The sequence below is a fragment of the Salvelinus namaycush genome, unplaced genomic scaffold, assembly GCF_016432855.1.
Source record: "Salvelinus namaycush isolate Seneca unplaced genomic scaffold, SaNama_1.0 Scaffold421, whole genome shotgun sequence".
In the NCBI taxonomy this organism is placed as follows: domain Eukaryota; kingdom Metazoa; phylum Chordata; class Actinopteri; order Salmoniformes; family Salmonidae; genus Salvelinus; species Salvelinus namaycush.
Window position 1 is genome coordinate 12945 of NW_024061111.1, and position 144179 is coordinate 157123.

The window sequence follows — 144179 nt, forward strand, 5'->3', positions numbered from 1 at the left end:
TAAAGAGAGAGAAAGAGAGAGACAGACAGATACACAGAGAGAAAGAGAGAGAGACAGATACAGAGAGAAAAAGAGAGACACAGACAGATACAGAGAAAGAGAGAGACAGACAGATACAGAGAGAGACAGAGAGAGACAGACAGATACAGAGAGAGAAAGAGAGAGACAGACAGATACAGAGAGAGAAAGAGGGAGACAGTTAGATACAGAGAGAGAGAGAAAGAGAGAGACAGTTAGATACAGAGAGAGAGAGAAAGAGAGAGACAGACAGATACAGAGAGAGAGAGAAAGAGAGAGACAGACAGATACAGATAGAAAAAAAGAAAGAGAGAGACAGACAGACAGACAGACAGACAGACAGACAGACAGACAGACAGACAGACAGACAGACAGACAGACAGACAGACAGACAGACAGACAGAGAGAGATACAGAGAGAGAAAGAGGGAGACAGTTAGATATAGAGAGAGAGAAAGAGAGAGACAGACAGAGAAAGAGAGACAGACAGATACAGAGAAAGAGAGAGACAGACAGATACAGAGAGAGAAAGAGGGAGACAGATACAGAGAGAAAGAGAGAGACAGACAGATACAGAGAGAGAAAGAGAGAGACAGACAGATACAAAGAGAGAAAGAGAGACAGACAGATACAGAGAGAGAAAGAGGGAGACAGTTAGATACAGAGAGAGAGAGAAAGAGAGAGACAGACAGATACAGAGAGAAAGAGAGACAGACAGATACAGAGAGAGAGAGAGGAGTAGGAGAAGAGCAGAGGAGGAGTGACATAGAGCCATTTAACAGTACAGTCGTGGCCAAAAGTTTTGAGAATGACACAAATATTAACTTCCACAAAGTTTGCTGCTTCAGTGTCTTTAGATATTTTTGTCAGATGTTACTATGGAATACTGAAGTATAATTCCAAGCATTTCATAAATGTCAAAGGCTTTTATTGACAATTACATGAAGTTGATGCAAAGAGTCAATATTTGCAGTGTTGACCCTTCTTTTTCAAGACCTCTGCAACCCGGCATGGCATGCTGTCAATTCACTTCTGGGCCACATCCTGACTGATGGCAGCCCATTCTTGCATAATCAATGCTTGGAGTTTGTCAGAATTTGTGGGGTTTTGTTTGTTCACCCGCCTCTTGAGGATTGACCACAAGTTCTCAATGGGATTAAGGTCTGGGGAGTTTCCTGGCCATGGACCCAAAATATCGATGTTTTGTTACCCAAGCCACTTAGTTATCACTTTTGCCTTATGGCTAGCTGCTCCATAATGCTGGAAAAGGCATTGTTCATCACCAAACTGTTCCTGGATGGTTGGGAGAAGTTGCTCTTGGAGGATGTGTTGGTACCATTCTTTATTCATGGCTGTGTTCTTAGGCAAAATTGTGAGTGAGCCCACTCCCTTGGCTGAGAAGCAACCCCACACATGAATGGTCTCAGGATGCTTTACTGTTGGCATGACACAGGACTGATGGTAGCGCTCACCTTGTCTTCTCCGGACAAGCTTTTTTCCGGGTGCCCCAAACAATCGTTAAAGGATTCATCAGAGAAAATGGCTTTACTCCAGTCCTCAGCAGTCCAATCCCTGTACCTTTTACAGAATATCAGTCTGTCCCTGCCTGCTGCCATTCCTGAGCAAGCTCTGTACTGGTTGTGCTCCGATCCCGCAGCTGAATCAACTTTAGGAGACGGTCCTGGCGCTTGCTGGACTTTCTTGGTCGCCCTGAAGCCGTCTTCACAACAATTGAACCGCTCTCCTGGAAGTTCTTGATGATCCGATAAATGGTTGATTTAGGTGCAATCTTACTGGCAGCAATATCCTTGCCTGTGAAGCCCTTTTTGTGCAAAGCAATGATGACGGCACGTTTTTTCTTGCAGGTAACTATGGATGACAGAGGAAGAACAATGATTCCAAGCACCACCCTCCTTTTGAAGCTTCCAGTCTGTTGTTCGAACTCAATCAGCATGACAGAGTGATCTCCAGCCTTATCCTCGTCAACACTCACACCTGTGTTAACGAGAGAATCACTGACATGATGTCAGCTGGTCCTTTTGTGGCAGGGCTGAAATGCAGTGGGGATGTTTTTGGGGGATTCAGTTCATTTGCATGGCAAAGAGGGACTTTGCAATTAATTGCAATTTATCTGATCACTCTTCATAACATTCTGGAGTATATGCAAATTGCCACCATACAAACTGAGACAGCAGACTTTGTGAAAATTAATATTTGTGTCATTCTCAAAACGTTTGGCCACGACTGTAGAGCCTGGATGGATGGATTGTGTTCTTTCTGTCAGAGTAACGTCTTGCAGAAAGTGATCTGGTTCCCTGACTGACGTACAGATCCTCCAAGAAGAGACACTAATATCCTGGGATGACACTAATGCCGAAACGTTGGTGATTTACCCAATAAATGACTGGGAGTTTATATATGGAGTGTGCGACGCTCTTTATTTGCAAGTTACAAAGAGACAACAACGTAAGCATATACTGTAAATACAGTATGTGAATATACTGTATCAGAATGTTTTTATTTTATTTTTTGTGTTACTCTCAACAGTTTTTAAATGCAATGTATCCACATTTGTGGTTGTATTGTGTTTTTGAATTGTCAAATAAATCAAACACAAACAAAAAAAAGTAGGCTAAATATAAATAGAATTGCTAGAACCGGCATCCCCATTCAAGTCAATGAGACATACTGGTGCACTGGACATAGAATCAGGAATTCTATTTCTATCTCTTGATCATGTATCATACCTGTATTGTAGAGTAACATAAGGTATATACTTCGTGGCCTCTGCAAATACATTCCTCTGCTGCCACCTGCTGTTTCTATGTATAGACAGCAACAGCATAATATATCCGTATATACAACCTCCTTGGCCTTAGAAAAGACAGAGTAGGGTATCAGCTGACCCTACCCCAATCCTAACCATAGTGGGGAAAATGCAAAACTGACCCAAGATCAGTGTCTAGGGGAAACTTCACCCCAGAGCTGTAAAGACACTCCTCTGCTGCCCCCCTCTGTCTTCATGTATTAGTGCTCCTCTCACTAGTTTGACTGTGACCATGCAGGCCAGACGGGCTCCCCCTTCTGTTGCAGTTCAGCTTGTGCTACTCCGTAGTGAGTGTGTGATAGGGTGCGTTCCAATAACATCTCCCTTCTCCTGAAGTGTACACTTGTTCACTAGTTCCCACAAATCCCCCCCACAACCACCACACACAAAAAAAATGATACTACTATCACTTTTCATACCCTTTTTACATGTATTTCGTAATTTGACCACTTAGGGGCACCATTGTAACATGAACGGTATTCGTAATTGTATGCCATGCGTAATGGTGCTAGAGGGGTCATGTTACACATAAATCGTTATTTACCTGAATGTAATGACAATAAATCATTGTGTTGTCAACATGATACAATTGAGTCCTTTCCGACACAACAAAACAACCTCCCAACTATTTTTGGTGAAGTCGCCATTTTGGATACTTGAGACACCCAGCGAGCACACTGATTGGTCGATTACATGCGGAGTCCTCGTACCTGGATCACCATCCCGTGCTAAACGGCAGCATTTCCACAGCATTCGCTTGATTAGGCTACTCAGTGAGAAAGGACCCCTTCTTAGACCACTCTTCAAGAGCTGCGCTCTGGTAATGACAGCCCCAGGCAAAACTCGTTGATTTCTAGCGAGGGAGGTGCTATTACGCACCAAACGAGTGCCCTATCCAATTATCTGGAAACGCGGCTTGTGTTGTAATTGAATCCTTATTCCCCAACCGGTTGTTATGGATGGAGGTCGAGAGAGGGGTTAGTTAGTGCCTGTTGCTCTTTCCTGGTGCAGCATGTTGCACGGGGGGTCTCTCGCTTCATCAGTCCTCAGGATGGGCAGTTGGAGGGATTGAGGACGCTGCGCCGCCAACAAGAATAATTCACTCGTTTTTGGAGACGATACGGCTAGCAGATATCTTGGCACCACCAAGCAATACGTTCGCCTGGGTCGATAATTTAGGCTATTTTTAGGAGGAGTTTGCCTTTATTACACGTGAAGTTCAATACTGGAATGTAATTTTTAATACGGAGTGTTTTCTTGTGTTTGGAGCGTTTTTTGTGTGTGAAGAACCTGCAGAGCAACTTTTGGAACAAATTACGCATATGAAGAGGATGGTGTTTTACATGTAGAGTGAAAGTTTCGCTCTGCGCTCTGTTGGGTCATTATTGTATTACATTTTTTTTTTTCTGCTTTGCTAACCATATTCAAGAACGAAACAGGTTTAAAGTCCTGGACTGCAGGAGAAATGGCCAGCGAACTGAAACCACGGCTTTGTATCATGACAAAGAGTGAGAACGGGTATGGGTTTCACTTGCACGGTGAGAAGGGGAAGAACGGCCAGTACATTCGCAAAGTTGAGCCCGCGTCGTCAGCCGAAGCTTCGGGTCTGCGCCCGGGGGACCGTGTCATTGAGGTGAACAGGGGAAATGTGGAGAAAGATACGCACCATCAAGTGAGTATAGCACATCACGAACTGTCCAACTCCATCCGATTTTCTCTGTCAGTGGACTACATCGACATGTTTAATATGCGCCAGCAGTATACCACTGCTGGCTTGCTGCTGAAGCTAAGCCGGGTTGGTCCTGGTCGGACGCTAGATGGGATACCAGATGCTGCTGGAAGTGGTGTTGGAAGGCCAGTAGGAGTCACCCTTTCCTCTGGTCTAAAGATAATTATCACAGGGCAGTAATTGGGGACATTGCCCTGTGTAGGGTGTTGTCTTTTGAATGGGTCGTTAAACAGGTGTCCTGACTCTCTGTGGTCACTAAAGATCCCATGACACTTATCGTAAGAGTAGAGGTGTTTACCCTGGTGTCCTGGCAAAGTTCCCAATCTGGCCCTCAAACCATCATGGCCACCTAATCATCCCCAGTTTACAATTGGCTCATTCATCCCCCCTCCTCTCCCCTGTAACTATTCCCCAGGTCGTTGCTGTAAATGAGAATGTGTTCTCAGTCAACTTACCTGGTAAAATAAGGGTTAAATAAATATGTTATAAGCCTAGTGTTTCAGTAATGATATTGTCATGAAAGTGACAGACAGACAGAGAAGGACACGGAGGGGTCAGCTACTGTATCATCCATTGGCGTTCAAAACGTTGGAGCACTTGACATTTGATTTGATACTTATTCACTGCACCATTAATATGGTTTTATAAGCTTATTATACCTGTATAAAATAATCATAGTATACAACAATGGACAATACCAAAATACACCATTACTTTAGCTCCCCTAAAAAACTCAGTATTACCCCATGGAGTGGCATAATATAAATCATACCAAAACCCCTAACAACTTTTTCAGGTTAAAATATCCACTTTTTTACGACTAGGCACTGTAAGACACAGTGCATGGTTACATGGCACTCTAACCAAGTTGTTTAGTCTAGAATGTTCTATGGTCTGTGAGAATAAGCAGACAGTCTAGACAGTCTTTCAGCAGTTACTGGAAGACATCACACATCTCCCTATCATCAGCTGCTGAGACTGCCTGGTCACACACACCACACATACACACACTCACACTGCTGTGTTGATAGTGATCTGAGTTCTTAGTGAATGGCTGTGTTGTATCTCTGATGGGCAATGGCAGCCTGAAGATGAGACAAACACACCTAAAGCAGACATAGCGTACATGAGATTGAAGTGGAGCCAATCTATTCCAGTGATGTAGGATGTCTGAAATGGCTGTCATCATGTTAGTTGCATGTCAGCATGTATCACCTCTGACATTGTGACCCAGGATGAGACATATAGTAAGCCCTGCACTGTAAATGTGTAACACGTTGGTTCGGTGAGCCACACTCACATGATGAGGAACCTAGCCTGAGACCTTGTCTGAGACCTTTATAATACCTAATACTTATAGACTTTAGCTCAGTGGGCTAACACAGTCTTGTGGTGCCCATGCAGGAGACCTGGCATCAAAACCTGGTTAGTCACGTGTACTCCAATGGGTATGCAATCAATCTGGACCTCATAACCAACTGTTCTATAAATCACCAGAGTTCCAGACGTCCTCGTTGTGTTTACATCCCAAACCCTTCCTCCCTAGTCCCTTACCCCATGCCACTCAGCAGTAAGTCATCACTGGCGGAGACAGACGTCTACTGGGATGTCTGGGACAAGGGAGACCCACTTTAGACACTTCAATAAAGAGGCTGACATGATGTAGGGTCCAGATACTGTAGAGAGTGTTGTGTTTCTGTCTCCCATCACCCCCTATTCCCTGTAGTTCACTACTTCCTTATCATGTCAATTATCATGTTATTACTCTCATTCTCTTTGTCTCCCTATCTTACGCTTTCATCCTCTGTTCCATTCAAAGGGCTTTATTGGCATGGGAAACATATGTTTATATTGCCAAAGCAAGTGAACTACCGTAGATAATAAACAACAGAGTAATATATACAATAAAAAAATGAACAGTAACACTCACAAGTTTCAAAGGAATATACACATTTCAAGTGTCATATTATGGCTATGTAGTGTTATAATGATGTGCAATAATGATCTCCCTCTCCCCACAGGTGGTGCAGAGGATCAAGGCGGTGGAGCAGGAGACCAGGCTGCTGGTGGTAGACCGGGAGACGGATGAGTACCTCCGCAGCCTGCGCCTCGTCTGCACCGAGGAGATGGCTGTCCGTCTGGGGGGACCCACCTCTGTGTCCCCTGCCTCACCCCCAGCCTCACCGCCCCCCTCCTCGCCCCCGGCCTCCTCACCCGCGGCCAAGAGAGAGAACGGCTCCGTGTCCAAGCTGCCCGCCACCCTGACCAGGGAGGTACCCAAGCCCACGCGAAGGTCTCCGTCGCGGGCCGCCAAGAAGGTGCGTACCCCCTCGGTTGAGACTCAATGGATGTTTACTCTGTAGGGGTGTTGTGGTGGTGGGTTAGTGCTGCGCTGGAACAAAAGCTTCCACATGCACAAACACACACCAGAGACCACCAGCTGACATAGATAAATTATTTTTTCACTGGAGTAGGGCTGTGTTCTTGACTTAGTGCAGGGCTGAAACAAAATCCTGCACTCATATCTGCACATCAGATATGGACTGAAGGCTCCTGGATCAGGGGATGGTATTTCGGGGATTATGGCTAAAGTTAGGGGATGTTCGAGAGAACATACAGTACTTACTTAGGCCTTTGAATTCCTTATGGAATTACACGCTTCCAATCTCTTCCAAACTCTTCTGTCCTGCACCATTCCTTCAAGGTGTTGCTAAGTCAACCCCACTTTCTTCATGTCTTGTTCTGTGTCACCCCTCCAGGTGTTCTTGGGTCTTCCTCTCTTGCTTTCACCCTGTGGGTTCCAGGTAAGATCGAGTTCAAGGTTAGCTCAAGGGTAGCTAAACCAAAACTGCTATCTGCTATCTGCACAGTACCCTGCTGTCACAGTGTGCTGGTATTTGAATGTGGGTCAGCATTCTCTCGCTGTAGCAGCCAGAGAAGCCGATGTATAACATCTGATTGCCTTTAGTCACAGATCTAGGGTCAGTGTATCTTCCCCAAATCATAACCTCCACTATTAGGGGGAGACATATAAATTGACCTTAGATCTGTGTCTAAGGGTGACTCCATCCTATACCCGCTGAGATCTGATTACCTGGGTCTTGTTTTTCGAGCTGGCTGACTGAGCTCCAACCTGATCTGATGGCCTAGATTAGATTAGACCTGTCCTCTATTTGAGGGGAGCCCTGTCCAAGACCTGTCAACACACAGTAGTAACAATGTGTGTCTGTGTGTGTGTGTGTGTGTGTGTGTGTGTGTGTGTGTGTGTGTGTGTGTGTGTGTGTGTGTGTGTGTGTGTGTGTGTGTGTGTGTGTGTGTGTGTCAGATGGCAGGATTGGTTCCAGACTTCTTGTAGTTGTAGTGGTCAGAAAGGCACTCAAAGGTCAAGGGTCATTACATCACAGTGGTTATGATTCTGACCTAATGGACAATGCAGCAATTCTCCCTGTGCCAAGTACCTCAGTGACATCCTGTGGCTGTAGAAACTACTATCCACACAGTATTACAGTAGACCTCAGAGTAGAAGTGCTGAGCTAGGATCAGTTTAGTGTTTTAGATCATAATAAATAAATAACAATAAATAAGATGGATGGACAGGGGGACCTGATCCTAGATCAGCACTCCTACTCTGTAAGGCTTTATGAATAGGGACCCTTGGGTGAACATGTTCTGGTGAATGGTTGTATGTGCAGATGTCTGAAATATGATAGCCCTGGCTTATAGCCCTGGGCTGAAAACAGTTTGTTTTCTCAAATCTAGTTCAAGTATTGCATGTTGATTTGGAAAACATTTCCGTTGGGTCCCTGTCTTCCTGACAATCTACTCTACTTTAGTTTTCATCTGCAAGATGAGGCTTCTCTGCTTCTGTTTCATGCATTCAACAGAACATGTGTTTTCACTTACGCTCGTCTTGCCAATTGGTGCACGATGCAGAACCCTTATTTCTACATAAGCACTGACAAGGCCAATCAGTGTGTGTGTGGGGGGGGGGGGGGGGTGCTGTGGTGCGTGTGGTGTATGTGTGCGTGCAGTGCAGTGTGTGTGTGTGTGTGTTTAGCCTTTGCTCAGCTGCGATCGCTTTGTGAGCCGTGGAGAGAAATCCCAGCAGCCTGAGGGGCCAGAAGGCCTAACTAAGCTCAGGAAATGTATCTCTCTCTCTCTCAATCTCTCTCTGCCCAAGCTTGCCTGAAGAGAACATAAAATACACAGAGATCCCAGAAACAAATCCTTTCCAAGTGGAGAGGAGGAAAGGAGAGGAGAGGAAAGGACTGAGTTTGGGAAACCCTGCACAACAGCCAGTCAGTGGGCCAGTGTAGGGTAGTGTGGATGTCTGGAGGACACACACACACTCTCATGTATGCATGGCATGCACACGCACACTCACACTCTCATGTATGCACGGCACGCACACTCACACTCTCATGTATGCACGGCACTCACACTCATGTATGCACTGCACGCACACACACACTCTCATGTATGCACGGCACGCACACTCACACTCTCATGTATGCACGGCACGCACGCACACACACACTCTCATGTATGCACGCACACACACACACACACACACTCATGTATGCACGGCACGCACACACACACTCATGTATGCATGGCACGCACACTCACACTCATGTATGCACGGCACGCACACTCACACTCTCATGTATGCACGGCACGCACACACACACTCTCATGTATGCACGCACACACACACACACACGCATGTATGCACGGCACGTACACACACACACTCATGTATGCATGGCACGCACACACACACACACACACACACTCTTATGTATGCACGGCACGCACACACACACTCTCATGTATGCACGGCACGCACGCACACACACACTCTCATGTATGCACGGCACGCACACTCACACTCTCATGTATGCACGGCACGCACACACACACACTCTCACGTAGGACTAGGGTCCTGCAGCTGGACATGCCTATGGTAATGTGTAACAAGCTGTGGGTGGACGAGGAGGAGATATTTCCTGTTTCATCACAAAGGGATCATAGTGTGTTTGTGTGATATGTGCGTGCATGCATGTGTCCACTCTAATCCACAGAGCTAAAATAATGTATTTATTTGTTGATATAGTATAGCTGGTGGCCAGGACTCATTATAAAATAATAAAGGGACAGTATCCGGTCTGCAGCCTTTAGCTGACCCCAATGCCTGTACTCTGTCAGTGTCCCAACTGAGAGTCCATGTTTTATAAGAGATGGATTTCAGTCTAGATATGCAATATAAAACATGGGCCATGCATCTGTAACTTCCGTTGCAGACTCCAGAGGCTGACGTAGAGTGAGCGGGGGGGGTACGACTGGAACGTCCCTCCTAGCTGTCAGTACCAGCCGTCTGTCTCACACCCTGTCTCCCACACACGTCTGTTTTCCCGCCTTGGCCTCCGCTGTGGTCCGTAAAACAGACGTATAAACGTCTGACCAGCTGGATGGATGGGGGACAGGGAGGGAGGGGCTCTGTAGCAGGGCAGCTGCTCAGTCTTTCACAGGATGGCTACTCAACCACAAAGCAGTTGTGATCAGTTTTAGATGTGACTGTTTTGGCTACTCAGTTATCTAGAACACGAACGGACCTCTCTTTTCCTCTCCTCTCTACTGTGTATGCAGTGAGCCCAGTTAGCTACAGTAAGTGCTGTCAGGGCAGCCAGACTCCTAGGGTTACCTTGAATTCCAGGACTTCCTGGGGGGAGGAGTCGAGGGAGGAGCTGAGGGATTAGGCTCCAGTCTGCAGCCCAGTCTGTTCTGAGGCTGGAAAGTAGTGCAGGCAGCGCCTCCACAGAGCTCCACAGACCCCCTGTCACCAACCATAATCACTAACACATTGACCTAATGTGTGTGTGTGTGTGTGTGTGTGTGTGTGTGTGTGTGTGTGTGTGTGTGTGTGTGTGTGTGTGTGTGTGTGTGTGTGTGTGTGTGTGTGTGTGTGTGTGTGTGTGTGTGTGTGTGTGTGTGTGTGTGTGTGCATTACTGCCTGTGTAAGTGGGTGTATGCATGCTTGTCTGTATGTCCACGTGCCACCTTTTGCATCGGTGCATCTGTGTGTGTAGAAGTTATACGATTCTCACTGGGGTTTTCTGGGTTTTATCTCCCTTCATCTTCTGTTTCCCTGCATTCCTCTACTGTTTACACTCCTGTAGATTTGAGAGACAGCTAAGAGAGTCCAGAAGAAGAGATTGACTCAGAACCAACTGATGTCAGGCTGTACTGACTGTGTGACTGTACTGTAGCTGTACTGACTGTGTGACTAGCTGTACTGACTGTGTGACTGTAGCTGTACTGACTGTGTGACTGTAGCTGTACTGACTTAGTGACTGTACTGGCTGTGGGACTGTAGCTGTACTGACTGGGTGACTGTACTGGCTGTGGGACTGTAGCTGTACTAACAGTGTGACTGTACTGTAGCTGTACTAAATGAGTGATTGTAGCTGTACTGACTGAGTGACTGTACTGTAGCTGTACTGACTGAGTGACTGTAGCTGTACTGACTGAGTGACTGTAGCTGTACTGACTGAGTGATTGTAGCTGTACTGACTGAGTGACTGTAGCTCTACTGACTGTGTGACTGTAGCTGCGCTGACTGTAGCTGTACTGACTGTGTGACTGTAGCTGTATTGACTGTGTGACTGTAGCTGTATTGACTGAGTGACTGTAGCTGTATTGACTGTGTGACTGTAGCTGTACTGACTGTGTGATTGTAGCTGTACTGACTGTGTGACTGTAGCTGTACTAACTGTGCTGACTGTAGCTGTACTGACTGAGTGACTGTAGCTGTACTAACTGTAGCTGTATTGACTGTGTGACTGTAGCTGTATTGACTGTGTGACTGTAGCTGTACTGACTGTGTGATTGTAGCTGTACTGACTGTGTGACTGTAGCTGTACTAACTGTGTGACTGTAGCTGTACTGACTGTGTGACTGTAGCTGTACTAACTGTGTGACTGTAGCTGTACTGACTGTGTGACTGTAGCTGTACTGACTGTGTGACTGTAGCTCTACTGACTGTGTGACTGTAGCTGCACTGACTGTGTGACTGTAGCTGCACTGACTGTGTCTGTGCTGACTGTAGCTGTACTGACTGTGTGACTGTAGCTGCACTGACTGACTGTACTGTAGCTGTACTGACTGAGTGACTGTAGCTGCACTGACTGTGTGACTGTAGCTGTACTGACTGTGTGACTGTAGCTGTACTGACTGTGTGACTGTAGCTGTACTGACGATGTGACTGTAGCTGCACTGACTGTGTGACTGTATCTGCGCTGACTGTAGCTGTACTGACTGTGTGACTGTAGCTGCACTGACTGAGTGACTGTAGCTGCACTGACTGAGTGACTGTAGCTGCACTGACTGAGTGACTGTAGCTGCACTGACTGAGTGACTGTAGCTGCACTGACTGAGTGACTGTAGCTGTACTGACTGAGTGACTGTATCTGTGCTGACTGTAGCTGTACTGACTGTGTGGCTGTAGCTGTACTGACTGTGTGACTAGCTGTACTGACTGTGTGACTGTAGCTGTACTAACTGTGTGACTGTGGCTGTACTGACTGTGTGACTGTGGCTGTACTGACTGTGTGACTGTGGCTGTACTGACTGTGTGACTGTGGCTGTACTGACTGTGCGACTGTGGCTGTACTGACTGTGTGACTGTGGCTGTACTGACTGTGTGACTGTGGCTGTACTGACTGTGTGACTGTAGCTGTACTGACTGTGTGACTGTAGCTGTACTGACTGTGTGGCTGTAGCTGTACTGACTGTGTGTCTGTAGCTGCACTGACTGAGTGACTGTAGCTGTGCTGACTGTAGCTGTACTGACTGTGACTGTAGCTGCACTGACTGTGTGACTGTGTGACTATACTGACTGTGTGACTGTAGTTGTACTAATTGTGTGACTGTAGCTGTACTGACTGTGTGTCTGTAGCTGCACTGACTGAGTGACTGTAGCTGTGCTGACTGTAGCTGTACTGACTGTGTGACTGTATTAACTGTGACTGTAGCTGTACTGACTGTGACTGTAGCTGTACTGACTGTGTGTCTGTAGCTGCACTGACTGAGTGACTGTAGCTGTGCTGACTGTAGCTGTACTGACTGACTGTAGCTGCACTGACTGTGTGACTGTAGCTGTACTGACTGTAGCTGTACTGACTGTGTGACTGTAGCTGTACTGACTGTGACTGTAGCTGTACTGACTGTGTCACTGTAGCTGTACTGACTGTGTGACTGTAACTGTACTAACTGTGTGAGTGTATTGACTGTAGCACCGGGAATGCAACCCCCTTATGCACAATGTACACACATGAATAAAAATGTGTATGATGGGGAGAAAGAGAGCGCTAGAGTAAAGAGAGAGAGAGAGCTAGAGTAGAGGGGAGGGAGGGAGGGAGGGAGGGAGGGAGGGAGGGAGGGAGGGAGGGAGGGAGGGTTGTAATATTATGTACATATGTAAATAGTGGTGGATATAAAACTCAAAACAGGAAGGAGAACGTTTTCTCATTTTCATCCGTAAGCACAGCAGGATTACCTATACAGTAATGTGAGTCGTGTCCAGCTTTCTAAAAAGTCTTATTTAACGACTCTAATAGAATCCTACTGAGGACAATGACTGGAGCTGCAGAGGGAGTGGGACAGTTATATAACACATATTATAAACTGGGAGGTTTGAGTCCTGAATGCTGATTGGCTGACAGCCGTGGTACATCAGACCGTGTACCACGGGTAGGACAAAACATTTGTTTTTACAACTCAAATTACGTTGGTAACCAGTTTATAATAGCAATAAGGCACCTTGGGGGTTTGTGGTATATTATGGCCAATATACCATGGCTAAGGTCTGTATTCAGGCACTCCGCATTGCGTTGTGCATAAGAACATCCCTTAGCCGTGGTATATTGGCCATATAACACACCTCCTCTGGCCTTATTGCTTAATTAACAGGGGGTGTGGGTATATCTGAAGGCTGCTCTCCACACAAACACAAGCACTCACACACGCACACACGCACACAAAAAGAGAGAAAGAGAGACACACACGTATGCACGCACGCACACACTGACAGGGGTCTAGATATTACAGTAGGCTGCTCTGTCTAACCTAGCCAAGACTATTTCCTCCAGGTGTATATATATATAGACTGATGTAAAGAGACTCACTCCAGGGCCTAACAGCGGATAACAGCTTCCTGAGACATAATCAAAGAAATCAAGGAAACAGAACACCCAAACAGAGGGGCGACGAGAGGGGCGACGAGAGAAGATTGTGTCATTATCGAATGAAAGAGTTTCATCTTTTGTTTGCCTCTCTCTCTTTCTCTCTCAATTTCAATTCAATTTAAGGGCTTTATTGTTTAGATTTGCCAAAGCAAATGGGGGCTCCCAAGTGGCGCAAAGGTCTAAGGCACTGCATCTCGGTGCAAGAGGCGTCACCACAGTCCCTGGTTCGATGAAAAGGCTGTATCATATCCAGCTGTGATTGGGAATCCCATAGGGCGGCAAATTTGTTCTTAAACCTGTTGAGGACAGAGGGCGCTGTTTTCACTTTGGGGGAAAAACGTGCCCAATTTAAACGGCCTCGTACTCAATTCTTGCTCGTACAATATGCATATTATTATTACTATTGGATAGAAAACACTCTCTAGTTTCTAAAACCGTTTGAATTATATCTGTGAGTAAAACAGAACTCATTTGGCACAAACTTCCTGACCAGGAAGTGGAAAATCTGAAATCGATGCTCTCTTCTAGGTCCTGCCTATAAATGGGCATGATACATATTAGTATACATGCACGTCATACACCTTCCCCTGGATGTCAAGAGACAGTGAGAGAAGAAATGGGGTGTTTATCATGGTCTGAGATGGAATAAATCCTCTTGGCATGACGTGTCACCAGTTTCCTGTTTTCAGGAAGGCGCGAGGTTGGACCTGGAATTGCCTTCTGAAAAGCTTTCGTTATAGGCGACTACTATCTCCGGCTTTGATTTTATTTGATACATGTGACCATATCATCGTAAAGTATGTTTTTTCAATATAGTTTAATCAGATTATTGAAATTTTTTCGGGAGTTTTGCCGTGTTCCGTTCTCTTCCGTTTGTTGACATGGAGAGCTTCGTGCCACTTGGCTAGTGTGCTTGCTAAATCGAGAGGGAAAAAGGACGTTCTAAATCCAAACAACGATTGTTCCCGACAAAGGACCCCTTGTCCAACATTCTGATGAAAGATCAGCAAAAGTAGGAAACATTTTATGATGCTATTTCATATATCTGTCGTACATGTGAACTAGTCGTTGGCGCCCAGCTTTTGGGTACTCTCTAGCTATACCGAAGCTGTATGTCGTAATGAAGTTATTTTTAGAATTCTAACACGGCGATTGCATTAAGAACTAGTGGATCTATCATTTCCTATACAACATGTATTTTTTAGTTATGTTTATGAATAGCTATTTGGTCAGAATATGTGTGTCAGAAAAAGTGTCAGAAAAAAATCCGGACGTTGTGGGAAAAAGTAGCTACGTTAGCACAATGTATAACCACTGATTTCAGCTCTAAATATGCACATTTTCGAACAAAACATAAGTGTATGTATAACCTGATGTTATAGGACTGTCATCTGATGAAGAATATCAAGGTTAGTCAAAAATTATATATCTTTTACTGGTTTGTTACGATCGCTAACTTTTGCTGCTGGGAAATGGCTTGTGTTTCTGGCTATTGTGGTAAGCTAATATAACGCTATATTGTGTTTTCGCTGTAAAACACTTAATAAATTGGAAATATTGGCTGGAATCACAAGATGCCTGTCTTTCATTTGCTGTACACTATGTATTTTTCAGAAATGTTTTATGATGAGTATTTAGGTATTTGGCGTTGGTGTCTGTAATTATTCTGTCTGCTTTCGGTGCAATTTCTGATTGTAGCTGCAATGTAAACTATGATTTATACCTGAAATATGCACATTTTTCGAACAAAACATAGATTTATTGAATAACATGTTATAAGACTGTCATCTGATGAAGTTGTTTGTTGGTTAGTTTGGTTGGTTCTTGGTTAGTTAGGTTGGCTTTGTGCATGCTACCTGTGCTGTGAAAAATGTCTGTCCTTTTTTGTATTTGGTGGTGAGCTAACATAAATATACGTGCTGTTTTCGCTGTAAAACATTTTAAAAATCGGACATGTTGGCTGGATTCACAAGATGTGTACCTTTCATTTGCTGTATTGGACTTGTTAATGTGTGAAAGTTAAATATTTCTAAAAAATATATTTTGAATTTCGCGCTCTGCCTTTTCAGTGGAATGTGGGAGGAGTTCCGCTAGCGGAACGCCAGAGCAGTACAGGTTAACTGACTTTTCTTTTTAAAGCAGGTGGAATAGATAATAAACAAAAGTGAAATCAACAATAAAAAAATCGATTCACACACTTGCCAATCAGACCTTACCATTGGATGAATGAGTAGGTTTTAACTTGCCAGTGAAATGGCGAAGGAAATGAAAACGGAACCATGTGGTCATGAGGATGTATCCCTTACCTTTCCACACAGCTTAGTCAGCAGCTATCACCTTAACACTTACCCAGTCACACAAACACACCCCCCTCTCTCACCTTCTCCAGAAGAGGCGGGGCTTAGTCTTGTATTGTCACCAGCACCCTTGATAAAGTGTCAGGTGTCACTTTCTCACAGCATCACACAGAGCAGCCTCAGCCAGACACACACACACACACACACACACACACACACATACACACACACACACACACACACTACTCTTCTCATGCGTCTGTGGTGCTGGTGGTTGAGAACAGGTGTGTGACATCATTAGGACTGTGTCTGTGTGCGTGCTCATTCACAGTTATATCACCTTACTGTGTTGGCATCAAGCAAAACTATTATGTCACTTGGTTGTGTGGGGGTTGGCGCCACTCATTATGACGTCAGTAGAGTGTGTACGTGTTGGGGGGGAAACAGGTAAAAAAAAAAAAACTTGTTGACCTCCATATCTATGTCGCACACACACACACACACACACACACACACACACACACACACACAGAGAGACACACACACAGACACACACACACACACACAGAGACAGAGACACACACACACAGAGACACACACACACACAGACAGAGACACAGACACACACACAGACACACACACAGAGACACACACACACACACACACACACACACACAGACAGACAGACAGAGACACACACACAGAGACAGAGACAGAGAGGGTTGACTCATAACCCGCTTGCCCCGATGTTATATCCACGGGGCGGACGGGTTTCGGGTCATTAAATATTGTTGTTATGTGTGATGATTCTGAGACACTATGCAAATTCGATGGTCACAAGACAGACTTCAAATAGGCCTGTGGCATGTCAAGGGAACTGTAGCCTACTGTTTAGATGGGTTAACTGGAAACTGAAATCTGGACGCTGACTGTAGGTCTATAACCTCTCAAATAGCCTTATTATTAACTCCTGCAGAATTAAGCATTTCTTGCAGTAAAATCATACACCAAATGTAGGCACAATTTGGACTTGGGAACAGGTGTGGAGAAATAGGATTTCTTTCTTTCAGCGTCTTGAGAGAGAAAGCAAATGCGCAGTTAGATACCGTCTGTAGAGGTGCGGTCTTCATCAGCATCATAAAATGTGATAGTATTTCGGCCACATAAAATATGCATCCAATCAGAACTGAAATCTGATCAGAAACTCATCGGTTCGTTTTCACAGCTTTCTATTTCCTGACAACCGGTCAGACTGATGTCATCTGGACATCTTTTCACAGAAAATCTTTGTTTCTTTGTGTTACTGCATTTTCTCCCCAGTCACTAAATGTCTTTGCTCCGCGAATGAAGATGACAGAGAACTTTACTGACGTCAATTAGATTGAAGCACTCATTCTATCGATCTATTACATTATTCTGTTGAGCAAGTGTTTATTTAGTCTTCTAGGGCAACATATAAAGACAAGAGAGAAGCTACGTGTATATAATTATAGACAAAATATAGAAAATTATAAGCAGAAACATAATATCTAAATTATTTTTAAAAACCAGTCCTGCCCCCCTATCAAAAAGTATGGGACTGTAGCCACATGCTCTATGTTTGGGGTCGGGTGCTGGCCTCAGACTTTCACATATAGTTGGGCAGTTGACGATGTTTTATTAGCAATTGCAGGCGGGTGAACAAACAGCTGTCCCGCACACCGCTAACACACACACACACAGTAATGTTCACAAGCACCTCTTAACATCTTCAAAGCAAATACAATTTTATTTGTTACTTGTGCTGAATACAACAGGTGTAAACTTTACCGTGAAATGCTTACTTACGAGCCCTTAACCAACAATGCAGAGTAAAAGAAAACAATTTGCTAAATAAACTAAAGGTAACCCAATGAAATAACAATAACGAGGCTATTTACAGGGGGTATCGGTACTGAGTCAATGAGCAGGGGTAAAGGTTAGTCCAGGTAGTTGAGGTAATATGTAGGTGGGGGTAAAGTGACTATGCATAGATAATAAACAGAGAGTAGCAGCACCGTATGTGAGAAATGTGAATGTATGTGTGTGGCGTCAATATGCAAGTGTGTGTGTGTGTGTGTGTTGGAGTGTCAGTGTAGTATGTTTCGGTGTGTGGTTAGCATCCAGTGGGTATACATCGAGCCTGTGCGAGAGACTCAGTGCAAAGAAATATGAATCAAATAAGGGGGTCAATGTAAATAGTCTGGGTGGCCATTTGATGAACTGTTCAGCAGTCTTGTGGCTTGGGGGTAGAAGCTGACCAGGAGCCTTTTCACATCCGCCTGATAAACAACCTCTTCACCCACACATGCACAAGCACGCACATACACCCTTTCCCACCCACTCTTAATACTAAGACTGTATATATATACTTAATACTGAACCCATGGTGGAACCTGGTGAGGAAGACATGGTGGAACCTGATGAGGAAGACATGGCGGAACCTGATGAGGAAGACATGGCGGAACCTGATGAGGAAGACATGGCGGAACCTAGTGAGAAAGACATGGTGGAACCTATTGAGGAAGACATGGTGGAACCTAGTGAGGAAGACATGGTGGAACCTAGTGAGGAAGACATGGTGGAACCTGGTGAGGATGACATGGTGGAACCTGGTGAGGAAGACATGGTGGAACCTGGTGAGGAAGACATGGTGGAACCTGGTGAGGAAGACATGGTGGAACCTGGTGAGGAAGACATGGTGGAACCTGGTGAGGAAGACATGGTGGAACCTGGTGAGGAAGACATGGTGGAACCTGGTGAGGATGACATGGTGGAACCTAGTGAGGAAGACATGGTGGAACCTAGTGAGGAAGACATGGTGGAACCTGGTGAGGAAGACATGGTGGAACCTGGTGAGGATGACATGGTGGAACCTATTGAGGAAGACATGGTGGAACCTGGTGAGGATGACATGGTGGAACCTATTGAGGAGGACATGGTGGAACCTAGTGAGGAAGACATGGTGGAACCTGGTGAGGAAGACATGGTGGAACCTGGTGAGGTGGAAACACTGACAAACTGCCCTGTCTTCAAAGTCCCTACGTCTGATGCTGTTAGTCCAGTGATGATTATGAGGGCAGCCAGGGACATGTTGCTATTGATGTGGCGTTGATGTGGCTATTCTTCCCACAGTGGTTGAGGCCAGGGATTTTCTGTTGAGTTTACGACACTGCTTCTGCTGGTTTAGAAGCCATATTGACCCAGAAACCCCTAGCCACAGCTGGGCATAGCGTTCTCTGTCAGAACACACACTGTGAGGGTTTTGTTGTTCTTCTGTCAGACTCTGTAGTGGTGATTATCTCTCTGAACTGTGAGTTGCTGTGAAAATTGGGCATCTTTTTGTGCAACCCCTAATGCCTTTTGGAGACTCTCCCTCCCTCTCTGTTCCCCCCTCCTCTCTCCCCTGTCAGACTCTGTACTGGTGTCTAAGTCTTGATGTAGTTGACAGAACGGAGTAAGTTGTTTACTGTCAAATCCTCTGAGCTTTTGGTAAATCCACTTGTTTCTGTGGGATTGAGGTCGTTGCTTATGTCTCCAGTGATTTCATTCCCCCACTGGGCACAGACGTCAGTTCAACGTCTAGTTTTTAGTTACATTTGGTTGAGTGTCAACTAACGTGAATTCAGCAAAACAATTCACCATGTCATTGGATTTAGGTTAAAAGTTGGCTGAAGAAAATACAACATTCCCTTATGTTGATGAGTTTTTGCAAATCCAATCAGTTGATTCAACTTCATCACATTGAGAATGTTTTGTTGTGTAAATGATGTGATTCAAGCAGTCTTTGCCAAGTGGACAGTTACCATATGTGCCCCACTTCCATTTTCCCAGTGTCTGTAAAGTAACATTAGCTTAGTGCAATCACCTGTGTGTGTTTGTGTGCTGTACTCGTGCCCTATGTGAGTTGTATACTGGTACGGTCATATGCAATTGGTTGAATAGGTGCTAGTATCTCTCCAGGTGTCGCCATCCACTGTGTCAGAACACACTGACACACTCTCCAGTCTGAAGCGTGTGTCTGGACCAGGGCAGGGTTAGACTAGTGATTGACCTACTCCCTCATAAGCTTGGATGTTCTTCTTGCAGCGTAGAGACCCAGACACACACACACACACAACCCTCCTCCTGCATTACAACATCATGTTGAGGCTTTATGAAGGAAGGCCTAACTGGAAACATCTGCTCTTCTCTACCTCTCACATCTGTATATATAAACAACCCGGGGGGGTGGTCCTAATAAGTGTGTGTGTCCTAATATGTGTGTATGTGTGTGTGTCGTAATGTGTGTGTGTGTGTATATGTGTGTGTGTGCGTGTGCGTGTGGGTGTATATGTACGTGTGTATCAGGTGATGGTGAGGTCAAACAGACACTGATCTGAATCTAAACACTAACAGAGAGACTAAACACCACAAACAGAGAATAAACAACGAATAGCTACAAACTGCAGCTAGCTGTCAGTCCTTACTAGGGATGGGCACGGTTATTCCAATATCCAAACGGACTTCAGTATTCAATTACCTGCGAGAGTATAAAAAAAATATATATTAAAAAGATAGGCCTATTTTAATGAAAAGGCTTTGTCTAAAATGTAATTCAATTATCTATGACATTGCTACATACAAGGACAGACATTTTAATAAAACAACGGTTTTCTGACAGTTTTTCACGCGTGTAGCTTATTGTCGTCAATCAAAGCAACACCACAGTGAGGCTCCAAGTGAAGTGGGAGATTTCTAATAATGCTGAATGGAATTACAATTACAGAATGAAGTTGGCTAAATGAGAAGGAGTGGGCTACAATGATCAACCAACAGGGAGGCTGTTGTTTAATATGACTGGAGTTGTTGTAGACAAGGACACGGGGAGCGCAGCAGAAAACATCAATTAGCCTTGCTAGCTAGCTAACTGGCTTGTGTACTTAGCTAGTTTCTTTATATCGATTTGATGCAGTCAAGAAACACACGACCAGATAGGATGATCTCTCTCTCTCTATGTCAGACACACCAGCCCCTTCTCCTCTAGCACCCCTCCCCCATCTGTCTGCTGAAACAACAAGCACAGTGGACCGCCTCTCCTCCTCTCCTCTCGCGCAAGCAAGTCCCCACTCATGTACTTCAACTATCCAGATTTATGAAGGGAAAAAAATCAGGATATTATAAGAATAGTGAAATCATTTCCAAGTCTCATCCCTAGTTCTCACTGCATGATACCATATCCCTGCATGATACCATATCCCTGCATGATACCATATCACTGCATGATACCTCAGTAGGAAATGATGGAGCTTAAGATGGGAATCTGATCCATATTCATGTGTCCTCCTCGGTGAATCTGCGTGGGAATAAATGGATGTAGAGAACATGGTGTGGGGTTAGGGTCAAGGTCAGAGGTTAGGATTGAATAAACACAGATACAAGGCAGGGAGGGAGGGAGAGAATAATGATAGAGAGCTGGAGTAGAGTGAAAGAGTGTTGTGTTGAAGGAGAGAGAAAAAGACTGAAGCAGTAAGAGGAAGGAGGTGAGAGAACGAGAGAGGGAAGAGATAAGAGAGAGTTGTGTGTTAGAGGATGTGTTCGTGGGTGCCAGCTATAAAGCAGATAGAGGATCCATGACTAATGGATCCAGTGGACAACTGCTTTGTAAATACAGTTGTAGAGTACAATGATGACACACACACTTCTCTCTTATCTGTTGAAGCACAACAGGTTGTTCTGGATCATATGAACTTCATAAATCCCTTTCACCTCTTCTCTTTCTTTTCTCCAATTCACACATTTCTCATCTCTCCATCTGCAAAGGGATTTTGCAAATGTTGTTTTTGTCTTGCCTCATTGTTTTGATGTAATTGTGTGGGTAGTTTTCTGCCAGTTTTTCTCTGTGTGAGAACTTGTGAAAAGTATCATCTGGCTCTTTGCTGTCTCACATTGGGTCTCAGTCTGTCTCACGTCAGTTCTCAGTAATGGGATAAAGATGACTGGGGTCGGCTCCACTCGAGAGGGACACAGTACAGGAGTCTTCTGGAGTCTGGAGCCACTCAGCTGAGAAGAGAGCTGAAAGCACAAAGCGGCTGGGTTAAAACACTCATCTCCTGGGCCCATATTCACTAAGTGTCTCAGAGTATGAGTGCTGATCTGAAATCAGTTTTTTTTGCTTTTAGATCCTAATATATGTATTTATATGGAGAGGTGGGACCTGATCCTAGATCAGCACTCTGAGACTATTTGTGAATACAGGCCATGGTCTGTAGGCTGTCACTGAACCACTGAGACTGATCTCATGTCTCACCTTTACCTAATCGCTCAGTGACTCTCTTCCACCCAAAAAGAAGGCTATAGATATATAGTCATGTCCCATATGGAATAATGTAGTGTTTCCTCATCTGTACTGTGGTAATGGTGAGTCATGGCAAAGCAATGTGTCCTATTTCTTTCTAAAACATGAACGCCAGTAACCCAGTGTTTATCAGTCCCAGTGCTATACACCTTCTCCACCATCTCTTCTGTTCTTCCCTCCATCTCCAGTCTCCTCTCCAGCCCCCTCTTCCCCAGTCCCTGCTGAAAGCCAGCTGTGTTATGTCCAGATGTGGGCGTCTGGAGGGGGGTAGGGGGGCCTGGGGCTAGGGCTGAGGAATGCCTGGAGTTGGAGCTGGTTGGGGGGAGGGGTTTAGGGGGAGTGTGGGTGGAATTTGGCCCGTTGGGGGGGGGGGGTGTGTGTGAATACAGACGTGTCTTCCCTCTGTTATCTCTCCAGGCATGACTGCATGGCCGGCACCGGGGTCATTCCCCCTGTTAACCCAACAGACACACACACAAACATACACTGTGTTGAAATGTTGAATGTTTAGGTTTTGTGTGGCCTTTGGCACACATCAGGGGAGATGGTTGCTCAACACCCCCCTACCCCTCTATGCTCTGGTCTGCCCTGGTGATTAGGAATGGATCCCACAGCACAGACACACACAGCTATGTAGTTTAGAGGTATGTTTGCTAACCACACACAGGCTCTCTCACACACACACACACACACACAATAGTGATGTAACAATAAAGCTCTCAGTATAGTGCGTAGGTTCTTCTAACCAGGAAAGGATCGATACACTGCTGCCCACTCATCATAACCTAACTGTGGGAACTGCAGAGAGAGAGATGGATGGAAGGATAGAGGGAATGAGAGAGTGAGTCAGAGAGAGAGAGAGATGAGAATTGTTGTATTTGACTGTTTCTGATGTACCGTGCTCTTAGGTGTTGTGAAAGGCACTTAAAATAGATTGTGCTATTATTGTAATTATGAGAGAGAGGGAGAGAGAATCTATTGTTCAGTTGTAGTTGACAGGTCTTTGTAATGAGATCCATACAGCTGTACTACTTGCTCCATCAAGCACCTCTCCTCTTAAACCCTACTCACCCTACAAGCATGCCCTCCAACATACAGTAACCCCAGTGTCCTGGCTAAATGTCCTGTCTGGTCCTCATAACGTCATGGACACCTAATCATCCCCAGCTTCCAATTGACTCATTAATCCCTCCTCCTTTCCCCTGTAACTATTGCCCAGGTCGTTGCTGTAAATGAGAATAATTTCCCAGTCAACTTATCTGATCTTTTTTTTTTAATACAACTAAAATAAGGGTTAAATACAAACATCCACCACACACACTCTTTTCCACACATTCAACCTCTTAATTTCACCATCTCCCAACCTCCATCTCTGTTAAACCCCCATTACCAATTAAATCCTCCTCACTGCCTCGCAGCTGCTTATAGTACAGCCAAACAGGGAGAGACATTGATCCTATATATCATCAGCTCTGATCTTGGATCAGTTTCTCTGGATCCCATTGTCTCAGCCCACAGATGGAGCTTCGGGATCAGTGTGATTCCAGCCATCCCTTTCTGCATTTAACCTTTTACTGCAGTGGGCTACATCAAAGTCACACAGAGTGTTTCTTGGTAGTCTTAAACAAATCGACTTTGAAACCAAAGTATACACCATGGTTATGAGCTTAAGGAAAAAGACACCTGTACCATGTCAGATATAGTTTGCATCCCAATATTACACTTTATATACGTCACAGAAGACTGACATATAATTAAAACGTTTCACATAAACACCGGGGTTTCAGCTGTAAAAGAAAAAGTGTATTAATTATGAAGTTATGAAAAATATTAATCACATTCCACCCATGGGGCCACTAGAGGGCGATTTCATCATTTGACTGCAGGAAAGGGCTACGAGACTGTGGAGTGGAGTTCAGACCAGAATTACGCTTTAGGTATGTACTGGGATAGATTGAAGTAATGCTTTGTATCCCTATGGATGAGTGGAAATGCTATGGATCCAGCCATCCCTCTGTGGGTTCCAGGGAATGTGGAGGGGGCTGGATCAGATTGGAATCAGGCTTTGAATTCCTGTGTCGGGGTGGGGACTGGACTGGGATAAATTGGAATGATGTTTTGTACATGGACTGTGATAAATGGGATGGGAATAATGCTCTGTATCCCCATGGATGAGTGGGAATGCTTTGGAATGCTACAGACACTCAGCTGCTTCCCAAACTCAGGGATTAACTCATGGGTTTGTGAGGCGTTCAGGTGACATGCATGAATTACATGGGCCCCAATGCAATGTGGATGGGAGGACATTGTGGACGCAGAGAGGAATTCAACCTAATTGATTCAACATGCTTTTTGAGACATATTTTTGGGAAGCACTGCCTGAAATTCATGGTGTCATATTATTGTGAAAGAAAGAATGCTTTGATTAAAATTGAACCATGCTGGTTGGATTGTCAGATTTTAATTGAAAAGGTAAATTGTGATTTGGATTAACACATTAGTGGTGTAGATGGTATCTATCCTCCTCGCTATCTCTCCCTCTCTATATACTTTCTCTCTCTTTCACCCACTCTTTCTTTTTTCTCCCACTCTATCTTTCTCTCGCTGTCTCTTTCACACACACACAATCTCTCCCTCTCAGTTACCATCAGTGTACATGCTGTTGGGCCTCATGTTTCTTGGCAGGGGGTGTTGGTGCTCTCGCCTCTTACACACACACACAAACCAGGGTTTCTGTGCCCAACAGTCATAGGACCGATGTTGTCATCTGGGGGCCTCCCGGGGTGTGCTTGTGTCTCTTCGAGGTCACGTGTCACCCCCCGTCACCCAACACCCCTCAGAGGGCCCAGTCTGCCCCCACCCACTCTAAAACACACACACACAAAGCAGAGGGGTGGCTGCTCCAAACTGATAACATGGGTGTGGAGCTGCCTGTGTGACACACATCATAACACTAGAGTAGAGGGAACGAAAGAGGCAGGGGAGAGAAAGTAGGTAGTTGAGAGAGGAGTTCAAATGGAGAGACATTGAAAATGAATGAGAGATAAAGCGAAAGAGTGAGATATTGAGGCCAAGAGAAAAATTTGGAAAATTAGAGATATTGAGACAGAGGGAAATAGATGGAAAATGAGAGCTAGATGGAAAGAGAGAGAGATATTGAGACCGAGACAAAAATACAGAAGATTTGAGTTATTGAGACAGACAGAAAGAGAGAGATATTGAGACAGAGAGAAACAGACAGAAAGAGAGTGATACTGAGATAGAGAAACAGACAGAAAGAGAGAGATATTGAGACAGAGAGAAACAGACAGAAAGAGAGAGATATTGAGACAGAGAGAAACAGACAGAAAGACAAATGGGTGGAAAGAAATCCAGGGTAAAGGTCTTAGCCAGCTGTTTGGATTCCTCACTCTGTTGGAAAACAGAAAATTAGTCAACCCAATATGGCTGTTTTCAGTTACATGATATTCATATCAAGGTCATCTCCATGCAGTCTGATGCTGAGGGAGATATGATAGTTTACAAGTCTGGCAATGGTTTAGCTTGATTTACGAACAGAAATGCATGCAGTCTTTTAGCCCCCAACTGTAATCCACAATGAACTTGAAAGTCAGTCTGTATGTCTCTGTATGTCTCTGTCTGTCTGTCTGTCTGTCTGTCTGTCTGTCTGTCTGTCTGTCTGTCTGTCTGTCTGTCTGTCTGTCTGTCTGTCTGTCTGTCTGTCTGTCTGTCTGTCTGTCTGTCTGTGTCTAGAATGACAGGAAGATGACAATGTGTAAGTCACTGATTACATAGTGAGACAACACCTTGTCTCTCTGTCCATAGCTGGTTGTTTTGTCAGTTTGTCAGTTTGTCAGTTACTGCCTTTGGATTTCTTGGAAATAAGGACCACCAAACAAACCTCTTGTATTCAAGATGGCCACTGTGTCTCATATATCTATGGCAACACTGATGACTGGTTGAGTCAGACATAGAATGCACAGAAATTGACCGATTTTTCAGAAACCGTCTGGAACTGTTTTGCCTTTTTTGATCATAATGAATAAGATTATAGGAACAGGGGGGACCTGATCCTAGATCATCACTCCTGAGACGCTTTTTGAATACAAGCTCTGATATTGTTATTCTACAGGAAACTGAATGAACCCACCATTATGGTTAGCAATGGAATATTCCATCCCAGCATGCCAAGATTAGCTACTTAGCTTTGTTTTAAATGGTCAAATCTATTCAATGCTAAATGGCTGTGTCTGAAAGGTTACTAGGGGGTCGATTCAATATGTAGCGCAGAAGATCAGAGTTATAGCGCGATTCACATTGAAAGCAATGTTTCCGCATTAGCGGAGATTGCATTCGCGGTAAAATGCTGCATATGTCGGCTCAATCGGAAATTACCTTTAAAATTCAACTGTGCTACAATGCAGATGTTCTGTGCTACAATGCAGATGTACGGATTGAATCAAGCCCTAGCTGTCCTCCAATTGGCTTTAAGAGACATTGAGGAAACAAATAAACGGGGCACAGGGTCATTATTAACCAAATGGAAGAAAACAGAATGAAACGGTGATGAACTACATGTACTTTGTCCAATGAGAAATGCTAATGTTTATTTTCTGCTGCAAAAAGTTTTAAAACATTTTCAGTTGCTGGTCCTTATGAAGGCAACCCTGGTGTTATCTCCTAGCTGGGCCACAACGACTGCTTTCTGCTCCTTTCCTCAGTCTGCTGTTCATTATCCTTTAGTTCTGTGTTGTAAAGAAGCACTGTATAAACAAAGTTTGATGGACTGATGCACTGTGGGACTCGTGGATCCTCCTGGTTGTGATTGGTCACGGTGCAGACTTCCTGCCTGTCTGTCCATCTGTCTCATAGGGGTTTTAGAGGGCTGTGATCAGCATGCACCTGAGGAGAGAGAGAGAGGGAACTGGGGAGTGAGGGAGTGTGGAGGAAAGAGTGAATGGAAGAGAGAGGGAGTGGAGTGGTGGTGAAGAGGGAAAATTAAGAAGATGGAGAATAACGGGGAAAGATAACTGAGGAGAGAGAGGGAATGAGGGAGAGAGAGAATGCAGCAACATGGTCCAGTATTTCAGTGAGGTGGAACATATCTGCATGACTAACAGAGGATCTCTCTCTCTCTCATTGAGATATTTTAATGAACATGTCCTAATGGAGTTGAACGTGACTCCTACCCTGTACCTAGTTGCTCCCAGTTGATCCAACCATAGAGAGGTGTCCCTGACTCCCTGCGCTGCTGTCCTAGAAAGCCACCAAGCTAGAAAGAACATGTTAATTAGCTAGCGTGTGATGCTGGGCTGGGTTTCTATAGTCGTGTGTTCTGTTGTGCTTCAGCAGCCCTGTCTCCCAGATCACTGGGGATTGGAGCCTTTCAAAGCTGAACAGGTGACATGCTTTGACAAGAATAAGATGTGCTGCCATCACAATATTGTCTGGCGTTCGCCGGTTGACCTATCTGACCCTGTCTTGTTTTTGTGAACATGATTGTTTTGCACAGAAATAAGATACAGTGTACTTGGAACCAGAGCCATGTGTGTTTGTGTGTTTGTGTGTGTGTGTGTGTGTGTGTGTGTGTGTGTGTGTGTGTGTGTGTGTGTGTGTGTGTGTGTGTGTGTGTGTGTGTGTGTGTGTGTGTGTGTGTGTGTGTGTGTGTGTGTGGCGATAGTGGGCAATGCCATATCAGTTGTATTAGTCTCATTTAAATCATTCATCTACTGCTGAACATTACACTCAGCTAGTTCCTCTGACTGTTCACATGTTGACAACTGTAAAGTCAAAACCATGTGACAGTTTGGCTGAAGGTGTTTGGAGAATACATTATAACACACACACACACTGTCTTTCTTTCCCTGTCAGCTATCCGTGTTAGCGAAAAACCGTTAGGACCTTCACATAATGATAAGGTTCAGGAGAATATATCACTGTGGTGGTATAAATAATGTAGTAACAACATAACCATATCTGGAATCTAATAAGACAACCACTCATTCCCTCTTCTTCTTATCTATTGCTGCATGTTCTATTACTGCATGTTCTATTACTGCATGTTCTATTACTGCATGTTCTATTACTGCATGTTCTATTGCTGCATGTTCTATTACTACATGTTCTATTACTGCATGTTCTATTAATGCATGTTCTATTACTGCATGTTCTATTACTGCATGTTCTATTGCTATATGTTCTATTGCTATATGTTCTATTACTACATGTTCTATTACTACATGTTCTATTACTGCATGTTCTATTACTACATGTTCTATTACTACATGTTCTATTACTGCATGTTCTATTACTGCATGTTCTATTACTACATGTTCTATTACTGCATGTTCTATTACTGCATGTTCTATTGCTATATGTTCTATTACTGCATGTTCTATTACTACATGTTCTATTACTGCATGTTCTATTACTGCATGTTCTATTACTGCATGTTCTATTACTGCATGTTCTATTACTGCATGTTCTATTACTACATGTTCTATTACTGCATGTTCTATTACTGCATGTTCTATTACTGCATGTTCTATTACTACATGTTCTATTACTATATGTTCTATTACTGCATGTTCTATTACTGCATGTTCTATTACTGCATGTTCTATTACTACATGTTCTATTACTACATGTTCTATTACTACATGTTCTATTACTACATGTTCTATTACTGCATGTTCTATTACTACATGTTCTATTACTACATGTTCTATTACTACATGTGCTATTACTACATGTTCTATTACTGCATGTTCTATTACTACATGTGCTATTACTACATGTTCTATTACTGCATGTTCTATTACTACATGTTCTATTACTACATGTGCTATTACTACATGTTCTATTACTATATGTTCTATTACTGCATGTTCTATTACTACATGTTCTATTACTACATGTTCTATTACTACATGTTCTATTACTGCATGTTCTATTACTGCATGTTCTATTACTGCATGTTCTATTACTACATGTTCTATTACTACATGTTCTATTACTGCATGTTCTATTACTGCATGTTCTATTGCTATATGTTCTATTGCTATATGTTCTATTGCTACATGTTCTATTGCTACATGTTCTATTGCTACATGTTCTATTGCTACATGTTCTATTACTATATGTTCTATTACTACATGTTCTATTACTACATGTTCTATTACTACATGTTCTATTACTACATGTTCTATTACTGCATGTTCTATTACTGCATGTTCTATTACTGCATGTTCTATTACTGCATGTTCTATTACTGCATGTTCTATTACTGCATGTTCTATTACTGCATGTTCTATTACTGCATGTTCTATTGCTACATGTTCTATTGCTGCATGTTCTATTGCTATATGTTCTATTGCTATATGTTCTTTTGCTACATGTTCTATTACTATATGTTCTATTGCTACATGTTCTATTGCTACATGTTCTATTGCTACATGTTCTATTACTACATGTTCTATTACTACATGTTCTATTACTACATGTTCTATTACTGCATGTTCTATTACTGCATGTTCTATTACTGCATGTTCTATTACTGCATGTTCTATTACTGCATGTTATATTACTGCATGTTCTATTACTGCATGTTCTATTGCTACATGTTCTATTACTACATGTTCTATTGCTACATGTTCTATTACTACATGTTCTATTGCTATATGTTCTATTACTACATGTTCTATTACTACATGTTCTATTACTGCATGTTCTATTACTGCATGTTCTATTACTGCATGTTCTATTACTGCATGTTCTATTACTGCATGTTCTATTACTGCATGTTCTATTACTGCATGTTCTATTACTGCATGTTCTATTACTGCATGTTCTATTGCTACATGTTCTATTGCTGCATGTTCTATTGCTATATGTTCTATTGCTATATGTTCCTTTGCTACATGTTCTATTACTATATGTTCTATTGCTACATGTTCTATTACTACATGTTCTATTACTACATGTTCTATTGCTATATGTTCTATTGCTACATGTTCTATTGCTACATGTTCTATTGCTACATGTTCTATTGCTACACGTTCTATTGCTACACGTTCTATTGCTACACGTTCTATTACTACACGTTCTATTACTACACGTTCTATTGCTGCACGTTCTATTGCTACATGTTCTATTGCTACATGTTCTATTGCTACATGTTCTATTGCTACATGTTCTATTGCTATATGTTCTATTGCTACATGTTCTATTGCTATATGTTCTATTGCTACATGTTCTATTGCTACATGTTCTATTGCTACATGTTCTATTACTACACGTTCTATTACTACACGTTCTATTACTACACGTTCTATTACTGCATGTTCTATTACTACATGTTCTATTACTGCATGTTCTATTACTGCATGTTCTATTACTACATGTTCTATTACTATATGTTCTATTGCTACATGTTCTATTGCTATATGTTCTATTGCTATATGTTCTATTGCTATATGTTCTATTGCTATATGTTCTATTACTACATGTTCTATTACTACATGTTCTATTACTACATGTTCTATTACTACATGTTCTATTACTGCATGTTCTATTACTGCATGTTCTATTACTGCATGTTCTATTACTGCATGTTCTATTACTGCATGTTCTATTACTGCATGTTCTATTACTGCATGTTCTATTACTGCATGTTCTATTGCTATATGTTCTATTGCTATATGTTCTATTACTGCATGTTCTATTACTGCATGTTCTATTACTGCATGTTCTATTACTGCATGTTCTATTACTGCATGTTCTATTGCTGCATGTTCTATTGCTGCATGTTCTATTGCTGCATGTTCTATTGCTGCATGTTCTATTGCTGCATGTTCTATTGCTGCATGTTCTATTGCTGCATGTTCTATTACTGCATGTTCTATTACTGCATGTTCTATTACTGCATGTTCTATTACTGCATGTTCTATTACTGCATGTTCTATTGCTGCATGTTCTATTGCTATATGTTCTATTGCTATATGTTCTATTACTGCATGTTATATTACTGCATGTTCTATTGCTATATGTTCTATTACTACATGTTCTATTAATACATGTTCTATTAATACATGTTCTATTACTGCATGTTATATTACTACATGTTCTATTGCTACATGTTCTATTGCTACATGTTCTATTGCTACATGTTCTATTACTGCATGTTCTATTGCTGCATGTTCTATTGCTACATGTTCTATTACTACATGTTGTATTACTGCATGTTCTATTGCTATACGTTCTATTACTACATGTTCTATTACTGCATGTTCTATTACTGCATGTTCTATTACTATACGTTCTATTACTATACGTTCTATTACTACATGTTCTATTACTGCATGTTCTATTACTGCATGTTCTATTACTATACGTTCTATTACTGCATGTTCTATTACTATACGTTCTATTACTGCATGTTCTATTACTATACGTTCTATTACTACATGTTCTATTACTGCATGTTCTATTGCTATATGTTCTATTACTACATGTTCTATTACTATATGTTCTATTACTTTCCTCTCTCTCTTGATGTCTCTCTCTGACCCTATCATCCAGTCTTTCTGCTCTCGCTTTATCCTCAGCCTCCCTGGTCTCTGTCTCTCTGTCCATCTGTCTGCCTCACTCTCTCTGTCGCTCTGTCTCAATTCAATTTCAATTCAAGGGCTTTATTGGCATGGGAAACGTATGTTTTCATTGCCAAAGCAAGTGAAATAGATAATAATAGATAATAATAAAAAAAATAGATAATAATAATAATAAAACATTTACAGTAAACATTACACTTACAAAAGTTCCAAAAGAATAAAGACATTTCAAATGTCATTATGTCTATATACAGTGTTGTAATGATGTGCTAATAGTTAAAGTACAAAAGGGAAAATAAATTAACATAAATATAGGTTGTATTTACAATGGTGTTTGTTCTTCACTGGTTGTCCTTCTCTTGTGGCAACAGGTCACAAATCTTGCTGCTGTGATGGCACACTGTGGAATTTCACCCAATAGATATGGGACGTTATCAAAATTTGTTTTCAAATTCTTTGTGGGTCTGTGTAATCTGAGGGAAATATGTGTCTCTAATATGGTCATACATTTGGCAGGAGGTTAGGAAGTGCAGCTCAGTTTCCACCTCATTTTGTGGGCATTGTGCACATAGCCTGTCTTCTCTTGAGAGGCAGGTCTGCCTTCGGCAGCCTTTCTTAATAGCAAGGCAATGCTCACGGAGTGTACATAGTCAAAGATTTCCTTAAGTTTGGGTCAGTCACAGTGGTCAGGTATTCTGCCACTGTGTACTCTCTGTTTAGGGCCAAATAGCATTCTAGTTGCTCTGTTTTTTTGCAAATTCTTTCCAATGTGTCAAGTAATTATATTTTTGTTTTCTCATGATTTGGTTGGGTCTAATTGTGTTGCTGTCCTGGGGCTCTGTGGGGTCTGTTTGTGTTTGTGAACAGAGTCCCAGGACCAGCTTGCTTAGGGGCCTCTTCTCCAGGTTCATCTCTCTGTAGGGGAAGGCGTTTTGTTATGGAAAGTTTGGAAATCGCTTCCTTTTAGGTGGTTGTAGAATAGAAAGTCTCTTTTCTGAATTTTGATAATTAGCAGGTATCGGCCTAATTCTGCTCTGCATGCATTATTTGGTGTTTTACCTTGTACACTGAGGATTTGGTGTTTGTCCTATTTCTGTGAATTCTTGGTTGGTGAGCGAACCCCAGACCTCACAACCATGAAGGACAATGGATCCTATAACTGATTCAAGTATTTTTAGCCAGATCCTAATTGGTACGTATGTCACATTTTATGTTCCTTTTGATGGCATAGAAGCCCTTCTTGCCTTGTCTCTCAGCTCGTTCACAGCTTTGTGGAAGTCACCTGTGGCGCTGATGTTTAGGCCGAGGTATGTATCGTTTTTTGTGTGCTCTAGGGCAACGGTGTCTAGATGGAATTTGTATTTGTGGTCCTGGAAACTGGACCTTTTCTGGAACACCATTATGTTTTCTCTATTTGATGATAAACCAGAGGAGGAGGCCATGAAAACAGATCCCAGCATGCTTGTCCCAGCCTGCAGAACACACACACAATTACACTCAACTCACACACACACACCGCTGCCTCAGTAAAACACACACACACACCGTTGCCTCAGTAACAAACACACACACACCGTTGCCTCAGTAACACACACACACACCGTTGCCTCGGTAACACACACACACACCGCTGCCTCGGTAACACACACACACACCGCTGCCTCGGTAACACACACACACACCGCTGCCTCGGTAACACACACACACACCGCTGCCTCGGTAACACACACACACACCGCTGCCTCGGTAACACACACCGCTGCCTCGGTAACACACACCGCTGCCTCGGTAACACACACACACACCGCTGCCTCGGTAACACACACCGCTGCCTCGGTAACACACACACACCGCTGCCTCAGTAACACACACACACACCGCTGCCTCGGTAACACACACACACACCGCTGCCTCGGTAACACACACACACACCGCTGCCTCGGTAACACACACACACCGCTGCCTCAGTAACACACACCGCTGTCTCAGTAACACACACCGCTGCCTCAGTAACACACACCGCTGCCTCAGTAACACACACCGCTGCCTCAGTAACACACACCGCTGCCTCAGTAACACACACACACTGCTGCCTCAGTAACACACACACACACACTGCTGCCTCAGTAACACACACACACTGCTGCCTCAGTAACACACACACACACCGCTGCCTCGGTAACACACACACACTGCTGCCTCAGTAACACACACACACTGCTGCCTCAGTAACACACACACACTGCTGCCTCAGTAACACACACACACACCGCTGCCTCGGTAACACACACACACCGCTGCCTCAGTAACACACACACACTGCTGCCTCAGTAACACACACACACACACTGCTGCCTCAGTAACACACACACACACCGCTGCCTCGGTAACACACACACACACCGCTGCCTCGGTAACACACACACACACCGCTGCCTCGGTAACACACACACACACCGCTGCCTCAGTAACACACACCGCTGCCTCAGTAACACACACACACACCGCTGCCTCGGTAACACACACACACACCGCTGCCTCGGTAACACACACACACACCGCTGCCTCGGTAACACACACACACACCGCTGCCTCAGTAACACACACACACCGCTGCCTCAGTAACACACACCGCTGCCTCGGTAACACACACACACACACCGCTGCCTCGGTAACACAGGGGGTTATTACGTAATACAGCCAGTGGGAAAAACAATTAGCTGCCTGACCTCTGTCTCTCCTTTCCTTTCTTCTTCTCCTTTCTCTCTCTCTCCTCTCTTTCTCCCTCCCCTCAGATTCAGCAATGGGAGAACTGTGTGTGACAGACACACACACACATTCTCTATTTGAGGACAGAATTTTGCTGTTTCAGACTGGCCTTACCAAACTACCTTCATTATGATGACTAGTTTTGTTTAGGCCCATAGCCTCACAGATATGAATAGACTTTGTGTTGTGGTTCTCCTGTAATTACTTTTAACACCTAATGAGATTGTGTCTGATTTTGAAAACTACTAACTGTTGACCTGTTGATGACCTCTTATCTGACCCTTTACCTGAAGGCCACACCCCCAAGGTGAGACCCGGCGATGTCAGTTAAACTGGCCGTGTTGGTTACACTACTGTCACCATGACAATACCTTGTACTCATGACATCAGCAATGTGCTACTGCTGAGGGCACGTTCACTCTATGATGATTAGCTTGCCATGATGTCACTAGGGGTTGTAACGTGTTCTGTACTATCCTGTGCAGTTAGTGTCTTTACAGAAAATGTTACAACCCTTTCTCCAGTTTTACTTGAGCAGGAATACTTGCCATGGAAAATACAATGACAAGCTTGACATTCAGGAATAATCTTAGGAAAACCCATATTACATTTTTGGTATTTTTTTGGACTCTTATGGCCTAAAGGTGAGTGTGCGAGGCGTCTGTGTGATTTATTTTAGAATGCATGGTTTTGAATTATAATGACCTAACCGGAGCCGGAAGGGCGGGTTGTCCGCTTTGATGCCTCACTAAATTACAACGTGTCTCACTTATTTCAACTGGAAGAGGTAGCTAAGTGTTGAGGCTTTACCATGGTACATTAGACCAATTCATCCACTAATGGAAACACAACATCGCTATCAGCAAAGATGATTGGAGATATGGACTATCCTGCTAGCATACAGCTTGTCCCGTCCTTTCCACAGCCTCGCTCTGCTTGCTCAGCCCGCCCGCTTCTGGTCTGTTTTCCGCTTTAGTCTAATGTTTCCATATACAGTATGTGTGTATCACAGGGGGCTACTTAGGGGAGGACGGCTCATAGTAAAGCCATGTGTTTGATCTGTCGGAGACCGTTACATTAATTCCGTTCCAGCCATTACTATGAGCCGGTCCGTCCCAATGAAGGTGTTTATGGTTTTCAGGACACACTGTAACCTTTAGGGCTCATAAGACATGTGATCCTCTTCTCCAGAGGATATTGGGTTAACATTAATCCCCTAAGGGAAATCATACAGCTGAATACATTGATGACAACACACACACACATTAGGGATTCCCCTACTAGGTTACAGACAAAGCATCACCACACACACGCATGCGCACACAAACACACACAGTCTTGTAAAACTGACCTTGTGGGGACACACAATTCAGTCCCATTCAATATCCTATTTTTCCTTACACCTAACCCTAAACCTAACCCTAACCTGTACCCTTACCCTAACCCTAACATTAACCCGATAACCTAACCTTAACCCAAAAACTAACCCTAGCTCCTAACCCTAAACCTAACCCTAACCTGTACCCTTACCCTAACCCTAACCCAATAACCTAACCTTAACCCAAAAACTAACCCTAGCTCCTAACCCTAACCTCAAAACTAACCCTAGCTCCTAACCCTAGCTCCTAACCGCAAACCTAATTCTAACCCTGACACTAATTCTAACCTTAACCCCCTAGAAATAGCATTTGACCTTGTGGGGACCAACAAACTGTGTCCAGTTGGTCAAATTTGTTTACTATTCTTGTGGGGACTTCTGGTCCTTCTTCTGGTCCCCACAAGTATAGTTAAACACGTCCACACACACACACACACTTATGATACACCACATTCACACACACAGGAACACACACACATTTACTTCACACACACACACTGGCTGGCACCGTCCTGAGTAGTGGTACTAGACAGAGAGTCAATGATCCTTGGTAGTGACGGGGTTAACAGTGGTCATGATCCAACTATCCCAGCAGTCTCTTAGTGAATAATTCAACAACAGCGGCAATCTAATTTCATCAACCACAAACACACACACACACACACACACACACGTACACAGCCAGTGGTCACATTTGAGAAAACACACACACACATTGACACATGCTCCATCATAATCTTACTCACACACACCACACACCGTACAGACACACACACACCGTACAGACACACCACATACTGTACAGACACACCACATACTGTACAGACACACACACACACACCGTATAGACACACACACCACATACTGTACACACACACACCACATACTGTACACACACACACACACCACATACTGTACAGACACACACATACCGTACATACACACACACCACATACACACACACCACATACTGTACAGACACACACACACCGTATAGACACACACACCACATACAGGACATACAGACACACACCACATACTGTACAGACACACACACCACATACTGTACAGACACACACTCAGGGCAGGTTGACGTTTATTGGGATGAGTCTTGTCCTTGAGAGAGGACTGGGGGCCTCATACATACGGACAGACAGACAGACAGACAGACAGACAGACAGACAGACAGACAGACAGACAGACAGACAGACAGACAGACAGACAGACAGACAGACAGACGAAGGAATGCATGTCGTGGCACTACGTTCATTGATAGATCATCCACTGCCTGTCAACAGGGCACTGCTCTGGGGCTGTGTTACTGAATGTGGTGTCAGTGTGGAGGGCCAAAGAGACTGGGGAGGCTGGGTGGGTCAGTGTGGAGGGGTAAAGGGACTGGGGACTGGAGAGGCTGGGGGGGTCAGTGTGGAAGGGTAAAGGGACTGGAGACTGGGGAGGTACTGGTGGATGGAGGGAGGGAGTGGATGAGAGCATAGAAATATAATCTCAATAGTGATTGTATGTCTATGGGTGAGAGAGACCAGACAGTAGGTACTAGAGCAGGTGTCAGGAGTTTTTCCCTAGGAGTTCTATCCTAATACCAGGACCTAGTTCTATCCTAATACCAGGACCTAGTTCTATCCTAATACCAGGACCTAGTTCTATCCTAATACCAGAGCCTAGTTATATTCTAATACCAGAGCCTAGTTATATTCTAATACCAGAGCCTAGTTATATTCTAATACCAGGGCCTAGTTGTATTCTAATAACAGAGCCTAGTTCTATTCTAATATCAGGGCCTAGTTCTATTCTAATACCAGGGCCTAGTTGTATTCTAATAACAGGGCCTAGTTGTATTCTAATAACAGGGCCTAGTTCTATTCTAATATCAGGGCCTAGTTCTATTCTAATACCAGGGCCTAGTTCTATTCTAATACCAGGGCCTAGTTCTATCCTAATACCAGGGCCTAGTTCTATCCTAATACCAGGGCCTAGTTCTATCCTAATACCAGGGCCTAGTTCTATCCTAATACCAGGACCTAGTTCTATCCTAATACCAGGACCTAGTTCTATCCTAATACCAGGACCTAGTTCTATCCTAATACCAGGACCTAGTTCTATCCTAATACCAGGACCTAGTTCTATCCTAATACCAGGACCTAGTTCTATCCTAATACCAGGACCTAGTTCTATCCTAATACCAGGACCTAGTTCTATCCTAATACCAGGACCTAGTTCTATCCTAATACCAGGACCTAGTTCTATTCTAATACCAGGACCTAGTTCTATTCTAATACCAGGACCTAGTTCTATTCTAATACCAGGACCTAGTTCTATTCTAATACCAGGACCTAGTTCTATCCTAATACCAGGACCTAGTTCTATCCTAATACCAGGACCTGGTTATATTCTAATACCAGGACCTGGTTATATTCTAATACCAGGACCTAGTTCTATCCTAATACCAGGACCTAGTTCTATTCTAATACCAGGACCTAGTTCTATTCTAATACCAGGACCTAGTTCTATTCTAATACCAGGACCTAGTTCTGTCCTAATACCAGAGCCTAGTTATATTCTAATACCAGAGCCTAGTTATATTCTAATACCAGAGCCTAGTTATATTCTAATACCAGAGCCTAGTTATATTCTAATACCAGAGCCTAGTTATATTCTAATACCAGGGCCTAGTTGTATTCTAATACCAGGGCCTAGTTGTATTCTAATACCAGGGCCTAGTTGTATTCTAATACCAGGGCCTAGTTGTATTCTAATACCAGGGCCTAGTTGTATTCTAATACCAGGGCCTAGTTCTATTCTAATACCAGGGCCTAGTTCTATTCTAATACCAGGGCCTAGTTCTATCCTAATACCAGGACCTAGTTCTATCCTAATACCAGGACCTAGTTCTATCCTAATACCAGGACCTAGTTCAATCCTAATACCAGGACCTAGTTCAATCCTAATACCAGGACCTAGTTCAATCCTAATACCAGGACCTAGTTCTATCCTAATACCAGGACCTAGTTCTATCCTAATACCAGGACCTAGTTCTATCCTAATACCAGGACCTAGTTCTATCCTAATACCAGGACCTAGTTCTATTCTAATACCAGGACCTAGTTCTATCCTAATACCAGGGCCTAGTTCTATTCTAATACCAGGGCCTAGTTCTATTCTAATACCAGGGCCTAGTTCTATTCTAATACCAGGGCCTAGTTCTATTCTAATACCAGGGCCTAGTTCTATTCTAATACCAGGGCCTAGTTCTATTCTAATACCAGGGCCTAGTTATATCCTAATACCAGGGCCTAGTTCTATTCTAATACCAGGGCATATCCTAATACCAGGGCCTAGTTCTATTCTAATACCAGGGCCTAGTTCTATTCTAATACCAGGGCCTAGTTCTATCCTAATACCAGGACCTAGTTCTATTCTAATACCAGGGCATATCCTAATACCAGGGCCTAGTTCTATTCTAATACCAGGGGCTAGTTCTATTCTAATACCAGGGCCTAGTTCTATTCTAATACCAGGACCTAGTTCTATTCTAATACCAGGACCTAGTTCTATTCTAATACCAGGGCCTAGTTCTATTCTAATACCAGGGCCTAGTTCTATTCTAATACCAGGGGCTAGTTCTATTCTAATACCAGGGCCTAGTTCTATTCTAATACCAGGACCTAGTTCTATTCTAATACCAGGACCTAGTTCTATTCTAATACCAGGGCCTAGTTCTATTCTAATACCAGGGCCTAGTTCTATTCTAATACCAGGGCCTAGTTCTATTCTAATACCAGGGCCCAGTTCTATTCTAATACCAGGACCTAGTTCTATTCTAATACCAGGACCTAGTTCTATTCTAATACCAGGACCTAGTTCTATTCTAATACCAGGACCTAGTTCTATTCTAATACCAGGACCTAGTTCTATTCTAATACCAGGACCTAGTTCTATTCTAATACCAGGGCCTAGTTCTATTCTAATACCAGGGCCTAGTTCTATTCTAATACCAGGGCCTAGTTCTATTCTAATACCAGGGCCTAGTTCTATTCTAATACCAGGGCCTAGTTCTATTCTAATACCAGGGCCTAGTTCTTTTCTAATACCAGGGCCTAGTTCTATTCTAATACCAGGGCCTAGTTATATTCTAATACCAGGGCCTAGTTATATTCTAATACCAGGGCCTAGTTATATTCTAATACCAGGGCCTAGTTCTATCCTAATACCAGGACCTTGAGTTCTTCCTGGTCAGGCCATATGGTCAGGAAAAACTCCTGACCCTACTTACAGTGCATACTGTTTCCTGACAATGTGACTTGACCAGGAAAAGCCCTGCACTCAGCCTGACTGTTGTATGGATATCATGAAGGTGGAAAATATTCTGTTTGGATTTTCCTTTAGGAATCATTAGGATTTATGCCTGTTAGTTTCCAATGGCCGTGTTCAGAACAGAAACGTAGCTCACACATATTGGAATGGGAGTGGAGAATGTCATTCTGTACAAAGTTCCTAAACAGAACACTCGATTTTCCAAAACAAGGATGGAGTTCTCACCCTGAAGTGATTTCCTGATTATAGGCTTGTTTGCCGACAGAAGGGGAAAAGCAAAAACTCGATTTTGTTCTGTTTCTCATCAAAATATCTAAAAGCCACTGACGTTGGAATAGTCAATTTTTCCCTCATAAATAGGGGTGGAGGTTGAAAACTGCCTAACCCCACCTGAAAAATAACTAATCTAGTAGGAAATGAAACTACCAAATGTACACTGGCTTTATATCCATCCATAATTCCAGATATCATCATTAACCTAGATAGGAAATACCTCTTATTCTTGTTCCCAGTTGGCTCCAAAACTCCCACACTGCTGCCAAGTGGAGTTGGAGGAGTGAAGCCTGGAGGGCGGCCATATTTGGCAGTGTTGTGATTTATATTCTCTGTGTCTGCTGGCTGTCAGCTCAACTAACCAGTCCCTCCACACCCGTCACAGGTGTGAGAGTGACTATAACTGAAAGATGTTGTAACACCAAGCTCAGTGCAGTACACCACATGTAACAACCACTTCTTTAAAACCTCTTCGGGCTAGGGGGCGGTATTTTCACGTCCGGATGAAAAGCGTGCCCAAAGTAAACTGCCTGCTACTCAGCATATAATTGGTAGATTTGGATAGAAAACACTCTAAAGTTTCTAAAACTGTTAAATGTATGTCTGTGAGTATAACAGAACTTATTTGGCAGGCGAAACCCCAAGGACAAACCATCCTGGGAATCTTTTTTTTGAGGTGACTGTTTTCAATTGGTTTCTAAGTGAATCTAGATTTATGATGCGCTTGGTTGCAGTTCCTAGGGCTTCCACTAGATGTCAAGTCTTTAGAAATTGGTTGATGTTTTTCCATTGAGAAAAGAAGAAGTAGCCCTCTCCTTTCTGGGTGTAGAGCCAAGTGGACTGTTTTGTTTGAACAAAAGGACCATTTGTGATGTTTATGGAACATTTGAGTGCCAACAGAAGAAGATCTTCAAAGGTAAGGCATGAATTATAGCGTTATTTCTGAGTTTTGTGTCGCGCCTGGCGGGTTGAAATATGATTGTCATGTGTTTGAATGATGGGGTGCTGTCCTCAGATAATCGCATGGTTAGCTTTCGCTGTAAAGCCTTTTTTAAATCTGACATGGTGGGTGGATTAACAAGAAGTTAAGCTTTAATTTGGTGTATTGCACTTGTGATTGTATGAAAGTTAAATATTTCAAATAATTTTGGGGGAATTTTGCACTCTGCAATTTCACCGGATGTTGTCGAAACGTTCCGCTAGCGGAACCCCCAATTAATGGTAAGGTATGCGCATACATCGTCTCATAATGATCATGTCATAACATACATCGTCTCATAATGATCGTGTCAAAGCATACATCTTCTCATAATGATCGTGTTATAACATACATCGTCTCATAATGATCGTGTCATAACATACTTTGTCTCATAATGATCGTGTCATAACATACTTCGTCTCATAATGATCGTGTCATAACATACATGTCTCACATCGTCTCAATGATCGTGTCATAACATACTTCGTCTCATAATGATCGTGTCATAACATACTTCGTCTCATAATGATCGTGTCATAACATACTTCGTCTCATATTGATCGTGTCAAAGCATACATCGTCTCATAATGATTGTGTCATAACATACATCGTCTCATAATGATCGTGTCATAACATACATCGTCTCATAATGATCGTGTCATAACATACATGTCTCATAATGATCGTGTCATAACATTGATTATTTTCCTTTGTTTACTTCTCCTCCGTTTTTCCTCCTTTCCTTTAATATATGTTATCTTGCCCTTCAGAAACAGGAGAAAACAATCACATGAACGACTGTTGGTGTACTGACATTTGATCATTGCCATCTGGCTTGCAGAAATAGAGAAATCCCATTTAGATATACAGTATTGTCAGAGTTGGTATGACCACTTGTCTTGGACAGATCCTCAGAAGGCTTCTCATATCTTCCAAGTCCCTTCTTGTTAACTGATGCATTGTTTTTCCTCCAAGCCTTAACCAATCACCACTCTTTAATAAGACGTCTCCCGTTTCGCTGCACCTCAGCCTAGATTGGCCATCACAGACGGTGCTGGCTAAGGTACAGCGGAGGGGGCCTTTGGCATAGAAAGAGGAAGACACACACACGTACAGAGGGACGATGACATGGGCCACCCTCCAGGGAGTGGTTAGTGCTGTGTGGACGGGCATCTAGAGGCAGTCAGAGGTTGGCTTGGCAGGGACGGCCGTCTCCCCTCGCTAATGTCTACCAGCAGGGCTGTTCACACTGTTTATCTTACTCTCAGACCTTCCAGAACTCACTCACTCTCTCTCTCTCTCTCTCTCTCTCTCTCGTTTCTTCTTTCATACACACACAACCTCTCTTTCTCTTTCTTCTCCTTAACTTTTTCTCTTCATCTCTATACCTCTCTCCTTCTTTCCTCTCTTTCTCTCAATCTCACTTTCCCCCTCCCTCCCTCCTCCATCTCTCTCTATGTGGATCCAGGACAGATCCCTGGGTGCTAATAGCTAAGTGACCGCTCTGTATTAAGCCCCACCCCTTCCTCCTGGCCTTGCGGTCACTTCCTGCTTCTCCTCCAATAAGAATTAATTTGAATGAAATCAGTGTGAATCATTCCATTGTACTCCACACCAGGCCTGGGTGACTTTCTTAGGGCCTCCTTCCCAGAACACTGTTGGTTTAAGCAATTTTAATGGAATTCTGTCCATGAAATGGGCCATGTTCTATATTTTGGTGTGTGTGTGTGAGAGAGACAGAGAGAGACAGAGAGAGAGAGACAGAAGAGATTTAGTAAGTATTAAAACAGATTTTCCCTCCCCTATTAGATATCTACCTCGTAATACTTCTAAAAGTGACATCCATACATCTGCTTACTCCTTCCATCCCTCCCTCTTTCTCTCCCTCTATGCCCAGTGAGTGGCTGACCATTGTTGTTTTCCCTCCATATGAGCCAACATAGTGCACCACACCCTGTGTGTCTGTCTGCTAAAAATACTTTGGCAGGACTGGATGTATTGTCTGATGACAGGTGATGTATAATGCAGATATTGTGTGATAGTACACACACACACACACTGATAGCGTGTGTCAGGTATGTGTTCTTCATTGGGTGTTTGAGGGAGAAGGTCCCATATGGGGGTTAGCCCAGACCCCCTACACCCTCTTTACCACTCCCTAACAACTCCTTATCACCCAACAGTGGAGGTGAGGTTACACCATGTCATTAATAACAATTACTCTGACACCAGTGACGCGTATTGTTAGTGAATGAACCTAGATGCTCATTGTGACCTTTTACACAGATACTCAACACAACATTTACCTCGATTCCCATGTACAGTGTAGTCTACAGTCTTAGCATCTTTTTTTCTATCTAGAACCTAAAAGGGTTCTTCAGCTGTTTCCATAGGATAACCTTTTTTGGTTCCAGGTAGAACCGTTTTAATTCCAGGTAGAACCCTTTTGGGTTTCATGTAGAACCCTTTCCACCAAGGGTTCTACATTAAACACAAAAGGGCTTTACCTGGAACCAAAAAGGCTTTTCCTGGAACCAAACAGTCTCCTATGGGGACAGCCAAAGAACCTGTTTGAGACCCTTTTATCTAAGATTGCATATCACTTTCCTGATAATCAGTTGTTATGTGTGGTTGAGGTTGAGGTGAGTGTTATGATGTGGTGTTGGGATGAGTTAGTCTTATACAAGGTGAAGGTCTTTGAGTTGGAGATTGTCTTTCTATACTTAAAGTCCAAATCATTTACATTACAACTATAGACTCAGTATAGAGAACCTGCTGAATGTTTTTTCCACTGATAGGCTAGCAGTGTTAAGGAGATGCAGGCCTACATATGAACATTCCTATTTTATTTCTTTGACAGTCATCTTACTGTAATAACATCAGGATGATCTGTCATGGAGGATTTCTCGCTCTGCTCATATGGCCTTAGTACATGTGCTGGTGTTGTACATAATACGTGTAGGTATCTTCAATCTGTGCTGCTTCTCTGACTCAAGTTGAACGGGATATACAGTAGATATGTAGGGGTCGTATCTTCAATCTGTTCTGCTTCTCTGACTCAAGTTGAACAGGATATACAGTAGATAGGTAGGGGTCGTATCTTCAATCTGTTCTGCTTCTCTGACTCAAGTTGAACAGGGTATACAGTAGATAGGTAGGGGTCGTATCTTCAATCTGTTCTGCTTCTCTGACTCAAGTTGAACAGGATATACAGTAGATATGTAGGGGTCGTATCTTCAATCTGTTCTGCTTCTCTGACTCAAGTTGAACAGGATATACAGTAGATAGGTAGGGGTCGTATCTTCAATCTGTTCTGCTTCTCTGACTCAAGTTGAACAGGATATACAGTAGATAGGTAGGGGTCGTATCTTCAATCTGTTCTGCTTCTCTGACTCAAGTTGAACAGGATATACAGTAGATAGGTAGGGGTCGTATCTTCAATCTGTTCTGCTTCTCTGACTCAAGTTGAACGGGATATACAGTAGATATGTAGGGGTCGTATCTTCAATCTGTTCTGCTTCTCTGACTCAAGTTGAACAGGATATACAGTAGATAGGTAGGGGTCGTATCTTCAATCTGTTCTGCTTCTCTGACTCAAGTTGAACAGGATATACAGTAGATAGGTAGGGGTTGGGATCAAGCAGAAGGCACATTTCATTTCCCTGTGTTTGTTTGGTAGAGAACACAAACAAGCAAGACTATTGGAGGGATCCAAACTTCTTCTTTCTGCACTTAAATTTGACAATACTTCTTTGAGTACTCAGTAGTGTATATGACTAGACTGTAGATGATATTGTGTATCTTTCTCTCTGTTCACTACAGGAGGCTCTGGCCCATGTTAATGCCCATGCCGAGGTGGCGCGGCCACCAGTGGACCCATCGGAGCTGTTCCCCAGGCTGTGCCACCTGGTGCGGGCCGAGACTGGCTACGGCTTCAACCTGCACAGTGAGAAGTCCCGGCCGGGCCAGTACATCCGCTCCCTGGACCCTGGGTCTCCAGCTGACCACGCCGGGCTCAGACCACAGGACAGACTCATAGAGGTGAGGAGAGAGAGGATGGGTGGAGGAGGGGAGAGGAGAGGAGGATGGGTGGAGGAGGGGAGAGGAGAGGGGGATGGGTGGAGGAGGGGAGGATGGGTGGAGGAGGGGAGATGGGTGGAGGAGGGGAGGATGGGTGGAGGAGGGGAGAGGAGAGGGGGATGGGTGGAGGAGGGGAGGATGGGTGTCGAAAGAGGGCAAGTGGTTAGAGACTGAAGAAGACGGGTGGGGGACTGTGGAGCTCCATGAAGGGGTTTATTTTTCATGAAGGTGAGGAGGACAGGTTTGTGAGGAGGAGGCTGGGAAGAAGGGCTAGTCCAGGAGGAGGTTAGAGGTGCAGGGGATTGGTGGTAGAGGGAGGAGGGAGTCTGATGTCTTAATAATCAGGGAACTATGGACCAGTAGAGGCTTGGTTTGTAAACTTTAGACAAGTGGTGAGAGAGAAGGAGACCGACTCCAATCAGCTAGTTTACAATGGTCCTAATGAGACCCTAATGAGGTGGGCTTTGAGAAATGGGGTTGGAACACCCTAATTAAGGGGGTTTATAGAACATGTCAGAGAGAGAGAGGGAGTGGGGTGATTGAACATGTGTCTGAGATAAGGGATACAGAGTGAGACCCCAACAGGCCTTTTAATCCCCTATGTACATTCAAATGTATGTGTGCTTGTGAATGTTTGGGTTTGTGCTTATCAGTGTGCGTGTACACAGGGGTGACCTCGTGTGGCAGCAGTCTCAATGCTCATCCGTCATGCATGTGCAGGTCCACATGTGCCTGGTTTAACCCCTCTAACGATACCACTGCTATAACACGGCCCGGACCCCGGCCTCATCTCTCACATGTTTGAGTTGAGATTAATGAGGACAGGCTGATAGTGGGGAGAGGTTGTTCATCAGTCTGAAAGCAGGATACAGACAGGAGAGAAACATATGAGGCCTGAATGTGTGGGAGAAAGAAGGGATGGAGGGATAGCAGAGGGTCAGAGATAGGAGACAGACAGGGGAGAAGCAGACGTGTGGAACATACTGATCCTGCTCACCATACACCCTCTCAATCAGACCCCCAGACACATTCCCATGAGCCCTGACCCCAGAGCAGTACATCAGGGCCTAACAAGGCCACACAGGGCCAAAACAGGGTCAGACAGGGCCAAATACAGAGTCAGACAGGACGTAAAATACACCGCATCAAAAACACAGGGTCAAATGAAAGTCACACAGAGCCAAACAGAATCTAGCTTAGTTTAACTGAACCTAACCTGGCTCGTAGCATTACCATGACGTTACCACAGCGTTGTGGTGAAAACACAAGGCTGGAAACAGTAAAAACAAAGTGTAATATGGCAGGCAGAGCAGTTGGATACAGTAGACCCCAACAGGGTCAAAGAGAGACACACACACACACACGGCTATACCATTCCAGTCCTGCCCATACAGTATGAATAACACGGACGGCTACACCATTCCAGTCCTGCCCATACAGTATGAATAACACGGACGGCTATACCATTCCAGTCCTGCCCATACAATATGAATAACACGGACGGCTATACCATTCCAGTCCTGCCCATACAGTATGAATAACACGGACGGCTATACCATTCCAGTCCTGCCCATACAGTATGAATAACACGGACGGCTATACCATTCCAGTCCTGCCCATACAGTATGAATAACACGGACGGCTATACCATTCCAGTCCTGCCCATACAGTATGAATAACACACACGGCTATACCATTCCAGTCCTGCCCATACAATATGAATAACACGGACGGCTATACCATTCCAGTCCTGCCCATACAGTATGAATAACACGGACGGCTATACCATTCCAGTCCTGCCCATACAATATGAATAACACGGACGGCTATACCATTCCAGTCCTGCCCATACAGTATGAATAACACGGACGGCTATACCATTCCAGTCCTGCCCATGCAGTATGAATAACACACACGGCTATACCATTCCAGTCCTGCCCATACAGTATGAATAACACGGACGGCTATACCATTCCAGTCCTGCCCATACAGTATGAATAACACGGACGGCTATACCATTCCAGTCCTGCCCATACAGTATGAATAACACGCACGGCTATACCATTCCAGTCCTGCCAATGCAGTATGAATAACACGGACGGCTATACCATTCCAGTCCTGCCCATACAGTATGAATAACACGCACGGCTATACCATTCCAGTCCTGCCCATGCAGTATGAATAACACGGACGGCTATACCATTCCAGTCCTGCCCATACAGTATGAATAACACACACGGCTATACCATTCCAGTCCTGCCCATACAGTATGAATAACACGCACGGCTATACCATTCCAGTCCTGCCCATACAGTATGAATAACACGCACGGCTATACCATTCCAGTCCTGCCCATACAGTATGAATAACACGGACGGCTATACCCTTCCAGTCCTGCCCATACAGTATGAATAACACGGACGGCTATACCATTCCAGTCCTGCCCATACAGTATGAATAACACGCACGGCTATACCATTCCAGTCCTGCCCATACAGTATGAATAACACGCACGGCTATACCATTCCAGTCCTGCCCATACAGTATGAATAACACGCACGGCTATACCATTCCAGTCCTGCCCATACAGTATGAATAGCACGGACGGCTATACCCTTCCAGTCCTGCCCATACAGTATGAATAACACGGACGGCTATACCATTCCAGTCCTGCCCATACAGTATGAATAACACGGACGGCTATACCATTCCAGTCCTGCCCATACAGTATGAATAACACGGACGGCTATACCATTCCAGTCCTGCCCATACAGTATGAATAACACGGACGGCTATACCATTCCAGTCCTGCCCATACAGTATGAATAACACACACGGCTATACCATTCCAGTCCTGCCCATACAGTATGAATAACACGGACGGCTATACCATTCCAGTCCTGCCCATACAGTATGAATAACACGGACGGCTATACCATTCCAGTCCTGCCCATACAGTATGAATAACACGGACGGCTATACCATTCCAGTCCTGCCCATACAGTATGAATAACACGGACGGCTATACCATTCCAGTCCTGCCCATACAGTATGAATAACACGGACGGCTATACCATTCCAGTCCTGCCCATACAGTATGAATAACACGCACGGCTATACCATTCCAGTCCTGCCCATACAGTATGAATAACACGGACGGCTATACCATTCCAGTCCTGCCCATACAGTATGAATAACACGGACGGCTATACCATTCCAGTCCTGCCCATACAGTATGAATAACACGGACGGCTATACCATTCCAGTCCTGCCCATACAGTATGAATAACACGCACGGCTATACCATTCCAGTCCTGCCCATACAGTATGAATAACACGGACGGCTATACCATTCCAGTCCTGCCCATACAGTATGAATAACACGGACGGCTATACCATTCCAGTCCTGCCCATACAGTATGAATAACACGGACGGCTATACCATTCCAGTCCTGCCCATACAGTATGAATAACACGGACGGCTATACCATTCCAGTCCTGCCCATACAGTATGAATAACACGGACGGCTATACCATTCCAGTCCTGCCCATACAGTATGAATAACACGGACGGCTATACCATTCCAGTCCTGCCCATACAGTATGAATAACACGGACGGCTATACCATTCCAGTCCTGCCCATACAGTATGAATAACACGGACGGCTATACCATTCCAGTCCTGCCCATACAGTATGAATAACACGGACGGCTATACCATTCCAGTCCTGCCCATACAGTATGAATAACACGGACGGCTATACCATTCCAGTCCTGCCCATACAGTATGAATAACACGGACGGCTATACCATTCCAGTCCTGCCCATACAGTATGAATAACACGGACGGCTATACCATTCCAGTCCTGCCCATACAGTATGAATAACACGGACGGCTATACCATTCCAGTCCTGCCCATACAGTATGAATAACACGGACGGCTATACCATTCCAGTCCTGCCCATACAGTATGAATAACACACACGGCTATACCATTCCAGTCCTGCCCATGCAGTATGAATAACACACACGGCTATACCATTCCAGTCCTGCCCATACAGTATGAATAACACGGACGGCTATACCATTCCAGTCCTGCCCATACAGTATGACTAACACGGACGGCTATACCATTCCAGTCCTGCCCATACAGTATGACTAACACGGACGGCTATACCATTCCAGTCCTGCCCATACAGTATGACTAACACGGACGGCTATACCATTCCAGTCCTGCCCATACAGTATGAATAACACGGACGGCTATACCATTCCAGTCCTGCCCATACAGTATGAATAACACGGACGGCTATACCATTCCAGTCCTGCCCATACAGTATGAATAACACGGACGGCTATACCCTTCCAGTCCTGCCCATACAGTATGAATAACACGGACGGCTATAACATTCCAGTCCTGCCCATACAGTATGAATAACACGCACGGCTATACCATTCCAGTCCTGCCCATACAGTATGAATAACACGCACGGCTATACCATTCCAGTCCTGCCCATACAGTATGAATAACACGGACGGCTATACCATTCCAGTCCTGCCCATACAGTATGAATAACACGGACGGCTATACCATTCCAGTCCTGCCCATACAGTATGAATAACACGGACGGCTATACCATTCCAGTCCTGCCCATACAGTATGAATAACACGGACGGCTATACCATTCCAGTCCTGCCCATACAGTATGAATAACACGGACGGCTATACCATTCCAGTCCTGCCCATACAGTATGAATAACACGGACGGCTATACCATTCCAGTCCTGCCCATGCAGTATGAATAACACGGACGGCTATACCATTCCAGTCCTGCCCATGCAGTATGAATAACACGGACGGCTATACCATTCCAGTCCTGCCCATGCAGTATGAATAACACGGACGGCTATACCATTCCAGTCCTGCCCATACAGTATGAATAACACGGACGGCTATACCATTCCAGTCCTGCCCATACAGTATGAATAACACGCACGGCTATACCATTCCAGTCCTGCCCATACAGTATGAATAACACGCACGGCTATACCATTCCAGTCCTGCCCATACAGTATGAATAACACACACGGCTATACCATTCCAGTCCTGCCCATACAGTATGAATAACACAGACGGCTATACCATTCCAGTCCTGCCCATACAGTATGAATAACACGGACGGCTATACCATTCCAGTCCTGCCCATACAGTATGAATAACACGCACGGCTATACCATTCCAGTCCTGCCCATGCAGTATGAATAACACGGACGGCTATACCATTCCAGTCCTGCCCATACAGTATGAATAACACACACGGCTATACCATTCCAGTCCTGCCCATACAGTATGAATAACACGGACGGCTATACCATTCCAGTCCTGCCCATACAGTATGAATAACACGGACGGCTATACCATTCCAGTCCTGCCCATACAGTATGAATAACACACACGGCTATACCATTCCAGTCCTGCCCATACAGTATGAATAACACGGACGGCTATACCATTCCAGTCCTGCCCATACAGTATGAATAACACGGACGGCTATACCATTCCAGTCCTGCCCATACAGTATGAATAACACGGACGGCTATACCATTCCAGTCCTGCCCATACAGTATGAATAACACGGACGGCTATACCATTCCAGTCCTGCCCATACAGTATGAATAACACGGACGGCTATACCATTCCAGTCCTGCCCATACAGTATGAATAACACGCACGGCTATACCATTCCAGTCCTGCCCATACAGTATGAATAACACGGACGGCTATACCATTCCAGTCCTGCCCATACAGTATGAATAACACGGACGGCTATACCATTCCAGTCCTGCCCATACAGTATGAATAACACAGACGGCTATACCATTCCAGTCCTGCCCATACAGTATGAATAACACACACGGCTATACCATTCCAGTCCTGCCCATACAGTATGAATAACACGGACGGCTATACCATTCCAGTCCTGCCCATACAGTATGAATAACACGGACGGCTGCACACACACTGGCACTAGAGGGAGGAGTTGCTTTCAATGCTTTGATGTCCCTCTGTCTGTCCAGCAACAGGAGACAGTGAGAGTGAACTGTAGCTATGGGAGCTAGCTTCCTGTGTCTGTTAGATGACAATAACAGGCCAGGTCACTCCCTGTCCATATGCTCTAAGGTCCATAAATAGGTTTTATCATGTTTATATAGAGACTAAAGAGTCCCTGCCCTGAACCTGAAGACACACATCCAGAGAGAGAGACAGAGAGACCTAGATCTTCTGCACAGATTCTGTGAGACCAGGGCCCTGACAGTAAATCTCTGTAAGACAAAAATAATGGTGTTCCAAAAAAGGTCCAGTTCCCAATAAAGCCCCTTTAATTGAAATGTAATTGACAGAGATACCCTGCCCTGAACCTGAATACACACGCCCAGGGAGAGAGACAGAGATGCCCTGCCCTGAACCTGAATACACACACGCCCAGGGAGAGAGAGACAGAGACAGATGACTACACAGGACAGTAAATACAATGGACTCCATTGGGTTAATACAGGGTATAGTTCAATGCAGTACTGTAGGACATTCCACTGACTCCCCTCCCCACTGCTTAGATGCTGTAAGCACTCAGAGAGCCCAAATACCTGAGACAATACAGTACTGTCTGTCTCTACTGTGCTCTTCAATTCATAACAATAGAATCTCATTCTACGTCTATGCATTACCTTCCACAATATGTCTGCAAAGCAGCATTCAGCAACCATCTGTGACATTCCACCACATCATATTCAAAAAGGTATTTGTAGATCAAGAACCTGTATTGGTGTCCTCTTCTGAACACAACACAGTTAAAAGCCTTGGCCTTCTCCCTTCCTATATGAATGGGGCTCAACAGTATCAGCTGTGTTTTGACAGGACCGAGTGAAAGGGATTTCTAATGAACACAGTCTGGGTGTACAGTTTCAGCTCAGTGGTTCGTCTATAGTCATTGAAACCCTGTCTGTGTTAGCTAGATTAGCGCTAAGTGAAGTTACTCCCTACCCACTGATTCAGGGTCCCTATAATCAGTGGTGGAAAAAGTACCCAATTGTCATACTTGAGTAAAAGTAAAGATACCTTGATAGAAAATATGTAAAAGTGAAAGTCACCCAGTAAAATACTTGAGTTAAAGTAAAAAACGATTTGGTTTTAAATATACTTAAGTATCAAAAGTAAAAGTATAAATCATTTCACATTCCTTATATTAAGCAAACCAGATGGCACGAGTTTCTTGTTTTTAAATGTACGGATAACCAGGGGCACACTCCAACACTCAGGCATCATTTACAAACGAAGAATGTGTGTTTAGTGAGTCCGCCAGATCAGAGGCAGTAGGGATGACCAGGGATGTTCTCTTGATAAGTGTGTGAATTGGACCATTTTCCTGTCCTGCTAAGCATTCAAAATGTAATGACTACTTTTGGCTGTCAGAGAAAATGTTTTCAGTAAAAAGTAAATAATTTTCTTTAGGAATACAGTGGAGGAAAATTAAGTAGTACTTTAAAGTATTTTTACTTAAGTACACTATATATTCAAAAGTATGTGGACACCTCTTCAAATTAGTGGATTTGGCTATTTTAGCCACACCCGTTGCTGACAGGTGTATAAAATCGAGCACACAGCCATGCAATCTCCCTAGACAAACATTGGCAGTAGAATGGCCTTATTGGAGAGCTCAGTGACCTTCAACATGGCAGCATCATAGGATGCCACCTTTCCAACAAGTCAGTTCGTCAAATTTCTGCCTTGCTAGAGCTGCCCCGGTGTAGGGGCTGTTATTGTGAAGTGGAAATGTCTAGGAGCAACAATGGCTCAGCCACGAAGTGGTAGGCCACATAAGCTCACAGAACGGGACCGCCGAGTGCTGAAGTGTGTGGTGCATAGAAATCATTTATCATCGGTTGCAACGCTCACTACCGAGTTCCAAACTGCCTCTGGAAGCAACATCAGCACAAGAACTGTTCGTCGGGAGCTTCATAAAAATTAGTTTCCATGGCAGCGCAGCCGCACACAAGCCTAAGATCACCATGCGCAATGCCAAGCGTCAGCTGGAATGGTGTAAAGCTCGCCACCATTGGACTCTGGAGCAGTGGAAACGCGTTCTCTGGAGTGATGAATCACATTTCACCACCTGGCAGTCTGATGGACGAATCTGGGTTTGGCAGATGACAGGAATACACTACCTGCCCCAATGCATAGTGCCAACTGTAACGTTTGGTGGAGGGGGAATAATGGTCTGGGGCTGTTTTTCATGGTTCGGGCTAGGCCCCTTATTCTAGACGATTCTGGGCTTCCAACTTTGTAGCAACAGTTTGGGGAATGCCCTTGCCCCAGTGCACAAAGCGAGGTCCATACAGAAATGGTTTGTCAAGATCAGTGTGGAAGAACTTGACTGGCCTGTACAGAACCCTGACCTCAACCCCATCGAACACCTTTGGGATGAATTGGAGTGCCGACTGCGAGCCAGGCCTAATCGCCCAACATCAGTGCTCAACCTCACTAACACTCTTGTGGCTGAATGGAAGAAAGTCCCCAAAGCAATGTTCCAACATCTAGTGGAAAGCCTTTCCAGAAGAGTGGAGGCTGTTATAGCAGCAAAGGAAGAACCAACTACATATTAATGCCCATGATTTTAGAATGAAATGTTCAATGAGCAGGTGACCACATACTTTTGGTCATGTAGTGACTTTACATCACTGCCTATAATCATTTAGGTTAGGATCAGGAGTAGGCTGATCTGGTCCTAGATCTGGGGTTAAGGTTTAAGGACTACTTTTACCTTATGCAGTTTCCCCTATACAGTCAGTGTCAGTAAACTGTAGTCAGTGAAGCCCTGTGTCACTCAGTCATTGGTTTTGATGCTGTGTCTGTTAGTTCTAGCTGGATTAGTGCTAAGTGGCTAGGTCACTGTACCTGCTGAAACTGCAGGCAGAGCCCCGGGGGTTTGGCCTAGGTAACCCCAGGCAGGTGTGTGGGCTCAGCGGTTGACTAGAGGATGATTATGTGTGTGTTATTCTCTGTGGCTAATGGAGGATGTCTCTGACCAAGCAACTGTGTGGCACGGTGCACTGCTTGGTCCATCTGTCAGCAGCTCGTTAGTAAGGTGAAGACCCATATTCTTTTTCTCTCTCTCTCTCACTCTCACTCTCACTCTCACACACTCACTCACTCACACACTCACTCACACACTCACTCACACACTCACTCACACACTCACTCAGGTAAACCATTGGAAACATTCCAGGGTGTGCAACCTAAGCAAACACTGACGATTATGATAGTACCTTGAAAATCGACTGCTCTGTAAAGCATTCAAACAGCACTGTATTCCAATGAAAAACAGGTTTGGCCCACTAGCACTACACTGACTGTTGTATTGTGTGGGAGTCGTCTAATGAACAAGGGCCCTATTAATTAGCTTGAGTGGGCTGGATTGTTTTGTTGGATTGTGAAGGATTGCTGCTGCTATGGAACATGACACAACACCTGCTCTCCTAGCCCAATACAAAGTGGGCTTGTTCCTCCTCATGCACTAGGGCTGGTATGATGAGACGATTCTCTACCAATTAGTGTGTGATGACTCCACTGAGCCTTATGTTCTGACACCTACTCTAATGGCGAGAGAGAGACAGAGACAGAGAGAGACAGAGACGGAGAGGGAGAGGGAGAGGGAGAGGGAGAGAGAGAGCGAGAGCGAGAGAAAGAAAGAATAGATAGAGATGTGTTTCTGCACTGTAACGTTATCACTGCTTAACTCTCACTCTCTCGCTTTCTTTCATGCTCTTTTTTTCCAATTTTTCTCTCTATCACACACACAACACACACTCAACTTCTCTTGGTTTTACACATTCCTTCCTCCCTTTCTCTGTCTCTCTTTCCCTCCTTCTCCTAGTCTCTCCCTAGCCTTAACAGGCACTCACTGGACTTTTACATTTCCTATGTAACAGTTAGGAGAGAGTAGGCGGGTATCTAGCCGTGTTGTTACAGTGTATTAAACCAGTCTGGTATCTAGCCGTGCTGTTACAGTGTATTAGACCAGTCTGGTATCTAGCCGTGTTACAGTGTATTAGACCAGTCTGGTATCTAGCCGTGTTGTTACAGTGTATTAGACCAGTCTGGTATCTAGCCGTGTTGTTACAGTGTATTAGACCAGTCTGGTATTTAGCCGTGCTGTTACAGTGTATTAGACCAGTCTGGTATCTAGCCGTGCTGTTACAGTGTATTAGACCAGTCTGGTATCTAGCCGTGTTGTTACAGTGTATTAGACCAGTCTGGTATCTAGCCGTGTTGTTACAGTGTATTAGACCAGTCTGGTATCTAGCCGTGTTGTTACAGTGTATTAGACCAGTCTGGTATCTAGCCGTGCTGTTACAGTGTATTAGACCAGTCTGGTATCTAGCCGTGCTGTTACAGTGTATTAGACCAGTCTGGTATCTAGCCGTGCTGTTACAGTGTATTAGACCAGTCTGGCATCTAGCCGTGTTGTTACAGTGTATTAGACCAGTCTGGTATCTAGCCGTGTTGTTACAGTGTATTAGACCAGTCTGGTATCTAGCCGTGCTGTTATAGTGTATTAGACCAGTCTGGTATCTAGCCGTGCTGTTACAGTGTATTAGACCAGTCTGGTACCTAGCCGTGCTGTTACAGTGTATTAGACCAGTCTGGTATCTAGCCGTGTTGTTACAGTGTATTAGACCAGTCTGGTATCTAGCCGTGCTGTTACAGTGTATTAGACCAGTCTGATATCTAGCCGTGTTGTTACAGTGTATTAGACCAGTCTGGTATTTAGCCGTGCTGTTACAGTGTATTAGACCAGTCTGGTATCTAGCCGTGTTGTTACAGTGTATTAGACCAGTCTGGTACCTAGCCGTGCTGTTACAGTGTATTAGACCAGTCTGGTATCTAGCCGTGTTGTTACAGTGTATTAGACCAGTCTGGTATCTAGCCGTGTTGTTACAGTGTATTAGACCAGTCTGGTATCTAGCCGTGTTATTACAGTGTATTAGACCAGTCTGGTATCTAGCCGTGTTGTTACAGTGTATTAGACCAGTCTGGTATATTAGACCAGTCTGGACAAGAGGAATACCTATGTGAGAATGCTGTTCATCGACTACAGCTCAGCATTTAACACCATAGTACCCTCCAAACTCGTCATCAAGCTCGAGACCCTGGGTCTCGACCCCGCCCTGTGCAACTGGGTCCTGGACTTCCTGACGAGCCGCCCCCAGGTGGTGAAGGTAGGTAACAACATCTCCACCCCGCTGATCCTCAACACTGGGGCCCCACAAGGGTGCGTTCTGAGCCCTCTCCTGTACTCCCTGTTCACCCACGACTGCGTGTCCATGCACGCCTCCAACTCAATCATCAAGTTTGCGTACGACACTACAGTGGTAGGCTTGATTACCAACAACGACGAGACGGCCTACAGGGAGGAGGTGAGGGCCCTCGGAGTGTGGTGTCAGGAAAATAACCTCACACTCAACGTCAACAAAACAAAGGAGTTGATTGTGGACTTCAGGAAACAGCAGAGGGAGCACCCCCCTATCCACATCGACGGGACAGTAGTGGAGAAGGTGGAAAGTTTTAAGTTCCTCGGTGTACACATCACGGACAAACTGAAATGGTCCACCCACACAGACAGCTTTGTGAAGAAGGCGCAGCAGCGCCTCTTCAACCTCAGGAGGCTGAAGAAATTCGGCTTGTCACCAAAAGCACTCACAAACTTCTACAGATGCACAATCGAGAGCATCCTGTCGGGCTGTATCAACGCCTGGTACGGCAACTGCTCCGCCCACAACCGTAAGGCTCTCCAGAGGGTAGTGAGGTCTGCACAACGCATCACCGGGGGCAAACTACCTGCCCTCCAGGACACCTACACCACCCGATGTCACAGGAAGGCCATAAAGATCATCAAGGACAACAACCACCCGAGCCACTGCCTGTTCACCCCGCTATCATCCAGAAGGCGAGGTCAGTACAGGTGCATCAAAGCAGGGACCGAGAGACTGAAAAACAGCTTCTATCTCAAGGCCATCAGACTGTTAAACAGCCACCACTAACATTTAGTGGCCGCTGCCAACATACTGACTCAACTCCAGCCACTTTAATAATGGGAATTGATGGAAATTATGTAAAAATGTATCACTAGCCACTTTAAACAATGCCACTTAATATAATGTTTACATACCCTACATTACTCATCTCATATGTATATGTATATACTGTACTGTATATCATCCACTGCATCTTGCCATCTTTATGTAATACATGTATCACTAGCCACTTTAAACTATGCCACTTTATGTTTACATACCCTACATTACTCATCTCATATGTATATACTGTACACTATACCATCTACTGCATCTTGCCTATGCCGTTCTGTACCATCACTCATTCATATATCTTTATGTACATATTCTTTATCCCTTTACACTTGTGTGTATAAGGTAGTAGTTGTGGAATTGTTAGGTTAGATTACTTGTTGGTTATTACTGCATTGTCGGAACTAGAAGCACAAGCATTTCGCTACACTCGCATTAACATCTGCTAACCATGTGTATGTGACAAATAAAATTTGATTTGATTTGATATCTAGCCGTGCTGTTACAGTGTATTAGACCAGTCTGGTATCTAGCCATGTTGTTACAGTGTATTAGACCAGTCTGGTATCTAGCCGTGTTGTTACAGTGTATTAGACCAGTCTGGTATCTAGCCGTGTTATTACAGTGTATTAGACCAGTCTGGTATCTAGCCGTGTTGTTACAGTGTATTAGACCAGTCTGGTATCTAGCCATGTTGTTACAGTGTATTAGACCAGTCTGGTATCTAGTCGTGTTGTTACAGTGTATTAGACCAGTCTGGTATCTAGCCATGTTGTTACAGTGTATTAGACCAGTCTGGTATCTAGCCATGTTGTTACAGTGTATTAGACCAGTCTGGTATCTAGCCATGTTGTTACAGTGTATTAGACCAGTCTGTGTCACAACCACCTCCTACTGCCCTCACTTCATAAGTAGCAGCGTTACTGAATTTTAAAACAAAATCCCCCTCAGGACACTGATACCTGAAACCCACACTATTGGTTCAGCAGAAGCGGCATCAATATTTGATGGTGTACCAACGTTAAGGCAGGCAGCACCGTGCAAAGCTACAGTACTAGCTGAATAGAGTTCATGGAATATACAGGAGTCTGTGGAAAGTCACAGGGAGAAACTCTCTGACAGAAACGTGCTGATGTGTTAGTGACTGGGGTGTAGGTGTGTGGGCTTCTTCTCTCCTTTCAGACACTCTCGCTCCCCTCTCTCTCTCCTCACCCCCCCCCCCTCTCTTTCTCTCCTCACACACCCCACCCCCCTCTCTTTCTCTCCTCACACACCCCCCCCCTCTCTTTCTCTCCTCACACACCCCCCCCCCCTCTCTTTCTCTCCTCACACACCCCCCCCCTCTCTTTCTCTCCTCACACCCCCCCCTCTCTTTTTCTCCTCACACACCCCCCCCCCCCACTCTTTTTCTCCTCACCCCCCCTCCCACTCTTTTCCAGCTGAATTCACAAGTTGCCGAACCAATAAAAGAGGGTTTACTATGACCAAAGAGAGAGAAACAAAGTGTTTGAAAAGGAAACAAATAAATGATGTTCTACTGTTAGAGCCCATTAGCTTACATGCTCGTTCCATCCTTGTTGTAATGGGGTATGGAATGTAAAGGTATTCTGTTCAGCTTGTACGTCATTGAGGAAGGAATGCAGAATATTCTCTCTCTCTCTCTATGCACCATCTTGCAAAAATGTGTGTCTGATTCCTCACAGGTTTTGTCCTCTCTTCATTGAGTCCAGTGGAAAATGATCGTTTTGGTGCATTGCACCCTCTACTGTTTGGATCAAGTAACGGTTCGCATATTCTGTTGAACCTTGTCTGAATAAATAAGTATTTTAGTTTAGGCTATACCATGGTTTTGGACAGTTGTGAATGTCCTAAAATGCTGGATCAGGTAAAGAGACTGTTGTTGGATTGAGACTGGTGACCTGCTGCACTGGTCCAGTGTGGACGTATCAGAAATCAACCAGTGTAAAGTCTGCACACCAGTAATGACAGATGACCGACTGACCAACATCACTAGTGTGCTTTTTTAGAACTTGTTTTGGATACTTAGTTGTTCCTGTCTGAACCAGCAGCAGGATCTAGAGTTTTCACTGTTTCTTTCCTACCGTATCCATATTCACAACCAGACAGCACTGAACGTCTTTCAGACATTGAAACATTGAGACAGTGACGAGGCCAGATCACAGAATCACAGACAACAGTATAGATGGAGACATCTGACATCACTCACCCATAACACCCTTTCTTCCCCTCTCTCTCCCTTCTCTCCTTTCAGGTGAATGGGGTGAACGTGGAGGGCATGCGTCATGCGGAGGTCGTGGCCTTCATAAAGAGAGGAGGAGATGAGACCAGGCTGCTGGTGGTGGACCCTGACACAGACCATCACTTTAAGAAGATGGGCGTCACCCCGTTGGCCAGCCACGTCAAAGGTAGGCCTACACACTTGTTGATCTGGAAAACAGAATATTTATTTAAAGTGTACTCTTATAAACCACGCCAAAGGTACAGTACAACTCAGGACAAGTCTCTAGTCTAATTGTACATCTACATTTTACAGTTGCATATTGAGAAGGCAGTAATGGTGTTGATGATCCTAATCTATAGTGAAATGTTACGGGGTAGTTCATCAAAACCAGCATCAGATAACTGAAAATCTGAGCCTGTAATTCTGGGTGTTGGGTGAAGTTGCCCGTAGGGCGGATCAGTTTTGCATTTCCCCCACTAATGGTTAAGGTTAGGATTGGGGGGAGGAAAGGGTGGAGAAGCTGATCCTAGATCTGTACATAGAGAGTAATTATGTCCCTTCTTTCCCAGACTATGACGGTCCGTCCATATCCAACGGCTCCCCCAGTCCTCAGATCAACGGCAGCTTCACCAGCCGCTCCATCCAGTCACACCACTCTGACCTGAGCAGTCCAGACAACAGCCTGCAGGTGAGACGTGTGTGTGTGTGTGTGTGTGTGTGTGTGTGTGTGTGTGTGTGTGTGTGTGTGTGTGTGTGTGTGTGTGTGTGTGTGTGTGTGTGTGTGTGTGTGTGTGTGTGTGTGTGTGCGCGAACAAACATGCAAGAAAGCGTGCAAGGTATGTGTGTCTGCATGCGTGTGTGGACTATATTGGAGTGTACAGTATATAACCTCTTGTTATTTCGTATAACACATGTATCACATTAACACAGATATTATCAGAATTACACATCAGGGTTCTATTTCAATTCATTAAATTCAGGAAGTAAACTGAGGTCTACCAATTTTACCATTCCCACATTTGACCAATTCCAAATCATTGAGCAAATTAGAAGAATTGGAATTCCTGTTTACTTCCTGAATTGACTGAATTGAAATTGAATAGACCTCAACCCTGCCATGCGTGTGTATGTCAACCCACACTATAACTACCAAGTCGTCTCCGATATTAATCTATCTCTGTCTGTCTGTCTTTGTATCTAGCTGGGAGAGGACGAGGCGAGCCGTCTGATGGACCCCTTTGCTGAGATCGGCCTGCTCCTGAGTCCCACAGCGGCTGAGGCCAAAGAGAAGGCCCACGCCAAGAGAGCCAAGAAGAGAGCCCCTCAGATGGACTGGGACAAAAAACACCAGCTCTTCAGCAACTTCTGAACTTTTCTGCCACCCAATGAGAGAAGCAGAAAGACTGTCGAATTTGACATTTCTGAAACTTACCTTCAACATCCCTACCCGTTACCCCACCACCACTACCACCCAATCCAACAGAAGAGAATACGCAGATAGAATGTTGTTCTTTGAACGTTGGCAATCCAACACCCACTCCCCCCTGCTTCCAAAATGGACGGGATGGAATGATGGGCATCTCATCCTTTACCCCTCCTTCAATCCTCCCTTCTTCCACCCTTCTCTATACCCTCATCCCACCTCAGAGAGAGCTTGTCTGCTGGACTGAACTTGTCTGCTGGACTGGACTGGAATAAGAGACTCAAGATTAGCAGCTTCTTCTGAATCCTCCCGTCATCATCGCTCTTTCCCTAAACCATCCGATGTCCCTCCTCTTCTACCACTAACTCCCACTTCCTCTGAGGACTGCTCTGGAGAGAGGAGGCACTTATTTTTGTATTTAGAAAGTAGAAAAGCACCATAATAGGTGTTAGCCAGCCCAGCTATAAGGAGTATGGGGAATATGGACTATGTGAGATGTTTGTGAACACTGTGACCTGATCTTAAACATTGGGGTTTGTTTTGATCCAGTAAGAGAAGGAACGTACGCCCAAAGATGGATAAAACTTTTCCTCCCATGATCCTCCTGTGATTTTATTGTGTGATCGATGCGCCTCAGACTTCAAGGATTCGCTCACCAGGAAAAGCACAAACTGGAGGCTAAATAGCATCGCTTCTGTATCATCTCTGTTTGTATCAAAACATCTGTTTTCTCATAATGTCATAACATTTCCACTTTGCTCCCTATGTTGGATATGAACTGGTATTCATAGATGGTGTTAACAATGCATAGACAATCAAAAGCCTTACTCCATCCATCCCTCTCAATATGATAGCATTTAAGCTACATTGACTAAATGCATGTATACATGCACACACACAAGCCCCCTATGATTCTCTAGCCTATAGGCCTGCTTCACTCATTCTAAGGCAGTTTTAGTTCAATAGAGTGAATAGAGTGAAGAGTGAATAGATCAAGCATTGAGTTTTTTACACTGCCTGTCTAGTACACCAGGGGGTGCTAATAAGACACACAGCAACATGAAGCCACTACAGTGCACTGCTCCGAGATGTATGAGGATTGGGACATGAAAGTACCATAGAAGGAGAAGATAGTCTGGGGATGATATGACCACTTTAAAGATGTATGAGATCTATGTAACACCTTGTAACATTTACGTAAAGCCTGCAGGTATCATGTGTTATTACTAGTTATGAGTATCTATCATGCTTTATTACCTGTTATGAGCAAACATAATGCTTTATTACTTGCTATGAGCATGTATAATGCTTTATTACTTGCTATGAGCATGTATAATGCTTTATTACTTGTTATGAGCAAATATAATGCTATATTACTTGCTAAGAGCATCTATAATGTTTTATTACTTGCTACAGTATGAGCATCCATAATGCTGTATTACTTGTTATGAGCATCTCCATCTATGAGCCGAACACCTTTATATGCAAAAGTATAGATACAAATAATGTATGAAATACCAAGATGGATATTGTACGGGATTGAAAGTGAGCCCAGAGTATCAAAGAAAGCTTACATCATTCAGTGTTGATGTGATGTTGTGGTAATGTTATGCTCATGTTGTGGTACAGTGATGACAGACTGACATAGTGCTTGTATCAGCTACTCCAGACTGGGTGTCTTTCTGTTGCACTTCAGAAGGGAAGGACACAGTTATTTTTGTACAACATGCCTGAATGCTGTGGATGGTGGACCGGCTGTGGTATCAAGGGCTTTGGTATGTGAGTATAGCCTGGTCGCAAATCTGTTTGTGCGGTATTGCCAACTCCTATGGTCATTATCAAGAGGCGTCACACAACAATAGCCATAGGAGTTGGTAAGACAGCACAAACCGATCTCGGACCATGCTACTCTGAGCTATGGGGCTAGGGGGTCTGATCAGTGGGCCTGCCCAGTGGGTGTGTGGGAGAGGCCTATCCTGGAGGTCAGACTCAGAGATGCTCTAATGAATGAGACCAGGGGAGCCACAGGACTTACAGGAGATTAGTCCTAGCATAGGATAGCATGGGGACAGCTGTCCTGCGCACAGACACAGACGGACCCCAGACCAAACCACTGTCACGCCTCATAAGGGGGTGAAGGTCAAGTTTATCTTACTGTGTGTGTGTCATCCACTGTTACGGATAGTAATCTCAGATCCCCCCGGTCGTTCATATTGTGGTAGGATCTACACAAAGAGAACACTCCCCAGACCAAACCACTGCTACATCTCATACGGGGGTGAAGGGAGATAGAAGGGAAAGTTTGTCTCTGTGTCATCCATTGTTACTATTCACCCAGGGTCCGTATAGTGCCGATCTAGGATCAGTTTTGCCTTTTAGATCATAATTAATAAGATTATATGGACAGGAGGGACCTGATACTAGTTCAGCACTCCTACTCTGAGACGCTTTCTGAATACGGGCCCAGGTCCCCCCTGGAGGTTCATATTGTGGTAGGATCTGAAATGCGGGTCCCTGGTTGGGCTAGGTCTGAGGTACAGGCCAGGGTCAGCTGTGCTATGCGGCGCCCACACCACACTTAGGACGGAGAGAAATGTCTGATCTGTTTTCATATATTGCACAATTAATTTTTTGTTAATAAGCATATTGTCATTACTATTACACATAATAGTACAGAAAACAGTTTTTATTTCTCTGGTTTCCATTTGTGATCTAGCACCAATGTGTTTGCATAAGGGTTTTGACTATTGGTCCATATGATGAGCTGACCGTTAAACCCTGAGCAGAATGGTGTATGACCCATGTATATTTACATTTTAGTCATTTGGCAGACGCTCGTATCCAAAGCGACTTAAAGGAGCAATTTGGGGTTAAGTGCCTTGCTCAAAAGTTTGTTGACAGATTTTTCACCTAGTCGGTTTGGAGATTCAAACCAGCGACCTATCGGTTACTGACCCAATGCTCTTAACCACTAGGCTACCTGCCTCCCTACGGTGTATATATATGGCAGGTTGTATTTTTTCAATAAAGTGTGACAATCTCCTTCTGGACTATATGACATCCTCTCAGTGTCATCCCTTCTTCTTCTGTAAGTCTGTTGTCTTGTCTCTGGTACTAGTGGGGGAGGGGGGGTCATCTGTTCAATGAGCTAATCTTCCCACAGCTGTGATCCAGGAGTTCTCAGAGTAACTCCTCCTCTTCTCTCTCCGTTTGTCTCTCTCAAGGTCTTCCCCCCTCTATCTCCCTCCCTATTGTCCCGGTCCTCCTTCTCGTTCTCTCTCTCTCTCTGTCCCCCTCGATCCATAAGGATTATGTGAGTGTTGGCATACAGTTACACTCTGTTTCCAGAATTCTCTTGTGCCTCCAGCTGCCGTGAGTACTCAGGCCCGTTAGAGGTCACGCAGAGGTCCAGAGTGTGTGTTTTGGAGGAGTTTGTGTGTCTGTCTATCTGTGTGTGTGTGTGTGTGTGTGTGTGTGTGTGTGTGTGTGTGTGTGTGTGTGTGTGTGTGTGTGTGTGTGTGTGTGTGTGTGTGTGTGTGTGTGTGTGTTCAGTCAAGTCTGAAAGAGTCATTATAGATTGTGTGTCCTTTATTGTCTACTACGGTGCTTCAGCAGCCTGGCATTCAGAGCTTCCCAGCCTGTTTGTACTAGACTCAGCAGTCTGGCATTCAGAGCTTCCCAGCCTGTTTGTACTAGACTCAGCAGCCTGGCATTCAGAGCTTCCCAGCCTGTTTGTACTAGATTCAGCAGCCTGGCATACATAGCTTCCCAGACTGTTTATTAGACTCAGCAGCCTGGCATTCAGAGATTCCCAGCCTGTTTGTACTAGACTCAGCAGCCTGGCATTCAGAGCTTCCCAGCCTGTTTGTACTAGACTCAGCAGCCTGGCATTCAGAGCTTCCCAGCCTGTTTGTACTATACTCAGCAGTCTGGCATTCAGAGCTTCCCAGCCTGTTTGTACTAGACTCAGCACACTGACATTCAGAGCTTCCCAGCCTGTTTGTACTAGACTCAGCAGTCTGGCATTCCGAGCTTCCCAGCCTGTTTGTACTAGACTCAGCAGAGACACTCTGACTGACTGGTGCCTAGAGTCTGTGTGTCCTCCTACGCTTTCCCAGAAAGCCAGTCATGCATAGGTCAGAGGTCTGCGACTGGTCAAGTTAACGGTCAGACAGTGAGAACACAGTGATGACATGGTTACATGGGTCAAATTCATTAGGGCACACAGTAGCAGAATGTTTTGAAACTGAAAACAAAAAGGAACATTTCTAATTGAACAAGTCTCTCCCTGTTCAGGCCATTTCCCTTGTATTTGTCATTTAGCAGACACGCTTATTCAGAGAGACTTACAGAAGCAATTAGGGTTAAGTGCCTTGCTCAAGGGCACATCAACAGATTTTTCACCTAGTCGTCTCGGGGATTCGAAGCAGCGACCTTTTGGTTAATTGCCCAGCGCTCTTAACCGCTAGGCTACCTGCTGCCCCTCCATTTGGTGCCTAGTGAATACAGCCCTGTTGTGGGAGTACAGTGATGACATGTACATGTGTACCTATTGTGTCATTGTTGAGGCTGTGTCTGAAATGGATGTGGAGGTGGTGACGTCTTTCCAGAGTCAGGTCAACAAATAGACAAGACGTGGGCTGTGTCTAAGAGATTACTAAGATGTTATGTTGACTTTGTAAATCCTAACCTCAAGAATTGGGCAGCATTTTCATAACATCCCTATATCAGCAGAACCATCAGAGTTACAGACATTGAAACCACCAGAAACCACTAAAAAGACATTCTCTGGCCACATACAGTTAGGCTTATCTACATTTACCTCAGCTGTTCACTAACAACTGTACATTAACACTCAGAAAGACAACAATACACATTCAGTTAGCTAGGTGGAGCAACGGCAACAGTGCAAACTAGGCTGTGTGTGTGTGTGTGTGTGTGTGTGTGTGTGTGTGTGTGTGTGTGTGTGTGTGTGTGTACACGCATGCATGCTTGCCTGCCAACGTGTGTGTGTGTGTGTGAGTAGCCCGGTACATCCAGTGCCATACCTGGTCTTTGTGGTAATGAGATGCCACACGAGGACACATTAAACCCCCCAGAGGCACTGGTGGAGACTGACTACGTTCTAGATGTGAAGCCAGGCAACATCAAAGGATGGACAAGTTCAAAGCCGGCAGCAATTTATCAGAGCAGTAAAAACGGATAAAGGATCCACAGGTGATCATTTCTATTCACTCTGTCTATACAGGCATGTTTAGCCTCTCTTCTATTCAGTCTGTCCCCGTCTATGCAGGCATGTTTAAACTCTCATTGTTGTTGGGTTTTGATGGGTGATTGCTCTCCTTCCCTATGTGTCTGTCTGTCTTTTTCTTTCTCTCTCTGCCTCTATTGTGCTCTCACACACTCGCTCTCTCTTCAAGAACATCTCTCTCCTGACTTTCTCACTCTTTGCCTCTATTTCTCTCTCCCCCATTCCTCCATTTATCCCTCCCTTCCTCCATCCATCCCTCCCTTCCTCTCCTGCCCTGCCCAGGTTGGAGTAGAGCCCCAGTAGTGCCAGTAGGGCAGCTGTGCCCAAGAGGAGAAACCGGAGCCGAGCCACGGAAGCACACGGGTAGAGGAGGGGGAGAGTAAGGGGGAAGAGGAGGCGGGAGTCTCCGTAGCCATGGTGACTGTGTGTTTTTGTTAGCGGCGCGTGAGTCAGCCGAGCGATGAGTCACAGTCAGGAGGAAACACACACGGAGGCACTACAGACACACACACTCACATGCACTCCAACTCACTGTGGAGCCAAATAAGGACAACTACACTAACATGCACACAGAGAGAGTAGAAAGAGAGCGAGAGAAGGAGAAAGGAGCATGAATGAAGAGGAGAGGGAATAAGTAAGTCTGACTATGAAAAAGAAAGAGAGAGAGAAGCGCTGAACGATTAAAAATAGAGAGACATGCAGAGAGAAATACAAAAGAAGGGAGTAGAGAGAAGAGAGAGTGGAACCACAAGCAGACAAATGTGGAGGGAGGGAGGGGAGGAGAGGGAGAGGTTGGAAGAGGGCATGGGCACATACCTCTTCCCAGGGGCACACTTTACGAGGGAGTCAGGGCGGAAATGAACACACCCTGTTAGTGCACACCTTGGCTTAGCTGACTAATCCTACAGTTGACTTAAGGCAGTGATTCCCAACTCCAGTCCTCCAGTACCCCCAACAGTGCACATTTGTTTGTAGCCTCAGACAAGCACACCTGATCCATCTTGTCAACTAATCATCAAGCCCTCAACGAGTTGAATCAGGTGAGTTTGTCCGAGGCTACAACAAAAATGTGTACTGTTGGGGATACTGGAGGACTGGAGTTGGGAAACGCTGCCTTTAGGGATTGTCCTATATGCATACACATATACAGTTCCCTCCTGAATTATTGGCACCCTAGGTAAATATGAACAAAAAAGGCTGTGAAAAAATGTCATTGTTGTTTGTCAGCTTGATCTTACACTCAAAATATAATATGCATCTAACCTTTAATTGAGTTAAAATTGATTAAAGAAAAAAAATCATCAAGAAAAAATGACTTTATTCATTAACATGCGTGTCACAATTACTGGCACCCCTAGAAATTCTTATGAACAAAATCTAATTGATGTATATTCCGATTAAGATTTGACTTTTTAAAGTTTATCTGATTCTATGGGAACTCTTAAGTGGCCATCCATGACTTCCTGTTTCACTGGGGAATAAATATGTGGTGACACACAGGCTAAACTCCCTTAGTCATCCTTCAAAATGGGAAGGGCCAGAGAACACACAAATGAAATTATACAAAAAGTTGCTGACCTTCACAAATCAGGCAATGCCTATAAAAAGATAGCTACACACCTTAAAATACCCATCTCCACTATTAGGGCAATAATTAAGAAATGTTAAACAACTGGAGCTGTGATGAACCTGCCTGGAAGAGGACACAAGTGTGTTTTGCCAACACGAACAGTGAGAAGGATGATTCATATTTGGAGAATTGCAGAAGTTGGTTACATCTTGGGGTCACCAAGTCTCCAAAACTACAATTAGACGCCACCTTCATGCCGCCAAGTTATTTGGAAGGGTTGTCAGAAGAAAGCCTCTGCTGTCACCAAACCACAAGCGCCTGGAGTTTGTTAAATGTCATTGGAACTTTGATTGGAAGCAGGTTCTATGGTCTGATGAGACTAAAATAGAGCTTTTTGGCAACAAACACCAGAGGTGGGTTTGGTGTAAAAAGATCCATGGTCATGTAGAAAATAACCTAATCCCCACTGTGAAGTATGGTGGTGGATAAGTGATGTTGTGAGGCTGTTTTACTAACAAAGGCCCTGGAAACCTTGTTAGGATACCTGGCATCATGGACTCTTCAAGTACCAGGAGATTTTAGGCCAAAACCTGTCTGCCTCTACCAGAAGGCTAAAGCTGAGTCGTCACTGGATCTTCCGGCAGGACAACAATCCAACACATACCTCCAAATCCACATGAAAATGGTTCACTGACCATAGAATCAAGATTTTGCAATGCCATCCCAGTCCCCTGACCTAAACCCCATTGAAAACCTGTGGGGTGAGCTGAAGAGGAGAGTCCACAAGCAAGGACCAAGGACTCTTGGACTCTTGGAGTTTCTGTATGGAGGAATGGTCTCAAATCCCTTCCTATGTATTCTCCCACCTCGTCTAACATTATAGGAGACGACTCAGAGCTGTTATCTTGGCAGAGGGAGGGTTCTCCCACCTCGTCTAACATTATAGATGACTCAGAGCTGTTATCTTGGCAGAGGGAGGGTGTGTTCTCCCACCTCATCTAACGTTAGAGGAGACGACTCAGAGCTGTTATCTTGGCAGAGGGAGGGTGTGTTCTCCCACCTCGTCTAACATTATAGATAATTCAGAGCTGTTATCTGGCAAAGGGAGGGTGTGTTCTCCCACCTCGTCTAACGTTAGAGGAGACGACTCAGAGCTGTTATCTTGGCAAAGGAAGGGTGTGTTCTCCCACATCTAATGTTAGAGGAGACGACTCAGAGCTGTTATCTTGGCAGAGGGAGGGTGTATTCTCCCACCTCGTCTAACATTATAGACGACTCAGAGCTGTTATCTTGGCAGAGGGAGGGTGTGTTCTCCCACCTCGTCTAACATTATAGACGACTCAGAGCTGTTATCTTGGCAGAGGGAGGGTGTGTTCTCCCACCTCGTCTAACATTATAGGAGACGACTCAGAGCTGTTATCTTGGCAGAGGGAGGGTGTGTTCTCCCACCTCGTCTAACATTATAGACGACTCAGAGCTGTTATCTTGGCAGAGGGAGGGTTCACAGTACTACATGTACTAAGTGAAGGGGTGGTAATCATTGTGACATTTATGTTTTCAAATAAAATAATGATTTTTTCAACTAAATTAAAGGTTCAATGCAAATTATATTTTGAGTTTAAGATCAACCTGATAAACAACAATTACATGTATTTTTTTACAGCCTTTTCTGTTCATATTTACCTATCCTAATCTATATAATAGAGTGGTATCTGCTTTTGTCATCATATAGGCAGTGTTTCATTCTAGTTAGGGATAGTCCTACACCTACACACCAAGAGATGAACACCATCATCTATATAAAAGACAGGTTTCTGCTTTTATCCTATAGACCACAGGTGTCAAACTCATTCCACGGGGGGCCGAGTGTCTGCGGGTTTTCGCTCCTCCCTTGTACTTGATTGATGAATTAACATCACTAATTAGTTAGGAACTCCCCACACCTGGTTGTCTAGGGCTTTATTGAAAGGAAAAACCAAAAACCTGCAGACACTAGGCCCTCCGTGGAATGAGTTTGACACCCCTGCTATAGACCACAGGTGTCAAACTCATTCCACGGAGGGCCGAGTGTCTGCGGGTTTTCGCTCCTCCCTTGTACTTGATTGATGAATTAACATCACTAATTAGTTAGGAACTCCCCACACCTGGTTGTCTAGGGCTTTATTGAAAGGAAAAACCAAAAACCTGCAGACACTCGGCCCTCCGTGGAATGAGTTTGACACCCCTGCTATAGACCCATCAAACTCAACTCTGGACCTCCAAGGCAGTTCCACTCCTTCTTTTCATTGTTCCCCTCTAATCAGGGACTGATTTAGACCTGGGACACCAGGTGTGTGCAATTAATTATCAGGTAGAACAGGAAACCAGACGGCTCCAGACCTCATAGTTAAGAGTTGAATGCCCCTGCTGTATAGACAGTGCTTCATCATATAGACAGTCCTACGTCTACACACCTATGTACACCATAATCTATGTAATAGATCTTTTAAACGTTCTACTCTATGAAGGGCTGTGTGGTAAGAGTGGTAGAGTTAAAGAGAGGCATTAGACACTGTCATTTTGATATCCTTTGTCCTTTTTGGATGTGTTTCTTTTCCCACGGCGTGTTGTTTGAGCAGAGGAGCCCGGTGCGCACACACACACACACATAAACATCATCATCTCTTGTGTTTATTCTGAAGGGCTTGTGTAGGCTGAGGTTTATACATAGGGCCTATGGAGAGCAGAGCTGGCCCGGCGAGACAGAGTTGATGTGTGTTTTGGCTGCTGTACCTCTGGAAGAGTGGCTCAGTACATCTCAGGGGGAAAGAGAGAGTTTCACACGTCTATGAGAGAGAGTGGAGATTGTGATGGAGGTCACACGGTACTACCATTTAATTCATTTCATCTATTATACACACACACGGTACGTTAGCCCCTAGGCTTGGGAAGTATACCGTATATACCGTATACAGGGGGATTTTGAAATTCAGACAGTATGATTTTAAATACTGTACAAAAAAATATAGAGATGTTTTTTCTTCACAAAATGTAATTGAGCCAGTCACATGGTATGTTAGTTTACAAAGAGCACATGGAGCAAAGTGAGTGATGATCCACCGTTCAGCAGCAGAAAGTTGATCAAGTTACACTTGAAACTCTCGTGTAATGTTTGCCAGCTAACTACACGCCTTCAGAAAGCATCCACTCCTCTTCACCTTAACCACATGTTGTTGTGTTACAGCCTGAATTCAAATAGATTACAATGTTGTGTCACTGGCCTACACCAAATACCCCATAATATCAAAGTGGAATTATCTTTTTTACAAATTATTTAAAAATGAAAAGCTGAAATGCCTAAATAAGTTCAGGAATAAGAATGTGCTTAACAAGTCACATAAGTTGCATGGACTCTCTGTGTGCAATAATAGTGTTTAATATGATTTTTGAATGATTACCTCATCTCTGTATCCCACACTTACAATTATCTGTAAGGTCCCTCAGTCGAGCAGTGAATTTCAAACAAAGATTCCACAACCACAAAGACCAGGGAGGTTTTCCAATGCCTCGCGAAAAAGTGCACCTATTGGTAGATGGGTAAAGCAAAACAAAAATTGACATTGAATATTCCTTTGAGCATGGTGAAGTTATTAATTACACTTTGGATGGTGTAGCAGTACACCCAGTCACTACAAAGATGCAGGCAGATACAGAAAGAAACGAAGGAAGCCTGTAAATAATAAAAATATTCCAAAACATGCATTGGAATTAGACACTAAAGTAAAACTGCAAAAATTGTGGCAAAGAAATTAACTTTAAGTCCCCTTTTGTTTTTACACTGCTGCTACTCGCTGTTTATTATCTATGCATAGTCACTTTACCCCTACCTACATGTACAAATACCTAGACTAACCTGTACCCCCCCCCACATTGACTCGGTACCGGCACCCCCTGTGTTACTTTTTTATTCTTCATTTTTTACTGTAGTTTATTTAGTCAATATTTTCTTAACTTAACTAAGCACAGGCAAAATCCTAGAGAAAAACCTGGTTAAGTCTGCTTTCCAACAGACACTGGGAGACAAATTTACCTTTCAGCAGGACAATCATCTAAAACACCAGGCCAAATATTGTTTACCAAGACGCCATTGAATGTTCCTGAGTTTTGACTTACAGTTTTGACTTAAATTGTCTTGAAAATCTGTGGCAAGACTTGAAAATGGCTGTCTAGCAATGTTAAACAAATAAACTTGACAGAGCTTGAATAATTTTTTTAAGAATAATGAGCAAATAATATATACAATCCAGGTGTGCAAAGCTCTTAGAGAATTACCCAGAAAGACTCACAGCTGTAATCGCTGCCAAAGGGGATTCTAACATGTATTGACTCATGGGTGTGAAAAGTTATGTAAATAAGCTATTTTGTATTTCATTATCAATACATTTTGATAAAATGTGTTTTATCCATTTTGAATTCAGGCTGTTGTCACGTTCCTGACCTGTTTTCTGTTAGTTTTGTATGTGTTAGTTGGTCAGGACGTGAGTTTGGGTGGGCAGTCTATGTTTTCTGTTTCTATGTTGGTTATGGGTACCTAATATGGCTCTCAATTAGAGGCAGGTGTTTTTCATTTCCTCTGATTGAGAGTCATATTAAGGTAGGTGTTTTCACACTGTTTGTTTGTGGGTGGTTGTCTCCTGTGTCAGTGTTTGTATGTTACGCCACACGGGACTGTTCTCGGTTTGTTTGTACGTTCGGTCTTTTGTGTAGTCATTTTCCTGTTCGTGAGTTCTGCGTTGTATGTAAGTTCGCATGTCCAGTTTTGTCTACTCCGTTTTGTTAGGTTATAGTGAAGTTCGTGTTTTCGTCTTTTCTGTAAATAAATATGTCAACTTCAGAAGCTGCGTTTTGGTTCAATCCATGCTCCTCCTCTTCGGATGAAGAGGAAGAGGACTACCGTTACAGAACCACCCACCAACAATCCAGAACCAAGCAGCGCAAGTTTGAGCAGCGGCCAAGAAATCAGGACTCATGGACTTGGGAAGAAGTATTGGAGGGAAAAGGACACTGGGCGCACATTGGGGAATATCGCCGCGCTCGTGAGGAGATGGAGGCAGCGAGAGCCCAACAGCGGTGGTATGAGGAGGCAGCTAGGAGACGTGGCTGGAAACCGGAGAATGAAGCTCGAGACCGGATTTATGAAGGTACGCGGCTAGCGAGGAAGCCCGATAAGAAACCCCAAAAATTTCTTGGGGGGGGGGCTAAGAGGTAGTGGGCCAAGGGCAGGTAGGAGACCTGCGCCCACTTCCCAGGCTAACCGTGGAGAGCGGGAGTACGGGCAGACACCGTGTTACGCAGTAGAGCGCACGGTGTCTCCTGTACGTGTGCATAGCCCGGTGCGGGTTATTCCACCTCCCCGCACTGGTAGGGCTAGATTGGGCATTGAGCCAGGTGCCATGAGACCGGCTCAACGCGTCTGGTCTCCAGTGCGTCTCCTCGGGCCGGCATACATGGCACCAGCCTTACGCATGGTGTCCCCGGTTCGCCTACATAGCCCGGTGCGGGTTATTCCACCTTCCCGCACTGGTCGGGCGACGGGGAGTATTCAACCAGGTAAGGTTGGGCAGGCTCAATGCTCAAGGGAGCCAGTACGCTTGCACGGTCCGGTATTTCCGGCGCTACCTCCCCGCCCCAGCCCAGTACCACCAGTGCCTACACTACGCACCAGGCTTCCAGTGCGTCTCCAGAGCCCTGTTCCTCCTCCACGCACTCTCCCTATGGTGCGTGTCTCCAGCCCAGTGCCTCCAGTTCCGGCACCACGCACTAAGCCACCTGTGCGTCTCCAGAGCCCTGTACACACTGTTCCTTCTCCCCGTACTCGTCCTGATGTGCGTGCCCTCAGCCCGGTGCCACCAGTGCCGGTACCACGCACCAGGCAAATAGTACGCTTTGAGAGTCCAGTGTGCCCTGTCCCTGCTCCCCGCACTAGGCTTGAAGTGCGTGTCTCCAGTCCGGTGCCTCCAGTTCCGGCACCACGCACCAGGCCTACAGTGCGTCTCAGCCGGCCAGAGTCTGCCGTCTGCCCAACGGCGCCTGAACTGTCCGTCTGCCAAGCGCCGCATAAACTGCCCGTCTGTATTGAGCTTTCAAAGCCGCCCGTCTGCCATGAGCCTGCAAAGCCGCCCGTCTGCCATGAGCCTACAGAGCCTTCCGCCAGACAGGAGCCGCTAGAGCCTTCCGCCAGACAGGAGCCGCTAGAGCCTTCCGCCAGACAGGAGCAGCCAAAGCCTTCCGCCAGACAGGATCAGTCTGAGCCATCCGTCTCCGCAGCGCCATCTGAGCCATCCGTCTCCGCAGCGCCGTCTGAGCCATCCGTCTCCGCAGCGCCGTCTGAGCCATCCGTCTCCGCAGCGCCGTCTGAGCCATCCGTCTCCGCAGCGCCGTCTGAGCCATCCGTCTCCCCAGCGCCGTCTGAGCCATCCGTCTCCCCAGCGCCGTCTGAGCCATCCGTCTCCCCAGCGCCGTCTGAGCCATCCGTCTCCCCAGCGCCGTCTGAGCCATCCGTCTGTCCCGAGCCATTAGAGCCGCCCGTCTGTCCCGAGCCGTTAGTCAGTCAGGAGCCGCTAGAGCCATTCGTCAGTCAGGATCTGCCAGAGCCGCCAACCAGACAGGATCTGCCAGAGCCGCCAACCAGACAGGATCTGCCAGAGCCGTCAGCGAGCCATGAGCGTCCAGAGCCGTCAGCGAGCCATGAGCGTCCAGAGCCGTCAGCGAGCCATGAGCGTCCAGAGCCGCCAGCGAGCCATGAGCGTCCAGAGCCGCCAGCGAGCCATGAGCGTCCAGAGCCGCCAGCGAGCCATGAGCGTCCAGAGCCGCCAGCCAGCCATGAGCGTCCAGAGCCGTCAGCCAGCCATGAGCGTCCAGAGCCGTCAGCCAGCCATGAGCGTCCAGAGCCGTCAGCCAGCCATGAGCGTCCAGAGCCGTCAGCCAGCCATGAGCGTCCAGAGCCGTCAGCCAGCCATGAGCGTCCAGAGCCGTCAGCCAGCCATGAGCGTCCAGAGCCGTCAGCCAGCCCGGAGCTGCCAGTAATCCAGAACTGCCCCTCAGTCCGGAGCTGTCTCTCTGTCCGGAGCTGCCTTTCAGTCCGGAGTTGCCCCTCTATCCTGAGCTACCTCTCTATTCTGAGCTACCTCTCTATCTCGACCTACCTCGCTGTCCTGAGCTACCTTGTCTTGGTGTTGCCCCTTATATTAGGTGGGTGGAGAAAGAGGGTGGTCATTCTAAGGGGGAGATGTAAGCTGGGATTGACTATGGTGGGGTGGGGACCTCGCCCTGAGCCTGAGCCACCACCGTGGTCAGATGCCCACCCAGACCCTCCCCTAGACTTTGGGCTGGTGCGCCCGGAGTTCGCACCTTAAGGGGGGGGGTTATGTCACGTTCCTGACCTGTTTTCTGTTAGTTTTGTATGTGTTAGTTGGTCAGGACGTGAGTTTGGGTGGGCAGTCTATGTTTTCTGTTTCTATGTTGGTTATGGGTACCTAATATGGCTCTCAATTAGAGGCAGGTGTTTTTCATTTCCTCTGATTGAGAGTCATATTAAGGTAGGTGTTTTCACACTTTGTTTGTGGGTGGTTGTCTCCTGTGTCAGTGTTTGTATGTTACGCCACACGGGACTGTTCTCGGTTTGTTTGTACGTTCGGTCTTTTGTGTAGTCATTTTCCTGTTCGTGAGTTCTGCGTTGTATGTAAGTTCGCATGTCCAGTTTTGTCTACTCCGTTTTGTTAGGTTATAGTGAAGTTTGTGTTTTCGTCTTTTCTGTAAATAAATATGTCAACTTCAGAAGCTGCGTTTTGGTTCAATCCATGCTCCTCCTCTTCGGATGAAGAGGAAGAGGACTACCGTTACAGCTGTAAAAAAAAGATATGGATTAAGTCAAGGCGTATGAATACTTTATGAAGGCACTGTATCTTAGTTAACTATCTAAGATGTACCAAATACATTTTCTCCAGCTCAGAGCTCCAGCTATGCATTTGGTTTGCTAACTTGCTCGCTATAGGAGGCTAGCTTGCAAGATCAAGCTTCTTGTTTACAGCAGAGACAATCAATCCCCTGCTGGATCAGGTGTGAGTAACCTTTTGAGATAGTTGTATAACTTTATGGGCTGGGTTGTCTATCCATGCATTTAGTTTATGTCTGCTTGCGCTAGTTAGCATTTAGCTAGCGTCAGCTATAGGAATTCACTAGTAATTTGATAGCATTTGTTAGCATAAAAATCTAAATAAAATAGAGTCCTTTTTTATGTTTGAAAGAAATGGCGCCCCTTGTAATATGGCGCCCCGTATACCACAATATGGTACAGGAATGGTATGGAAATCTGGATACTGCCCTAGTAAGCCCTGCTCTGTTCTGTCCTGTTCCCTCCAGTGACATACATCTCCTGTTTTTACACTATAAAAGCAGTGATATACTCAAGTACTCAACACTGAACATCATACATTTTACTCAGAGTGTCCCCGACTCCTCAACTGATGCTAATATATGCTATACAACTGCTTCGCAGGACAGCCAATGAGATAGCAGGCCATGCATGGCTATAAGTCTTTACTATTTCCTGACCATGTGACCTGACCACCAAAAACTCCTATTTTGGCCCTATAAATAGTCTTCTAGCCCAGTCAGTATGGCATCGACAAGATGGCATTACATGTTCTACCATATGGTCCATTAGATCAGGAGGCTAATTGAAATGTAAATATGTCATACAGAGTGTGCAACTGTTTGTTCTGTGTGGCCTGCCATCCATCTGTTGTATATCATGGAAATGTTAAGCAGACAATTCTATTAACATGGGGTTGTCCATGCAGGACTGACATTGTTACAGCAAATACTTCTGACTGGAGCGGGAGGTCAGTGGGCAATGAGGAATAATACATGGATTTTAACACAGAGAGGTGGAGGGAGGGGGAGAAAGAGAGAGCGAGAATGTGACAGGGATCATGAGAGAAAAAATAGTGTGTGAGGGACACAGAGAGATAATGTGTGTGCGTGTGCGTGTGTGTGCCTATTTACTTGCACAGATGCCTGCGTATGCGCGTGGCACGCTCGTATGTGTGTGTGATAGAGAGACCTTGCAAGAGCTATTTGATTAATGAACAAGAGGAAGTCACTGGGCTTGTGTCATTACAGATGACCTCAGACAGTTGAATGGAGGAACAGAACACAGACTTCCCCCCTTACCTCAACAGTTTACTCACGCCCACACAGTTTTACAATTAACTCCGTCAGTTCACTAGGATACCACTGCAATACATTCAATACAACACATTTCATTTCCTTCCTTTTCATCAGCGTCACTGCCGTTTCACCACGGCCTGCAACACTACAGTTGTGGGTTTGATTCTCATAGGGTCATGGATATGGTTAACACAAATAACAAAATACGTGTTGTTTGAAAAATACATACAAACTTTATATAAAGTCTTCAGCTAAATGACCATATCATCACCATCACTATCATCATTATAGTTGTCATCATCATCATCATCATCATCATCATCACCCTCCCCTCCCAGTGTGTTGTTCAGCTCTGCTGGAGTAGTCAACATAGAAATAGAATAACTAGACTAGACAGAGAATAGCTTCTCTAATCATTCCCAACATGACCTCATCTCTGGAACATCCACACCACAGTGTCTCTATTAGTGAGCTGAGATTAGTCTGTGCAGTGTTCATAACATGCAGTGTGTGTGTGTGTGTCTCGGGACTGGGTGGAGAAGCCCTTATCAGAGGGACAGGAGTCAATATCATTTAATTACAGATATTAACTAACTAAGTAGAGAAGGAGACAGAGAAAGGGTGAGGGATAAATGAGAGAGGAGAGGGGTAGCAGGATAGAGAGAGAAAGAGAAATATTTAAAAAAGGGATGGAGGAAGGACAGAGAGAGGGGGAGGCAGAGAGAGGAGAGGGAGAAGGAGGAGAGTGGAGGGGGAGGCAGAGAGAGGAGGGGGGGAGGAGAGAGGAGAGGGGAGAGGAGGTCAGAGAGAGGAGAGGGGGAAGGAGGATGGAGGGGAAGAGATGAAAGGAGATGGGGCAGAAAGATTGAGAGAGGGAGAGAAAAGGGGGGTGAGGGAGAGAAAAGGGTGATGAGGGAGAGAAAAGGGGGGATAAGGGAGAGAAAAGATGGATGAGGGAGAGAAAAGGGGGATGAGGGAGAGAAAAGGGGGGATAAGGGAGAGAAAAGGTAGATGAGGGAGAGAAAAGGGGGGATAAGGGAGAGAAAAGGTAGATGAGGGAGAGAAAGGGGGATAAGGAAGAGAAAAGGGGGATGAGGGAGAGAAAAGGGGGGATAAGGGAGAGAAAAGAGGGATGAGGGAGAGAAAAGGGGAGATGAGGGAGAGAAAAGAGGGGATGAAGGAGAGAAAGGTGGTTATGGCAGGATATATTTAGCCAGTGAAGGGGTAGAGGGCGGTCTCTTCTCAAGGGGTTTTCCAGGGTATATTTAGGCTAGGCCTCCACTAAAAGAGAAAGAAAATGAATGATGTGCTTACAGTACAGAAGGACCACCAGTCTGATGTAACACTGTGCAATAAGGGACACACACACCCCACTTTTCATCAGGGACACATGCTTCTGCTAACAAGTTAACAACACAAGACAGATATTAGACTGCCAAATACCACAAGGCAACTGTGGACCCCATTTTATTTCAATAATAAAACTCCTTGAGACTTTTCAACACGTCCACCAACACTCAACTCCCAGACACCACAAACGGAGTGGACAGGGGGTACCGTCAGGAGCCAGTCTACAAGTCTGTTTTCCTCACACAAATGTAGCTAACGTGGTGAAAATGAAAGAGAGTAAGACAGACACAGCTGAAAAGTGATGCTAATAATAATGAGGCAAAAACTGTGCGGTCTCAGTAGCATTAACGATAATAGCATGCGTACTGGCCGGGGAGCGGTGAGTGGAGAGCGAGCACCGAGCCGCAGTGACGTCATTGTGGTTCCACAGCACTTCCTGTCTCTGCTCTGCTGCAATGTTTGTGTGTCTTGTCTCCATGGCGACTGCCAACACATAAATACCAGAGCGAGAGAAGACAAAAAGAGGGAGAGAGAGAGAGGGGGAGAGAGAAATGAGAAAGAAAGAGGGGGAAAGAGGTAAAGAAAGAAAGTGTGAGCGAAAGAGGGCGAGGGAGAGAGAAAGAAAGAGAGCGAGGGAGAGAGAGAGAAGGAAAGAGGTTGAAGGGAGAGAAATAAAGTGAGTGAAAGAAACGAAAAGAGACAGAAAATTAGGACAACCTCATTACCCACCAAAGTCAAGTGGACCCAATCTGGCCCTCAGTGACTGGCTAACTGGACCCAATCTGGCCCTCAGTGACTGGCTAACTGGACCCAATCTGACCCTCGGTGACTGGCTAGCTAGACCCAATCTGGCCCTCAGTGACTGGCTAGCTAGACCCAATCTGGCCCTCAGTGACTGGTTAACTGGACCCAATCTGGCCCTCAGTGACTGGCTAACTGGACCCAATCTGGCCCTCAGTGACTGGCTAACTGGACCCAATCTGACCCTCGGTGGCTGGCTAGCTAGACCCAATCTGGCCCTCAGTGACTGGCTAGCTGGACCCAATCTGGCCCTCAGTGACTGGCTAACTGGACCCAATCTGGCCCTCAGTGACTGGTTAACTGGACCCAATCTGGCCCTCAGTGACTGGCTAACTGGACCCAATCTGGCCCTCAGTGACTGGCTAACTGGACCCAATCTGGCCCTCAGTGACTGGCTAACTGGACCCAATCTGACCCTCGGTGGCTGGCTAGCTAGACCCAATCTGGCCCTCAGTGACTGGCTAGCTAGACCCAATCTGGCCCTCAGTGACTGGCTAACTAGACCCAATCTGGGCCTCAGTTACTGGCTGAGTAGACACAATCTGTCCCTCAGTGACTGGCTGAATGGACCCAATCTGGACCTCAGTGACTGGCAGAGTGGACCCAATCTGGACCTCGGTGACTGGCTGAGGGGACCCAATCTGGACCTCAGTGACTGGCTGAGAGAGGCATGATGGTCTTGACTTTACTACCCTGCACTGAGCCTGGACAGCATTCTGTTGACGTAGTACCAGGGGAACAGAGACTGTGACCCCAAGTGCCCAGGTCTGGTTCTGTTCTGGGTCTTGTCTGGGTCTGGTCTGGGTCTATACAGTGCCTTAGGATTCAGACCCCACATTTTGTTACGTTACAACCTTATTCTAAAAAAATCCTCATCAGTCTACACACAATACCACATAATGACAAAGCAAAACAGGTTTTTAGAAATTTGTGCTAATTTATTAAGAATAAAAAACGGAAATATCACATTTACATAAATATTCAGACCCTTTACTCTGTACTTTTTTTAAACATCTTTCGCAGCAATCACAGCCCCCAGTCTTCTTGGGTATGACGCTACAAGCTTGGCACACCTGTATTTGGGGAGTTTCTCCCATTCTTCTCTGCAGATCCTCTCATGCTCTGTCAGGTTGGATGGGGAGCATTGCTGCACAGCTATTTTCAGGTCTCTCCAGAGATGTTCGATCTGGTTCAAGTCCGGGCTCTGGCTGGGCCACTTCTTCCATTTAAGAATGATGGAGGCCACTGTGTGGGCTTTAGCCAATTAGTCCTCTGCATGACAACGGTAGTCAGAGGAAGTTGGTGAAAGCATGCATTCAGATCTGGAACCAGTCTAGTAAAGCCTTCAAAGAAGTTTGCTGAAACACATACAGATCTGGGTCCCATCCTCACTGATTCTCAGTGTATTCCCAGTGTAGAGTGAGTGAGAGATGAGGGAGTGGAGTCAGGTTGTAGTTCGGTCCAGTGGAGGGACGGTCTCTCTCCATTCTCTCAGAGGAAGACCTATTTCCTCTCTGGAATGCTTGTATAATTAGATCCCTGCTGTCATGACAACCAAACGGGATCTTTTTTTCTTCGTATCCCGGGGCTGAGTTTAGAGTCACTTATAGTTGTGTGACTCACTGTCTGAGACACACTGACTCTGACACTTCACATGACTACCTCACACACACACACACACACATGCACACACACACACACACACACACACACCAGACAATTACTCTCACATTAATTTCAAAGTCAGATTCGAAAAGATAAGTATTTTAATTTTGGAAAGTACTTGGAAATACACTTGGAAAGTATTGGAATGCATTTGAAAATACTAAAATACACTTATTACACACCCATGCATTTAACCCAGGTATTTGAAAAAGGCACTTAAAATAAGTAAGCTATTTATAGGAAATTATTTGAAAATACTTTAAATATTTCCAATAGAAGAAGTTGATTCAGGCCACATTATTTAAAAATGCTCAAATACACAAAAAAATTAGTATTTAACTAACAAATAATCTAATACACATTTTAACCCAGGTCTGACACACATACCGCACACATAAGAATCATGTGTTACACATTTCTCTCAATAAACTCTGAGCTGAAGGTGCAAACTGACCCAGAGTGAACATGTACAGTAACATAACGTCCACATTCATTACACTGAACTACGACCCCTACATTCCTTTATGACCCCCCTACCCTTTACACACATACACACCACAGACACACACACTGACTCACACATTGAGCACACAATCCCATGCATGCACCTTGCACTGTGAACCTGGACCCTCAAGGACACACTCACACTCTACTTGAGCTTTGTTCTAGATTATAGCTCTGCATTCTATATTAGGACTCACATGATGACTTTTTCTGTCTAGACCATGACATTTCATATGCTACGACAGAGGAGCCTTCTTAGTGCTGAGACACACCACTGATTCAGTATCAGGGAGACATTACAGACAAATTCAGCCCATCTGACCCTGACGCACTCACGCACGCAACAAGTTCTTTTTCAGACAGGTCTTACACACATACATACACACACACACACACACACACACACACACACACACACACACACACACACACACACACACACACACACACACACACACACACACACATACACATTATTACTGACATACACAGACAATACACGCTTCCCACAATTCAAAAGAAGTTCTATGACAACATAACAAATCCACACAAATCCATGAACACTATCAAATTTGTCAACTGTAATGTCATCCAAAAGTACCATTTCAAGACAAATATATCTCTGTTATCATCTGCCTTACTGTAAGAATCATTACATATGCCTTTGTTAGTGTTGCTTAGAAACAACCCATGTGTGTGTATATGTGTGTGTGAGCGTGTGTGTGTGAGGAATGTGTAACGTACACACTGTGCTTACTGGGGCGTGGTCATCTAAGTAAGGCTCTTTCCTCACACAGTACCCACCCTGAGACTTGTGGCGGTAGGGGAGGAGTGGATGGAGGGAGGAGGAGAGAGAGTAAGGAAAGTCGTAAAGTCTCTAATAGCCTCTCTCAGAGGCTCGTCTTACCTGTGGGTGAGGAGAGGAAGGAGGAGGCAGGGAGGGAGGCTGTGTCAACACTGGACAGGTGCGGACCAAACCACACAGGCCCTCTCCTTCCCTCCCCGTCCCCCCAAGAGTTACCAACCACTGAGCCTCACAGATCCATGAGGACTCATAAAGATAAAAAATCTAAACGAGCACCTGTTGCTTCACAACAAAAACAGAAAGTGGAAACACATGATAGAATCAAACTTAATTGGCTTCCGGGTTAAGTGGGCATTGTGTCAAGAAGCAAGGCGGCTTGGCTTGGTTGGGTTGTGTTTTGGAGGATGCGTGGCTCTCGACCTTCGCCTCTCTCAAGTCCGTACGGGAATTGCAGCGATGAGACAAGACCGTAACTACCAATTGGACACCACGAAATTGGAGAGGAAAAAAGTGTAATTTTTTAAAATAATAAATAAAAACAACAGAAAGACAAAAATATGAGGCTTATTGAATTTGTGGACTTTGGTTCATAGTGTTCCACCTCAAGCATAATCTGTTACTGATGCAGTAACACAAAATGAAGAGCATAAGTCAGTGATTTCCATTGCAAAGAAAACCTAAAACAGCATGGGCCAAGACATTACACAATGAACACCCCATAAAATGTTATCCTCTCAGCCCCAGGCTAAGTCTTGGTGAAATAGCATTGCCCCTTTATTACCAGCATTACAGCTAATTGCCTCCCTGCCCCCTTTCCTGTGTGTTACAGCGATGTGGGGAAGGGGTGGACCCAAGCTTTGACGTTTACAAAAAGGAATCCCCTCAATGGCTGGGGCTGGGCTGCCCGACTCACTCAACCCGTCTGGCTCCCAGACACACACGCACTCACACACACTGTCTGCTCTGGGAGAGAGACAGAACGGAGAGAGAGAGAGAGAGAGAGAATGAGAGACACTGCAACCTTGAAGTTCAACTCATTCTCTGGGAGAGAAAGAGAGTGAGAGAGTGAGAGAGAGGCAAACAGTCTCCTCTCAGGTATGTAACACTTATATCTTCTATCACATAGGATGTTCTTATTTTCACCATTGCCCCAGATAATGGTCTTACTGGATTATTGACGACTGTTTAGTTTTTTAAGTGAGGATGTAGGCCTAGATGTGTGTTCCTAACAGGGGAGGGAACCCCTTCACTTTTCACCAGCTGTTTGTACAACAACCTGTGGATCAGGCTTTTTACTTTTTTTGGTGAACGGTGGATATCTTTATCTGGATCTGCTACTCGAGTGTCGTTTGGATATGCGAGATATCGCCCTGATCTAAGAGTAATCTCTGCCGCTAATGTGAACATCCACCCAAAGGTCATGCTGTAAATGGTTTCATTGTCTGTGACAGTCTGTCTAGTCTGTCCGTCTATCTATCTGTCTGTCCGTATATCTGTTAGTCTGTCTCTCGCTCTCTCTTTTTGTAAGTCTGTCTGCATATCCGTCCGTCTGTCTGTCTACGTCTGTCAACCAGCCCTGAGTTAGTTGGGGGCTGAGAGACAGAGCACAGCGGATGTCATAAAAAGTTTGTTGGAAAAGCAGGCGAGAGAAGGACGTGGAGCAGACAGAGAGAGAGGGAGAGAGAGGGGGAGAGAGAGGAGAGCTCTGAACATTCCTGTCATTGTTCAGAAGTCCTGTAAGTCTGCTACAGCGGCCCAGAGAGGAGAGAACCTCCATGAAAGGGAATTATACAGATCACGGTTCTAGTCAAGGGTTTAGCCAGCCAGGATGTCTGTCTCTGGCTATCTGGCTCCCCCTCTCTGGGGCTCTCAGCATGGGTCTCTACTGGAGCTAACTGGGCCTCCAGTCCTAGACCTCCAGGCAGAGGGAGTGGTGGGGAGGTGATCATTTATCCTCTCACACTGTGCTCATTAAGGCAGCAAGTGTCACCGGACATTGGGGAGAGGGATGGAGGAGCAGAGGAAGATGGAGGGATGGAGGAGCAGAGGGATGGAAAGGTGGAAGGGCGGATGGTGATGAAGAGGAGAAAAATAGATGGAAGGAAGGGAGAGAGAGGAGAGGGAGGTGGAAGAGGGCGAGGAGAAAGAGAAAAGGTGCCGGACAGGAAGGTGGAAGAGGGCGAGGAGAAAGAGAAGAGGTGCCGGACAGGAAGGTGGAAGAGGGAGAGGAGAAGTAGAAGATTAGGGTCTGGAGCGAGGCCTGGTGTTTGGGGTGTCTAATTTGGGGAGTCTGTGTATATGTGTGTGTGTGTGTGTGTGTGTATGTGTATGTGTATGTGTATGTGTGTGTGTGTGTGTGTGTGTGTGTGTGTATGTGTGTGTGTGTGTGTGTGTGTGTGTGTGTATGTGTGTGTGTGTGTGTGTGTGTGTGTGTGTGTGTGTGTGTGTGTGTGTGTGTGTAAGGCGGCGTGGGCGTCCATGGCGAAGCACGGTGGTGGTGGGGTTTGGCAGGGAATAAGGCCCAGGGTAGGGTTACAGCCGCTGGGCTGAAGGGAGAGAAGGATTGGCCGGGCTGAGCTGGGCTGGGTTCTGGGCTGGTACGGCCATCGAGCTTTTTGTCTGGAAATACTTTTTATTTTCATACTAATGTACCGCATGTGACGTGTTCCCTTGGTTGTTGGTTCGACTTCCAGTGAACTTTGAATTGGCTTTGATTCTGTTACCGCTGTTAAACATAACAATGACATTGACATCTTTCTGTGAATGTCATTGAATGTCACGGAATCAGCACTAACTATGCCCTCACACGCATGCAAACACACACACACACACACACACACTTACTAGGAGGAAATGGAGGCAAGCACACACAAAGGAACGGGTGTGGTAGTGTATCAAGGTGTGTAGGTCTATAGAACGAGGTTAAAGCGAGTGTGCCACACAGTGATTCCGCTGTGTCACACACACTACTTCAGCTCTCTTGATTGAAGGACTGATTGAAAGGCTTAAGAGGATTCATGGTCATTTACGGTAGGCCTCATCCAGTTTGTTATGATGTCATCTTAGCAACACCCCTGATCCCTGCCTATTTACAGTATTGAGCATCATAAGATCATGGGAATACAGTAGTTTTCCATAGTAACACATAGAAATATCCAAATATTTTCAAAATTGAACTAGACATTATGTTCCAGTCTATATTTATCTGTCTATGTACAGCAGTGGAGGCTGTTGATGGGAGGACGGAGCATTCACTCCATTCCAGACATTATTATGAGCCTCCCCTCAGCAGCCTCCACCGATGTACAGTATGCTGTAGTCTGTAAAAACACAGTATTACACTTTGGTGAAAGTAGACCACAGTGGTATGGTTGGTCCAGTTGGTTCTGTATTAGGCTATGGGAGCCAGTTCACACCACCAAGTTGAGTATGATGTCAGGCTGCTACAGTATCGCTTTGGATTCTGTTCTCCTTTTATGAGTCGCTAAGGTCAGTGCTGCTAACACCTCACTGTGTTTGCTCTAAAGGACATTGTGAACAAATGCTGTTTGTATATTGATTATATGCATACTGTGTGTGCATTGTACTCTGAAGTGTATTCAGCAGTGTGTGTGTGTGTGTGTGTGTGTGCGTGTGCGTGTGCGTGTGCGTGTGCGTGTGTGTGTGTGTGCGTGTGTGTGTGCGTGTGCGTGTGCGTGTGCGCGTGCGCGTGCGCGTGTGTGCGTGTGTGTGTGTGCGTGTGTGAGAGGCTGCTTGGATAGGCACACAGGGAGAAGATATGTGTTGAGACAACACACATTGAGATCCAGCTGTCTTCACACAGTGTTTTCCACTTAGCGTGTTATGCCCTTGTGTAAACGGCTGTGTAAATGCTACTGCTCAACGCACACACACTACCCAAATATCTGAGAACAGAGAGATTGGTGGCAGGAGGAGTCCACGTCTACACATAGAGAAACACGCACACACACACCCTATACTCTCTTTTCCATATACACACACATAGGCTACGTACGCATGCACAAACACACACACATCCACACACACACACACACACACACACACACACACACACACACACACACACACACACACACACACACACACACACACACACACAGGAACAGCTTGTCATTGCTAGGATACATCTGCTTCTGAACATCACTCAGTCAGTGATTACATTTTCCTCCAATTCTCCGCTTCGCTCGGGATTCACAAATTACCAAATGATGATTAGTTGAGAATTAGCCAAAAACTCGTTGACTCAGAATGAGAGCGAGGGGGAAAGCAGTGAGAGATATTAGCCGTCTATCCTTTGAATAAGTGTTTGAGGTGAGGCGGCAGAGCGGTGTGCGTCACCAGCCATGCTGTCATTAAGAGGAGAAGAGGGAAGGAATGAGCTCATAGGTACTAACGGCTGGGGGTCAAAATGGGGAAAGGGGAAAAGAAGGCGCCAATGGAAAAGATGGGGGGGGGGAGGAGGGAGGGAGGGAGAGAGGGAGAGAGGGAGAGAGGGAGAGAGGGAGAGAGGGAGAGAGAGACGAAAGGACATATGGGTACACAGTGTAACTGGCTGATATGCTGCCAGAGAAGAGTTTCAGTTATGGTCTTTCTTATAAGGGCACTCGGTTTCTTCCCAGCAGCCACCCTATCACGTCTAGTCCTGAGCTGTTAATCAAGCTTTGATTGGTTAATTGACCCACAGAGAGAAGCAGTGGTGGGACAGAACATTGGTTTGGCAGAGCAACCCAGGTTTTGGTCAGAAAGAGAGAAGCTTGTTAGCATTAGCCATTACTCATGGGGCTGTTATGCACCAGTACAGAGAGAACGAGAGATATTTGTTAGCATTAGCATGTACTCATGGGGCTGTTATGCACCAGTACAGAGAGAACGAGAGATGTTTGTTAGCATTAGCATGTACTCATGGGGCTGTTATGCACCAGTACAGAGAGAACGAGAGATGTTTGTTAGCATTAGCATGTACTCATGGGGCTGTCATGCACCATTACAGAGAGAACGAGAGATGTTTGTTAGCATTAGCATGTACTCATGGGGCTGTCATGCACCATTACAGAGAGAACGAGAGATGTTTGTTAGCATTAGCATGTACTCATGGGGCTGTCATGCACCATTACAGAGAGAACGAGAGATGTTTGTTAGCATTAGCATGTACTCATAGGGCTGTTATGCACCAGTACAGAGAGAACGAGAGATGTTTGTTAGCATTAGCATGTACTCATAGGGCTGTTATGCACCAGCACAGAGAGAACGAGAGACGTTTGTTAGCATTAGCATGTACTCATAGGGCTGTTATGCACCAGCACAGAGAGAGCGAGAGACGTTTGTTAGCATTAGAAGCAGTCATAGGGCTAGTCTGCCCCATCAAGAGATATTATTAGCATGTGCTGGGCTGGTCTGTCTGTAGGCTACCCAGAGATAATAGAGATATGTTTGTTAAAGTTAGCAGCATGCCAACCTGCAGGCTACATGAGATGTTTGTCAGCATTAGCTAACAGTGAGCACTCATAGGGCTGCTTTATACACAGTTCATAGCGTGACTAGGTATGGAATACAGAATCTTTTTCTCTGTGGAATCTTATCTCCGAGGGACCATTTACTTCAGGTAGTCCAAATACATACAAGTTACATTTAGACATAAATAGTGACTGTATATCAATATTTTGGACACAATCAAGTGAGCTGTGAACACATTTTGTACTGAGTGTTTATTTCACTGTTTATTATCTTTGGTTTGTGTTAAAACCGCCGGTCTGTTAGACATCAATGACACACTACATTAGCTAATTATAGTCTGACACTACTCTTCATTCACAGATCCAGCTTGGTAAAATTGTATTAGAAACTTTACAGCTTTCAGTGCTACAGCTAGCATTAGCATCTGCCTATACAGACGACAGTTATATAGCATGTTAGCATTAGCGATGCTAACACGGGTGTACCTTGGCTGGCACGGCACGGCAGGCCTTGTGTACAGACACATGACAGACACCAGACTAACTTAGTTAGGGCCTGGAATTCCCCCCAAAAGGTGCTCTAATACTGACTCATATGGTGTGATCCAGAATCACTAGACTAAAACAGCTCTCTAAAATTGATATCCGTCCATTAGGTAATGGTTAAATATAGCACTTTGGTAGTACTGGATGTACCAAACTCAGTCTTGATGTGTCATTCACTGTGGCAGAGGAAGAACCCAGCTCCTGTGAGGTTTTGCTGGGGCTTAGTTAGGACAAAACCCCAGCTCCTGTGAGGTTTAGTTGGGGCAGAGTTAGGACAAAACCCCAGCTCCTGTGAGGTTTGGTTGGGGCAGAGTTAGGACAAAACCCCAGCTCCTGTGAGGTTTGGTTGAGGCAGAGTTAGGACAAAACCCCAACTCCTGTGAGGTTTGGTTGAGGCAGAGTTAGGACAAAACCCCAACTCCTGTGAGGTTTGGTTGAGGCAGAGTTAGGAGTAGTCCTGTCCATGGTGAGGTATGGTTAGGGCAGAGTTAGGTTCAGATCCACTATGAGGTTTGGTTAGGACAAAACCCCAGCTCCTGTGAGGTTTGGTTGGGGCAGAGTTAGGACAAAACCCCAGCTCCTGTGAGGTTTGGTTGAGGCAGAGTTAGGACAAAACCCCAGCTCCTGTAAGGTTTGGTTGAGGCAGAGTTAGGACAAAACCCCAACTCCTGTGAGGTTTGGTTGAGGCAGAGTTAGGACAAAACCCCAGCTCCTGTGAGGTTTGGTTGAGGCAGAGTTAGGACAAAACCCCAACTCCTGTGAGGTTTGGTTGAGGCAGAGTTAGGAGTAGTCCTGTCCATGGTGAGGTATGGTTAGGGCAGAGTTAGGAGTAGTCCTGTCCATGGTGAGGTATGGTTAGGGCAGAGTTAGGAGTAGTCCTGTCCATGGTGAGGTATGGTTAGGGCAGAGTTAGGAGTAGTCCTGTCCATGGTGAGGTATGGTTAGGGCAGAGTTAGGAGTAGTCCTGTCCATGGTGAGGTATGGTTAGGGCAGAGTTAGGTTCAGATCCACTATGAGGTTTGGTTGGGGCCGAGTTAGGAGTTAAGAGCAGCGCCACTGTACACTGAGTCAGTTTCCCCAGTCAGGGGCACAGCAGTTATACAGGGCGTACTGTATAACGTCTTAATGGGAGTGACAGAGAGAGGGGCACAGAGGGTACTGTATAACGTCTTAATGGGAGTGACAGAGAGAGGGGCACAGAGGGTACTGTATAACGTCTTAATGGGAGTGACAGAGAGAGGGGCACAGAGCGTATTGTATAACATCTTAATGGGAGTGACAGAGAGAGGGGCACAGAGGGTACTGTATAACGTCTTAATGGGAGTGACAGAGAGAGGGGCACAGAGGGTACTGTATAACGTCTTAATGGGAGTGACAGAGAGAGGGGCACAGAGGGTACTGTATAACGTCTTAATGGGAGTGACAGAGAGAGGGGCACAGAGGGTACTGTATAACGTCTTAATGGGAGTGACAGAGAGGGGCACAGAAGGTACTGTATAACATCTTAATGGGAGTGACAGAGAGAGGGGCACAGAGGGTACTGTATAACATCTTAATGGGAGTGACAGAGAGGGGCACAGAGGGTACTGTATAACATCTCAATGGGAGTGACAGAGAGAGGGGCACAGAGGGTACTGTATAACGTCTTAATGGGAGTGACAGAGAGAGGGGCACAGAGGGTACTGTATAACGTCTTAATGGGAGTGACAGAGAGAGGGGCACAGAGGGTACTGTATAACGTCTTAATGGGAGTGACAGAGAGAGGGGCACAGAGTGTACTGTATAACGTCTTAATGGGAGTGACAGAGAGGGGCACAGAGCGTACTGTATAACGTCTTAATGGGAGTGACAGAGAGAGGGGCACAGTGTACTGTATAACGTCTTAATGGGAGTGACAGAGAGAGGGGCACAGAGTGTACTGTATAACGTCTTAATGGGAGTGACAGAGAGAGGGGCACAGAGTGTACTGTATAACATCTTAATGGGAGTGCCACTTGGCTATAATTCCTTCTGACCTAATTCTCTACACTATCATTGAAAAGCTATTTTTAAGAGGCCACAGGAAGCTGGGTCTTCAAGAAGCCACAACACACTGCTGAAAAAGGTATCAACAATGACCTGTGAATGACGAAGATATGACAGTGCTGAAGAAACACACACACACAACCAGGCACACGCACGCACAAACACACACACAGACACACACACAGACACACACACAGACACACACACAGACACACACGCACAAACACACACACAGACACACACACAGACACACACACAGACACACACACAGACACACACACAGACACACACACACAGACACACACACACAGACACACACACAGACACACACACACACACACAGACACACACACACACACACACACACACAGACACACAGACACACAGACACACACACACACACACACACACACACACACACACACACACACACACACACACACACACACACACACACTGAGCTGGCTGGAGTTGTAGACAGTGTGAAAGGAGGGACCAGGGGAAGATCCAGAACAACACCTTCATGGACTTATACAGAAACTATCTGTGGGTTTTCATCTGGTGTCTTTTAGGAAAGCACGTCTTAGTGTGCCATGGACCTACACCTTTACCATAAGTTACCATGGACACAGACACACACCTCCACCACAAACGCCTCACGTCTAGTCAACCATGCTGCCGGCCAGGGGAATTCCTGGTAGAGTGATTTTTAAGACTAAAGACTGAATCACATTGCCAGGGATTTCCAATGGCCGGCATGAAGTATGCAACCTGGATCTAATGGGAATAAAGGTGTGTGAACAAACGTTTATATATACACACACACACCTGGTTGCGCGGCGGCAGGACTTAGCACACATGTGAACACTGTAAGTTTACCTCCATGTTCACAGTGGTTAAGTTCTGCCGCCCTGGGGCCACAGCCTGTATGTCTGAACCCAGGAGAGGAGAGGGGGCACTGGGGAGGATCACTGGGACAATTACCCCAGCCTGGATCTCTAAGAATGGACTTTAGTATTGTCAAAATTCAACCAGTTAGTGTTTACGCCATTGTAATACTACGCATTGGTGGACCTATTTGAAGCATGACATTAGGTAACACTTCATTTGGATAGTCCCAAGTAGATGGTTTGTAGATGTTCAATAACTGTCAGCAACATTTCAGCTAACTATCCATTACCCGTAACCATCTGCAGATCATCTGTTTGGGACTCTCTAAATAAACTGTGGCCTGACATTATCAGGGCTGTTTATATGTCTGTCTGTGATTCTGATGGATCTGTTGGTCGCTCCTATCTCTCTATCAACTGGCTGTGTGACCAGGTGGGAAGTCTTTCATCCTCTCCAGGTGCATTAATGCTTCTCAGACTGTATTCATGCATGAATAAAATAAGACAGAAGTCATAGTCATCCACAACAGTTTCTATTCTCAGTTTCCAGTGTGTGTGTGTGTGTGTGTGTGTGTGTGTGTGTGTGTGTGTGTGTGTGTGTGTGTGTGTGTGTGTGTGTGTGTGTGTGTGTGTGTGTGTGTGTGTGTGTGTGTGTGTGTGTGTGTGTGTGTGCGCGTGTGCGTGCGACCCCAGTTCCCCAGTGCTTGTAATTGAAGTGTTGGTCTTACTTGTGGTTTTAGCAGGGAGTGTTTGTGTACCCACTGTTTCCTGTCATCCGAACAATACAAATTGAATACTTTGATCTCTCCGTGTGTAACTAAAACTTTCCAAATGTCAGTGTTTGGTTACTAGTCTCCATTAGTACACTATAGGACATGTAGTGTATTCAAAGAACTGTGAAGGTCTCTCTCTCTCTCCTCATTAAGAGTAGCAGGTCAGCTATTTCACTGCTGTCTCTTCCTGCTGGGGTAGCTACTGTATGTGTTAGCATATTAACTACTCTGTGTGTGTGTGTGTGTGTGTGGTCTCTCTCTGCCCCCTCACTGGGCCTGTCTCCCGTGCCTGCTGTGCTGATAATCAGTGTGTGAGGTTAGCTGGCTCAGTTCAGCAGGAACAGGGGCCTGGCCCATCCACAGTGGCTGGAGGCCAGAGAGAGACATACTAGAACAGGAGAACCATCCCGACCTGAGACCAGTGTTTCACTCCACTAAACCATCGGCAAGAGAATACAGAGGTGTATTCATTAGTGCAAAACGTTTTTCAACAAAAATGACCATTTCCTATAGGACAAATTCAAGGTTAGTCCCTCCCAATTTGTCCAGTGTACTTGTTTGGTTCCTAGTGAATACACCCCCGTCTTCCTCCATCTCTACATCAACAAAAACGTAGCCATGGTTCTTAAATTGAAGTACAGGACAGGTGAACAGAAAACAGATTGAATTGTTGCATATGTTTTAATGTTATATTACAAAAAATGCATAAATGTGTGTGTTTGATATGAAAGTATGCAAATAAAAGAATACTCTAAAATGCATTATGTTTTTCTTTGTGTTATTTCTCAAGTTTGTTATTTCCAATGAATACCACGGGAACAAAACCTATTCTACAGGTTTATAACAAGATGTACTATCTCTATTTATCTCTCTCAAGCTCTATGTTCCTCTTCCTGTCTTTCTTTATCTCTGTGTCCCTCCTCTTTATCTCCCCTATGTCCTCCTCCTGTTTTATGATCTTATTGTCCTTGACTTGTGCTGTAAACTCTCTCAGCCCTCACAGCAGATGTGATGTGGATTGAGTAACAACGGCAAAATGGAAAACTTCACATAATGTGCTTTCAGTTACATGTGCAAGTTGTGAAACTTCATAACTTAGAAAAAAATATGTTTTTTTATTGTCACATATACCAGCTAGGTTCAGTGAAATATGTTGTTTTACAGGGTCGGCCATAGTAGTACAGCACCTCTGGAGCAATTTAGGTTTAAGTGCACATTGACAGATTTTTCCTCTTGTCGATTTCTGTAAACGAACCAGCGACCTTTCGGTTACTGGTCCAATGCTCTAACCACTAGGCTACCTGCCCCCTGAATAGATTAGTACATGTCATAATGTACTACTAACTACATTGCTGAGCTATATTTCTCCATTGGGACTTAATCTGTAAATATCTCAATATATTTGTGATATTAATCAATATTGTAATGATGAATAAAGGTTGCTAGAACAAAGTAACTCACAAATATTAAACAAAACACCCCACACTAAAGACGATGCCTGCATGCCACACCCTTCTGGCCAAATCATTTGCAATGATGAAAGGACTGAAGCGTAGCTAACTGAACACATCATATAACACTTGTGGTGAACTAGAACATGGTGAACCGTGTTGTGAACCAAACGGCAACGTGTCTCAACTGAATATCACACCACAATATTACATCACAATCCTTTTTTCTGACTTGAGGCTAAGGTTTGTAAAAACGCTGTCTCTTTTACATATATGGAGGTAGTGTTGCCAGATTTCATGACACTTTACAGATGAATCTGAGCCAAAATCTCACCAAGTCCATTAAAGGTAGCCCAGTTGCAGGTGAGGAAAAGTGCCCAATCTGGCACCACCATATGGGGTAACAAAAGACAGATGAGAGGGTTGACAGAGTTCATGTCTTCTTAAAGGAAGATATATAGAGTGAACTTGATCCCTGTCTATTTTTTTATTTGTCTTTATTTAACCTTTTAACTAGGCAAGTCAGTTAAGAACAATGACGGCCTACCCCGGCCAAACCCGGACGACGCTGGGCCAATTGTGTGCCGCCCTATGGGACTCCCAATCACGGCCGGTTGTGATACAGCCTGGATTCGAACCAGGGTATCTGTAGTGACTAACTAACTGTGGGAGGTTATCCACAGCAGGTGAGACAGGGTCAACCAAATGATCTATATCAATGGGGTCATATTATCACTGACTTCTACAACCACCAACCAACCCCACCCAGCCGCGCCAGCTGTCAAAGCTAATGATCATAACGGCAAAGATGATAACGGCACCGATTATAGCGGCAATGATGACAATGCTGATGATGGAGGAAAAGAGTTTAGCATCGGTCTGGATGTTTGTATTCTCTGAGTCGTTGCCGGGCCAACGGAGAAAGTCTCCGTCAGCAGCGGCAGCTGGCTGCGTCAGAGGTTACACCGCATCAATCAACTTCCTGTTTCTAAGAAAGCAGTTTGTAGGTGAGGCTAAAGCTCTCTCTCTTTTTCTCTCTCTCTTCTCACTCTCTAGGTTGACTCCCTCTCTCTCACTCACTTTCTCGCTCTGTTTATTTATTTTTATTAAAAAAATGTACAGGACAAATCTGAGGGGTCAAGTGCCCCGCACTCCCTCACCTGCTGCCACCTTTGCACGTAGAGGCATCATGCCCATAGGGGGCACAGGGGTACATGCCCCCTCAGATTTGTCCTGTAAAAATAAATGTATAATGAATAAAAGGGTTTGTATTACAAATAGAAAATGGAGGGGGGAAAAAATTACATTTTTGGTTGTTGTTTCTCTGTAATACTACTAGCCACCTGGCAATTTTATGAATTTCACTTTAACTAGCCCAGATAGGTTCCCAATCTCCAAACCTCATAACTAGCTACCAAGAAGCCATTTCAGGCTATCAATCAAGTTAGAGTAGCTAGCTTGTCAAACTATCTACGATGGGATGCCTGCTAGCAAGGTTGGTAGACTTTAGAAAAGCAAGCAATTACTACATGTACTGAATAAAACTCACATTCCTTTCAATACCAAAAAAGATATAACCACCAGTCTGGAGCTCAAGAGATATTCTTAGATATGCAGAAAAATAAAAAATACATTTACATTGAATTAAGCATAATGATTATGGATCTATATTGCAGGAAAACGCTGTTTTAGATGTTTGAAAAATGGTAAATTCTCCAACTTCCAGCAGGAGGCCTAGCCCCTGTCCGAACCACCCCCCGGCCATCCTCACATACTTTGTACCCCCTCAGATTTTGGGGGTGAATGACGCCCCTGTCTGCAGGTTAGCTTGGCATGAATCCAGGGCGGGAGTCCCCATGGCAACATAACAGGTAAACAGTGAAGCAGATAAGGGCATGAGGATGCTGCTGCTAAAGAGTGTACAGACAGGACATACACACACTACATACATAGAGAAATACGCACAACAACACACAAACACACTACATACAAACATAGAAAAATACACACAACAACACACATACACATACACACTACATACATAGAAAAATACGCACAACAACACACACACACGCTGCACTAGACTCTCGACAGGCTCAACCCACCCTGCAGCTGTGCAGCCAGTCATCTTTCACTTTCCCTCTTTCTTTTTTCCTCCTCCCTCTCCCTTTCTTTCTCTCTTTCGCTCTCTTCTCTGTCTCTCCCCCTCTTTCTCTCCCCCCTCTGCACTCTCTCTGTCTCTCTCTCCCTCTTTCTCTCGCCCTCCTTCCCTCCCTCTCAGCAGATATCTGCCAATCTGGCTGCTGTACAGACATAATTGCCATTATGACTGTTGTGGCCCCCACATCACACAGAGTAGTGATTGTTCAGCGAGAGAAGGTCCTAACACTGTCCGCTCTGTGGAGACGTCACACAACATTATCATAGCGTGACTAGATAATGCACACACACACAGCCCTGAGCACGCACGCGCATTAACACACACACACTGCCGTGAGCACACATGCCCACACACACACGAGACAACTATCCACGCAATATCTTCTCTCTCTCAGACTTTCTGTCTCCTCATCATCCAATAAAGCGCTAAACAAACATAAGCGTCTAAACGTGATGGAAAATCCATACAGTGTGGCCTTTGTGCTGTCAATCTAATGTCTAGCCCTTGGTAAACACACCCTACAGCACACCGTGCCCCCCCCACCCACACACACACACACACACACACACACACACACACACACACACACACACACACACACACACACACACACACACACACACACACACACACACACACACACACACATACACCATACAGCACACAAAGCCAATAGAAAATGAAAGGAAAATTAAATGGATGGAAAAGCAGTTTGTGCAAAAAGAGGAACTGCAGAGAGTGTGTAGGGGGAGGACACATTGAGGCTGAGGTTTGGGAAAATGGACCTTGTCCCAAAATTCTATTCTGGTTAGTTTTATTCCCATCTTGGAAAGGTCAGATACATTTTGGGCAAAAAATAAATAAAACATTCCTGACGTCACTGTGGCTTTTCATGAATAAACACATTTGTGATTGTTTGCAGAAGTTCCATTTAAAAGGTTGTAATATAATGGGTCTGCATGGTGACGTGTAGAGTGGAAGTTTAGGTATATGGGAACTATGATTAGACATCGGAAGGCTCAACTCCCCTTAGGGGAACACTGATGGCGCTATATCAATGAGAGAAGAGTGCATACTCTCTCTACTATTCAGGTTAAGTTTATAGTGTGAAGTGACTGATGTCAGACTCATAAAAGCTGAGAATGTGTTGACAATTATTTCATTGTTATGTAATGCAGGTTTTTGGTTTTACTATCCTCATGGGGACCAGAAGGAAAACTAGCTGTCCTCCGGCTACACCATGGTGCTACTCTACAGAGTGCTGTTGAGGCTACTGTAGACCTTCATTGCAAAACAGTGTGTTTTTATCAATTATTTGGTGACGTGCATATATTTAGTATAGTTTTATCTAAAAAGGATAGGAGGATGGCCCTCCCCTTCCTCCTCTGAGGAGCCTCCACTGCTCATGTTTACATTTAGACACTCAGGAGTTGGCGTGAGATATGGGTTTGAAAACGTACCTCAATGCAGGGATGGGATATGCCAATGTACTCCAAATTTGACCTTTATCCACACTGATACATAGAGGAGATTGAAATATTGCTTGTTTTCCCAGAAAACTGCCCTTTTTGTCCTCATGCTAGCTAGCAGTAGCCAATCAGTTCCTTTGTTGTTCAATATGAAGTGCCATTCCATAATGGCTGTTGTGGCTACTGCTAGCTAGCATGAGGACAAAAGGGCAGTTTTCTGGGAAAACAAGCAATATTTCAATCTTCTTGATGGACCAGTGTTGTAGAGTAGTGGTTAGTTTTAGGGTTAAGAGTCAGGGTTCTAATCAAGTCAAATCACATTGTATTGGTCACATGGTTAGCAGATGTTAATGCGGGTGTAGCAAAATGCTTGTGCTTCTAGTTCCGACCATGCAGCAATATCTAACAAGTGATATCTAACAATTTCACAACATATACCCAATACACACAAGTAAAGGAACGGAGTTAAGAATATATACATATTTGGACAAGCAATGTCAGAGAGGCATAGACTAAGATACAGTAGAAAAGTATAGAATGCAGTGTATAAATATGAGATGAGTAATGCAAGAAAGGTAAATATTATTAAAGTGACTAGTGTTCCATTTGTTAAAGTGGCCAATGATTTCAAGTATGTGTATGTAGGCTGCAGCCTCTCTGTGCTAGTGTTGGCTATTTAACAGTCTGATGGCCTTGAGAAAGAAGCTGTTTTTCAGTCTCTCAGTCCCCGCTTTGATGCACCTGTACTGTCCTCGCCTACTGGATGATAGCGGGGTGAACAGGCAGTGGCTCAGGTGGTTGTTGTCCTTGATGATCTTTTTGGATTTCCTGTGACATCGGGTGCTGTACTGTAGGTGTCCTGGAGGGCAGGTAGTTTGCCCCCGGTGATGCGTTGTGCAGACCTCACTACCCTCTGGAGAGCCTTACAGTTCTGGGCGGAGCAGTTGCCGTACCAGGTGGTGATACAGCCCGACAGGATGCTCTCAATTGTGCATCTGTAAAAGTTTGTGAGGGTTTAAGGTGACAAGCCAAATTTCTTCAGCCTCCACTGTCTGTGTGGGTGGACCATTTCAGTTTGTCAGTGATGTTTACGCCCAGGAACTTAAAACTTTCCACCTTCTCCCCTGCTGTCCCGTCGATGTGAATAGGGGGGTGCTCACTCTGCTGTTTCCTGAAGTACACGATCAGGTTAGGTTAGGTTAAGGGAAAATATGATTTTGAATGGGAATCAATTGCTTAGTCCCCGCAAGGATAGTAAAACAAACGCATTCGTGTGTGTGCGTGTACAACCGGTAACAACAGACATTTCCACAGAACAGCCCACACGTGACGCATAATTCTTTCATTAACTCTTCAGGGGAACTGGGAGGGGCGGAACCACACAGACAACAGCCGTGATTGATGGAATGGTTACCTGACGTGGCCTCTTGGATCTGGAAACCCATTCAATAACACCCACCCACTGAAAACAATGAACAAACACGCTACCACACATCTCACCCCACAGTAGCATGTAATGGCAGTGTTAATGCCAATATCCTCTCACTGTCAATAACTATACCCTTGACTTGTTTTGAGCTTCATAACTTCCTACGGCTGTGATAGGTTGTTGTCTCACCTGGCTATCTTAAGATGAATGCACTAATGTAAGTAGCTCCGGTTGCCAGAAGATACTGACCCTACCGTTACGCTTGTTTACACTGAGCTGCACTGGCGTCAGAACACAATCATGGTTACTTTAAGACACCTAGGAGCTGGCGCCAGATACGGGGGTTGAAAACGTGCGTCAATGCAGGGATATGCCACTATACTACACATTTTACCTTTATCCACACTGATACATCGAGAAGATTGAAATACTTCCCTGTTCATCCCCATGCTAGCTAGCAGTAGCCACCGCAGCTATTTTAGAATGGCTGTGTCAGCCAATCAGTTTCTTTGTTGTTCAACATGACATGCCTTTCCATAATGGCTGCTGTGGCTACTGGTAGCTAGCAAGAGGACGAAAACGGCAATTTGGATAAAGGTACAATTTGGAGTATAGTGGCATATCCCATCCCTGCATTGAAGTAAGTTTTCCAACCCATATCTCTTGCCGGCTCCATGGTGTGTTCATATAACCATGACTGTATTCCGACCCCAGTGCTGCTCAGTGTAAACAAGCATAATGGTAGGGTCGGTATCTTCAGCACACATTCAACTCAGAGGGCTTGATGATTAGTTAAATCAGCTGTGATTGTCCAGGGCTACAATAAAAATGTGTTCTCTAGGGGGACTTGAGGACTGGAGTTGGGAAACACTGTGCTAAATTACTAAAATGTAGTGTTTGATGGTTTCTGGTTATTCCTTTCATCTAAGACCTAGACAACCAGGTGAGGGGAGTTCCTTACTAATTATTGACCTTATTTCATCAATTAAGTACAAGGGAGGAGCAAAAACCCAGACACTCAGCCCTCTGTGGAACGAGTTTGACATATGACGTAACTGTTATGCTGCTGTCATGTGTTGCTACCATGTTGTTGTTGGCTTAGGTTTTTCTTTATGTAGTGTTGTCTCTCTTGTCGTGATGTGTTTGTCCTATATTTTTATTCATTTTTATCTTTAATCCCAGCAGGAGGCTTTTTGCCTATTGGTAGGCCGTAAGTGACTTGCCTAGTTAAATAAAATAAATGTATAACGCTGCACAACAAAAGTGACCTGCCTAATTCAGAATTTTTTTTCTACACTTGTTGGTCTTTTGACCAATCAGATCAGCTCTTTCTACAATATTTGGGCAAAATATCAGAATTGAGCTGCCTGTACTCAGCTGTAGATTTGCTCACATGATGCTGATTCATGTAAAGTAGAAACATTCTGACTGATTGGCAAGTACATCCATGTACACAATGGTAGCTAATGCCTCCAGATCACTGTCAGAGATGATATGCACTGGAGCTAGAAGAGATGAGGTCAAGGACTATTGTATATGTGCGTGCACGAAGTGGGTGAGGCAGGGGAGACCCCTTATGGTCATTTCAGGTACTACAGCATTGCTGAACATTTTTGAGAGAAGAAAAGAGGTAGTAAGACAGCAGATGTTTTATTCTGTAATAATGGAAACATTGAGGTTGTTTTTATTCATTTACATTTTCAGATATACATGAGTAGGTACTAGGTAATAAATACATTTCACCTCAGGTTTCTTTGAATAACAGTGCATGCTCCCCTAAAGAGACCCTCTCACTAACTTAAAAAAATAACATATCTTATAAGTTTACCATATAGTAGTGTCTCACTCAGCAATGTCATTCTCAAACGTGCCAGTATGCACGCATACACACGCATGTACACACACAACTCATTGGTACATGGCAATTCACGTCATTCAACAACAAAAACACTTACGCTAAATGTACCCCGTAGCAAATACTTATTTCTGAAATAATGGAGAGAAGTCCGTAAACAGAAATCGTGTCTAAAAATAGACGCAGAGAGAGATCACTGTCATATGATGCATTATCATGATGATGTGGCAAGTGACAATTAGCCTTTTGAAAGTTCTATATCTTGAACTTGACTGCTGACATGAAAAACATTTTGGGACTGTATCAACAGTTGACTAATGAAACAAAAAACGTTTTTTTTTTTTGTGGGATTATTCCTTTTAGTGTGGAGTGGGCACACCTTGGTTAGTTTGGTTATTCTAACTTGTCAGGAATCAGCTTGTCAGCATGGTGGGCAAACGTCTCAGCTACCAGCAGTGGGAAGACTATGGAAGCATCAGCGTACACCTGGAGAGAGAAACAAAACACAAAGGAAACAGGAGACATTTCTGGAGATGGGAATGGAAAGAGCCACTGGAAAAGGTTCAACGTGAGTTTGTGTTTTATCTTTGGTCGATCTAATGCATCTATCAAGAGTTCTGGGGGCACTGCTCTCCTGCTTGACCCTGAGTTACACTTTCACTTCATCTATATTAGCGTACAAAAGCACATTTCCATCTTCGGGTGGCCAATTAACCTTCAGACTGGGGATAAGATAGCTGGTGAGTGAGTTACCTTGACTGGGTTGGCATCCATGCGGATCTTCCCCCAAGACACTGCCTCATCAGGCCTGGCCCCTGAGTCTGAACCATCAAACTCCTGCCCAGTGTTCACAAACACTGCATAGTCCGCTCCATTCCTCTGAGGGAGGGTTACATTATAATGAGATAGTTTGACCTGGTTGGTTAGTTACAGTTGCTAAGCACCCATGTTGAGGAAGCTACTCTGAAAATGTAGTTTACCAAGCTACCAACTACTTTGAAAATGTAGTTTACCAAGCTACCAACTACTTTGAAAATGTAGTTTACCAAGCGACCAACTTCTTTGAAAATGTAGTTTACCAAGCTACCAACTACTTTGAAAATGTAATTCACTACATCCAAACTACTACATGATAAACTACACTGCTCAAAAAAATAAAGGGAACACTTAAACAACACAATGTAACTCCAAGTCGATCACACTTCTGTGAAATCAAACTGTTCACTTAGGAAGCAACACTGATTGACAATAAATTTCACATGCTGATGTGCAAATGGAATAGACAACAGGTGGAAATTATAGGCAATTAGCAAGACACCCCCAATAAAGGAGTGGTTCTGCAGGTGGTGACCACAGACCACTTCTCAGTTCCTATGCTTCCTGGCTGATGTTTTGGTCACTTTTGAATGCTGGCGGTGCTTTCACTCTAGTGGTAGCATGAGACGGAGTCTACAACCCACACAAGTGGCTCAGGTAGTGCAGCTCATCCAGGATGGCACATCAATGCGAGCTGTGGCAAGAAGGTTTGCTGTGTCTGTCAGCGTAGTGTCCAGAGCATGGAGGCGCTACCAGGAGACAGGCCAGTACATCAGGAGATGTGGAGGAGGCCGTAGGAGGGCAACAACCCAGCAGCAGGACCGCTACCTCCGCCTTTGTGCAAGGAGGAGCAGGAGGAGCACTGCCAGAGCCCTGCAAAATGACCTCCAGCAGGCCACAAATGTGCATGTGTCTGCTCAAACGGTCAGAAACAGACTCCATGAGGGTGGTATGAGGGCCCGACGTCCACAGGTGGGGGTTGTGCTTACAGCCCAACACCGTGCAGGACGTTTGGCATTTGCCAGAGAACACCAAGATTGGCAAATTCGCCACTGGCGCCCTGTGCTCTTCACAGATGAAAGCAGGTTCACACTGAGCACATGTGACAGAGTCTGGAGACGCCGTGGAGAACGTTCTGCTGCCTGCAACATCCTCCAGCATGACCGGTTTGGCGGTGGGTCAGTCATGGTGTGGGGTGGCATTTCTTTGGGGGGCCGCACAGCCCTACATGTGCTCGCCAGAGGTAGCCTGACTGCCATTAGGTACGGAGATGAGATCCTCAGACCCCTTGTGAGACCATATGCTGGTGCGGTTGGCCCTGGGTTCCTCCTAATGCAAGACAATGCTAGACCTCATGTGGCTGGAGTGTGTCAGCAGTTCCTGCAAGAGGAAGGCATTGATGCTATGGACTGGCCCGCCCGTTCCCCAGACCTGAATCCAATTGAGCACATCTGGGACATCATGTCTCGCTCCATCCACCAACGCCACGTTGCACCACAGACTGTCCAGGAGTTGGCGGATGCTTTAGTCCAGGTCTGGGAGGAAATCCCTCAGGAGACCATCCGCCACCTCATCAGGAGCATGCCCAGGCGTTGTAGGGAGGTCATACAGGCACGTGGAGGCCACACACACTACTGAGCCTCATTTTGACTTGTTTTAAGGACATTACATCAAAGTTGGATCAGCCTGTAGTGTGGTTTTCCACTTTAATTTTGAGTGTGACTCCAAATCCAGACCTCCATGGGTTGATAAATTTGATTTCCATTGATAATTTGTGTGTGATTTTGTTGTCAGCACATTCAACTATGTAAAGAAAAAAGTATTTAATAAGAATATTTCATTCATTCAGATCTAGGATGTGTTATTTTAGTGTTCCCTTTATTTTTTTGAGCAGTGTATAATATCTCAATCTGAAATGTCCTAGACTACAAATTGCAAGAACAGTAGTTCCAGTAGTTAGCTACACCGCTACATCGCAGATAAGTCATTAACTACTGGAAACACTACCAAGATTTGAATGTAGTTCAACTACCACCAAGCTACTGTCAAATGTAATTACATTACTAGTTGAACTACATGTAATTTACTACTCCCCAACACTGCTAAGCACGTCAACTTTCTAACTGGTGAAATGCGACAGCACAAAATTATAGGAAAATAGGTGAATTGAACAGTTCATAATTTACACCAACATTATAATTAAGGAATATGATCATAGAGAACATTTTATAGTAGTAGTAATAGTAGTTACTTACCATCAGATTGGCATTGGCTATATGGTGTTTGACCAGGCCGCCACCCAGAATAATCATCCCTGTCCGTTTGGCAAACACTGCCTTGCTGTTCAACCTGCGGATATCTACAACACAGACCATGTTATCAGCAAAATACATTACACACCACCCTTCAACTACAAAACCAAGCACACCACCCTTCAACTACAAAACCAAGCACACCACCCTTCAACTACAAAACCAAGCACCAAAACAGTGACATATACTATTGAGTGCATAGATATCTGGAATGAATGTCACCAAGTTTGTGGTGGATGAGATATGTACAGTTGAAGTCGGAAGTTTACATACACCTTCGCCAAATACATTTAAACTCAGTTTTTCACAATTCCTGACATTTAATCCTAGTAAAAATTCCCTGTCTTAGGTCAGTTAGGATCACCACTTTATTTTAAGAATGTGAAATGTCAGAATAATAGTAGAGAATGATTCATTTCAGCTTTTCTTTAATTTAAATCAAATTCCCAGTGGGTCAGAAGTTTACATACACTCAATTAGTTTTTGGTAGCATTGCCTTTAAATTGTTTAACTTGGGTCAAACGTTTCGGGTAGCCTTCCACAAGCTTCCCACAATAAGTTGGGTGAATTTAGGCCCATTCCTCCTGGCAGAGCTGGTGTAACTGAGTCAGGGTTGTAAGGCCTCCTTGCTCGCACACACTTTTTCAGTTCTGCACACAAATGTTCTACAGTATTGAGGTCAGGGCTTTGTGATGGCCACCTTGACTTTGTTGTCCTTAAGCCATTTTGCCACAATTCTGGAAGTATGCTTGGGGTCATTGTCCATTTGGAAGACCCATTTGCGACCAAGCTTTAACTTCCTGACTGGTGTCTTGAGATGTTGCTTCAATATATCCACATACTTTTCCTGCCTCATGATGCCATCTAGTTTGTGAAGTGCACCAGTCCCTTCTACAGCAAAGCAATCCCACCACATGCTGCTGCCAACCCCGTGCTTCACGGTTGGGATGGTGTTCTTCGGCTTGCAAGCCTCCCCCTTTTTCCTCCAAACATAGCGATGGTCATTATGGCCAAACACTTCTATTTTTGTTTCATCAGACCAGAGGACATTTCTCCAAAAAGTACGATCTTTGTCCCCATGTGCAGTTGCAAACCGTCGTCTGGCTTTTTTATGGCGGTTTTGGAGCAGTGGCTTCTGCCTTGCTGAGCGGCTTTTCAGGTTATGTCGATATAGGACTCGTTTTACTGTGGATATAGATACTTTGTACGTGATTCCTCCAGCATCTTCACAAGGTCCTTTGCTGTTGTTCTGGGATTGATTTGTACTTTTCGCACCAAAGTACGTTAATCTCTAGGAGACAGAACGCATCTCCTTCCTGAGCGGTATGACGGCTGCATGGTCCCATGGTGTTTATACTTGCGTACTATTGTTTGTACAGATGAACGTGGTACCTTCAGGCATTTGGAAATTGCTCCTAAGGATGAACCAGACTTGTTGAGATCTGGTTGATTTCTTTTGATTTTCCCATGATGTCAAGCAAAGAGGCACTGAGTTTGAAGGTAGGCCTTGAAATACATCCACAGGTACACCTCCAATTGACTCAAATTATCTCAATTAGCCTATCAGAAGCTTCTAAAGCCATTACATAATTTTCTGGAATTTTCCAAGCTGTATAAAGGCACAGTCAACTTAGTGTATGTAAACTTCTGACCCACTGGAATTGTGATACAGTGAATTACAAGTGAAATAATCTGTCCGTAAACGATTGTTGGAAAAATGACTTGTGTCATGCACAAAGTAGATGTCCTAACCGACTTGCCAAAACTATAGTTTGTTAACAAGAAATTTGTGGAGTGGTTGAAAAATGAGTTTTAATGACTCCAACCTAAGTGTATGTAAACTTCCGACTTAAACTGTAGTTACAATGTAAATCAAGGCAAGTTTGTGGTCTCACATTACCAAAGGAAAGAACTGGCAGCAGCTAGCGGTTAGAGCTTTGGGCCAGTAACCGAAAGGTTTGAATCCCTGACACGACAAGGTGAGAAATTGGTCGATGTGCCATTGAGCAAGGCATTTATTCCTTATTGCTTCGGTAAGTCGCCATGGATGACAAAATGTGAAATGTACATAGACAGAACCCCAGTCCTCATGTCTCCTCTCTCTCTTACCATCTACTATATCCAGCACCAGCCCAGGGTTTTTATATGAGTGGAAATAGATCATGTCCCCAATGGATCCATCTGTCAGAGCAGGGCTGAACACTGGGATGTCATTCTGCAACAGAGGTTGAACATCTATTGATTATATGAACACAGCCTATTGTAACTCAATGAGGGCTACAGGGAGGGAGGGAGGGAGGCAGAGAGAGAAAATGTGAATGACAATTTAGTGTATTAGACAGCACCCACAAACAACTGATACAGCAACAAATATGAACAATAATATTATGATCCGTTAACCTTGTAGAGGTCATTGTGATAGTGTAAGGTGAGGCCAATGAGGGGCTTGAGCCCCCTACTGTACATTATACTGGTGAGTTTAGAGAGGGGAATGATAAAGATACTTCACAAATGGAGAGAGAGGACAAAGAGCACTGGTTTCAATTCATTCCACTGATATCTCCTGTTTTATATCAAGGACAGGCTGATGAGAACAGTGAGCCCCTCCAGTCCTCACCTTATAGGCCCAGTAGTAGACAGACTCTGGGTTGTTGATCTCTTTGCCCAGACGGTGGATCATCTTGGACGGGGTCCAGTGGGTGCCCTAAAAGGTTAAGAGGTCAAAGGTCAATAGAATGTGACAATACCACCCCAATGAATACAACCCAGACACAGATACTGAAGATGACCTTTCCTGTACGAAGGGTTAAATTAGCTCACCTCATCTTTCTGCTCCTGCACCATCTGGTCCAGAATGGGCATCAGCCAGTCCTCAAACTTACAGTAGTTATCATTAGGTACCAGGAGGTTACCTATCCTAGAAAGAGAGCGAGAGTGGAGAGGAGAAATGAGAGAAAAGATTAATGACAATTTAGTGTATTAGACAGCACCTACAATAATAACAACTGGGTAGTTCGAGCCCCAACTGGGTGGTTCGAGCCCTCTTCACCGTTAACTCAGACACCAGCCAGCTTCAGCTCGGTCAATACCTGCCAGTCTGCACAGCGCGATATCAACCCAGAACATGTCGGACTGCTTTTTCTCTACCACATCACCCTCTCTTTCTAAAATTATCCGCCGAAATTGTTGGAACCCCTATTACTAGCCTGTTCAACCTCTCTTTCGTAAAGTCTGCGATCCCCAAAGATTGGAAAACGACCACGGTCCTCCCCCTCTTAAAAGAGGGAGACATTCTAGACCCAAACTATTATAGACCTATATCCATCCTGCCCTGACTTTCTAAAATCTTCAAAAGCAAAGTTAACAAACAGATCACCGACCATTCGAATCCCACCATACCTTCTCCACTATGCAATCTGGTTTCCGAGCTGGTCATGTGTGCACCTCAGCCACGCTCAAGGTCCTAAACGTTATCGATAAAAGACAGTACTGTGCAGCCGTCTTCATCGACCTGGCCAAGGCTTTCGACTCTGTCAATCACCGCATTCTTAAATCGGCAGACTCAATAGCCTTGGCTTCTCAAATGACTGCCTCGCCTGCTTCACCAACTACTTCTCAGATCGATTTGACACACTGAACTCTGAGGGCCTGTTGTCCGGACCTCTGGCAGTCTCTATGGGGGTGCCACAGGGTTCAATTCTCAGGCCGACTCTTTTCTCTTTATATCAATGATGTCGCTCTCGCTGCTGGTAATTCTCTGATCCACCTCCACGCAGACGACACCATTCTGTATACTTCTGGCCCTTCTTTGGACACTGCGTTAACAAACCTCCAAACGAGCTTCAATGCCATACAACTCTCTTTCCGTGGCCTCCAACTGCTTTTAAATGCTAGTAAAACTAAATGCATGCTCTTCAACCGATTGCTGCCTGCACCTGCCCGCCCAACTAGCATCACTACGCTGGACGGTTCTGACTTAGAATATGTGGACAACTACAAATACCTAGGTGTCTGGTTAGACTGTAAACTCTCTTTCCAGACTCACATTAAGCATCGCCAATCCAAAATTAATTCTAGAATCAGCTTCCTATTTCGCAACAAAGCCTCCTTCACTCATGCTGCCAAACATACCCTCGTAAAACTAACTATCCTACCAATCCTTGACTTCGGCGATGTAATTTACAAAATAGCCTCCAACACTCTACACAGCAAATTGGATGTAGTCTATCACAGTGCCATCCGTTTTGTCACCAAAGCCCCATATACTACCCACCACTGCGACCTGTATGCTCTCGTTGGCTGGCCCTCACTACATATTCGTCGCCAAACCCACTGGCTCCAGGTCATCGATAAGTCTTTGCTAGGTAAAGCCACGCCTTATCTCAGCTCACTGGTCACCATAGCAACACCCACCCATAGCACGCGCTCCAGCAGGTATATTTCACTGGTCATCCCCAAAGCCAACACCTGCTTTGGCTGCCTTTCCTTCCAGTTCTCTGCTGCCAATGACTGGAGCGAATTGCAAAAATCACTGAAGCTGGACTTATATATCCCTCTCTAACTTAAAGCATCAGCTGTCAGAGCAGCTTACCGATCACTGTACCTGTACACAGCCCATCTGTAAATAGCACATCCCCATATTGTAATTTATAAATGTTTTTGCTCTTTTGCACCCCAGTATCTCTACTTGCACATCATCATCTGCACATCTATCACTCCAGTGTTAATGCTAAATTGTAATTATTTCATCTCTGTGGCCTATTTACTACATTACTACATTTGCACACACTGTACATAGATTTTTCTATTGTGTTATTGACTGTACGTTTGTTTATCTCATGTGTAACTCTGTGTTGTTTTTGTCGCACTGCTTTGCTTTATCTTGGCCAGGTCGTAGTTGTAAATGAGAACTTGTTCTCAACTGGCCTACCTGGTTTAATAAAGGTGAAATTATTACTATTATAAAAAATATTTTTTAAATATGGCCAATATACCACGGCTAAGGGCTGTATCCAGGCACTCCGCGTTGCATCATTCATAAGAACAGCCCTTAGTGGTGGTATATTGACCATATACCACACCCCCTCGTGCCTTACTGCTTAATTGTATTATGATCTGTGATCCATAGTAGAGGTGATAGTGCTCTACCTGTTGATGCCTCTCTGTCTCAGCTCCTTGCCAGACAGGCTGAACTCCCCCAGGTAGGTGGGGGCCAGACACTTGATGAAATCCTCCTCGACTCCCCCCGCTGTACTCACTATCACGTCCACCTGTTAGGAAGGTCCACAAACACATGTAGCATTTTACTAGTGTATACGATCACCTATACGCACTGGCATCTTGAAGTGAGTGTTTATGCTGCAGGGGTGTCAAACTTAATTCCTGGAGGGCTGCAGTCTCTGCTGGTTTTTATTTTCAATAGGTGTCCAATTAAGACCTAGATAACCAGGTGGGGGCAGCTCCTACTAATCAAACACCTTAATTGATCAAGTACAAGTGAGGAATGACAGCCAGCAGACACTGAGCGCTGGAGGACTGGAATTTGACACACGAGGGTGGGTTGTTGTTTAGGACTGTACCATTTTGTGCTGTGCCAGGTAGCGGATGGACTCCCTCACTCCAGAGCTGATGAGGTTGGAGGTGTACCCCAGGAAGATGGTACAGCCCGAGTGGGAAGGGGAGGAGCCGCATCCTTCCTCTTCCTCCAGCGGCTCCAGACGCTTCTCAATCTGTGGTTAATAAATAGATGACAGAAAAAGAGAAATATTGACCACATACAGTATGATAAAAACTCTCTCTAATAAAGGGGTTTAAACATTTCTCCCTCTTCTTATTCCTCTCCCAATCCCCCAAAAAGCAAGGCCTAGAATCAGACAAGGAATGCTGTATGTCTACATAAATGGCAACAACTCAGATGCTAACATAACTCTCCACATCCCCAATTACTAGGCATCTTATCCCCTTATACGTCCTGGGATGTTTGGAGTAGGATCCCTAGTTCTCCCCTGTACACTGATCTTAGGTCAGCTGATTCTAGATCAACTCCTACACAGAGCGGGACATCCTCTGACCCAATGACAACACTAGCCTGCTCCCAGATCTGTTTGTGCTGTTGTCAACTCCTATGGTCATTGTGAGTTGTCAAGACAACACAAACAGATCTGGGACCAGGCTCTGAGAAGGCATCTCAACTCCCTAAACCTCTAGAGATGGATGATGTCATCTAGCCTGGAATACAACCTTTTATGCTCCGTTTCACCATAGTTTTACTGAGCATATCAGTTAGGCCATCTAGCCTGGAATCCTGTGAGTCTCACCATCTTGTTGATCTCCTGTATGGCATGGGCCACGCTGCTAGCCTGGAAGCCTGTGGTGAGGAAGGACTGGAGCAGGGCACGGTGGTCCACTCCCTGGTTGAAGTCATAGCCCTTGATACGGGGCATGTCGTCTGGGAGGGCCGTGCTGGGCATCAGCACCGCATCCATGGCCACGAAGGGGGCGTGTTGTTCCGCCATGCCGTCTGTCAAACACAAGGAAGCAAATCAAAAGGGTATGCAACAGTTGCATAAAGAGTGCTGAACATTCATTTTACCTAAGTGTCTGCAAAGATAGTTTGTGGTTTTCAACCTAGAAAATCTACAAGCAAAATGATCTGACAGCTGGAATCCTGTAGTTCATGTTGAAAAGGTTTGCAAAGTGTCAGCACCATTATCAACTCCTTAAATCAACTGTCAACTCCCTACAGTAGCTAGCTAAATCAACTGTCAACTCCCTACAGTAGCTAGCTAAATCAACTGTCAACTCCCTACAGTAGCTAGCTAAATCAACTGTCAACTCCCTACAGTAGCTAGCTAAATCAACTGTCAACTCCCTACAGTAGCTAGCTAAATCAACTGTCAACTCCCTACAGTAAGTTAGCTAGCGAAATCAACTGTCAACTCCCTGAATCATTCTGATTCTACTGTATAGCTGGTGGCAAGCAACAATATTATGATCATGCCTTGTATTGTGCTTAGTAGCAACTTATAGAGACAGCATTCTAACGTCATCATTCAGCACATTTCATGACACCGAGATCAAAGTATAGCAAGTATAGCAGACGTTAGTTAGCAACTAACACTCCAATACCTGCTGGCTGCCTGGCTTGCAACTAGCTAGCAGCTAGCTAGCTAGCTATCCATTCTCTATTGGCTTAAAAACAATTACACGCACTGACAAATGAAGCAACATAACGTTTTTTTGAATTAGAGAATGCTGAAACTAAAAAGGTATCATTGTATAAAGAAAGACAAAACATTAGCAACACACCACAGGTCTAGCGCTCTGACATTCCCCATGTAGCACATGAAACAACTACGGAAAGTGCAAAGGTTCAAACGTAGCAACGCATTCTGGTGAAAGATTGTGTTCTGTTTGCATCCTTCCTATGCTTATCATTATGTGAGTCACCCACCCACCTGTCCTCCCTGCTCCCTCCAGTCTCTTTTATCATCAGTGAGGGATGTGTGATGTTGATGTGACATTTCCAGGACTGTGTGTGTAACCTTTAAACCTGACACACATCACAGCAGCTTTGAAGTGGCCTCCACAGTAACAACAAAGAGCAGAGGGGGAAACCAGAGGTTAAAAAGGGAGGCCAGATGCCACTCTGACAGAAATTGGGACCTCGGTTGGACGTAGGCTCACATAGCCTACATAGCCTAGTGTTAAGAGTATAACAGTAACTTTTCCATTATTATTTCAAATCTAAATCCATATTTGGAGGTGGAACAGGTTTCTGTGTGTTCAGCAGGTTTTACATTTTCAACTCTCAACAATTGATTGCAATTCCATTAATTTATTTTCTCTCACTTTGGAGTGGAAAGAAGTGGAGTTTCAGCTTGCTGTCTGGGACTAAAAGTGGGAGTCTCTCTGGAGGAGGGGATGTCAGGGAAGGTGTGCAGCAATAACAGTGTGATGCAGGCACGGAGGACTGTGGAACAACTACGAGTGGAGGCAAGCATGGAGAGGATCAAGGTGAGAGTACACTAAAATAGCCTGTGTGTAATGAATTAGTTGGAAGTAGAATTTCAAATTAATTTGGAGAATGACAATTTTGTTGATCAATACTTTCATTTGATGAATCAAAAATAAGATCAATTGTGGGAGCAGTGCAGAGCAGTCTGATACAGAACGGATAAAGGAAAATGAGAACTTACCCCCACCCTCGTTTTAGGACACATCAGTAACTCTGTGTATATTGGGCATCACCTTTCTTCTGAATGTACAATAACCTCAGCTTTGAGACAAGCTTTAAGTGATGGCTGTTCCTTACTTCTTCCTCCCAGATCTCCACAGCAGCTGCCCAGCTGGTGCAGTACTGTCAGGAGCACAGTCGCAGTGACCCCCTCCTCACCGGCATCTCTGCCTCCTCTAACCCCTTCAAAGACAAGAAGACCTGTGTCCTGCTGTAGAAAGGCTGCCTCAGGACACTGCTCTCTGGTGCTGCATTCAACAGTGCTTCATCATCAACAACAGTGAAACATTTTGATGCCAGGCTACTTCAACATGTCCTACTTCATAATGCCAGACAAGACATTAACATGTTGGCTAAAGCAAAAAGTGACTGGTTGGTACAGTATTGGTCATGCTGTAACTTCAGCATATGGCCTGTAGTCCAGAATGTCTCAATAACAAATGAGAGCAAACTGTTTATATCTTCTTCTTGACATTACAGAACCACAGGGTACACTGGTAAACAATGAATTGATTGAGTGTAAACATTTTATTCATAACAAAAGAAATCACACATAGCATATTCACAAAAGCATATTTACAAACTCTGAATCATTTGGGTATTTTTATGCAGTCAGAGGACTCTCTTGCAGCAGGTGAAGAGGGGTCGCAGATAAGGAGTTGGCATGGAGATTGATTGTTGCTAAGGACAGACACTGTTGCCTCAGACTATCAGTGTAAGAAAAACTTGTAAGAAATAATTAGTGAACAATGCAGTACTATTAGGTTTTGCACTCAAACGAGCCACTTGAGCGAGGTTGGTGCTGGGACGCTACAGATTCAAATCAAAATCAACGTTTATTTTGTCACGTGTGTAACAGTACAGCGCTTTCCTCAACAGTGCAGAATTAAATAAAAAAATAAAAAAGAGCATTCCGTAACATGGTAAGAGTTGGTAAAGTAGTTACCCTAAGAGAGAATGACAACGAGGAAGAACTCAAAACAGTGTAATTGACAAACAAGTGCTGTGGAACTGAGTATAAGAACGCCACTACACACATTATGACATTTAGACCAAAATACTTTACAATCAGTGTGTCAGAACGGCTTGACTGATTCTTTACATTGCGTTTCCGAATCTGTTTCAATTGTCAAAGAGAAAAATACTTCATCTATTTTCTAGAGACCAACTGTCTGGAATGCTGGTGGCAGAATGTCCTCATTTTAATCAACAAGCTAAAATCAGCCCATTGAAAAACCAAATCATGTACAAGTGTTTAAAACCATTCAGTGGTGCTGTGCCTCAAATTAACTCCCAAATATACACTTGAAGCTAAAATCCAGTTTATGTGAAATCTTTTGAACGAGTGCTGGGTCAACAACACAGGGACACACAGACAGAACTACACCATGAAGTGTTATTATCTTGGGCCTTTTCTTTTACATTTCTTTACATTAGTTAAGGAAGCCTTTTTGTGTGTTCTTTTCTTTGATAAAATACATGGGGAATCACACAGACACACTAAATATGTTGGGCTTGTATATAGTTTTTGGGGTAAAGCTAAGAGCACTGGTCCTTCACGTCAACATTCTCACAGCATGAGAAAGTTGATCATTTAAACGACAGACCATTACACGTCAGTCATCTTGCATCACTTCAGGAACGTAAGTAGATTAGGGTGGGTGTGGCCCCCCTCACCTCCTGGCCCTCCACACCTCCACACACATTTCTCCTGATGCGATAGCCAGCACTCCTGCTTCCACACTCAACTACAGAGAGAGCGAGAGAGAGGACAGAGACAGAGAGAGAGTGAAACAGATCTTTCTTCAACCAGATCAAGGTAGGAGGCTAAGGAGAGAGGCTATCAGCCATCAGAATCTCAAAAGAAAAAAGTGATGTGAGAGACTCACCCCATTGACGCCTGCTTGGTGGTGCAGTGTGCACAGCGTCCTTGGAGGGGCACAGGGAAGGTGCACCTGGAAGATGAATGGTTGATAAGATAGGAACAGGGAATGAAGAAACATGGATTTGTTCATTCATGTCATCAATGCACACGCTCTTTGATAATGGTTTAATGTTCTTTGTAACCGAATGGGCAGTGAAAATTATTTTCCTCTTAGAGGACAATAAAGTAGGCTATCCATTTATCTAAAAACCCCCAAACAGAATTACATTACAACAGAGCTGAATAGATATTACTACATATGTTAATATAACTATTGTATGGCGATGCCAAAGACAAATAACCATCCTGGGATGGACAATAAAGACATTGTAATCTAGTGGGTTCCAGGGTGTAAACCTGGCTAATGCTGGGTATACACTACACAAGTTCTAAATCTTAACTAGGACCTGTTCTTTTATTCCGCCCATCCTCAACCCCGGGACGTGGGTGCTCACATTACACCATGATTCCCTAGCTGATCCAGCCCTGCATTTCTCGGTTGTCATAGGAAGAAAATGCTGACGCGCAACAGTGAGCTGCTTTACAAGTGTGCATATTATTATGTGCAGAAACATTTGTTAAAAAGACTGACTGAGGCCCAGAATATGGACTTAATATGAAATAATGATCATATGAAATTCTCTTTTAGGTTTCTGTCATGGTAGGACGCAGATATAATATTGCTGGAATTTGTTTTGCATGGCCCAGTGCCCCAGGTGGGTGGAGATTTCACTTAAGGACCAATGGAATGATAGAAAATAATCCAACTCCGCCCAACCGGGGCACCGGGCCATGTAAAACATCCCCATCACCACGGTCCACACGGTGCATGTTGCTGTCCTCTTTGTTTTGGTCTCACATACTGAAAGCTCTGGCTATTGGCAGCCATCCTTGCCCAATCGCGTTGTAGCACTGCTCATACTACAAGATACACAATCACCATTTCTGACGTCAAAAAATTATCGTGACCTCCGACATGTGTCTGGAGAATGGAACAGCAATCATCGGTGAGTCCTTGACCCGCTCAAACAAACTACACGAGTCCCGACGTACTGATCCTAGTCCAAATGAATAAGATTACACCCCGATCATGAAAATTTATCTGGGACAGCAAAAACGTGGCAAATTCATGGCAAAATCGTGTAGTGTATGCCTGGCATAAACCAGAAAGAACGCCATGCCCACCATTGTTTCCCAGCATTCAGACTGGTTTAACCAGGCTAACAGGATGTACCTTGATGGTGCGGTCAGCGGAGCAGGTGTAGAGGCTCCCAGGGGACCTGTGGATGCCGGTGACCAGTGAGGTGTGTCCCACGTCAAACTGGGAGAGGGGCTTGAAGAAACCGGCCTGCATGGAGAAGGCATGGAGCATGCCCCGGTTGTCTCCCGCCCACACCTCACTGTCACTGTAGCACATTGACAGCAGATAGGAGCTCAGCTGGGAAGAGAGGAGACAAACCAGAATGAAGACACACATACTAACATATTATAGCCTGGTCCTGGATCTGTTTGTGCCGACTTGCCAAATCCTGTCATTGTTGAACCAAATAAGACAAAACAGCACAAGCGGAAGGGTCAGAAATGAAGGAACTTGTCTGTCGGCCCTGCATTAAAGACCAAAATTAGTTAAAGAAAATGTTTATAAATAAAAAAGTATACCAGTTTCATTTAAGGACCAAAAACTTGACAGCTGTGCCATATAGATTGCAAAATAGTTGGGAAGAGATTTTCGATGTACCAAAACCATGGCACATGGTTTATGAACTGATATGCAAAACGACACCGGATTCAAAATGTAGAATGTTTGAATTATTATACAAAATTCTTGCAACCAGTAGAATGTTATATATATGGGAGATTCAACCATTCCAGCTCTGCACATTTTGCTGTGAAGAGACAGAATCATTAGATGACTTGTTTTGGTACTGTCCACATGTAGCTTGTTTTTGGTCGCAGGTTCAGGAATGGCTGAAAAATTGCAAAATTACCTGGAGCCAACTCTGCAAATAGCACTGCTGGGTGATTTGAAGAGTCATAGTCAATCGATCAATAATATAAAACTTTTAGTAAAAAAACTCTTTAATTTACAATCTGTAGAAACTATGAGAATAGAAAGGTTCAAAACTTTTGTGAAACATCACAGCACAGTTGAAAACTATATGGACAGAGTTAAGAGATAGATGGGAGGGGTTGAGTGGAGCTGAAGGGTTGGACTAAAAACAACAACATAGCTAATGTCAAATATTATGTATCTGTAAAATGCATATAGGTTCAGAACTTTTGTGAAACAGCACAGTTGAAAACATATGGCAAATAGAATGGATGGTCTTCAGATATAGATGGGAGGGGTTGAGGGTAGCTGAAGGATGGGATTAAAAACAAAAAAATAAGTTTGGAGACACCTACTCATTCAAGGGTTTTTCTTTATTTTTAATATGTTCTACATTGTAGAATAATAGTGAATACATCATAACTATGTTAACTCAACAACAATAAATATGGAATCATGTTGTAACCAAAACAAGTGTTAAAAAAATCCAAATGTATTTGAGATTCTTCAAAGTAGCCACCCTTTGCCTTGATGACAGCTTTACACACTCATGGCATTCTCTCAACCAGCTTCATGAAGAAGTCACCTGGAATGCATTTAAATTAACAGGTGTGCCTTGTTCAAAGTTAATTTGTGGAATTTATTTCCTTCTTAATGCGTTTGAGCCAATCAGTAGTGTTGTAACAAGGTAAGGGTGGTATACATAAGATTTGGTAAAAGATCAAGTCCATATTATGGCAAGAACAGCTCAAATAACCAAAGAGAAATGACAGTCCATCAATTCTTTAAGACATGAAGGTCAGTCAATACGGAACATTTCAAGAACTTTGAAAGTTTCTTCAAGTGCAGTCACAAAAACCATCAAGCACTATGATGAAACTGGCTCTCATGAGGACCGCCACAGGAAAGGAAGACCCAGAGTTACCTCTGCTGCAGAGGATAAGTTCATTAGCGTTAACTGCACCTCAGATTGCAGCCCAAATAAATTCTTCACGGAGTTCAAGTAACAGACACATCAACAGCATCTGTTCATAGGAGACTGTATGAATCAGGCCTTCGTGGTCAAATTGCTGCAAAGAAACCACTACTAAAGGATACCAACAAGAAGAAGAGACTTGCTTGGGCCAAGAAACACGAGCAACGGACATTAGACAGGTGGAAATCTGTCCTTTGGTCTGATGAGTCCAACCGCCGTGTCTTCGTGAGACGCAGAGTAGGTGAACGGATGATCTCTGCATGTGTGGTTCCCACCGTGGAGCATAGAGGAGGTGGTGTGATGGTGCTTTGCTGGTGACACTGTCAGTAATTTATTTAGAATTCAAGGAACACTTAAACAACATGGCTACCATGGCATTGGGCAGCGATACGCCATCCCATCTGGTTTGCTCTTAGTGGGACTATCATTTGTTTTTCAACAGGACAATGACCCAAAACACACCTCCAGGCTGTGTAAGGGCTATTTGACCAAGGAGAGTGACGGAGTGCTGCATCAGATGACCTGGCCTCCACAATCACCCGACCTCAACCCAATTGAGATGGTTTGGCATGAGTTGGACCGCAGAGTGAAGGAAAAGCAGCCAACAAGTGTCCAGCATATGTGGGAACTCCTTCAAAACTGTTGGAAAAGCATTCCAGCTGAAGCTGGTTGAGAGAATGCCAAGAGTGTGCAAAGCTGTCATCAAGGCAAATGGTGGCTACTTTGAAGAATCTCAAATGTAAAATATATTTTGATTTGTTTTACACTTTTTTGGTTACTACATGATTCCATATGTGTTATTTCATAGTTTTGAGGTCTTCACTATTATTTTACAATGTAGAAAATAGTAAAAATAAAGAAAACCCATGGAATGAATAGGTGTGTTCAAACCTTTGACTGGTACTGTATGTATAATATTATTATATATAAATAAATAACAGAAATCATTTTTATATCTGTGTCTACACATGATGACCTGAAGTACCCAAAAATACTTTCAAAGTCTCCAGTAATATACCCTCCCTTTGCAACCCAAAGTGTGGGGACTACATGAACAGTAAATTGTCAATCTAATACTATTTTTATACAGTGTGTGTGTGTGTGTGTATGCGTGTTTATACCTGTAGTTTCTGTAGGGTTTTCCCTGCTCTTCGGTCGTAGATGACCACAGTGCGGTCTTTACTCCCAGATAGGATGTACTGCTCGTCTGCTACCAGGCACAGCACCGCGTTGCTATGGAGACGTAGGCTCTTCACCAGAGGCTCCGCCACTGCAGCGCAGACAGATCATGACATCATCCTCCAGCGACATCTGACAATGTTAGTCTGTCAAATTCCATAAACCCATTGATAGTTCCTGGATTTGCTCTAATCAGATGATATATTCCGAATGGGCAGTCCATTTGGCCAACCAAAGGATAACACATAGAAATATAATTACTAGAACGGGTAAAGGCCCTTAGTCCAATTACCCCTCAGTAAGTCTATTTCTATACAATAACCATTAGTATTGTTTGTGTTCACTTTTATCGACTGACAATCTAATTTAGTAGAACAGAGACTTCAAGTACCCATCTTATGAATCACTCACCTCTTGTGTCGTAGACGCTGACCTTCTTGTCGTAGGTGCCGGCCAGCAGCACGTCCTTCTGGGGGAGGGCCAGGCAGAGCACGGCAGCCCGGGCCCTGATTAGGCCCCTCTCAGCCCCTTGGGCCCCCAGGTCCCATAGCCTCACTGTGCTGTCGAAGGAGCCCGAGGCCAGCAGGGGTCCCCGGGCCGCCAGGCACCACACCCAGCCTTTGTGGGTGCTGAAGAGGCCCTGGCCCCCCAGTGTATGGAGCAGCCTGCCCGTGGAGCCCCCATCCCGTAGGTCCCACAGGTTCACGTTCCTGTCCCGGGAGCCTGAGGCACACACCGCCCCGTCGCCCCCTACCAAGAGGACCGAGTTGACCTCAGCGATGTGTCCCGAGGGGAGGGAGAGGCGCTCCAGGGCTGGAGGAGGACTGGGAGCACGGCTGGACCCGTTTCTCTCCCCATCTCTTCCCAATCTCGGGCCCGCTATGTCATCTTGACCGTCTCTATCCGCCAAAACTCCCACTCTCTCCTCCACCTCGATGGCCTCCAGGACACCTTGTTCATCATCTCTCTCCTCCTCCATCATCATGGCCTCAGCTGCAGCCTCCTGCCTCTCCTCTCCCTCCCCAACTCCCATCGGTAGATCCCCTTCCCTATCTTGCTGCATCTCTCCCTCCTCCATCAACTCCTCCCCATCCCACGGTACCGCCATCACGCCTTCCACTTGAAAACCCACCTCCTCTACCCCTTCATCCACTTGGGGCCTGCCCTCTTCCACCTCCTCCCACTCTCCAATCCCTTCCTCTGCCAGGGCATCTCTATCCCTTTGCCTCTCCTGGGCCCTCTCCACCTCTCTCTCCCTCTCTGCCTGCTCGGCCTCCCTGGCGGCCCTCTCCCCCTGGCCCGTCCAGCAAGCGATCAGCTCCTCCATCTCCAGGCAGGCCGAGGGCCAGTCGAAGCCGTCCCGTGGCCCCACGGGGAAGGAAGCTCTGGGACCAGTTAGCCTGCGTGCCCGCAACTGCCACGCCGTGCTGTCCTTACCCACATTTCCCAGGGTGTGACACACCTGTAGAGGGAGAGACATGGACATGATTCACACTGTAGGGCTGGCCTGAATAGTACTAGGCTGGCTTGGAAATGTTATTTTCTCAAGATCCTTTCCATCATGGTTCCAGCAGCTATGATGGATGTGTAACCAGGTCATGACAGCCCAGTACAGGTCAGATAGATAAAGAACCCAATCGTTTATTTTTTCAAATGTCCCTAGCCTAGCATGGTTTCCAGTCTATTATGGCATTAGCCAATTCTGTTGTCAATGGCATGCTGGACAAGCTAAAGCAGAAACAGATCGGCATCCAGGAAAGGTATGACGCTGTCCACCGACACACACCTGTGGCAGGACCGTGATGACACACTGTGCCGGGAGGTGCGAGGCGATGCGAGCCACCATCTCCCACGGCAACGACAGCAAGCCGCTTCCTTCAGCAGACGGGGAGGGGCTTGGTTCAGCAGAAGGGAGCTGAGAGCCTGGGGGAAGCCTGTGAAAAAGAACAGTGTGTTATACCCTTCTTACACATCCGTATCAACCCAAACTGTACAGGCGCTGACATTGTCACATTGTCTTTTCCAGCAGGTTCCAGCTACTATTGCAGGCGCATCAAAACCAAGCCAGCAGTGCTCATTAGTGCACTACTAAGTATAATGGAACTGTTCTGAAAGCAGGAAGACTGTTGTGAGGGCCATCAGAGGTACCAACCCTAGCTGTCCAGGCCTGGAGGCTTCATTGGAGGGCTGTTTCAGTGGTGCCGATTTAGCTTCTTTCTCCCCTCTCCCGGCCCCTGCCTCATCTTGCCCCACAGTGACCCGAGGCTCGGACATCCACTCCACTTACTGCAGGAGAGTGCATCATGCATTTAAGTTTATTTTCAGATTCTCAGCTAAGGCGGTCTATCGTTGATGACTGGCACAATCAAATTGTCAATAGGGTCATGATTGTGCATTCATTGCTAACAAACGGAATAACTACAGTAAAAAAACTAAAATCTATACACCACCAGTGGGAACGAAACTTTATAACGTTAATTGCCCTAGTAATTTGACAGATACAGGCAACAAGTGTAACATGCTAGCAAGCTAGTTAGATAATGCACTTACCCACAAGTCCCTATGTCACTTATGGGGAGGTCTGACAGACAGTTCATTTGACAGCAGTAGCCTTAGTCAGTCCCCGTATGCCTTTTTTAAAAACTGTATGCTGAATATTTTCAATATGAGCCCGGTGCGAGACGAAAAAGCCTAACAGCTAGACAGCGACGGTTGCTACCGGGCGTTGGCTGGTACTATACTATCAGTGTCAAGCACGCTAACTTGCAAGATGGCCTTTGTTTGCCAATCAAGCGAGTAATCCTGGAACTGATCACATGTACAAGTTCACAACTGTGCTAACCAGCTCCTCCACATTTAAAGAAAACACTGACCGATTATTCTTCTCTAACTCTGGCTTTCAAAGAAATCGGTTAGACATGAGTTGCTAGCTACTGTAAGAAGTTGATCCTTCATTCAAATTAGGTTTCCACTAGCTAGATAGCTGTATCGTAAAAACAAAAACGCGCATTTGGATCTCAATTTAAGGTGAGCAGTGTGGTTAAGGTTAGGTTTAAAATTAGATTTTAATAAGATAAATTCTAGAAATAGGTACGGTTTATGACTGCCAGTGACGCGACGACCCTAACAAATGGGGTTTCTTTTCCGGCGCATTCAACATTTCGTCATCAGCTTAAAATGTAAACAAACCACAATCTGTTCTTTTTTTTGTATGCCTATTTGTTTGTACACTAGCTGTTTGTTGGCTTTGTAAATTGTATTGTTCATTTAAGAAAAAAAAGCATAGGATCAGTTTTGACAATGGTTTACAATAAAGAATTGCATTCATACATTGAATGATAGGTCTGCACTTTAAGCGTAATCCATAGGTTGTCAGGCAGCTGTCTGAAAAGTTGTACAACAAGCCGAGTTCAGATCCTCATCTGATGGAAGCCATGAAAAAATTATACCAAATGTGACAGGGCGCAACATTAACTTGGCACATCCACTCAATGAGCGCTGCTGCCAATGACTGGAACGAACTGCAAAAGTCTCTGAAGCTGGAAACACTCATCTCCCTCACTAGCTTTAAGCACCAGCTGTCAGAGCAGCTCAGATTACTGCACCTGTACATAGCCCATCTATAATTTAGCCCAAACAACTTCTTCCCCTACTGTATTTAGCTCCTTTGCACCCCATTATTTCTATTTCTACTTTGCACATTCTTCCACTGCAAATCTACCATTCCAGTGTTTTACTTGCTATATTGTATTTACCTCACCACCATGGCCTTTTTTTGCATTTACCTCCCTTATCTCACCTCATTTGCTCACATTGTATATATACTTATTTTTCTACTGTATTGACTATGTTTTGTTTATTCCATGTGTAACTGTGTTGTTGTATGTGTCGAATTGCCATGCTTTATCTTGGCCAGGTCACAGTTGAAAATGAGAACTTGTTCTCAACTAGCCTACCTGGTTAAATAAAGGTGAAATAAATAAAATAATTTATGTCAGCAAGTTGGTACATTAACAGAAAAATGCTATAATCCCAAATTCATCTAAATAAACAGTCGACATCAGTTTATTCCCAGCTTGATAGAAAACCTTTTATTTCCCCATTCACAAAAGTAAACTAGAAAGTGATACATCAGTTAACATCCCACCTGCACCACAGTTGAGGAAAGAAATACCAGTACTACATCAAATTCATTCAAGGCTGATATCTAGATTGAAACAAAAATACAGGAGTTTTTCACAATTCTTCCCTTCTTTCCCCAGGTATGCACCACGCTCTGTCTCCCCTCTGTACTACCACTTTACATAAAATTTGACAAAATCAAATGGTCCGCTATAAAACAACGAAAACAAAAAAATTCTTTAAATAAAAAGAACATTAGAGGGGAAAAAAACTTTTAAAGTCTAAAAAAAACTTTGTGCGCTTCTTCTGCACAAAAAATATTAAAAAAAAAAAGTCATTTAAAATAAAAATGAACATAAATAAAAAAAACAAAATGAACATCATTAGCCTTGGAAAAAAAGTAAAATGCCTCAACTTGTAGAAAACTGTTAAACTTGAGAATAATAGATGGTTTTGAGATCAATGTTTCACTACTACGATTTAAGATTAGATTTAACACAACTCAACATTTTTACCCAATTTTTCCTGATAGGACCAGTATCACATTGGGAGCATTGTGCAAAGACTGTGGTAATTAGCCAGTATCTCTGTGCACACCTATCCTACTCTCAACCTTGGCGGACCGGACACCCATCCACCAACACTTGCATATCAGTTTACCCCTTTAGGATATGATTAAAGTGTCACCCTCTGAGGGTGGAGCAGTTTACAAAAGTGTGTAAAGATTCAAAATACTGTCCAATTAACCACTTATGTACAAGTGGGTTGGTGTTAAAATCCACATTATATGGATAAATACACATCTGTATACAGCTTACTTGAAATTGCATTTTCACAGGTACGCCTGACGCTTAAGGCAGTGTTTTCTTCACATTTTGAATATCTATTTTCATTGTGCGGCGTAAGATAAAGATTTCCATAGTTTCATTGACTCGCTAAATCTCAGCTAAGCTTTGAAAGAGAATTGATGTACGACTGGCAATCACAAACTGAGATGGTAAAATTTGACAAGTGTTGATGATACACAGGGTGTCTCCAATATCTCAGGTGTGAGCTACATGTCCATCACCTTGCGGGAGGGCCAGTGCAAAGAAGTCTAAACGGCACACACGCTTACAGTAAAATACAGACACACTCAACGAAATAGTCCGACGTGACAGACCTCCAGACATTGACAAAATACAAGACAATCACTCCCTCACGAATGTTAATGTATCCAATCTCAGGGGAAACAGAGAATTAGGATCAGTATAATACCCAGACATATCCTACACAGTATCAACGGGTTGAGGAAAAGAGCAAATGGCAACAGCCACCACCAACTGGACTAGAACCAGTTTATCCTGGACTTCTCATACTTCTACTAAAGATAGCCGCCCACTTTTATTATCACAGCATGCGTGGGTATGCAATTGATGAAGCTCTTAAAGACGCCCCCCTAGAAGGGCATGTCTCCGCCTTTAATGAGATGATAGTCAAATAAAGCGATTATGGAAAAGCATGCAACTCAAGGTTGTTCGGGACCATGGATGAGATATGTATTATTATGATAGCCGACTGACTAGTCAAGGTCTTTTTCCATCTTCGTGGACTCATTGCATTCTCCCCTACATACTCATCATTCTGCTCACATAGAAAAGGCTGGTAAATTTTCTGTTGGACTGTCTGGAAACACTGGTGGGAAGTACATTTGATCCAAAATACTTGATGTCTGTCAGTCCTTCCCCTTTAAAAGGGCTTTCAAATTAAATCATACCCATTGATTCTTGAATATAACATATGCCTAATGCGTTTAGCTCAACTGTCAAACACCATCAGAACCCAAATTAAGCTTGTTTAGTCCTGTTTGTTAATAAAAATGTATACAAACACTGTATAGCGTCAAAAAATGGTTAAAACGATAATCTAGATATCATGGACAGTCAGTCCCGGTGTCCATGAGGTTGAGAGTCGTTGCATTTCTCCAGCTTCATCCCTCAGCTGTTAACCAAATCAGTGGGGGATTAGCCGTTTGGTATTGTTCAAAATGCTGATTGACCCTTTAAATCTATGGTCCTCTCCTTACCCTTTAAATCTATTTCATCCATCTGATTGCATGCCTTACTTTTAAACCAAGCATATGAACGGCAGTGTTAGCCTTAACCTAAAATTCTCATTTTGACCATTGCTTATACAATATCTTATTTATATCGTGTCTTACTTCAGCAAGCCATAACAGCCGTAAAAAAAAAAGTGCATAATATCAATTAGAACCAGCAACTGATTTATTCTAAAGTTCTTCCTGAAGCCTTAATGCTCTAGTCCATCGTAAATACTATAAAAACAAAAGTAGCAGCAAAACGGATTATGATTTTTACTGCAGTATAACTGGTTGCAGGGATGTGATTCTTCCATCTTCTATAAGATCGATTGAATCTTGCGTCTCTGAACTATGGCATCGCTGGATCTCGACACTATAGAAACCCACCCATCCTGTTTGTTAGGTCTGGCGACGGGGAGGACTGGTCATAGAATAAGTACGATGGGGGTGGCTAAATAACCTGGTGTTGTTACCTTAGAATGATAAGCTGACTACCATTGTTTCTAAATGTAAAAATCTACTTGTAACAATGAGATACGCACACACGTCACTTAAGAGGTTATCATTGCCATGCAAACCAATCAATCCCTTATTGGAAAAATGACCTTTGTCAGCACTACAGTAAAATGATTCCTGGAAGGATTGTCTGTGTCTGTTGTAGTAAAAACTATGAAAGAAAAAAAAAGAATACATTTAAATTAGTATTTATCTTAGAGGGGGAAAAAAGAAATTTCAAAACGTAAAATGAATTCAGCAAACATGGGAAAAGGAAGAAAAACGGTCTAAATATACCCGTGTTTAATAGAGAAGTCCCAATATGAACAGGTATGGTATTGTACTGTCTATGAACGCTTGAGTAGTAAAGGTGCAAATTACTCTTCTAGAACTCTCCCCGTTATATTACGTTGAAAAGCATTTCATGCTTTCCCCTCTGAGGCTAGCCTTCGGGAAGCTATTATAAAACATTAGCGCTACTTCGGTATCCCGCCCACAGCCTTTGTATAGATTATCAAATGACTATTGTAGAATGTATGCAAAGTGCTTGTGCACCGATTGGTCGTTCGGGCCAGGGCAACTACCTTCCCTTCCTGAACTAAGTCTAAGTGTGCCAGTCTACATATTATGTGAGTTGTGTTTTTAAAATGTGGCTCCTGGGCTGGTTTTTAGATTTCTCCTTAATTGACTTATTCCGGGGTTGCTGCCACCCCGCCCGCCCTCCCAACACAGCTCTCCTCTAACCTTGGTATCTAAAGAGTTATCGAATGGATTTAGGGCCGTTCGCAGCCGACCCCTGCATATGCTTATCCTACCCTCCCTCCCTCTTACAGAACCCTGTGGCTTTGGTTACATCGGAGTATGTCGTCAGATTTAAGTTTGGCGTTTGAAATCCAGAGGCTTTCTCCCCAGTTTCCCTCCCAGTAACCCTCCCTCCCACCCACCCTCACAGAGACACACAGGGTCGTGGGACTTGTAGTCTGAATGGACAGGAGCCAGGGCCAGTCCCTCTCCTCCTGCCCCCACGATCAGGGCAGTGCAGTAACACAGATGGATGAGTTCCCCCAGTAACCCTCCCGTAGATTAAACCTGGAGAGGGGAGAAAGGGGGAGAGAGGAGGAAGAGGAGCGAATAAGAAGAGGAGAGGGAATAGGAAGAGGAGAGAGAAGAAACAATGTTTTTATTTATTCAGGTGAACAGAGAGAACATGGACTAAACGTAACATTAGGATTTGGGGAAGAGAAGCTGATCCTAGATCAGTTCTACCTAAAGTGAGTCAATACCTGACAGGCGTGTCCTGTGTCGGCGAGGGGAACTACACGCCATAGCAGGCCGACAGCCTCTCCTTCAGTAGAGGGGGGAATTGTTCTGAGAACTGCTGCCAGTTCTCCTCGCCCACCTGGTCCTTGAAGCCATGGAGGATCTACAAAAACAACAAAGCTTGTAAATCAAGGTGAGGTATAGGGTCAGAGGACTTCAACGACTGGCAAAGCTGGTTCTCTTTTGTTTTCTTAGCACCACACGTCTCAGAGTCTAAAATATCCACAAGATTTGTTCAGATTTCGAATGTCTAGAAAGATCATCACAGGCGGTGGAGAAAGAGGAGCACTAGGTCGACTTAGAACCCAACAGTCTAGAACCTTTGTATTCTGAGGATCAAACATATGGGTGAGATTTGTTGGGGTTCATATCTCCCGAGTGCCTACCTTGTAGAACATGTCTCTCAGATCGTCCTTAGGACTAACCCAGGAGGCCACAGCATCACAGAAGAAGATGAAGTCCTGAAGAGACAGCAACATCCTCATCATCCAACATTCATCCACATTCCCTTATCGCTCATTTAGCATCTAATCATCCTTCAATGACACCAACCGCGCTAGGTTGAATACAATGTGCCTTCTCTCACAAGTTCTCAGAGTCTAAATTACATCCACACTAGTTATTCAGATTTCGAATGTCTTTTTAGAGTTCATCATAGACAAGAGCAGAGGCAACACACTCAGGGAATAAAAATATAACAATTCCTGGCCCCAGTAAATACATGTTCCTGTGTGGAACAGCGTTCAGAAGCCCCCCCCCCCCCCTCACCTGAACCACTCCAGCGGGGTTGACTCCAATCATCATGCAGATTCCACGGAACGCAGAGTCTTTCTCCTCATTGTCCCTGATGTTCCTCAACGATGTGCACCAGGGTCTGATAAACTGTTGCAGCATGGGAGACACCTCCTGTGGACACACGTAGCCCAGCCTGCCGATCGTAATGGCTGTCCCAAGTGAAACACAGGAGTGATGATTTATGTGGCAATAACTACCGGGCCATAACAACAGGGTTTAGAACAATCACTTCAGTGTCAGTCACACTCAGACCTTTAACTTCCACATAGAATATTTCAGATTTCGAATGTCTGTTAGAGAGATCATCATAGGAGTGGTCTGGAGCCTAAATACTGGTTTTGTCTATGGGGGTGGGGGGTTTAAGCATGCGTGTCTGTGTGAGTACCGTACCTGTATTCTCCAGGAGGGTCTTGGGTGTGTTAGGTCTGTTGATGATCTCCACCAGGTTGTTGAGGACCAGCCCAACATAGGGTTGCATGTCTGATCCTACAGGCACCAAGGAAAACACCACAATCAACCAGCTGGAAATTATGGCATTGCTCGCCATACATGGGTTCAATTACCATTGGAAATCTTTCAGATATTTTGAGCATTTTCTGGAGCCTGCCTGGAGCGGCAAATGGACAGGGTTTGAACTTTAGGGACTTTTCTATTGGTTCCTTTCCAACACAATCAAGCACAGCTTAAGTATTTCAAATGATTTCAAATAGAATTTGAAGCCAGGTCTACAATCAATCAATTCCTACATCAGCGCTGTCAGGTATTCACTGTCATTTAGAGTATTTATAGTGTCATTACAATCATTCCTATCAAATCACCACTACCAACATGGATTACTGATGGAGTCAATCTGGTGGTGTTGCTACAAAAATAAGGTTCTCGTGATTTCTGGCCAAATACCCAAAATGGCCACCATCTTTAAGCAATGGTTCCCCCTAGCTCACCTGAGCAATCTCCTTCATCCTTCTTGTCAGTTCTCCCTGTAGAGGTATTATAGCACAATGTCACTACACTGTACTACTGCTGGTTGGCTTGCCATGCTTGCACACACCTGCAGGCCTCACTGTTACAGAGTCCAATGGTAGCAGGACCCATCACTCAGGCATCTTGCAGCACACTGTAGTCAAGGGAGATTGGCTCACTCGTATGACAGAGGGTCATTGAGTTCATGGGTTATAGAGCAAGGGCAGCGAATCAAATCGGACAGAGTTAGCTACATGCTCCATCCAAAACACACCAAACCCTAGCATCACACACATAACACACGCGGCACCATAACCATCTGTGTGTTCATCCCCATGGTGTGACCTCAGTCACACTCAGACATTCAACTTCCACATAGAACAGTTCAGAATGTCTGTTAGAGAGATCATCATAGGAGTGGCTGGTTGTTGGTGGTCTGTGTGTGTTATTATGAGAGTTAGAGGGAGAGGAAAAGCAGAGATAGTGAGAGACACATTTTAGAGTGGTTGTGAGGTAAAGAGTGGGTGTGTAAGAAATGAAGACTGCAGTAAGGACACACAGCAAGCAGTAACTCACCCATCTGCATGGCGATTTCGCCAATGGCCCAGGTAGCGTTGTTACACACAGAGATGAACTCTGGGTTCAGGTTCAGGCCCAGGATCGGCATGAACTCAGCTAGAGGGGAGAGACAGGTTTATATACAAACGCTAAACACAACTAGTCACACAATCACTGGTATACACACTCCCACAAACACACAGGTTAATTAAACAGTACACACAACTAGTCACAATCAACGGTATACACACCAACATACAAATAATACATAAACTACTAGCCACTCCAACACACCTCAGAGCCAGTACCTTTTCATGACATTGACAGTTAATGTCTTCACTACTATGGTTGACTCACCAATGCAGGGTTTGACATGAGGGAAGCAGGCCTTGGTCAGGTCACCCAGCAGGGCAAAGGAGCTCTGTCTCACCTCTGGCATAGGGTCCTGGAGGAACACACAGTTAGTCTCAAACTCAGACACACATCTGGTTAAAACAACTATTTTTAACTTTTCTTAACACTCCAAAAGCTAGAATATCAACTTTCATACATTTTTTTGCGAGCGACAGAGCAGCACTGTACAAGCTATACTCCTTCAACATATCCTCCTTCAAGTTGACTAATTTCACATTTTCAAAATGGCCGCTGGCAGTTGGCACTTGGAGGCCCCTGTGTACCTGCATGCACTGGAAGAGCAGGGTCATGATGTTGCTGCGGGCCACCAGCTGGTCCACACTGCCCCCCAAGCCCTCGGCCAGGCCACTCAGCAGGTCCAGGGCCACAATCATGAAGTCCTTGTCAGGGGCTTCGTACTGGTCAGGGTGCTGGTTGTACATCTGGAGAGAGAGGAGACGGACAGAGTCAGTGGGTTTTTGGTCACAGTTAAGATATGAAGCCAAAACGTACGATTTGTTTAATAAATTGCTGAATAAACGCAGTTTACACTAACTCATGCTTTGTGGTGTAGAATAAATGGACAAGTAACATTTGTTTATAGTCTAAGTTACAATTGATATCTGGAGCCAGGTTTCCATCCAAACCTTCATGCGTGTAAAGTACATGTCGGATAAAGAAAAAGTCACGACAGGCATGATGGAAAGAGAAAATGTGTCTGTAGACTTTCCAAATGTGGACAAAAAAAAGACACTAGACAAGGCGGAATCTTTTTGCTTTGGTAAAATGTATTATGCGAGAAATGGCGGTGGAAAAACGTGTGTAAATATTGATATAACCATCATAGTGAAGGTTGAGTCACAAGATGACATGTGGTCCCCCCACTACGACATGATGATCGACGCTTGACGGCAGTTTGAAAATGTAAACCGAGATCTACAGCGCAGATTTTTTTTTTACCTGACTTAAAAAACCTAAGCCTATGCAACATTAACCAATTAAAACAGTACTATAGCAATGAGGTTCGCGCAGTAGACTATAGGCCCAATACATTATCACTGCATATTGGCTATGCTTGAATTACCCTGCCATTTAAAAAAAATATATATTTAAAAAATGTAGGTATATGATCACACTGGTAATATATCACTTATTGTAATACTTGTAAGGCATAGCTAGGTAGCATCATTTGCGTTTGTTTTTTACTGGACTGATGGCCTGCATCTGATGGTCAGTCAGAGGGAAGATAACAGCGGTGAGGCTGCCTTTCACCCGACTCACCATCCCTCCGCTCTGCCTCCAGCTGATGGGCAGTCAGAGGGGAGGGAACAGCGGTGAGGCTGCCTTTCACCCGACTCACCATCCCTCCGCTCTGCCTCCAGCTGATGGCCAAACTAAAGTCGCACTGCATTATTTCTGCCTCATGCACCAATTCAGAAAGTAAAATATTCCTTGATATTGAAAAATAAGAACAAGCTAATCGGAACACTTGGTTTCTAAAAGTTTTGAACAAAGTGTTCACAGTGATGAATAACAACTTAAACATGAACTGACTCATAAAACCAGCAGCTTTATGCTGTACTCACTGAGTCTCTCTAGTCATGGTTTTAAACCTTTGCTCTGTGTTGGAGGCTTCTTTTTGCAGTCTATGGCTCGAAGAAACTTTGCAGACAGTGATCTGGGCTATCTAATGGCCAGCGATAGGCCTATAGGTGCACTCGATTTGCTCTCTGGGCCTGCCGGGTAGGCGGAGTTCTACCTTCAGACACATGAAATGGTTCAAAATGGGAACACTTTCCCTTCCCGGCACTAGGGCTGCTGAATCAAGTGCACCTACCGCCAACAGCACCAGGGCTGCTGAATCAAGTGCACCTACCGCCAACAGCACCAGGGCTGCTGAATCAAGTGCACCTACCGCCAACAGCACCAGGGCTGCTGAATCAAGTGCACCTACCGCCAACAGCACCAGGACTGCTGAATCAAGTGCACCTACCGCCAACAGCACCAGGACTGCTGAATCAAGTGCACCTACCGCCAACAGCACCAGGGCTGCTGAATCAAGTGCACCTACCGCCAACAGCACCAGGGCTGCTGAATCAAGTGCACCTACCGCCAACAGAGCGAAACTAATAAAAAAAATAGGAACGCAAGGCTTTATCATCAGTAGAGTTGAAAACACGATGGAATTTTACTTTTTATTTATTTGGGGGTGCATGGAAATTTAACCACAAAAGTTATGTGCCCGACGTCATCACAGCCTTTAATTTAAATGTTTACATTTTATTCCTTTAGCAGACGCTCTTATCCAGAGCAACTTACAGGAGCAATAAGTGTCTTGCTCAAGGGCACAGACAGATTATTCACCAAGTCGGCTCAGCGATTCAAACCAACACTTTTAACCACTATGCTGCCTACACGCAACAAGTCAATTGGATGGAAACATCTCTGGTGGGAAAACACACATAATGTTTTTATGGCGCATGAAAATCTGGTCACCAATTGGAAGGAAACCTAGCTATATCTGGCTTATTTTGTAACAGGTTGTTGATATACATTAACATGGTTCTTCACTGAATGCATGTCTGGTGATTTAACGCGTATAAACTGTACTAGAGAGAGCAATAGTAATGTTGTCTTTTTGTAGGTACTAACTCCACCATGGCTCGTTGGACAATGCCTATGGGAAAAGTTATCATTTTGGGGGGATAAATGCCAAAAATAAGGTCTGTGGTAAACACGGGCTTAGGAGATCTTATACATTTTGTTTTATGAGAATCTTCAACTAACATCACTTTTTGTGAATTGAACTATTAATGTAATCAAAACAAGCACAAAAAAGCTTCATAATTCATAAAGGTCATGTCATTAACCGACTGAGTTACACAAGGTAACTCATATCCAGTTTTTAGAACAACAAGCTGTCGAGCTCTATAGGTTCTTACCATGGCCTGAGCGAGGGTCTTCTGTACCAGGGTTACACAGCGCTGGTAGACAGGCTCACAGTAGGGCAGGAAGCCACTTTGCAGGGCCGTGGCCACCGACGACAGACACTGGGGAGGCACAGGGAGAGACAGGGTTAGTTTGGTGGGCGGGGGACAGAAACAACAAAAATACAGCCTGCGTGTCAACAGGTCAAAGTGGTGTCCTGTCAGTGTGTCATTTCCCTCACTTGCACCGACCTTAAAGGGACAGTTCACAAATTAGATTTTTTTTATTTATAAAGCTAGGTCATTTGAAAAAAAGAATCAAATTCTTAAAATTCCCTTTAAGATATAGCATTATTTTACTGTTCCTGTGATTTCATATCAACAAAAGGAGTCAAGGCAAGGGAGTGGATTTATAACTGTTCAGATACAGAAGTCAGTCAGTCAGTCCCCGTTTAGATCTCATGAGCCAATGAAAATGGTTGCAAAATCAAATCTTGACGTCAAGTTTTATTTTTTTTATTTTTTTTTACAAACCCAAGATTGACCAGAGCCTGTCGTTTCCAATGGGAGGAAATGACTCCTAGTGGGCAGAACAAGCAAGGAGGTGGGTAGCGCCAAGCACCAGCTAGTGAGATCCTATTGGCGCGTTCTAGTACATATTTGCATATTTTCGTGAGGGAATGCCTACTCTGAAGTGAGCGTGTGCAATAACTAAATTTGCCCTTGCACTCCTAAACACACATTTGTTTAACTTTGGCAACGGGTAAAGTCTGGAAAACACAGTCCAGTCTGTTACAGATTCTAGTTTTAGAAACAGAAAACTGTATGGAGATCAAATGTTCCATCGATGAGAACATGTCAGACTAAATCCATCTCGCTCCATCTTCTCCCACGGCCGGCCACTGGGCTTCCTCTCATCATATCTGGTAGTGAGTGGAAACGCCAAGCGAACGCTTCACACTTCTACATCCGGTGAAATATCCGTCTTTGTTCTATCCAAGGCTTCCACCATTAAGATGTGTAGTACAGTAAGATGTGCAGTATAATACAGACCATTGGAAGCACAACAGTCACCCGTTTCCATTGGTATGCTTTGAGTGGCTCTAAGAGCTAAAGATCATTTAAAAAATCAATAAAAAATGACATACAACATAAAAACAACCTAGTGCCTGATCTCCGGCACCAGTTATTTGTCAGCTGAAGAGGTCAAGGAGACCAGTCCTACCAATATGCTGCTGTGGATCAGAAAACGATCTCTAATTAGCATCATATATGTTCAGATGAGAACATGTCATCACTTCCACAGCAGCAGCTAAACGCAAAGTTATTCTGCAGTCTCTGTAAACACACACACACTAGCAACAAGCTACCAGCCACTTAAGGAGTTCTAGGCTTTTCCCCAACATGCCAGAAAGTCCATTCACCAGAATATCATTATTGTTGGTGTCTGGCTCACGAGACTAGCAACAGCCATAAAGCAATGACGGCAAATACCACAAAATCATGTCTAAGAATGATCTACCTCGTGATGCACCAAACATGGTTGTATATAATGTATATAATAATGTATAACCTCCAGAAGTGGAAAGAGATCCTTGTCCTCGTCCTTCAGTTCATTCCATTTGGCAATGAGGGGAGGCATCAGCTTCTGGATGTACTCCTGTAGGGGGAGAGAGGGCAGTCATTATACCGTTCAGTAATATTGTGTCTTCACCATAAAGATGAAACCTGTGTAAACCAACTAGGTTGAGGTTGTGACGTAGCGACAACCTACATGTGACATGATTTATACACGTGCCTTCTCTCACTAAACAACCTGAGAGTGTAAAATACATCCACACTGGTGATTCAAATGTCCAATGTCTGTTTAGAATTCATCATAGAGGAGAGCAGAGAGGCAACCATCTTCACCATAAAGATGAAGCTATGAAAAGTAACCAAGGAGGTTGTGATACAGCAGCAACGCACCACAACAGAGGATGTTGTACATCATAAGACAGTATGGAGTTGTTGGCCATGAAGCTGATGCAGCTTGCTGATGTTTTTAAGTGCTAGTTTGCTAACTAAGTGAAGATCCAGACTCACAGGCTGGTTGAGGTGATGTCCTACGGAGTCGGCGAGCGTTCCGATGGCGTCGTAGAGGATGAGCAGGTTCTTGTGTTGGTACTTGCCGAAGGCGAACACCAGCGTGTCCAGGATGAAGCTGAGGTAGGGGACCAGCTCTGTACACGCCTCCTCCTCCAGGGTGGCAAATGCACTGAGGGACAAAGGCCAAAGGGTCAGAGTACGAGAATGGACACATCACACACACGGACTAATATAATGGACACACAATAACATCTGCTTTAACAACCAAGCTGGCCTATACACAACCCTTTAGGAGACCAGTCCTACCAATATTCTGCTTTGGATCAGAAAACGATCTCAAATTAGCATCATATATTCAGGCGAGAAACATGTCATCATTTCCACAGCAGAAGTCAAATGCCCAGTCATTCGGCAGTCTCTGAACACACACTTGGCTCAAAGTATTTGTTTTCCTTCAAATCATTTTGAGTGTTTAATTGAGCTTGCCTTGAGTGCCAGGGTTGAACTTTTGGGACTATTCCATTGGTTCCATCACAGCAGGCAAGCTCAGTCAAGCACAGCTTAATTAATTGGGAGGGGGGGCAGGTCTGACTGTCATAGCTGAACCACATTGACAATGCCAAAAGGACCCTCCCACACAGTACACACCTGCAGGCGGCCTCCTGCACCCTCTTGTTGCCGTCCAGTATCCTCTTGAGCAGCTCGGTCATCAGGGGTTTGAGGTGGGAGTCTGGGGGCTGGCTGACCACCCAGTGGGCGTAGCGGGACAGAGTCCAGCAGGCGATGGAGCGCACCAGGGCCTTCTTGTCACACAGGCACGCAATGAGGTGGGGGAGGAGCTCCGGAAGGTAGGGCACCATGCCCTGCATACAGCCTGGAGGGGGGAGGGAGAGAGAGCGAGAGAGAGTGTTTTTGTCACAGACACAGGATGAGGTGGGGGAGGAGTTCTGGGAGGTAAGGCACCATGCCCTGCATACAGCCTGGAGGGGGGAGGGAGAGAGAGAGAGAGAGAGTGTTTTTGTCACAGACACAGGATGAGGTGGGGGAGGAGTTCTGGGAGGTAAGGCACCATGCCCTGCATACAGCCTGGAGGGGGGAGGGAGAGAGAGAGAGAGAGTGTTTTTGTCACAGACACAGGATGAGGTGGGGGAGGAGTTCTGGGAGGTAAGGCACCATGCCCTGCATACAGCCTGGAGGGGGGAGGGAGAGAGAGAGAGAGAGAGTGTTTTTGTCACAGACACAGGATGAGGTGGGGGAGGAGTTCTGGGAGGTAAGGCACCATGCCCTGCATACAGCCTGGAGGGGGGAGGGAGAGAGAGAGAGAGAGTGTTTTTGTCACAGACACAGGATGAGGTGGGGGAGGAGTTCTGGGAGGTAAGGCACCATGCCCTGCATACAGCCTGGAGGGGGGAGGGAGAGAGAGAGAGAGCGAGAGAGAGAGAGAGAGAGAGAGAGAGAGAGAGAGTGTTTTTGTCACAGACACAGGATGAGGTGGGGGAGGAGTTCTGGGAGGTAAGGCACCATGCCCTGCATACAGCCTGGAGGGGGGAGGGAGAGAGAGCGAGAAAGAGAAAGTGTTTTTGTCACAGACACAGGATGAGGTGGGGGAGGAGTTCTGGGAGGTAAGGCACCATGCCCTGCATACAGCCTGGAGGGGGGAGGGAGAGAGAGTGTTTTTGTCACAGACACAGGATGAGGTGGGGGAGGAGTTCTGGGAGGTAAGGCACCACAATGAATGGAATTTTACTTTACCTTCTATAACGCTATTTTAATATTTGGTTTGTGATTGGGGGTGGGAGGGATCAGTTTAGTAGGGAGGGTATGAGGTCAAAGCACATATTGGAGATAAAACCTCATAATATTAAGTGATCAGTTTAACCATGACACATTGTCTTTCCCTGGTGTATTTGTGAAGAGATTCAATTGAATATTGCCATCTGTGTATCACTTAGGCAACATTCATGTCGATAAAGTTGGATAGAATTTGAATCTAGCTAGCCTGAGGCAAATTCTTTATTGACAACACTCAATTGTAGGCCAAGTCTATTATCAACACAAAGCCACGTGAAGGACAGCCAGTCATCTGGCTTTAAGTGTTTATACGTTTTAATATAAAATATACTCTCAAATGGAATCCAATTAGTGTACATCCTATTAGTGACGTGTTAACTGGGTCAGCGCAGTGGAAAATATATGGCATTACACCTACTCTGCATTAGGACAGTGACACGTCTCCCTATACTGTCAACATCTGCTGTCTGCCTATATTAGTGTGTTACTGACTAACAGACAGGGGGGTCATAAAGGGCTGAAGAATGAGAGAAAGAGAAAGTGTAGCCAAATCCCAGTGGAGAGAGCGAGACAAAGTAGAGCAGACACAGACAAAAAGGAATGACAGCACCACTGCTAAGTCAATCTGAACTGACTTAACGCAGCAAGGAACTGATATTACAGAGTTCCACTAGCAGACCTATTTTTCAGTGGCAATCGACGAGACGATAACTGACTAAACAGACCCAGAAAACACACAAAATTCATTAAAATTATTTTTCATTTCGGTTGATGAAAACGAGACTAAATACTGACTACAATCACTTGTTTTTTTACCTGCTGCAGAGTAATGTGTTCTTCTGCCAGCTGGGCTATTGGGAAGAGAATCATGCGATAGGATGTTATGCAGAACGATATGTTGGATGGACAAGGCTATGTATGTTTGTGCACATGGAAGTCAGTGATTTGTGTTAACTATCGGTTAATGAGGCATGAAAAATGTGTTGATTAAAATATGGCTACAATGACATTTAGTGGACTAAAATGTCCCACTATTCCCATATTTTTTTTTTTTACAACAGCTACACTAAATCATTATTCAAATGACAAAAATATGACTGATATTTTAGTCAAAATGACTAAGACTAGACTAAATCTAAAAAAGAGTGGCAAAATGAACAGAGTAGAGAAGTCTGACTGTAGGAGACCTCTGGATCAGACAGTATGAATACTAACACCATCATTAACAGTCAGGAGTTACATAGAATGCATCATATCCAGAGGGACAGTCAACTCTCAATGGAGTGAGAGAGGAGAAAGAACCACTGTGTACTGAACGTCACAGGAGACAGAAGAGCAACAGAGCAGAGAGTAGCAGACAGAGAGATCCGATAGAGATGGAGTCAAGAGAGAAAGAGTCCAAAGTGTGGAGGGGGAGACACACAGACGGAGACTGCGCAAGAGAAGGAGATCTATGTGAAGTGTCAACAGTGTGATTGATTTCCTAGTCCTTACCCTCAGCGATGGCCCCCAGCACCAGGATGCCAGACTCCTTGATGACCCAGTCAGGGGAGAAGAGAAGGCCCTTGAGCAGGGGCAGCAGGTGAGGCAGCAGCTCGTCCCGGAACACATTGGCCAGCACATCCAGCGCCGCCGCCGAACACTTGCCTACAGGGAGATAAGAGGGACAAACGATTAAAGGGATAGTTCACTCAAAAACATATGATGCAAAACACTTCTTTACAGTTTTGCTCTGTACCGAAGAGCTCCATGTTGAAAACTTGACTGCAGGGACACGCACAATTTTGGGGGATTTTATTAACAGTGGACTAATGAACAAAATACTAAGATAGTTTTAGAGTGAACTAGCCATTTAATATCATACTCTTTTCCCACTACTGAATCTGGGCCAAGCCAAGTTGTACAGGTCTGAACAGTAACAGATTCTCCAAATAAACCAACTAAGCTGGCCTGTACACCCATTCCTTTAAGGTGTTCAAGGAGACCAGTCCTACCAATATGCTGCTGTGGATCAGAAAACGATCTCTAATTAGCATCATATATGTTCAGATGAGAACATATCATCACTTCCACAGCAGCAGCTAAACGCAAAGTCATTCTGCAGTCTCTGTAAACACAAACACACACTAGCAACAAGCTACCAGCCACTTAAGGAGTTCTAGGTTTCTCCACAAGAAGTCAGATTGTCCTTCACCAGAATGTCATTGATGTTGGCGTCCGGCTGACGAGACTAGCAACAGCCCTGAAGCAATGACACAGCAATTTACATAAAATAATGTCTAAGAATTATCCACCTTGTAATCTAGTTATGACACCGGTAAAAAGCTATATCATTTCGGTAAAGGCTAGGTGAACTAACACTCATATACAGAATAACACTTCCATGTTGTTTTATTTCTATACAGACATTGTGATAACAGTGGTCTTCCACCGTTCTGGTGCATCTCTACATGCCAATCGCTCCATTTCCAGACCGCAGCAGGGAGCGTCACTGATGCCAGTAATCACCACTCTGGCTGTGCTGTTCAGGGTTCACACTGTCCAATTAGCACCTCCAGCTCTACTGGTGATGAGACGCTGGGGAGCAGTGCACTAACAGTGGAGAGAGCAGCCAAACAGGGAAGTAACCCAATCACTGCTGTCAGGATGGTGTGAGTACTTTTGACGACACACTGTCCCACAGGAATGACTATCAAATGTATATTATGCCGTTTGGCCAGCACACGCAGACAAGACTCACTTAGAGCCTGCAGCAGACACAATCCTCCTGCTCCATTCATCTACAGTATCAGTCTGTTTTCTCTAACGCATCTCCACCCTGGCTGCGGTGGTTTCAGTAACTGTCACTTTAAGTCATGTCCGACTCACGTAGGTTCCAGTCAGATAATGTATCGTCATCATCGTCGTCGTCTTCATCGATGTCCTCCCCCTCCTCGCCCTCTCCTCCCTCGTGCTGCAGGGTGACGGTGCGAGACTTGTGGAAGCGGGGCTTGATGTCCTGCTCACTGTCCGGCACAGCCTCGTCCTCCTCCACATCACCCTGGAGAGAGAGAGAGATGTATCATTGCTATGTGTTTTATTTTTCTGGTCCGAGGTCTGTGCTGTGAAACATGACAGTATGCATAAGAGATGGCTACACAACACAAAAATATCTGGGACCAGGCTAATATTTAATAACTTGGGCCAAATGTGGTTTCAGTTCAGGAGGAGAGACATTCTCACTCTCAAAAGCATGCTGAACCATGGACATATGGACACAGCTTAGTGCCAGAAACAGCCAGAAGGGTATTAATGCAGTCAAATGATTAACTGTGTGGCTTCTATGACCGAGGACTGTGAGTCAGAAGAGTAAGAAGTGCCTGTCAGGGGACATCCCCTGTGGGTTAGCCTGGGTGATGTGTTGTGGAACTGGGAATGTGTGGACAGTTGGCAGGGGAAATCCCCTGTGGGTTAGCCTGGGTGATGTGTTGTGGAACTGGGAATGTGTGGACAGTTGGCAGAGGAAATCCCCTGTGGGTTAGCCTGGGTGATGTGTTGTGGAACTGGGAATGTGTGGACAGTTGTCAGGGGAAATCCCCCGTGGGTTAGCCTGGGTGATGTGTTGTGGAACTGGGAATGTGTGGACAGTTGACAGAGGAAATCCCCTGTGGGTTAGCCTGGGTGATGTGTTGTGGAACTGGGAATGTGTGGACAGTTGGCAGAGGAAATCCCCTGTGGGTTAGCCTGGGTGATGTGTTGTGGAACTGGGAATGTGTGGACAGTTGACAGAGGAAATCCCCTGTGGGTTAGCCTGGGTGATGTGTTGTGGAACTGGGAATGTGTGGACAGTTGGCAGAGGAAATCCCCTGTGGGTTAGCCTGGGTGATGTGTTGTGGAACTGGGAATGTGTGGACAGTTGGCAGAGGAAATCCCCTGTGGGTTAGCCTGGGTGATGTGTTGTGGAACTGGGAATGTGTGGACAGTTGGCAGAGGAAATTCCCTGTGGGTTAGCCTGGGTGATGTGTTGTGGAACTGGGAATGTGTGGACAGTTGGCAGAGGAAATCCCCTGTGGGTTAGCCTGGGTGATGTGTTGTGGAACTGGGAATGTGTGGACAGTTGGCAGAGGGAAAAACTGTGCTACACCATTAACTGGCATTAACCAGATACAACACTTAGGTCAGAGAGTATGAATACGTCAAACATCAGTCGAGTCTCAAGCATAAAGCTGTCACCACACCAAGAGTACCAGTAAGAAGAGAGAGAAGGGGGAAGGTGGGAGGAAAGACGTCTGGGTCGTGTTCACACACACAACTGAACAAATGGTCCGAAACAGGGAGGTACTGTCTTAACTGGTCCTTTTCGTTTCCCCGTTGCAAAATGTTTTGCTAGTGTGCCCTAATGAACACAACCCTGGTGGGGGGGAAATAGGTGTGGTGTCATCATTCACACCCAGAACAGAGAGACAGGCTCACCTTCAGCAGGATAATGTCTATCTCAGAGTACTTCATGCCGTTCACCAGGATAGGAATGAGCCTACAGGAGGAGACAGAAAAGACACTATTAGTCAAGCAGTCATCCTACTGTTGGTCAATCAGTAACACTGCATTTCTTGGTTCCATATAATAATTGATTGAAGTTACACGGCGTCAGATGTGGCAAGTGGGCTGCAGCTGTCTGGATCAGACAGTATGAATAGAACAGGCATCACTGACCATCACAGTTAATGTGTTATGCATCATATCCAGACAGCATTGGAAGGGCAGAGGGTAAACGTCATAATGAGATGTCTGTACTGTAGCTAGCCAACCCCTTTGAACTGTAATCAACATTCTGTTCCTCTTTCTTCTCTTTACATCACACCTAATAGAACACAGTCCAGTGTGTAAACAGAATGAAACACACTAGGAAGTATAGGACCTCGATGGGTATGTTACTCTTACATGCTGTACTATTGACTAACCTCTGTTGCCCTCTACACCTCTGACCTGACCGTCCCCACTCTCTCTACATCACGTCCAGGTGATGCTGTATGTTACAGGTATGTTTAGGATTACTCACTGCACCAGGTGTCCAGAGAGCACCTCCTTGCAGATGGGCTGCTCAGCCAGGGTGAGCCAGAACTCACAGGCCTCCAGAGAAACGTTCTCATCCGGGTCCTGTGTGCGCTGCAGCATGTACTGGTGGGGGAGAGATACAGACACAGCAGTGTCAGGGGTTGGGATTGGCTGATGGGGTATGACAGTGTCGGACGTGCTGACTGGTCAGTGGGAGAGTAAATAAGGAAGTGGTGGTCTCACCTGTATGATGCTGTGCATGTGAGGGATGAGCCGGTCGATACGGACCTCCAGCAGCATGACCAGAGCCCGGCACACGTTCTTCCTCACCTCAGAGTCCTCGTCTGTAGCCAGCGCAAACAGGCTCTGAGAGACGGAGACACGAAGAGAGAGAGACCAAGAGGGGCCAGAGAAGAAAATGAGAGATGTCAGTCTTGAATCCACAGCTATGCTCAACACCGTTGATTACAGTACACACAATTGTCTAGACGATGGACATGTAAGAGGCTGTAGTCGGGATTAGACAGTATGAATACAACAAGCGTCAATGACCATCACTGTCAAGGTGTTCTGCAACACAGCCAGATGAGCAGATCAGTGTTGTTCAGCGCCACCACCATAGAAGTAGAACTACTAGATTATATTTCTATGGTCAACAGTGTTGTTCAGCGCCACCACCATAGAAGTAGAACTACTAGATTATATTTCTATGGTCAACAGTGTTGTGCGTTGCCTGATGTTCACCTCGATGAAGGTGTCGATGTTGTCCATCAGGGCCTGGGCTCTGCCGATGATGAACTGGTTCACACAGGCGATGGCATGAGATCTACAAGCAGAGAGAATAGCACCATGAGTAACAGAGTTTTATAAAGGGAGCAAATGAAGGTCTTTGAAAACAGTGGGATAGTAGGTGGAAAACATTTTGAAAATGACTCAAAAGTTCCACGCAACTACCTCAGCTGGTCCAATAAGAACACAGATGTGTAATCCGGTGCAAAACGTTTTGCTATGGTGTGCTATGCGCTACTGGACACAACAGTGAGAACAGAGAAACAACCAATGGAGTCTGGATGTAGCCTGTTCCCAGATCTGTTTGTGCTGTCTTGCCAACACCTATAGTCACTGGCATAACAATGACCATAGGTGTTGGCAAGACAGCACAAAGTGATCTGGGACCAGGATAGTCTGGAGGTACAGGGGACCTGGGACTGACCTGATCTTAGGGCTGCAGTGCTTGAAGAACTGCAGGAACTTGGGGATCATGATGTTGAGCGGGCGGTTGAGCGCGTCGCTCTCCAACAGTTCCGACGAGTCCTCGCAGATCTTCTGCAGGGCGCCAAACGAGCCCTGATCAAGAATACACACGCAGACAGACGGAGTCAAACTCAGAGCAACAGAGGGGAATGAAGTAGGATGATTGGAGGCAATAGGCTACAGGTCTGGATCAGACAGTATGAATACAACAAGCATCACTGGCAATCACTGTCAAGGTGTTCTGCATCATATCCAGATGGCATGGGATGTGGAGAGAACGCTACTGAAAACATTTAGCAGAGAGAGTAAAATACTTCTTAGGAGGTCAAGAGGGTGGCGGAGGGGTAGAGAGCGGGGCAGGAGAGGTAGAGGAGAAGGGATATGAAGATAGAAGGAAGGAAGAAAAGGGGGACAGGGGAGGTAAGGGGAAGGAGAGGGTGACGGAATGAGGAAAAAAGAGAAAAGCAAGGGAGGACGGAAAAATGAGAAAGAAAAATGAAGGGTGACAGATGGAAAAGAAAGGAGGAAGCGAAAGGGGGAGAGGCTAGAAAAAGATGTGAGTGTGTGGTAGGTAGGTAGCTCTGACCTCGCAGGTGTTGTAGTCCTCAGAGTTGAGCAGGTTACACAGCTGGGGAAGCAGCTCTGGCCACGTCTGCAGCTCCCCTTTGGAAGTTATCGTGGTGATCAGGATACCTGCGAGAGAGGGATGAAGAAAGAGGTTAGGAACCAACAATCATAGGGTGGTTTGGTCTTAATACTCTCTTGGAGGGGACACTGTCGTTCTCACTGAGCACGTTCATTTTGCATTGCCCAGTGACTAGGGTGGGCGGAGTTTACACATTTTAGACCATTCTGTTGGTCCTTACGTGAAATCTCCACCCATCTAGGGCACCAGGCGAAGCAAAACGATTGAGCCCACTGATATGGAAGAAGTGGACAGGTGAACGTAAACCCTCCTGAAGGCTTCCACCTATGCTGTCTTGTCAGACCAGATGTAGGGAAACAGGGATGTACAAGAGTTAAGGAATCGAGAGACCTCTGGATCAGACAGTATGAATACTAACACCATCATTAACAGTCAGGAGTTATAAGGAATGCATCATATCCAGAGGGCAGGATAGGGGAGTGAGAGAAATTCCTGACATCACAATTCCTGACATTTAATCCTCGTAAAAATTCCCTGTCTTAGGTAAGTTAGGATCACCACTTTATTTTAAGAATGTGAAATGTCAGAATAATAGTAGAGAATTATTTCTTTCATCACATTCCCAGTGGGTCAGAAGTTTACATACACTCAATTAGTATTTGGTAGCATTGCCTTTAAATTGTTTAACTTGGGTCAAACATTTCGGGTAGCCTTCCACAAGCTTCCCACAATAAGTTGGGTGAATTTTGGCCCATTCCTCCTGACAGAGCTGGTGTAACTGAGTCAGGCTTTTAGGCATCCTTGCACGCACACGCTTTTTCAGTTCTGCCCACACATTTTCTATAGGATTGAGGCCAGGGCTTTGTGATGGCCACTCCAATGTCCTTAAGCCGTTTTGCCACAACTTTGGAAGTATGCTTGGGGTCATTGTCCATTTGGAAGACCCATTTGCAACCAAGCTTTAACTTCCTGACTGATGTCTTGAGATGTTGCCTCAACATATCCACAATTATCCATCCTCATGATGCCATCTATTTAGTGAAGTGCACCAGTCCCTGCTGCAGCAAAGCACCCCCACAACATGATGCTGCCACCCCCGTGCTTCACGGTTGGGATGGTGTTCTTCGGCTTGCAAGCCTCCCCCTTGCAAGCCTCCCCAGGAAACAACTTTGCTGTGGTTCTGGGATTGATTTGCACTTTTCGCACCAAAGTACGTTCATCTCTAGGAGACAGAACGCATCTCCTTCCTGAGCGGTATGACGGCTGCGTGGTCCCATAGTGTTTATACTTGC

General features: G+C 44.8%; 5 protein-coding genes and 4 non-coding genes across 13 annotated transcripts in view; 2 read left to right on the forward strand and 7 right to left on the reverse strand.

Moving 5' to 3' along the window:
* Nucleotides 1-3535: 3535 nt before the first annotated feature.
* On the forward strand, nucleotides 3536-64759 carry LOC120041233 (Na(+)/H(+) exchange regulatory cofactor NHE-RF2). Of its 2 annotated transcripts, XM_038986170.1 has the most exons (7): nucleotides 3536-4516; nucleotides 6595-6891; nucleotides 7333-7377; nucleotides 45632-45850; nucleotides 60307-60460; nucleotides 60846-60964; nucleotides 61478-64759. In XM_038986170.1, exons 1-7 carry the CDS (start codon nucleotides 4310-4312, stop codon nucleotides 61643-61645), a joined length of 1209 nt encoding a protein of 402 aa, XP_038842098.1. In that variant the 5' UTR covers nucleotides 3536-4309; the 3' UTR covers nucleotides 61646-64759. The 2 variants fall into 2 exon arrangements, with proteins under 2 accessions (XP_038842098.1, XP_038842099.1); XM_038986171.1 differs by lacking the exon at nucleotides 7333-7377 and having other exon boundaries at nucleotides 3537-4516.
* Nucleotides 64760-100704: 35945 nt separating this feature from the next.
* Nucleotides 100705-111469, reverse strand: LOC120041234 (deoxyhypusine synthase-like). The gene is made up of 10 exons (XM_038986172.1): nucleotides 111365-111469; nucleotides 110374-110576; nucleotides 109636-109785; nucleotides 109205-109326; nucleotides 106877-106973; nucleotides 106674-106760; nucleotides 106166-106271; nucleotides 104000-104103; nucleotides 101682-101807; nucleotides 100705-101414 (listed from the first exon to the last, which is right to left on the reverse strand). Exons 2-10 carry the CDS (start codon nucleotides 110569-110571, stop codon nucleotides 101322-101324), a joined length of 1083 nt encoding a protein of 360 aa, XP_038842100.1. The 5' UTR covers nucleotides 110572-110576; nucleotides 111365-111469; the 3' UTR covers nucleotides 100705-101321.
* A 414-nt stretch (nucleotides 111470-111883) lies between these two features.
* On the forward strand, nucleotides 111884-112587 carry LOC120041236 (guanine nucleotide-binding protein G(I)/G(S)/G(O) subunit gamma-12-like). Its single transcript, XM_038986178.1, has 2 exons — nucleotides 111884-112072; nucleotides 112384-112587. The coding sequence occupies exons 1-2, from the start codon at nucleotides 111980-111982 to the stop codon at nucleotides 112507-112509; spliced, it is 219 nt and encodes a 72-aa protein (XP_038842106.1). The 5' UTR covers nucleotides 111884-111979; the 3' UTR covers nucleotides 112510-112587.
* Nucleotides 112588-112805: 218 nt separating this feature from the next.
* On the reverse strand, nucleotides 112806-121555 carry LOC120041237 (F-box/WD repeat-containing protein 9-like). The gene is made up of 8 exons (XM_038986179.1): nucleotides 120972-121555; nucleotides 120574-120707; nucleotides 120208-120355; nucleotides 118833-119883; nucleotides 118364-118512; nucleotides 115451-115654; nucleotides 114182-114247; nucleotides 112806-114040 (listed from the first exon to the last, which is right to left on the reverse strand). The coding sequence occupies exons 2-8, from the start codon at nucleotides 120693-120695 to the stop codon at nucleotides 113966-113968; spliced, it is 1815 nt and encodes a 604-aa protein (XP_038842107.1). The 5' UTR covers nucleotides 120696-120707; nucleotides 120972-121555; the 3' UTR covers nucleotides 112806-113965.
* Nucleotides 121556-126069: 4514 nt separating this feature from the next.
* The window catches only part of LOC120041235 (transportin-2), a 22329-nt gene continuing 4219 nt past the window's right edge, over nucleotides 126070-144179 (reverse strand). Inside the window, exons 5-25 of one of the 4 annotated variants that reach the window (XM_038986174.1) lie at nucleotides 142828-142934; nucleotides 142201-142334; nucleotides 141732-141813; nucleotides 141231-141353; nucleotides 140992-141110; nucleotides 140406-140466; nucleotides 138822-138993; nucleotides 137448-137600; nucleotides 134811-135036; nucleotides 134160-134331; nucleotides 133648-133734; nucleotides 132090-132197; nucleotides 129432-129590; nucleotides 129112-129199; nucleotides 128773-128871; nucleotides 128178-128213; nucleotides 127624-127719; nucleotides 127207-127382; nucleotides 126825-126899; nucleotides 126402-126541; nucleotides 126070-126207 (exon numbers count right to left, since the gene is read on the reverse strand). In XM_038986174.1, coding sequence (XP_038842102.1) covers nucleotides 126434-126541; nucleotides 126825-126899; nucleotides 127207-127382; nucleotides 127624-127719; nucleotides 128178-128213; nucleotides 128773-128871; nucleotides 129112-129199; nucleotides 129432-129590; nucleotides 132090-132197; nucleotides 133648-133734; nucleotides 134160-134331; nucleotides 134811-135036; nucleotides 137448-137600; nucleotides 138822-138993; nucleotides 140406-140466; nucleotides 140992-141110; nucleotides 141231-141353; nucleotides 141732-141813; nucleotides 142201-142334; nucleotides 142828-142934 — 2381 coding nt within the window. In that variant the 3' untranslated portion in view covers nucleotides 126070-126207; nucleotides 126402-126433. Of the gene's footprint in view, nucleotides 126208-126401; nucleotides 126542-126824; nucleotides 126900-127206; nucleotides 127383-127623; nucleotides 127720-128177; nucleotides 128351-128772; nucleotides 128872-129111; nucleotides 129200-129431; nucleotides 129591-132089; nucleotides 132198-133647; nucleotides 133735-134159; nucleotides 134332-134810; nucleotides 135037-135730; nucleotides 135811-137447; nucleotides 137601-138821; nucleotides 138994-140405; nucleotides 140467-140991; nucleotides 141111-141230; nucleotides 141354-141731; nucleotides 141814-142200; nucleotides 142335-142827; nucleotides 142935-144179 lie in introns of those variants that run through there. The other 3 variants (XM_038986175.1, XM_038986176.1, XM_038986177.1) reach the window with 3 other exon arrangements.
* Nucleotides 137143-137213, reverse strand: LOC120041239. The gene has a single exon (XR_005475862.1). It is a non-coding gene; the product is annotated as a small nucleolar RNA SNORD41 (small nucleolar RNA).
* On the reverse strand, nucleotides 140608-140678 carry LOC120041243. The gene has a single exon (XR_005475866.1). It is a non-coding gene; the product is annotated as a small nucleolar RNA SNORD41 (small nucleolar RNA).
* Nucleotides 142427-142497, reverse strand: LOC120041242. The gene has a single exon (XR_005475865.1). It is a non-coding gene; the product is annotated as a small nucleolar RNA SNORD41 (small nucleolar RNA).
* On the reverse strand, nucleotides 143280-143350 carry LOC120041241. The gene has a single exon (XR_005475864.1). It is a non-coding gene; the product is annotated as a small nucleolar RNA SNORD41 (small nucleolar RNA).

What these genes read in the sequence shown, in the direction of transcription:
- LOC120041233 (XM_038986170.1), top strand. Translation starts at nt 4,310, where the DNA reads ATGGCCAGCGAACTGAAACCACGGCTTTGTATCATGACAAAGAGTGAG. An exon ending in AGAAAGATACGCACCATCAA is followed by an intron (nt 4,517 to 6,594) that starts GTGAGTATAGCA and finishes CTCTCCCCACAG; the next exon opens with GTGGTGCAGAGGATCAAGGC. An exon ending in GTCCAGACAACAGCCTGCAG is followed by an intron (nt 60,965 to 61,477) that starts GTGAGACGTGTG and finishes CTTTGTATCTAG; the next exon opens with CTGGGAGAGGACGAGGCGAG.
- LOC120041234 (XM_038986172.1), bottom strand. Translation starts at nt 110,571, where the DNA reads ATGGCGGAACAACACGCCCCCTTCGTGGCCATGGATGCGGTGCTGATG. An exon ending in TACAGGAGATCAACAAGATG is followed by an intron (nt 109,786 to 110,373) that starts GTGAGACTCACA and finishes TATTAACCACAG; the next exon opens with ATTGAGAAGCGTCTGGAGCC. An exon ending in ACCTGGCACAGCACAAAATG is followed by an intron (nt 109,327 to 109,635) that starts GTACAGTCCTAA and finishes CCTTCCTAACAG; the next exon opens with GTGGACGTGATAGTGAGTAC.
- LOC120041236 (XM_038986178.1), top strand. Translation starts at nt 111,980, where the DNA reads ATGTCAGGGAAGGTGTGCAGCAATAACAGTGTGATGCAGGCACGGAGG. An exon ending in CAAGCATGGAGAGGATCAAG is followed by an intron (nt 112,073 to 112,383) that starts GTGAGAGTACAC and finishes TCTTCCTCCCAG; the next exon opens with ATCTCCACAGCAGCTGCCCA.
- LOC120041237 (XM_038986179.1), bottom strand. Translation starts at nt 120,695, where the DNA reads ATGTCCGAGCCTCGGGTCACTGTGGGGCAAGATGAGGCAGGGGCCGGG. An exon ending in AAACCCTACAGAAACTACAG is followed by an intron (nt 115,655 to 118,363) that starts GTATAAACACGC and finishes CTCTCTTCCCAG; the next exon opens with CTGAGCTCCTATCTGCTGTC. An exon ending in CCGCTGACCGCACCATCAAG is followed by an intron (nt 114,248 to 115,450) that starts GTACATCCTGTT and finishes TTCATCTTCCAG; the next exon opens with GTGCACCTTCCCTGTGCCCC.